Here is a 127,948-nt window from a genome sequence, read left to right as displayed (position 1 = left end):
GTTTCCTGCAATAGACTAGCATGGCTACCCCTCTGCTGCTTATTTGGCAAGTTAGTTTACCCTGATTCTCTCTCAGATAAGAGATTTGCATGAAGGCATGCTCTACTTTATAGCTCATGCATAGAGATTTTTTTTTGCAAATAACCAAAAAGAGCAGACTAACATCAGGTTTCAGGGTTGCATCACTTCAGCTATTTGCAGTTTGAAACGCCAGGATGAAGTTGCATTTGTGCAGCTAAAAATTTGCTACAAACTTTAGGGTAGTTGGGTGGATTTCCCCTCCCTTTCCTCTCCACTCTTTTATCATGAAATATTGCATTTTAACCAGTACATTCCACAATTCATCCATTGAACTGGATCGGATGGTAATTTTATACTTGCCTTATATTGCTATGCTTCGGACAAACGTAGCCAAGAATCCTAACCAAATGTTAAATCCCTCCAGGATATGAAATTGTAGCCAGGGGGAGCCACAAGCCAAGACAAAATCTGGCCTCCATTGTTCTGTAGTGTCCTGCGCTGGAGGGAATAGGATCTATGGAATATTCAAATATGTAGCTGCTTAGCTTTGTCCTGAAACAACCGTATTCTTTCCTGTGCAAAACTGACTTTGTATATCAGTGCTTGCCCTTTTGAATAAATCCTTGGGCTTTTGAAAAGTAACATTTGTTTATGAAAAGAGAGGGAGGGAGGAATAATTGCCTTAACACAGGTAGCATTTACGGCAAGAAATGTGAGCCTTCTGTTTATTGTGCAATCTTCCAGCGGCTGTTAACGTTCTTTTCTATGACATCATCAGTTGGATAATAAAGCAAGGGCTGTGTGTATTCTGTGCAAATGTGGGTTTGCAGTGGAAGCGTCCTCTGATACTGGGGTCAGAGCCAGGCGTTCTGAGGACCTCGCCTTTTTCTGTCCCCACCCTTCTCTCTCGTTGAAAACCAAACAGTCCACTGGATTGGGGGGGGGGCAATGGTTGTTGGGGATTTAATATGGCCAGAGAGTGGAGCTTCAGTGCCTTATTTGGCTCTCTCTTAGGTGATGCTTATTCCCTGCACCCTGGGTCTGTAAAATGAACCTGTTAGCTTAACTGATCGACAGATCTAGAGAACAGCTGGATTGCATATTTTCCAAAAGAAATAATAATAATATGGCGAATCTGACTGTGTGTTTCTTCATCCCAGCATCCCTGGGTGTAACCTGCAACCTGCATAGCACCTTGGAGAGCCTTATCTATGAAGTTTGCTACCTCTTCCCAGGGTCCACAACAATGCAGACTTTATAGCTTTAACAGCAAGCCAGATTTTCTCTTCCCCAGCTCCTACCCAATTAAGACTTCTGGAGAGCTTCCTTACTAATCTGTGATATTTTGGTTGGTCCAATAAAGGCATTGCCATACTGTGGAGTTTGTTTTCTTATGGGCCAACATAACGTATCTTTTGCTTTTTTGCTCTAAAATATTTTCATCAACAAGTGCCTGCAGTTAATCAGGTGGCAGGTTTACTTTATTTTACTGTAATTTACAAATAATCACCACCTTAGAAGAAGCTTTCCCCATTCACTGTCACACAGGAGGGAATGCCTCTCTTACAAATCACATACCTTGCAGGCATCTTCTAAAAGCAAATGTATGTGTTTTGCTTTGGGCCTATTGCTTTAGTCACACGCAAATGTGATCACTTCATTACTTCACTAATAAAACTTACAGTTGACTGAAGATTTCTTTAATCAGGTGGCAGCCTTACCTGTATTCCTTACAGGTAATATACCAAGGAGCTGGGGAACCTGCGACCCTCCGGATGTCAATGGACAGCAACTCCCATCATCCCTGACTCTTGGCTATCCTGGCTGAGGCTGATGGCAGTTCAACGACATCTGGAGGCCCAAATATATAAGTCATCATGCTTTGCCATCCCCTGCCTCTTTCCCTCTGTGCCTACTGCTTCTCCAGTCTTTTGCAGAAAGAAAAATCCCAGATCCTTCTAAAATACTGTTCTTTGAAGTGTGGTTGACATGTGCAGAGGCAATGAAGTTCTGCAGTACATATTGGCTACAGAATTTAGGTTTGGTTTTGTGCAGCATCTACAGCAGAGCTGGTATAGAATACATACAGCCTTGCACAGGGCTTTCAGAAGATTGTGTTCTGGTACTCTTTCCTGTGTCCTAGCATAGGAGATCATGCATCAGTGGCAGAAATCAATCCATTGTAGAGACAAGAGTTTTGTTATAAATTAGCGACAACCTGATGCCGCTTAAAAGTGTCCTTTTTAATGACAGTCATGTGATGCAAAATCATTTCTATAAGGATGTGCTGTAAACAAGTGCAATACTCTACATGTCTACTCAGAAGCAAGTCCCTTTTGTTTTCAGCTGGACATTCTCCCGGCTAAGTGTGGCAGCCTTAATTGGTTTAAGAATATACATTTATATAACCTTTTTATATTCTCAAAGTCACCTTGCTTTATGTTACCACTTTGCAGTTATAATAGGATTTGTGACTGCAATAATGGCTTTCCTATGTATGTATGTATGTATGTATGTATGTCTGTATTAGAGCATTTGTTTTATATCACCACAGTACAACATTTAACAGGTGCAAACAAGTTTGACTTCTTCATTACCCGTCCTCTTCTTACCTCTTCTTCAGTGGGTCATGTAAGGAGAAAAATTGAACAAAGTTGTAGATGAAATAATTCCACTTTACAGGGGGACCATGTTCACTTGCCTCTGAATCGCCTGATCTTTGTAAATGACAAAAAGAGTAAATGATTATTTTTTTCCTCCAGACATTTGATCTTATAATTTATCGACTACTCCATCTGTTGCAGTATTTCTTCATAGATAACTCGATATTTTTTTTTAATCTGTGCTGTATTTGAACTGTCCTGCATGGGGCCCACAGTCTGTAATTTCATCTCCTCCTTCCACAAGAACAAAACAGTAATACTAGAATCAAATCGTTACCAGGACATTTTTTTGTTTTGTTTTGTCGGTTTCTTACAAAGGGAAAAAGCGAAACTTACTCTTTTACTTTTGCTATTGACCAGTAATCTATATTGACAAACTGCATGTAGAAGACTATTTTAGCACAAATAACTATCAAACTACATTACTAACAAGCCAAAAGAATAAAGCTAATAATTTTTATCATAAAGCAGATTCATTTTGTGTCTCTGTTGACTTAAAATGTAATGAACAGCCATTGTCAGCTTGTTTTACATGGAGAAGATTCAATTCATTACCCACACAAATGCCATTACAAAGTTCCCCCATCTTCAATCATTGGACGGCCAATACTTTCCTAGGGCAGTGAATGACAGCCAACACCTCAGGCTGCTTTTTGTTCTCCTGAGCACTGTTTTCTCACACCTACTTTTTCCTCTTTCCTGTCACTCCTATTCTCTTGCTAGTTCACAGTTGCTTGCTTCCTTTCTCATTACTCTGCCCCTCAGCTCTTGACTTGCATCATCTTTCAAGACTGGTGTTATGTGGTCTTGGCGGCTGCTCCCAGTCACCAGTCTAGCTGCCACATTCTGGATTAGTTGTAGTTTCCAGGTCACCTTCAAAGGTAGCCCCACATAGAGTGCATTGCAGTAGTCCAAGCGAGAGATAACCAGAGCATGCACCACTCTGGTGAGACAGTCTGCAGGCAGATAGGGTCTCAGCCTGCGTACCAGATGGAGCTGGTAAACAGCTGCCCTGTACACCGAATTGACCTGCGCCTCCAAAATGACTCCCAGGCTGTGCACCTCGTCCTTCAGGGACACAGTTACCCCATTCAGGACCAGGGAGTCCTCCACACTTGCCCGCCCCCTGTCCCCCAAAAACAGTACTTCTGTCTTGTCAGGATTCAATCTCAATCTGTTAGCCACCATCCATCCTCCAATCGCCTCCAGGCGCTCACACAGGACCTTCACCGCCTTCAAAGAGAGGTAGAGCTGGGTATCATCCGCATACTGATGAACACCCAGCCCAAAACCCCTGATGATCTCTCCCAGCAGCTGCATGTAGATGTTGAAAAGCATGGGGAAGAGGACAGAACCCTGAGGCACCCCACAAGTGAGAGCCCAGGGGTCTGAACACTCATTCCCCACCACCACTTTCTGAACATGGCCCAGGAGGAAGGAGAAATCTATCAGTTGCTTTAATGATCCATATATAGTGTTCTTACTAGAGAAATATAGGAATTTCAGACAAACTGTGGACTTTCTCGGTGCCTGCCAAAGCTGAAGCATGGCACCGGAGCACTGCACAATTGCTAGAATTCTGTCAGCACAGGGTAATTTTGTGATACATCTTTCCTAATTGTTCCCACCACTGTTCCACACATGCTCCGCCATGTAACTCCTCCTATGAACTGGATGCCAAAGAGCCAGCTGACACACAAACTGGATTGCAAAACTCCTATCGTCATTTGGGTTTGCTGCTTTAAAGAGTTCTGCTCACCAATACATTTCTAGATCAGAGAGATTTCTCCACCAGTCCTTCATACCTTCCTCAGTATGTTTCCACCCCTTTTCTCACTTCACACTCCTCCTCTTCCAACTGCTTTTTACTGTGCTTTGATAGCTGACCACTGCTTCTCTTACTTGCCTGTTGCCTTGGGTGAAAAAACACATACAGTGTAGGTGGTGGAGGGAGAAAGCTGCATTCGCCAGCCAGAGTCCTTGTAACATTTCACATGAGTGTTATCTTTCAAGGTCATCAGTCTAGTGGCATCACCATGGCTGATTCCAGGTTGCAGCCTCCGTACCATTGTTGATGCCTGCCTCTGGCTCAGCACAATCCTAGACGCTGATTTTCAGCGGCTGGCTGCAGTGGTGCCTCAGGCCCATGGGGACTGGTAGGGCAGAAGGAAGGGAGTCCATCAGTAGTTGGTGCCAACTAATCCTGGTTTTGTTCCCATCCTCCTCCCTGCTGAGGGAGAGCAAAATTGAGATGGACGAGGAAGGGTCAGGGCCACCTCAGTGTGCTGGTTTTAAGTAAGGAGGCAGATGGGTGTGGGCTGACTGAAGGCCAACTAAAGTTGGTGGGGTGATGCACCACTCACCTTAAATGACCAGCCTCCACACTGACATACTGTCTCATACCTAGTCTGCAGACAATAGGTGTCTGGGATGGGGGGAATTCCTAATATTATTTTGCATTTTGTTGAGATCTTCTTTGGAGCACGTTAGGCATTTTGCACATGAAGCTTTGTCTTTAATTGCTGGAGAGAAGAGGCACAAATTTTCCATGCGTCAGTGCAAAAGCAGACCACAATGTGCTAAAGTGGCAGTAAGTTGGGATATTATATGCAAGCCGAGGGATGTACCAGATAAAAATAACACAGAATACCTCTAAAAGCCAACCACCAAGGGCCCAGGTGTATTGGTTGTTGCATACCCTAGAAACAACTAAATTGCTCTCATTGCAGAATGCATCCAGGGAAAAAAATTATCTACCTCTGAAGTACATTAGGAGAAATCTCACCGTAGCAAAGACTGCAGTACAAGAATTAATAATGGCTGGCAAACCTCTGCATTATTAACAACACGTTCAGGAGAGAAATGATGGGAGCACATTGCTGCTTTCCTTCTCTTAGCACACAGCTTTATTGAAGTGATGCAGGTACCCTTTTAAAAAAAAGATTCTCTCACACACACACCTCTATTGTGGAGAGACAGCTGCTTTGTAGCACGAAACACAGATCCACCTAGTGCCTGTCTTAAGAAAACAGATCACACTGCAGTGCAACCCAAGCAAAGTAAACTGCGGCACATTCTCATCTCTGGGGAGAGGGGGGAAATTGCATGCCGGCTCACACATGGTCCCTGCTGCTGCTGCTGCTGCAAGAGCAGCTCTTGATGGAAACAGGGAAAGGCACCTCATCAACAATTTATCAGAAACCCAAAAGGCAGCCAAGTTCTGCATTTTGGATTGCTTCTCCCCCCTTTCCGTTCAGTCAGTTGATGCTGCAAGTTTGCTGGATTTGAATCAAGAGACACATTGAAAGCTGCACTTTGACAGCAGCTGCTGTTTAACCCACCGACCCATTTTAATATGAACATTGCGTTGAAAGGTATGCGATTGTTGGCACATTGTATTAAAAGTATGAAATTGTTATCTGCTGAAAAGCAACATGCATATTAGGTCTGTTCTGAGCTTACGTGGACACTGATGGTTTTAAGAAGCTGCAATGCATCTTCGAGGAATGAGATGTGTATCCATGTCTGCGCTGCTTCTTTTTAAAATGGCGTGCATACATTCCATGGCAGCCTTTCCACATTGTACACTTGTCAGTATCTAAAATACACTACAGCAATAAATATTTCACAATGCAGAGAGGGTCTGGGTAATCTGCAGCCATTTCTGCCATTCTCCAGACATGGCACAAACCCCAGGTACACACGTACCTGGGAGCAAGTCTCACCGAGTGCAGAAGGACTTATCGCCAAGGAAATGTTTATTCAAAACAATTCTGCCCTGCTTTTTTCTTTTTAGAAAAAGTTCAAGCCAGCTCAGAACAAGAACCATAAAATGCATCGACTTGCCTAGTACTGCACTGTGGGTGAAGCAAACGTAGGAATCTACGAAGACACAAATGTGTCTCAAATGTGCTGTGGTATTCATACAGGCAGGAGGTTCCTCCGTTCAGACCCCAGCATCTCCAAGTAGGGTTGAGAGAGACTTCCTTCTGAAATCCTAGAGAGCCACAATCAGTGCAGACAAGATTGAGCTACGTGGACTGCCACATCTCACTCTTTACAATGCATCTTCCTGTGTTCTGGAAGTGCTGATTATTGTTGTCATTAGCATCCATTGGTCTCGAGAGACCAGTGTCCCTCTGGGACTAAAGTCAAACCTCTGCATTGCCAGCCCCAAAATGACCTCTCAGGTGCAAGCCGAGGCAGCGCGTATGGAGGTCCTGGGCTGCCCAGATAACAAGAAAGCCCCAACTTGGGTAACATGTTTTTTTCATTATTACATTAGAATACTGAAGTATTCCAAGTATTCCTGCTTTGAATTTGATTTTAAAAAAATCAAAAGTGGCTTGCAAATTACAGACTTTATCAAAACATTAAAATGGATGTGCAAAACAATAAATAGTAAGAGACGGCATAAAAATATGAAAAGCTACAATAAAACTTAAAGGCAACAGTGAAAATCAATCAAATCAATTATAATGAATATACATATGGAAATAATTTCATATCCTGAAAGACCTTAATGGTAAGTTCAGGCATTTGTTTGTTTTGAGTTTCCAAAGAGCCCACACCAAATTTAAACATGACACTGCCAGGCATGAAGGAAAATGAGTATACAGCATTCCACATGGCTGGCTTCGCATTCATCCTCATACATACAACATTAGCAGAAACTGGGTAAAAGCAATGGGAGCTCATCCCGTTGTGTGGATTCGAACATGAGCCGGAAAGCTGTCTGCAGACAAACGCTGGCTCCCTTGGCCTGAAAGCACACCCCAAAATCGAATTCGACTGAACTAAACCATCCAGGGGTCCTTTACCTTACCTTTACAATATTAGCACACACACAGTACACACCTAGATAATCTCTCTTTTGTGTGCCAACATCCACCACTAAGGTAAGCTGGTTTGAAAAAGCTATTTGCCACATAGAGTTCAATCCAATCTTAGTCATGCTTAAATGCAGTGAAATCAATGGAACATTATTATTACTATTACGACGACTACCACTACTACTATGTCAATTGATAAGTCTCTTGCCACATAAGGTGCCTCCAAGCGACTCCGAAAAATTTAAGAGCATAATGCATAACATAAAAACACAATTGTTGTTGTTGTTCAGTCGTTCAGTCGTGTCCGACTCTTTGTGACCCCATGGACCAGAGCACGCCTATCTTTCACTGCCTCCCGCAGTTTGTCCAAACTCAGGCAAGTCGCTTCGAGAACACTGTCCAACCATCTCATCCTCTGTCGTCCCCTTCTCCTTGTGCCCTCCATCTTTCCCAACATCAGGGTCTTTTCTAGGGAGTCTTCTCTTCTCATGAGGTGGCCAAAGTACTGGAGCCTCAACTTCAGGATCTGTCCTTCCAGGGAGCACTCAGGGCTGATTTCTTTAAGGATGGATAAGTTTGATCTTTTTGCAGTCCATGGGACTCTCAAGAGTCTCCTCCAGCACCATAATTCAAAAGCATCAATTCTTCAGCGATCAGTCAAACACAATACTTTACCAAAATTTGGACATGTGCAGATTAAAAGGATGGCTATGTTTTGATTTGTGTATTGTTTTAGAAAGTGAGAATGAGGTAGACTCAGCTTTAAACGTCAACTGAACCAGATTTCTCCCCCATCCCTAGTACAGACAGACACAGTGTGCTGGCCCCAGGGGAGTGTCCGTGTAGCAAGGTCCAAGTCCAGTCCGGGGTCAAGGGATCCAAAGGAGGTCAGTCCGGCGGGGAGCAAGGCAGGGAGCAGGTCAAAGTCCAAGGCACGAGGTTGCAGGTTGAGCACACGCTTGCAACAAAGTTGCTCACGCAACTTGGGCTGGGTCTGGCTGGCTTTTATCTGGCCCTATGCTTAGGGCGGTCCCGATCCTCTGGAGACTCGCCTCTCCTCCGGGCCTGGAGGCGAGCACTCCTCCTGCAGACACTTAACTCCCTTCGCCTCTCTGCCCTGAGCCTCTGTAGCTCAGGAGAGGCTGGTGGGTTACTGGACCCAGGGGATGCCTCTGCTTCCTCTGAAGAGGCTGGGAGTGGAGCACCTGCAGGCAATGGGTCCTCCCTCCCATCAGGAGCCAGAGCAGACTCTGCTGATGCCTGCACCTGGGGATCCAGCACAGGTGGGGATCCTTCAAGCCCTGGCCCCGGCTCAGCTGGTTCTGGAGGCGGGGAATCCTGTGCAGGCTGGGATCCCTCAGGTTCAGCATCAGAGTCTGACTCCCAGGCCATCACACCATCCCCCCTCCCAGGCCTCCCCCTCAACCGAGGGGCCGGACCAGGCTTGCTGGGGTAAGCTGCATGGAAATCACGGAGGCAGGCTGGTGCGTGGACGTTTTCCGCTGGTTCCCATGAACGATCCTCAGGCCCATACCCCTTCCAGTCGATGAGGTATTGGAGCTTCCCCCTGCGGTATCGTGAGTCGAGAATGCGCTCCACCTCGTACTCAGGCTCCCCCTCAACCAAAACTGGCTGCGGTCGTGGATCGTCTGGGTGGAACTCGTCGGGTGGGGCGACTGGGCTAAGTAGGGACCGGTGGAACACTGGGTGAACCTTGAGCGATGGAGGTAACTGGAGGCGAAACGCCACCAGTGACACCTGCGCCGTGATCGTGAATGGGCCGGCAAATCGTGCATCCAGCTTTCGTGAGGGCCGAGAAGGATGCAGGTGACGGGTAGAGAGCCACACCCGATCACCAACATGGAGTTCTGGCCCCTCCTGACGATGTCGGTCAGCCTGGGCCTTGTATGCGTCCTTGGCCTGGCGCAGTTGCTCCATCAATAATTGTTGCTGGGACTGAAGCTCCTGAAGCCAGTCCGTCACTGCGGGGACCGCGGAAGCTGGCAGCACGTCCGGGAACAAACGTGGATGGTAGCCGTAGGAGGCCTGGAACGGGGTCTGCTGGGTGGAGGCGTTCACTGCATTGTTGTAGGCGAACTCCGCCAATGGCAAGTGATCGACCCAGTCATCCTGCTGGAAGCTGCAGTAACACCGGAGGTACTGCTCCAGCACCGCGTTTGCCCGTTCCGTCTGGCCATCGGTCTGCGGGTGGTGGGCCGAAGATAGGCAGACCTCCGTCCCAAGGGTCTGGTGCAGGGCTCGCCAGAAGCGGGATGTGAACTGGACGCCGCGGTCAGAAACCACACGCTCGGGCAGGCCATGCAGGCGGAAGATGTGCTGAAGGTACTCCAGATTCCGGTGGTCTGTCCTCACTTCCACAGGGTGTCGTGCTCCCTCCAGATGATGGCGCCAGACCTCAAAGGCCACCTTAATGGCCAGTAGTTCCCGCTCCCACACGGTATAGTTACGCTCCGCCGGAAGGAGCTGCCGGGAGTAGTAAGCGCAGGGTAACAGCGGCGCATCGGGTCCGTGTTGCTGAGACAGGATGGCACCGAGAGCCGTGCTGGAGGCATCAGTCTCCACCACAAAGGGACGAGAGGGATCAGGATGCTGTAAAATCGGCGCCCTCTGGAAACAGGCTTTCAACCCCTGAAATGCCACTTCAGCTTCCTCATCCCAGGAGAAGGGCGTCTTGGGGCGCAGCAGTCAGGTTAACGGGGTGGTGCGATGAGCATAATCTGCAATGAAGGTTCGGTAATAGTTGGCGAACCCTAGGAACCGCTGTAAGTCCTTGCGGTTCCGGGGCGCTGCCCACTCTCGAACCGCAGCCACCTTTCCAGGGTCCATCTGCACCCCGTCAGGGGAGAGTCGGTGTCCAAGGAAGTCTACTGACCGCTGGTGGAACTCGCACTTGCTGAGCTTGGCATACAGGCGGTGCTCCCGCAAGCGCTGCAACACGGACCGGACATGACTCTCGTGACGAGTTGGGTCACGGGAATAAATCAGAATATCATCTAGGTACACCACCACGTATTTGTCTAGCAAGTCCTGGAACACGTGGTTGATATACCGTTGAAACACGGCGGGCGCGTTGCATAATCCGAACGGCATAACCAGGTATTCAAACTGCCCATACCGGGTCCCGAATGCCGTCTTCCACTCGTCCCCGGCACGGATCCGAATCAAATTGTAGGCCCCTCGGAGGTCCAGTTTGGTGAACATCTGTGCCCCCTGCAGCCGCTCCAGCAACTCTGCAATAAGGGGCAAGGGGTACCGGTCTGGGATGGTGATCTTATTCAGGGCCCGATAGTCATGGCAAAGGCGAAGCTCCCCACACTTCTTCTTAACAAAGAGTACAGGAGCGGCAGTGGGTGAGGTAGAGGGCCTAATGAACCCGCGTTCCAGGTTCTTGCGAAGGAAGTCCTGCAAGGCTTCACGCTCTGGTTCCGAAAGGGAGTATAGGCGGCTCACCGGCAGGGGCGCCCCAGGCTGTAGGTCTATGCCGCAGTCGAAGGACCGATGAGGCGGCAGCTGGTCTGCTCCCTGTTCCTCGAACACATCTAGATAGTCCTGGTACACGGTGGGGAGCGTTGACACAGCCTGCCCCATGGGGGCAGCTGCTGCGAACTCGGACTGAGCATGGGAACCCGGGTCTGGGAAGCGTACAGTCCGATTGACCCAGTCGATCTGAACATTGTGCGACTCCAGCCAGTCCATCCCAAGCACCAGGGGAAACCGGGGCATGGTAGCAATGTCCAGGGTTCGCACCTCCCGGTGCTGCTGGCAGCACAGGACCAAGGGCTGGGTCTCCCGAGTAACAGCGCCCGAGCGCAGGAGCCGTCCATCAATTGCCTCCACCTGTACCGGTTCCGGCTTGTTCTGAAGCGGGACCTGATGCTGAGTGGCAAAGGCAGAGTCCATATAGGAGCGGGTTGCCCCTGAATCCACCAGAGCGTGGGTGAGAATCCAGGGCCCACCGGGGGGGGGTATAGACGCACTGGTATCATGAGGTGTTGCAATTCCACTGGTGAGGGCCCATCATGCGATGCTTGGGACCCTGGGTAGCCTGGGCCATCAGCTACCGGGGTTGGCGGTTTCCCTGCGGCTGGCGTTTCTCAGGGCAGGTTCGGGCATAATGTCCACTCCCACCGCAGTAGAGACACAGGTTCCCCTCCCGACGCCGAGTCTTTTCCGAGGGAGAGAGGCGTGGCCGCACTGCCCCGAGCTGCATCGGCTCCTCCGATGACTCAACTCTGGCCACGGAACTGCTGGGAAGCACCGGCGCTGGGGGCCCGGAGTGCCGGTGGCCCCGGGCCTGGCGACGATCCTCCAACCGATCGTCTATCTGCAGACTCCGTTGGATGAGGGCATCCAGTGTGGCAGGGCGATCCAACGTGGCCAGCTGATCCAGTATCTCGTCTGATAGTCCCTCGAGATACTGGTCCCGAAGTGCGGAGTCATTCCAGGTCAAATCCTGCGCCAGCAGCCGAAATTCTGTGGCGTAGGTGGCCACTGTGGACTTGCCCTGTTTCAACCGCCGAATTGCCCGATTGGCTTGACTCCCCTTCTGAGGGTTGGCAAACGTGGTCTCCAGATGATTGCAAAACCCCGTATAGTCTGTCAGCAAAGGGGAGTCTTGCCGGAGCAGCGGCAGCGCCCACTTGGCCGCCTGGTCCTTCAGCAAGCTGATCAGGAAGTGCACCTTGGTGCGGTCGTCAGGGAAATCCCGAGCTCGCCCCTGAATATACAGCTTGGCCTGGGCGAGAAACATGGGAAAGCTGGCTGGGGACCCATCAAATTTCTCTGGCAAGGCCACTGGGTACTTGCCAGGAGCTGGGGCGGCGGCCCCAGGAGCCGGTAAGGCATCCAAACGCTGCTGCAGTGCCGTAACCGCATTGCTTAGCTGCTGCACAGTGTGGGACAAGGTCTGATTCTCCTGGGCCAATGCCACCAGCGCAGCCGCCTGGTCAGCCATGGCTACTGGTTCCTCCCGAACGCACCCCAGCGAAGGGGGAGTGCGGGTGTGGCGTGAGCAAACTGTGCTGGCCCCAGGGGAGTGTCCGTGTAGCAAGGTCCAAGTCCAGTCCGGGGTCAAGGGATCCAAAGGAGGTCAGTCCGGCGGGGAGCAAGGCAGGGAGCAGGTCAAAGTCCAAGGCACGAGGTTGCAGGTTGAGCACACGCTTGCAACAAAGTTGCTCACGCAACTTGGGCTGGGTCTGGCTGGCTTTTATCTGGCCCTATGCTTAGGGCGGTCCCGATCCTCTGGAGACTCGCCTCTCCTCCGGGCCTGGAGGCGAGCACTCCTCCTGCAGACACTTAACTCCCTTCGCCTCTCTGCCCTGAGCCTCTGTAGCTCAGGAGAGGCTGGTGGGTTACTGGACCCAGGGGATGCCTCTGCTTCCTCTGAAGAGGCTGGGAGTGGAGCACCTGCAGGCAATGGGTCCTCCCTCCCATCAGGAGCCAGAGCAGACTCTGCTGATGCCTGCACCTGGGGATCCAGCACAGGTGGGGATCCTTCAAGCCCTGGCCCCGGCTCAGCTGGTTCTGGAGGCGGGGAATCCTGTGCAGGCTGGGATCCCTCAGGTTCAGCATCAGAGTCTGACTCCCAGGCCATCACACACAGGCATATTCTCACTATCTTCTGATTAGTGTTGTCAATAGCATTGATTTTGCCTAAAAAGAATGCGAGGCTGATTTGTAAATTCCTACTTTGGGTGAATGTCAGAGAACGTTTGAGAGGAAGCTATGGGAATTTTTGATAATGCCAATGACATTTCTCACAGGAATTGCATTCAGCCCTGATTCTAATATACATTTGGAGGCTATAATTAAAAAGACTGAGTCATCTGCTAAAACATCGTCAGCTCTATATCACAAATCTGTTCATTACCAATGTGAGTGTTGATTATATTTTAAAGACACAAGGAGTCTGTACTCTTTCTCCTTGGGATGCAGCCAAAGAAAATGCTATTAATGAGAATTTCTTAGTTTTGTTTTCTATAAACGGATACAGCTTTTCACCTACGAACCTATTATAAAAAATACTAGGCTCCATGGTCAGTTTTGTTCCACTATTGTAGAATTTTCCAGCAGTGGTTATTTTACTTCCGAGAGGCTAGGGAAAGGTGAGGTGACAGGAATGAATGGAAGAGATGACATTTTCAATTTTTTGCAGATACATTGACTGCACATCTATTTATTTATTTATTTTAAAGTCTGAATCTCAAAATAACTATGAATTGCCTTGGAGACCTCAGTTCTGTTTGCAACAATTTAGAAAGATCCTGCTTTGCTTTTGGCAAGTCCTGAGTATTTCCAAATCAGACTGATTTTGCCATCCAAATTTAATCCACACACCCCTTTTTTATAGCTCCTAGTTTTCTGAATGTCCCACACAACATTTGGATAAATATATTTACCACTGTAAACAGTGAGAAGTAAACACCCTTCTATGTTCCAATTCACATTGCTGTGTCTTACTAAGACACCTTACTTATGAATGTCTTAAATCAAGTAGTTGTGTGTTTAGACATTTAACCTCCCCCTTAAATAAATTCAGACAAGACTCAGATTTTTGGTTTGGTTTTTGGCAGAATTTAGGCCACAACTTTAGTGATTACAGCAAGTGAGTGGTTGCATAGGCTCTGGTTCGATTAGCTCCCTGCACCGTTTCAGGAAGCGCTGACCCAGGGCACCAGCATAGGTCAGCCTAGGGTGAACACATAGAACAGCGGAAAGCTGGGGTCAGGCTCATCCACCACCCAGATGTCCCCCTGGACTCAGGCACGGGCACAACCCCTCTCAGGGTTGACCAAACCATTGAGTCCCTGGATTCCTTTAACAGAATACCCTTTGCATAGGGATGGCTAGAGCGTTCTGCCACCCCTATCACCTGAACCAGAGCCTATCCGCAACCTTACAAGTTGTGACGATTTGCTATGCGGCAGGCGAAACCCAAATGGCAACAGCCAATCAACCAAGTGGGGAAAATTCCTGCCGTGCCCCTGTCCCAACGACAGACGACACACGACTGCATAGCAAGCTCAAGTGCAAGCCCTAAATATAGGGAGAGGTGGACGGGTGTTCCGATGCACTGGCCCAAAGAGGAAGCTCAGGGATATGTGCATGGGCTTATGTAGGTCCCTTGATCCGTTTGGCTAGCGTCCCATTGGTCTGATTACACCCAGCATGGAGGGACCTACCAATAGGGTGTTGTGGCTATCCAAACGTTCCCACCCACAACACAAGGGTTTGGTTGCCAGGTCACACTGCAACACGTGCCCTCTTTGGAGGGATGACCCGATATGTTAGCAAGAGTGTTGTGAAAATAAATGGTATTGGTGGCTGAGATGTTACAGTTATGCCATAAGGTGCTTTCTTCCAGTTTTGAGGATAAAGAGAATCGTGAGCTTCTTGCAAAAGTAGGCAGAGCAATTCTGCATTATTATTTGCATCTATGCCCTGCTCCCCATAAATGCTAAAAGAAAGGGGGGAAATTGATTGCTGCTTGTAAAATAAGGTGCCACCTGCCTTTCAAGAAATGCTAGAAAATTAAAGAAAGTGATCAAGGAGAACAAGAAGCAGGTTTCCCTCTTTGTTTGGATACAACTGGACACCATTTTGAATCAAGATGGTGAACTGAACTTTTCAAAACTGCACTGGTTTTAACCACGGTTTTCAAAATGGCACAGATTTGGGGGTTTCCTTACCTGAATTCCCGAGCAGTGCAAGGTACAAGGCTGCTAGTAGAAAATCATCTATCACTATGCCTTGCATATGGAAGATCCCTGGTTCGATCCCAGGGATCTGCGCTTAAGGGTCTCAAGTGGTGATGGTAAAGATAGCAGCATGAGACCCTGGAGAGCTAGTGGTAGTAGGCCAGAGACCCTGGAGAGCTAGTGGTAGTCAGAGTAGGCCAGAGAAAAGGGAATCTGTGGCGCTCCTGATGTTGTTGGAACAACCCTCACCATTACTGGCCCTTGACTACACTGTCTGGGGCTGATAGGAGTTTGGAGTCTAATGACATCTGGAGGACCACAAGCTGCTCATCCCTGTGATAGGCAACCCTGGGGCAGATGAACCAATAGGATGGCTTACTGTGGTGCAACCTCATTTGTGAGAGGTACATCAGTGTGACCATGCGAGAGGCCTCAGAATTTACCTGACCTTCTGCAACACAGACATTTACCTGTCATGATAGGCATTTTTCTAAGAGGAGAGAGAGAAGGGCTGGAGGGAGGGAGATTTCAGGGGCTAAATATTTTGTCCGCTGGAGAGAGGAAAAAAGTGGGCAACACTATAAATTAAATGGGTGAGCCATATATCTGAGGATTGGGGGGGGGGGGTGAACCAATTTCTTCATTCCCCGCCCCCTTTCCCTATGACGAGACATATTTTTGAGGCCTGTCTGATGCTAACATAAGGATTTTAGAATGGAAAGGGGCTGCAGAGAGCTTATGGGAAAGTGGGAGCCTAAATGTAGCTTTCCACTGTGATTACTGACAATTTGCAGTCTGGATTCCTGATTAAGGTGGAGGTTTCTTGGCAGTCGAGTTCTGCAGAGCTGTTGCAAACCAGAAGCCATTGATCTAAGATCCATACCAAACGGAGCCAAGAGGGACTGCTGGAAATAATTATAAGCCGACAATGTGGCTTTCTTGGGGAGGGTGAAGCACTCCTAATCATCGAGAAAGGAATCATCATCACCAAGGATGTTTTAGGTCATTTCCATCCGAGTTATTGCAAGTGAAATACAAAAGGAAGGAATGATTGATTTTTCAAATGTGTTCTTGGGGGCAGGGTAGAGTGAAGCGCTGGCAGTTCAAACTGGAAGATGTTATTATCTATGCTCAGTCAGAAGAGCGAAATATTTTTTGTTTCAAAACGCGCAGGTGCCTTAGAAAAGGGACTCACGCTGCATGTCGTTTTCAGGTAGAGGTCAAGACAAAAGAAAAAACTGATGTTCAGGCTTTGGGTTCAAAATGTGAATGCCTGTGGCCACATATAAGCTAACACATAAAGGGGACATGTGTATTTGAACCTTTTCCTGAAATGCTAGCAGTTGCTTGAGAAGAAGTGTGCATGCACACGGAAGCTCATACCAAGAACAAACTTAGTTGGTCTCTAAGGTGCTACTGGAAGGAATTTTTTTTATTTTGCTTTGACTATGGCAGACCAACACAGCTACCTACCTGTAGTTGCTTGAGTGGACAGTTATGTATTATCTCCCAAGTCCTGTGTGGCTGTGAATAATGGACTTTGGGGTGCCAGCAGTATTTCCCCTCTCTCCCCTTGGGGTAATGCTGGAAGGCTTTATAGTTGATTTATGTAGGTGTGTGAGAGAAGAGAGGGGATCCCTCATTCAATATGGCACATGCCACCTGCAATATTTATAAATATATGTATCCTACATACTAATATTGAAGTAATTTTCCAAATATGGGTCCTTATGAAGACCAAATAAGGAAGTATTAGCAAGCTATGGGGAACCTGAAGTCTTGCGTGCACGCACACACACACTTTTAGAGAAAAGCTAATGGGGGTGGGGACAAATAAGACCCTATGCTGACTGAGCATGCTCAATAGGCATGGAATGCTGATTGATTGTTGGGGGAAAGAGACAATTGGGGTGGGGGGGGAAGGAACATGCTGAAGGACAGTGTGATTGGCTGACTGGCAACCTAAACAGGAGCACTCCACACACACAATCTCCTTCCTAATAATTGTCACTCTTAAGTGTTTTAAATTCCTTAATCTAACTACTGATCAGCTGAACACAGCAGCCCCGTTATAAGCCTCTTCCTTATAAATTATTGACTATTTTGGGGGGAAAAGAAAGTAATCTGATGGTTGATCTTTAAAATAAATCTCATAATGAGAAAGCAAAGCACCCCATACATTCACTAGCACCACACTGCAAAAGCTTCAGAAATACCTGCTGAATAAGAAATCCTCTGTATGCCACATGGAGAACACAAATCAAACGCAAAACAAAGTGCAGGCCAAAGCTGAATATTGCCAACAGGAAACATGATTGGAACAATCAAATGGCAAATTCCTCTGCAATGGCAGGTGTGCTATGTTGCAAAATGGCGCTGGAAATCCAATAGCGAATGTTCCTGAGGCTCTATGTTTTCTGTGTGCCATATGGGATGCCGAACATTATTAGTAATTGTTTCAGTGACCTGGGTTTCCCGAATCTGAGCTGCTTTTTTTGCCCAAATGTAATCAGACATGCTGAGCACCCCTTCTTCCCCTGTGTACACAAGTGCTACCTGGACCACACCAGCAGTAAGGCAAGTGGTTTGACGTAGTCACAGAGCCAGCTTCCCAACATAGGTGTCACTGCTGTTTACCTGGATGGGGCTTCCCATTGGTGCAACCACAGCAAACCATCCTTATCAAGATCAGTAATAGCCATTCTGGTGTCGGTAGTGCAGCTCTGCCCTGCCACCAACACCACAAGTAGACCACACACACCCCACTTTTAATTGCTTCTTGTGGCTGCTGCCTCCACAGTACAAGCTATTCACATTCTTGGCACCTCGTTTTGACAGGACCAGCCATGGTCTCCCTGGGACTCCCCCCGCCCCCGGTAAACACAAGCATTTCTGGGTTATTTAGAGCTTGCCTGCAGAAAGTAGAGGGGTGTGCTGTCGATCCAGGATGATTCAAAATTATTCAACGTCATCATTAAATATGCATAAACCTAAGTGCTAGGAAGATGCAAATTACTGCTGAAGCATTTCCAGTTACACCTTAAATCAAAGCCCAAGTGGATTGGACTCATCAGAACGCCTATATTTTGTCTTCCTAATTTGCTGACTGTTAAAAGAAATTGGCTTAAACTCTCCTTTGCTTTCTGTCTGTTAGGCTTCCCCACAAACAAACATTTCCAATCCCTTGATCACATTGAGTTCATGTATTGAGTCTATGTGCACTGAAGCCTCTCTGTGCCTGTAGTGGCTCCGTCTGACTCAAAGGCCCTTACAGGCAAAAGGAGACTCCCAGCCCTAGTCCTTACTTTTGGCAAGAAGAAAGTGACTGACACCATCATTCACTCAGCCGTAGCTTCCTGCTCTTCCTTGTACAGTTGCCAGTCATGGGGGAACAGAAGAGTGGGAGAAAGCATTATTCCATTTGATCCTCACAAGAGGCCTATGAGATAAGAATGTAGCAATAGCATCTAGTCCATCCTGTTCTCGCAGTGCCAATGGGAAGCCCGCAAGCAGAATCTGAGCACAACAGCACTCTCTCCACTTGAGGTTCCCAGCAACTGGCATTCAGTGGCACACTGCCTCCCATAACAGAAGCAACACACAGGCATAATGACCAGCAGCGATTGATAGCCACTTAATCACATTGGCTGTCTTGATAATATCTATTACCAGGCTAATGTCCCATTAACAATATTTCATGCAAGCTATCGTTTTAACCAGTGCTTTTTTCATATATATATATAGGTAATCTCATTCCATCTGAGACTCAGGAAACACCGTGACAGGAAATGAGGCTGCAATTTAAGCGACTGTGCTAACAAGGGGTACTTTCCATCACCGCCACCAACACTTCCTAAAGAGAAGCCCTGACGTTGGCCATCTGCAGTCTCCTCTTGATGGGCTATTCCATTTGGCTCTGGAATTCAGAAGCAATTTTATGCAGGGGCGCAGAGAATCACCGATCAGCCGTGCCAACAAAGAGGAAGATGCTGAATTGATTTTTGGTTGCTCCAGTGTATCCCTTTTAAAGGTGGTGTGAAACTCAGCTGAGTGGGATCGATGCATTTAAGAGCAACCTTTTCAAGCTGACATATAGCCAGCCAGCAAAGAGGGTGGAGGTTGTTTACTTTAGTACCCTGCCGGATGGCCAAGCAGCCAAAGGAATTCTGATTATATTTTAATATAAAGAGTGGTGATCTAGTGTAAAAAGAGATGAGCACAATAAGTATTATGGCTTCGATCCTCACCATTGCAAGTGGTGATGCACTTGTGGGATTGGACTGGCCAGTGCTCCCCCCTCCCCACACACTGTGGCCCCCTTCCCAAAAGTTGTTGTGGGGGACTGTCAGACTCTCCACTTCAATATAATAATGATTTTATTATTTGTACCCCGTCCATCTGACTGGGTTGCCCCAAGCACTCTGTGCGGCTTCCAGCATATACAAAAATAATAATAAAACATTCAATATTAAAAACTTCCCTGTACAGGGCTGCCTTCAGATTTCTTCTAAAGGTGACATAGTTCCTTATTTCCTCGACATCCATGGGGCAGACGCTGCTACCAAGAAGGCCCTCTGCATGGTTCCCTGTAACCAGCTACAGATCAATTATGGTAATTGATTAGCTATTGTCCAACAAAGAAAAAAGTTGTTTGACTGGAATAAGTAGAGCTGTACTAGCATGCAGATTTTATGTCTATCATCTATCTATAGAATGAGATGTACCATCCAGTTCTTCAGAGGCAGATATTACTAGTCGGCAACTTGTCTCCTAGATCAGAGTGTAAATATGGGCTCCCCTCACTTTTTTGGTCAATACAGAGGTGTATGATTATGCTTGAATGGATGACAAAAAGCAAAAGGCTGCTTGCTGTTTGAAGAGAATGAAAAGCATTGTTTCAGACTTTCCTGAATGGTGTTGCCAGGATTAATGTTAGTGTTTTAGCATGGTGTTGATGTGTTCCTAGAGAAAGTATTGTGAATTGTCTCGGGCAGCACGTCTTATTTCCAAGGTTTTGCAATTCAGTACCTGTGATAAATCAGAATCACAAATGATGTATGCCTAGGGCGGTACAAAAGCATTTTTGAAAGTAGCCCTTAACTGCCTTTACTGCTGAGGCTGCATTGATAATCCTGGACCATAAATCTGTAACGTGATCGCAGGAGAAGCAATTCCCTTACAGCACTGCACATTGGCATCAGTCAACTCGAACACTTAAGAGAGTTCATGGTGCTACCACCACTGCATTTTCTGGAATAGGTTCCCAAGGTTATGTGCGAGTCCAACAGCAGAGGCATCAAAAACTCTTTCTATCATGAATTATGATTTAAAGCCCTCAAGATGCACAGAGCGCCACATGCAATTTTGATGAAACAGTGTGATACTGGCTGATGCAGTGATGCTACTAAAATGTAGTGTTTGCGGGAGGATCTTGCATTTGTGTTGAGTTCGTTGAAGAGAAGACCCTTAAACCTGAAATCATTGCTGGCCAAGGAAAATGCATTTTCTGCACATTCTACCATGTGTCCTTGTCAACACTTGTATAACAATATACACATACACTCGATGCCTTGTTTTAAGACCTTTAAGCAACAGTCACATTGTGCCATGGGAAAACTAGGTCTACCATAAGGGACAAGCCAGAGCTTAGAATGATCAAATATGTGGTTTATTACAGAAAATAGTCCGTTGCGACTGGCAATTATTTGGTTAAAGTTGTAGAGGGACTTAGGGAGTGAGAGATAGGGAGAGACAGAACAGTAAGTAATCTGTACAGAAGGGCTGAGGAGGGAGGAACCAAGTGCCAAATTAGGAGAGGGAAAGATAATAGAAGCTAGATTGACATGTGGAGAGCCAAACTGAGTTAAAGAGAGGGGCTGGGATCAAAATAACGAGAGAGAGAGAGAGAGAGAGAGAAAGAGAGAGAGAGAGAGAGAGAGAGAGAGAAGAAGAAGAAGAAGAAGAAGAAGAAGAAGAAGAAGAAGAAGAAGAAGAAGAAGAAGAAGAAGAAGAAGAAGAAGAAGAAGAAGAAGAAACAACCAGAGCACAGATACCAACTTTTTTGGGCCAACGGACACATTTCTGAGAAAGTGCAATTGTCATCAATCACGAAATGGTCCCTGTGAGGATGTGGCATAACACCAAAGGGTTGTTGCACCTAAAAGAGCACAAAAAGAGAGAGGACCACAAAAACTTCCCCAACAGCCACCACCCCAATGAAAGGAGCAAAGGCCCCAACACCAGTCATCACTGCTCGCTTCTCTTCAGTTCAGAGGTGGGTCCAATGAAATGTGGGCATGTTTAAGGGGCAGATTCACTGTAGGAGAGGCCAAGCCAGCGCAGACAGAAACTGGGCAGGAGAAGCAAAAAAACAATAATGCATGTGCCCAGATAACTTGATTGCATTCAGAAATGGGCAGTGAAGAAGGCATCTACCTATTCTGGAGGTCTCCTATTTCTTGGAGAGAAAGTGACAGTCACTCCTATAATCCATGTTAATGGAGGGCAGCCAGTCTAAGCCTTCCACCTCCAATACAGGGAGAGTAATACTGGCCTACTCTCTAGGGTTTCTTTAAGAATTCTCCAAGTGGCTGCCATGAAACAGGCCTGCATTTCATTGTCCTCTGTTTGGTGATGCATTTCCTCTTTGGGGGCAATACATAAGGAGAAATGCCCAGCTGTACAACAGAAGGAGTTGGGTGAAGCAGGGATGCTGACCTGACAGCTAAATAAAAGAAGCAGCAGCAGCAACAAATGCTGAGGGTGCAGGGTTGAGATCACATGTGGCATCTTGAAGAGGAAAAGAATCCAAATAAACCATCCCCTAGATGTTGTCTTTATTATACAGATTTGCCTTGTACTAAGAAGAAGAAGAGGAGGAGGAGGAGGAAGAGGAGGAGGAGGAGGAGTTTAGATTTGATATCCCACTTTATCACTACCCTAAGGAGTCTCAAAGCGGCTAACATTCTCCTTTCCCTTCCTCCCCCATAACAAACACTCTGTGAGGTGAGTGAGGCTGAGAGACTTCAGAGAAGTGTGACTAGCCCAAGGTCACCCAGCAACTGCATGTGGAGGAGCGGAGACATGAACCCGGTTCACCAGATTACGAGTCTACCACTCTTAACCACTACACCACACTGGCTCTCAAAAAAGGTATTTACACACACAGACACACACACACACACAGAGAGAGAGAGAGAGAGAGAGAGAGAGAGAGAGAGAGAGAGAGGATGATGATGATGATGATGATGATAATGAATTAGATTTATATTCCGCACCTTCCTCCAAAGAAGGCCAGGGTGACAAAATATACATAGATAGATGTATAACACATATACACACACATGTAACTGTTTGTAAGAGGACACCTCTAGGTTGGGAATGTGCCCATCTTTAATGACACATACAGTGCTATTTTACTTTTCCCATCAATGTTGTAGGTACTGTTCAAGCATTTTATTTTGTATTGATATTCTACCTTCGTGATAGCTTGCGGCCACACAAATAAATTTCACTCCTGCCATTACTAACTAATATTATTATTTCAGGTTTTTACCGGGGAAACCCAAATAATAGAATACAGGACAGGATTCTTTATATTGCTTACCCATATAAATATATTTATTAATCTACATTTTGGATTAGAGCAGACTCTGAGAGGTCTCTCCCACAAATGGGTCTGGCCTCACATTCCAAATGCAATAGAATAAGAACAGTACACGTAACTCACAATGTGCACCGAGGTTATGTTCTGGGGATGGATCACATACACAAAAATGTGTGCGGTTAAACCACCCCCTTGGAACCATCCCTGCACAAGAAATATTACCTGCCAGAGGCAGTGGACCAAATGGGTTGCAACCCCCCCCCCCCTTAAATGTTTGCTGTCTTGCTTACTAGGCTCTGGGAGACTCTAGAAAGGTCTTTGGGGGCCATTCGAGATCTCACAAGAGCCTCCCAGGGCCCAGTAAGCGAGTCTGAGTGCTTGAAAGCTATTTCTGCACCAGGAAAACCCTGTACAGTGGTGCCCCGCTAGATGAATGCCTCGCTAGATGAAAAATTCGCTCTACGAAAAAACTCGTAGAACGAATTATTTTCATCTAGCGGGGCACCACTGTACAAAAGAGCTTTTAAGCTCTCCGACTTCCATGCATTTAATTTGTGCAGTTTTAACCAGCCAGTCTCACACCCACCAACATTCTTATGACTGGATCCGGGACATCAAAATGTTGGGGGTGCCTGTCTCCACAAACACAGTGGGCTTTGAGGCATAGGGAGCAGCAGGAGGGGTGCTCTAGGAGGCTGAGGCAGACAACAGCCCACAGCCCAGCTCCCTAGCTGGCCAGGTGGGGCTCACTAGCTCTGGGAGGAGGTGTGTGATTTCTCAGCTGCAGTGGGATTGGAATAGGTGAGGGACACATGTCTCATCAAGCCCAGAGGCCACAATTAGCATGCAAAGTATAAAAGGGAAGCAGAGTTGAGGAGCTGTGTCTGCTCAACTGCCCATGTTGATTGGCTTGGATGCTTCTGGGCCTCTACAGGACTGTACTTCAGGTTTGACAGGATCCTGACTGCTGGACTTCAGACCTGACTACTTGGCTTGACCCTGGGCTGCGTTTCCTGACCTTTAGACTTTGCTTGTGTGGATTGACCCTTGGACTTTGCATGTTGACCCCAGGTAAGCTCGAGGTTCAGGACACCCAGAGTGACACTGCGTTCGGTGCTTTGTGGGAAATTAAAACAGCAGCTCCCAACCCTCCTGCTGTCACCACTACCAGGTCAGACCAAAGGAGCCCATTAAAACAAGAAGGGGTCCACCAAAAAGAACTCTCCCCAAAGACTTCCCAAATCTGGAGCTAGCCCTGACTGAAGAAATGGGGCCCAAATTGTATCACGGCACTGGGAGGGGAGTATTCATTATGCCAGGGCAGCAACTCTTAGGGCTGGGATGTAGGCCTGAAATGGCCATGAGAAAGAAGTGCATTTAACGGATCAGAATTCCCCCAAGTCCAAGTAAGACAATGATCTGATCAATCCTTTCCTGCTAACTCATCATCATCATCCTGTCAAGCCATCTGCTGCCAAGTCATGGCATTTGTATTGGGGGGGGGGGATTTCAGCCACAACTCTGTATATGCCAGGCATGAGGATCCTGTGGCCTTTTGGGGCAAGAGAATCCTCAGCTGCACTGCTCCCATGAGATAACTGACCAACGTGACTACATGGTGAAGAATACAGTGCTCTTTGGGGGGTACTCTTTTTGTTAAAGTGTGGCACTTACTGTAACCATGGTGAGTACCGGCACCTATTTTTCTAGAAGAAAAATCACTGGTTAGAAAGTCTGCGAGCAAATAAATGAAATACTAGCAAAGCCTCACACACACATTGTATTGCTTTGTGAAAAGCAAGGCACAGCAGAATAGTTTGGGACAGCATCAAGGGACACTTGGGGAAGCGAGGAACAGAGCACAAACAATGGATTGGCTGTATACTCATTTCGAAAGCATGAGTAACACAAACCATGGTTTATGGCATATCTGAATTGAACCAAGGCGTGCATAGCAAGATGGGGAAGCTGTGGCCCTCCATATGTTGGTGGACTCTAACTCCTATCAACCCCAATGAGCAGGGATGCTGCGAGTTGTAGTCCAGCAATAGCTGGAGGCCCATCCTTCCACTACAACATTCCTTCATTTCCTCCTAGAACTTCACGTGCTCAGCCTGCCACTGTAGGGAAGTTGACAGCCAATCTCAACTTAGTTTGCCAATTCAGATGTCATGCCGGATCACAGTAAAACCTTGGCAAACCATGGTTTGGCATGATGTCCAAACTGAACTGTAGCTGGAAGTGTTTGAATAAGCAAGCATGAGGTCAGGATGGAAGACTTTTCTCAAAACAATGAAGGCATTTGTCTACGCATCTTCCAGTAAACACAACAAATTCAGAAATTGATCTTTTGTCTAATTGATCACAAAGGAACGTGGGTGCTTTAGTTGAGATTCCTGCATTGCAGAAGGTTGGACTAGATGCCCACCCCCCAACTCTATGATTCTATGAAGTGCGTTTGGTTCTCTGAACTGCCTGGCTGATATATGTATATTTAGCATTTAGTATTATTAGTATTATTATTCAACAACACCAATTGTATCATGCAGCGCAGATTAAAACCAAGAGCAGACTAAAAGTATATTGATATTCACCAGGGTATTACATTTCCTAACTGATGGTGATATTGTGTGGACAGGCAGAGTCCCCCAACCCCCAAGCGACCCCTGAGCGGAATAATGACACAAGACAACGTGCTATGGGATTAAAATTGGCCACAACTTTATTAAGATCAGGTGTAGGGAGACCTTGGCTCAGGCATTGGGCGTTTATCCTTCCCAGTCCCCAGCTGGGGATCTGGGAAACTTCAGGGTTATCCAGAATGAGTGGGGATTGGGCTGGCTCTGGAGAACATATGTTCAAGCAGAGAGCCCACCCCCCATTGGTCGCCACTGGAGGGGGAGAGCAATGACAACCTCTCAAAATATGGCCAATGCCTCCCCCCAAGACCCCTTTAACAGGGAACCCTGGTATCACTGCCACAAGGGGGCGAGGGTCACCACCTCACGCCCCCCCATTTAGGAAGATAGACTAAAGGATTCTGCCCAAGGCCTGAAACCACCACCCGAGGTCGCAAAATCGTGGTCTCACCGCGAAGACTACCTACACCTGAAAAGACGCTTCGCCATCCGCCATCCGTTCCAAAAGGCCATGCCTAATGTCACTCAGCCAATAATCATTACCAATGGCCGAAAGGTGCACACCGTCGGACCTGAAGAGTTCCTTCCTGTATATTTTGAGGCTGGGATGCTTCACAACGCGACCCCCGATGCATGAGGTTGCCAAGCTCAATGCCCTATTTATTTATTTTTTTATAGTGTAGCTGAGCCAGGCAGGATTGGGCGGTTGACTGAGGTAGGCGGAGACCCCAGGTATCCAGCCTGGGGAGGATGAAGCCAGCCCAAACTACCAGGAGCCGCACTGGGATCCAGGGGGCTGCATGCAACCACGCAAAAGTCGCCCCCCATTTGATGTGGGGAGCAGTCATTCTGTAACCATAAACAAGGGCAGAGTTGGGCAGCTTCTGGAAGGTGGGAGACGTGTAAGTCACTTAACACTTGTTCTGTTTTTGCTGTTTTGCTAGGCCACAGTCTTCTTTAACTCATTTACTCAAAACGGGGGCAGGTTGAAGCCTGAGGGGCAGGCTCCACCATTAAGTGGTTTGAGGACTGCAGCCAAAGCATCTCTCTCTCACCACAAATTACATACCATCCTTTGCAATATAAGCAAGTGTGATTCAGAAGAGACAATCGCATTGTGCGACACACACACACAGCTCATTCCACCCTCCACCCCCCACCCCCCAGTTGTCAGGAAACATTTTGTTTTCCAGAGCAGGAGATGGGACCTCTGCCAATAATAGATCAGCACTATTTTTGCCCACTGGTCCAAGGTGCATTTAAAAATAAAAAATAAAAAATCCAGGCTTCTTTTGAAATGAGGCAGAGTGGGGGAACGCCTCAAGAAAATTTGCAAAATTTGGTTACTACATCTTAAGAGGTATCCAAATGCAGAGAGATGAGACAAGAGAAAGACACAGAACTTTCCAATGAAAAATGTGTTGGTGGGAAGCAGGAGATAAAACCTTGAAGGTGCCTGAAACAATATTTATTTGACACTCAACATGTTTGGAAGTACGCTTCTTCAGGGGCATCTCAAAAACGCCAATGCTTTTCAGTGTGCTCTATAAGGACACTGAAGAACATCTGTATGCTGGACGTGCCCTGAACTGGAAATGTACTTCAAAACATATTGAACCAAACAAACCTCATTTCGTGTACCTTTGAAATTTTGTCCCCCCCCCCTTCCTCTTTGGAGAAAAAGGTGTTGTATAAATGCAATGAATGAATTAACTCTGGGTAGGTGCAGAAACCCTGCTAGGACCAAATAAATCACAAAAGAAGCAGCTGGGTTTATTCTCCTCACTGGTCACATCGATCTGCTGTTGCTGGAGGCCTCACTTGCGTTCTACATGGCACTGGGTGTGAGAAGCATCCTTTTCTCTGCAGTTTCAGTGGTTGCCTGTGTGGAGACAAGAAAAAGATGGAGGTGGGAAGGAAGAATGGGAAGCAGCTCCCATGGATAATTCTGGTGACTAGGTGCTCATTCGTTGTTGAGTCAGGGCTTGAGAAAGGGCTGTCACATCACAGCTTGGCTCCCTACTTACCCAGTGGCAGTTCTCCTGAGGTCTACATTTGGAGATCCACCTGTTGGGGGAGACTGTATAGTCATGGTGGTAACTTTCATCTCTCCACTGGGAAAAGCTGCAGTGAATGCTGCCTGCAGTTTGCCCAATTCTGTGCTGTGTGCCCTTGCCCTTACCTGAAATATTAAAAAAGAATAATAATCATGAGCATTGCACCAGTAGTTGCAAGAAGTAGCAGCTAATAGTCATCACCAAATGATGCAAAGACCTGTGCATGGAAGGCAGGGGTGGACTTACTTGCATTATGAGATTTGTGGCTTTGTGACATGGGGCATACTTTTTTGCCAATCCTCTGTGTGAGGGACTCTGATGCTTCCTGTTGAGTAGCAGAAGGCTGCTAAGTCAGTTGCCTCTAATTGTGTGGGGCTGGAGGGAGAAGACACTGTGATCATGAGAGTGGATGTTCTACACAACCATCTCTCTCCTTGGAGAGCAGGTGGAAGAGATGGCTGATGTTCAGTTTGCCCTTTGAAGTATGAGTCCTAACCCTAACTAGATGACTTCTTTGCTTACCTGTGTGGCACAGCTTATTCTTGTAGCCTAGTTGTGGGATCAAAGGTGGGCTTCTTGTTGAGGGTTTGTGTCTCCAGTCCTGCAGCAAAGTACCTGTAAAGGTTCTCAGACCAGGTGAGAGTTAATTATCTGCCTTTCCTCTTTTGTAGCTAACATTGACTGTTTGCTTGTCCTTACACCAAAGTTCTCGCTGGTTTGCACTAAGCTCTCATGACACAAGGGCAGTGTGCTGTGTCCCCATGCAGCACATCTTTATATGTACCATGCTCTCTTGCTGATCATTCACTTTTGACACCACTTTTGAAGGCATAAGTATATGCTCCATGAGGAGCCAGACCAAGCTCTAAGCCAGTGTTTCCCAAACTTGGGCCTCCAGCTGTTTTTTGACTACAATTCCCATCATCCCTGACCAGTGGTCCTGCTATCTAAGGATGATGGGTGCTGTAGTTTGGGAAACAGTGCTCTAAGCAAGCATAGGATTCTGACCAAGCACAACTCTACCCATTTTGACCCCTTGCACTGGCAGAGTACTACTAGCACATCACTAATGCCAAACAGCAGAATTCACAGCAGAATTCAGTAGTGACTTCATTCCCACTCACTGAAGGATCCAACTGCTCTGCAAAGGTTATGAATCTGGCAGGAATGCATCACTCTCAAGCTCCAACCTCATGTTGGACACAACTTGTTGCTGTGCAAAGTAAACAGGTGTGCATGCATGCAGGTGTGTGTTGCCTTCATTATTAGACAGATGCCAGCAGGCCTGTGCAGAGCTTGTCTGAGGCCCTGGGACAGCCCATTAAGTCCCCACTCGGCTGAGAGGCCCCTGGCAGGACTCCCTGGCCAACTTAGCCCTCCAAGGCCTGGGGCAAGTGTACCTGGCTATCCCACTCCTTGGATATGCCTGGATGCCAGGGTGGTTAAACAGCAGCACCAAAGAGGCAACTTTCCTAAGTCCTTAGCGATGCTGCAATTTCTCTTACCAGAAGCCAAAATATATCTACTTGCCAATAGTCTGTGACCTACAGAGCATTTGATCATGCTTAGACAGAGAAGTTTTTAATCCACTGGCACGTTAATTAAGTAAAAACGTAAGTTTTATTGTGGGGAAATCGCAACCAAATGACATTAGTTCTTCCAAAGAGGAGGATTGAACATACAAGCATATACTGTTAGAAACTGGATTTCTGACTGGGCTGTGGCAAATCCTGAGGAATTGAAGTAGGGATGGTTCTGGTCCACAGCAGACACCCAAATACATCCCTATCAGGACCTTCATACACACTGCCCTGGCTTGCACCCTGGGGAGGTCACTTCATTGCTGCTAACACATCGGTTTTGACTTCCCCTCCAGATGCACTCTCCATTGTCTCCTGAGACAGATAGATGCCAACAAGAAGACACCAGAGAGCTTTGAAAGGAGATCTCCAAACTAGGTGAATGTGCAACAGCACGACAGATGAGATGCAATAAAAGTGTATTGGAATAACAGCAAGCTAATTACAATGCTCCTAATATTTGCCACATTGTTAATTTGCTTGTTTAGATAGCGCCATCAGTGTGCATGGCACTTTACAGAGTGACAAACAAAAAGACAAGCCGCTGCCCCCAATGAGCTTACATCTCAGGTATGACACAAAAGGGGGGATTGAGAGATTCTATCAAGGGCTTCATGGGATAAGTCAGTTTGGAGGAGGAGGTCGAAGGAAACAGTGGCAGCATGATAGGTGTGGGTTATGACTTAAGGGCAAATGATATCTACATTGATTGCAGCTACCTAGGAAGCAGATTTTGGCGTCATGATGTCAGGTCAAAAGCTAAATGAGAATGCCAGGCCCTGAGTGTTAGAAATATTAGGGAAAGGACTGGAAATATAACAGCAACTTGCATTTATTAAGATTACGCAGATATATGGTGCCCCCATCATTAGAACACCACGTGCAATCTTCATCGCTCACTCATACACACACACACACACACACACACACACACACACACCCTTTAAAATGTGGAACATACATAAAATAGTAAAATTTATTGGAGTATTGGAAGAAAGGCTGAGGAGGAGGAGGATTTTTTTAGGTTAGGTAAAAATGACTAAGCTGGGGGGAAAACAGATTTATAAATTGATTTTTGATATGGAGAGAGTGTGCATACGTGCAGATTATTCTGCTCCCTTTTTTATTTTCTTCAAAGCACTACAACTCGGGATCAAACAACCGAACTGACTGGTAAGTTTTGAGCACACCCCAAAAGTGTTTCCTCGCACAGTGGCTAGAATAGAACACAAGGCTTTTTAAAGGGTATGGAAGAAGGATCCATTCATGATTACCAACTATACTCACTAGAAATGGAGCCTCCATATTCAGAGGCAGTATACCAACAGTTACCAAATGCTGGCAGCGGTGGAAGGTCTTGAGCTTCCTGGGGATGTCTCTCTAGCTACTGCTGAAAGCAGAGTGTTGGACTAGAAAGACCTTTGGTCTGTTCCAGGAAGGTCATTGTTACAGGATTACATTATTTATCACCTGGCTCACCTTTACACATTAGCAACCCAAAACAGAGCCATATAGTAAAGTTCAATAACCATGTTGACAACATTTCCTCTTTTCCTGTTGTTGTTAAACAAAGTTGCATTTGCTTGGGTCTTGTTTTCTGTTTTTGTTTTTTGCATTCCTACTTATTTACACGCTTGTCAAGTAAAATGGAGGAGGAATTCAAATCATATACAATCTTTCAAACAATCCTCACTATTACCCAGAGATAGAATTTTGTATAGGTCTTTGGCAACTGCTGCAAGCCAAGTGGCTATTTCTGTTTAGTTCCTTTTGCCTCTCTTCCAGAGAAAGTGCTAATATATTCTAAAAACAGTTGCAATCTAGGGAATTCTCAGATGCTCATCTTCAGAAAATAATTAAAGGCAGGAATCCCCATGAACAAGAATAATTACACACACACACACACCTCTTTAGAATGAGGTTTGCACATATCAATCAATACAAATCAATCGAATGCATTCAGCTCAACATGCCAAATGGGGTCCATGAGCGATGGTATCTGCACATGAATACTCTTATAGTGACACAACTGCGACATGCACACTGAGCACAATTTACTGAACGAAAGCATTTAAGATTCTGACCTTCTGTTCCTCTGCCTCTGCCTTCTACTCACCACACTGAGAAAACACAGGCAAACACCATATCCTTTCCTCACTTGCCTCTCTCTGGCTCACATGAGCTGCAGCTATGCAGTCCTCCAGACAATACGACAGGGAATGTGTGAGGTTGGCTGTAAGGACAAATGCAGATTTTGCTGTCTGCCTTGCCTCGCTAAGGCTCTCGTCTATCCCGGTCATTCGTTCCAGGGGAAGAATGACACCAGCTTTTCTGAGCTAATCGTCCCTCTTCTCTTTGAGCAGCCCAGTTTTCAGGGGGGTGGGGAGAGAGAAAGAGGAGAGAGAGAGAGAGAGAGAGAGAGAGAGAGAGAGAGAGAGAGAGAGAGAGAGAAGCTCCGTGATCTTCATGCAAACTACCAGCCAGCCTGCTGACAGCACTTGCTACTCCTGCCAGGGATGACATTCAGGATACGGCGCTGGTTCCACATTATGTAAGGCAGTCTAGGTCAAGTGTAGGAGAGAGTCTACTGGCCTGAACAAGCTAGTGGGCTTCCTGCTTCAGCCTAATGCTTCATGGGGGCATGGAAGTTGGATTATGACCTTTTGCTGCATCTACTTGGGTAATTTTTTTTAAAATGCATGATTTACTGGTAACTATGCTGAGGGATTCTCAACCCCACCCCCCACCTTCCAGTACCAATGACTATCAGCAATGCACTAGGATGCAGAGGAGAAATTGCTAAGAAAGGAAATTTGTGATCTGTTTCTTTGCTTGAAAAAGCATTGTGTGTTTCTTGCTAGTCCTTTTCCAGCTTTGAAACACCCTGCAAACAAATAAATAATACATCAGAGCTTGCTTAACAAACATCTCTCTCCATAGGGGAATTACTGTTGATTTGACTGATTAAGCTATGAAAGAAAATCCATTTCCTTCGAGGTGTTGCGGGAGAATGTTGTTGGGAATGGCTATTCAACGTGGCAGATTTACTGCAGTTTGTGGATCATTGCATTGCCTGGGACTCAAATGTGTAAAACGTGCTTTCTTCTTTCGTAAGACAGCTGCTTTGTGTCTGCATTTGAGCATGTGCCTCTGTGTGTGTTTCTTTGTAACATTAATTCATGGTAAAAAAAAATCAAGAAAAGATACTTGGCTAGCAGTCATTTCCTACCTCTGTGTATTTATATCCCCATAATATACATACAGGGGTGTGTGTACTGCGGACAAGACTGTACCCAGTGACTGCTCTGCAGATATCCAGAGAGAGTACCTTTGATGGTGTTTGCAGTTGATGGATTTGTGTAGCCAAAAGGGTTCAAATAATAGGCTAAAGTCTATTCCAAGAGTCCAGGGGGGTGGAATATTGATCCCTTAATAGGATTCTATTGCCAATTATGGTTTTTGGTTGTTGTTTTTGAGGGGGAAGAATCTCAGTATTGGGTTGCAGCAGAGCAGGCCTTGGGTAGTGAAGAGCACAATACTGATGCAGTCGCCTTGTGGACAGAATTTCAAGCAAACAGACTCATTTTCCTGGCGTGTTACCATTTAATGAGGCTGCAGGATACATTGGACTGTACCCTGAAGCTCGGAGGAATTGTTCAGTACCATGGACAGCAACAAAGCACTGTTCAATCAGACCATATGTATATAACAAGAGGCAGGGCAGAAGTCCCTTAAAAGAACTGCTCACCTGTAAAAGTTCTGTGCAACCATAGCTCAAGTATGCTGCTTAATTATTATTTTTAAGCTAGCTACGGTTACACATCTTGGAGTGGGGGGAAGGAGAATTTCTTCAGTCAGCACACTGACTCATTAAATTCTGCTAGCTTGCATCTGGGTTCTAGAAAGATTGGCTGCGTTCATACTGCTTTATCTTGCAGGAAGACTAGGCATCTTTAGCCTACATGAAGATATTAAGGGGGTGTCCTGCCTTGTAACAGTGACATCTCACTTGTTCATATCATTTATATCACTTTTTAATGAAAATAGTAAATCGTTGCTGTTTCTTTTCATATCCACAATGAAGTCATTTTCATCATTGCTATTCTTTCACATCTATCAGTGGAGGGGGTAAGTTGCCTAATTACCATTTATCTTTTTAAAAAAAAAAATAATGAAAATACTTTCTGTTGGGATATCCAGATACTTGTATGATAGTCATAACACAAAAGAGGGGGGTAAGGAATACAACCAACAACAAATGTTAAGGGAAAAGAACTTCCATTCTAATCTTAGATACCTGTCATTATACCCTTTGGGAAATACTGTTGTGCTATGTATAAAAGGGTAGCTTTCTTTTGCTAGTTCTGAAAATTATATTTAAAAGATACTATATTGGCTGTAAGCAACACAGGCTTTTGGGTAAAATAGAAGTACTTGTGCTATTAATCTGGTGTATGTTTAGTTCCCTGTTCAACATATATTACAGCCCAATCCTGTATAAGTTTACAGGGAAGTATATCTCATTGGATTTAGTAGGGTTAGTGTGTTCATAGGATTATAGTGTTAGGCTTTGCTTGGGTTTGGATATATTTTCCCCTCCCCCTCCCTCTCCTCTTCTTCATATTTTTTGCTACTCTCAGCAGTGAAGGAGACAGTATCTAGTTCTCTATTGGTAACTGAGAGGAGTGTGTGTGTGTGTGTATTTGTATTGTGTATACAGCAGGAAGTTATGGATATAGATTTCATACCACTTGCCAATTAAGCTGATTCATTTACACCAGTGATGTAAATTCCTATACATGCACAGAATAAGTTTCATTGGTTCCCATGGAACTTTTTCCTAAATGCATATGCCTGGGATAGCAAGTTTAATATATAACACAACCATCAAAGTCAATTTGCTAAGCCAAAGAATTGTAGCCAGCTGATCTTTATTAAATATAGGATTCAAAGAAGTAGAGGGCCTTCTTGGTAGTGGCGGCCACCCTGTGGAATGCCCTCCCATCAGATGTCAATGAAATAAACAACTATCTGACTTTTAGAAGATATCTGAAGGCAGCCCTGTTTAGGGAAGTTTTTAATGTTTGATGTTTTATTGCTTTTTTATTAATAATAATAATAATATTCTGTTTGGAGCTGCCCAGAGTGGCTGGGAAAACACAGCCAGATGGGCAGGGTATGTATGTATGTATACATATATAATGTTTTGGTTTTGGTTTGATTAAAAAAAAAAGTTATGTAATGCTGTTTTAGATGTGAGGTCTTTCTTGATTCCCCAAAAAACCAAAAGCTAACCAACCATCCCTCATGTTGACCACTGCAAGCCAATTGAAGTGCTTAGAGTCTAGGCCATTTTGAACAAGGGTACAGGACCTGATACCCCCCAAATTTGATGGAGTAAAACTCCCATCTTCCCTGACCACTGGCCATGCTGGATGGGGCTGGTGGAAGCTGGAGTGCAGGAACATCTAGGGATGCCACAGGTTCCCCACCCTTGATTATGAGGATTCAGCTGTCTCCTTGCTCACTCATTCTTTATTCCATGTAATAAAACCTCCAGGTGGTTTACAGAAATAAAACTTCAAAGTCGTTTATCAAAGGCTACTAGCTATGATGGCTCCATACTACTTCCTGTTGGACACAGTGTGCCTCTGAATACCACTTACTGGGGAACGCCAACACAGAGAATGCTGTTGCCCTCATGTCCAGCTTGTGGGTTTCCCCACAGCAATTTGGTTGGCCCCTGTAAGAACAGGATGCTGGACAACATGGGCCTTTGTTCTGATCCAAGAGGACCTATCTTAATCTCTTGTGGCTCTCTAAGATCTTAAGTGCAATCAGAATTTCAAGCATTTCATTCTTTTCAGAGTTCTCACGGGGTTGTGTTCATAAATGGATGTGTGGCTTTCCTAAAGGAGCATTGCTTATTCAGAGAGGTTCAGGAAACAACTCACTGATGCGTAGCTGTTCTAGCTTCTTTGTTCAGGAGTCACCTGATATTTCTGCCCTTTTACGTACCTAGCAGTCGCAGATTTCAATATTAATTTAGTGCTGTTCCTGGTTCTATGCACAGAGCAGTGTATGTACACATGGATCGCCATGCAGGTGGTCATCCTTCCCAATTTCAGCTTTGGGGAAAAACTCCTTGTGTACTGTAAGGATGCACTGATGTCTATGGGTGTACAGATGCTTTTTTGGCACATCAGTGCTCCCACATGCTTGGCAGTCCCATGGGTAAAGTTGGTGGCCTTGTGGTCTGGCAGTGGCCTTGACAAATCTCACAGGCAAAACCCAGATTAAAGCCCGAAAAGAGCCACATTATTTTTTTAGTGTGGCAGAAAGGTTGGAGCAGTGCATGCAGGGCAAAAACACTGGGGCCAGGGGCAGTGCAACATGCCTCCTACAAACCTCCCCTTCCCCACATACTTCTTGAGTGTCTGAATGAGGCCAACACCAAATGGAAATGCAGGCCCAATTTATTTGTGACCAGACCATTGTTTTTATATATCCGTCTGGCCATTGTTGCTGTAGCTTCATCTAAGCATCTGGATTCGTCCCTGTAGTTATTTGCACAGATCAGAGTAATTTAAGAAAGCAACAAACTGTTATTTTATTTCTTCTGTATCTGTGCCCCACTTTGTGGTGTATCAGGAGGCCTGGGATTCCCGTGAGAACAGCTTGCTTTGTTCAGGTGCTGTTTCAAGAAGAATGAATGCAAAACTCAAATGTCAAAGTAAATGAATTCTTCCCTCCCCACAAGCCCAAAACTTCCAGAGCTTTGGGCCCACCTCTGTAACATTGGTGCAATACAGTGTGGGAGAGACATAAACATGACTGTCAGTTTTGTATAGTTGATAGAATGTTGGACTAGGACAAGGATAAGAAAATGGTGGCTGTTCAGATGCTTCTGGGCTACAGTTCCCATCAAGCCTCATCACTGGGCATGCTGACTGGGGCTGATGAAAATTAGAGTCCAACAACATATTGAGGGCCACAGGTTCCCTATTCCTGGAGTAGGAAGACTGATAGTGATTTATTTTTTAGTTCTAGTTCTTACATAGCCACAAAGCTCATTGGACTATTCTTATTTATTAAATTTGTATACCACCCTATACCCATAGATCTCGGGGTGGTTCACAACATAAAATCACAAAGCAAAAACAACCCAATAATACCCCCACTTCCACAACACATTTTAAAAGGGCACCTGATGTCAATCAGCCCAAGACTAGTCACTGTATTTCAAGCTAACCTACCTCACATGGTTGCTGAAAGAATAAACAAGGGGTAGGAAGAATGAGTGCCCCCCTAGGCTAATTGGAGAAAGGGTGGTGTAGATAGATAGATAGATAGATAGATAGATAGATAGATAGATAGATAGATAGATGATAGCACACAAATTTTCATAGTGGATTAATGCCCCAGAAGCCTGAGAACGATGCAGAACCAAGCAGTGTTTGGTGGCAGCAAGCGATCAAACAGACATGCTGTCACAGCTGTTAAGTGGCCTGCTGGGACTCCTTCTCTTGCTTGGGCTCATGGGACCAAGGCAGTCCACTGTCCTGATTACTCATGCATTGTGCTGGATAGAAAGAGGCTTCCCTGTCTTGCATACTGCAGCACAAACATATAAAATTGCTTTTTGGTGTAGGCAAAATGTGTGAAGCTGGGTTGATTCTTGTGGAAAAGTTGCCTCTTGCAGCTCCCCTTATTGATTCAGAAAGGGTGTGTGTGCGCGCGCATGGTAGGCATTGGAACAACCTCTATGGTGGGATGCTGGCATGTTTGGCAGGAGTTTTGGTGGAAGGTGAGGCCAGTTTGACCTGCCCAGTATTTTGGGCAGGCCTTGACTTGTCTGCTTGAGTGTAATTCCTCATCTGAAAAGCCCCTTTCCCAGCAATCAGGGCTACATCTACACTCTGAGGAAGTTCAGCCTCAGATTTATGATACTGGCTGATAGAAGAAAACATGCTGGTCAAGCTATATACAATCTCCCATGCCAATCTATAGTAAATTATGCTTAGCAGTTTGTTAGCACATTTTTGCACTGTACTAAAAAGTTTTTGACATATTTATGGTCAGGGCACCTAAATTTTTGGTGCATATGAACCTTGTACAGCTAAGGATTCAGATCCAATTCCTGCCAAAGTGGTGACAAAGCTCACAAAAGCTTTTGCCTGAGACCTTAGAGACATAGCTGTCAACTTTTCCCTTTTTTAAAAGGGAAATTCCCTTATTCCGAATAGGATTCCTCGCAAGAAAAGGGAAAAGTTGACAGCTATGCTTAGAGAGCTGCTGTCAGTCAGAATTCGTAATACTGGGCTTAGAAAATGGGGAAATGGTCTTGTGTTAGTCAGCTCTTGGTAAATATGTTTATCCTCCCAAAGCACCCCCCCCCCCAAAAGAAACAACACACCTGTTTATGTAGAATGCCATAACTGTGATCTTGCAAGACCTGCTTAAATGTGCCCTGGTTTGATATTTCCAGTGGGTCTGCTAGCCCAGCAAAAGCTGGTCAATGAGGACCAATGAGGAGCAGCCTTCACCTCTTTGCACTCTCCTTCAGAGCAGTAGAGGCAGATTGGGTTCAGAGGAAGAGGTCAAGAAAATGGGAAGTGGTGACGATGGCAAGGGCATTCACTGAGGGCATCTTCCCCATTCCCACCCCCATTCTGGAGCAGACACTTACAACAACGCATGGTTAACATGGTCAAAGGCCAGATATTGGAAATGGGAAGCGGGACTAGACGGGTGTTCTTCTGATCCAGCAGGGGAATATTGTGTAGTTGGTGAGGACTGTCTGGGTTTTGACTAAACATTAGTAAGAGGTTCCTGATAATATGGGTAGCTTCACAGAATGCTTCAGAAGGTGGTAGACTCTCTTTCGTTAGTGGTTTTTAAGCAGAGGCTGATGGTCGCTCTTCAAGAATGTTGTAGCGGTGGCTTTCCTGAATTGGTTGTGTGTTGGATAGGAGGACCTTTGAGGTCCCTCCCAGTTCTGTTGATTCTATGACTCGAGTGGAATTAGGCGTGCTTTGTTGTTTGTGTTCAGAACTTTGACAAATGAGGTGAATTAGTGTGGTGAAAGGCTTAGATCAGGCTTCCTCAACCTTGGCCCTCCAGATGTTTTGAGACTACAATTCCCATCATCCCTGACCACTGGTCCTGCTAGCTAGGGATCATGGGAGTTGTAGGCCTAAAACATCTGGAGGGCCGAGGTTAAGGAAGCCTAGCTTAGATGACACATTCATGAAGCTATACAATAAATTCATTACCTTTATTTCTCCCTCTGAGAAGAACAGAGCAAGAAGCAGCAGCTCCCACCTCCACCCAGATAACCCTGAGTTCAGTGCCACCTAGTGACTAAATGACATAATGACATTGTCCACACAATAAGGGATATACACAAATGGCTATTCAGGTTGCTCAGTGGCAGAGTCCACTTTTGACCCCAAGTTGTGCAGGGGCCATGTGGCCAGATTATTACAAATAATAGTGCTATGTACTATGGTGCTGTTAACTGCGTGTCCCAAGTGAAGCGAACATAAGATGCTGGTTTTCCTCATGCAAAATGACCTCAGTACCAGGCTCCTAACTTGCAGCCTCAGCACAAAGGTCACTGAGTAAATGCATACAGAAGGTGATCCATATTTTCCTTCCTCCCCTTCAGTCATTCCCTATCAGGGCCAAAGCTTGTCATGTTCCTTGCCATACTGCACTTGTCCTGCCACACAAAAGGCTTCAGTCTCCAGTGCTGCCAAGCTCAGGCTTTTCCGAATTACTAAGCATTCAGCCCCAGGGGAAGAAATAATGTGAAAAGAAAGTGGAGAATTTAAAGCAGCAGTGATGAAATTAACTCCCCTGTCAACACAGTAGCCCACAGTAGAGTATAAAGTATTAAATCTAATTCTCGTAAGTTCTTTTTTTTTTTTAAGGCAAGTAACACATTAAATAAGTTCGTGTTGTCTGGCAAAGAGATGCGTGAAGTAAAATTCACTCAGTTCACACAAGGGCAAACAAAATGTATGAATAGGTCTCTGTGCTCAGATTTTTCCCTGGCATTTGATCTACTGCAGGTTCACAACACTGGTAGGGGGAGTGTACCAATGGCATACCACTCAAAGCTGATATTGTGCTGGTCGACTTTTGGGGGGAGTGAGGGGGCTGAATCCAGGCACTTCCTGAGACCATCCATCACCTGTTAGTGGTGATGTCCTTACCTGCAAGTAGGGATGGGAAGGAAATTAATCCAGTTCACATTTTTAAAGTGATCTTACCTAATCTGCACTTCCTGAACCAAGATGTGAACTAAAATGCAGCTGTCCTTCAAAATCCACACTTCTCTGAATTTTGTAACCAACCAAAGTGCACATTTGCGGAAAGTGCACCAGAAAATATGCAGGTTAGTGAAAAGAATATTCAGATATATTATGCTCTGTATTAGAGGAAAGTTTGTTAAGAAAGCTGCACCTATTTGACATAATTCAAATATCCATACATTAGGAGAGATGTACACAAAAGTTCGCACAATTTTTCATGTGGACAGTCTTGAAGAAAAACTAGCCCACAAATTGACATGGAAATGGGGAGAGCTGAACTTAAGATGAGACAATTGAGAAACGGGGAGAAACATCCACCCCTGCCTGCAACTCTGGATGCAGATTTCCACATTTGGACCACTGGCATCAGCACTTGGCAGGGGTGGCCAGCCTGGATGGGTGCTGTCAGCCATGCTGCTGTGGTTACTAGGAGGGAGGGGGCCAGTGTGATGCAAGCGCAGTGGCAAAGCCAGTTCAGCACTACTGCCACTGCACCCACACTACTGCCTTGCTCCTTTCCTTCCCAGGAAGCACAGTGACACAGCTGATGGGAGGCCAGGTTCACAGCAGCAACTGGTTTGCTGATGATCCCCTGCTGTCGTGGGGGCTGCCTCCATTAAGGCAGATGGAACCGGAAGCTGGAAAATGCATGCCGAGCTAAATAAAGTGCTGTGCATCATGTGTTTCCCTTCCTGATTCAGCTTCTGGGGCCGTGAACATGGAGCCCTCTCTGTAGAGCAAGAATTGTGCTTATTAGGTGTTCAGAGAGGCTGGATATAGTCTACTCTGCACTCCTTGCCCTATAGCTGATCACCACCATCACCTCATTTTTTCCAATCAGGCTCTCTCTGTCTGAAGTGCAAGTATATAGGTAACTCGGGGGCCCTTGAGTCCTATAGATCTTGGGTGCTGAAGTTTATTTTTATTGCTGGGCTCTCTGCCTAACCAAGAACTACTGCATAGTTGTCTTAATAGTCTAACTCATCTTATGGGGTGCTAAGCACTTATCACTCAGTACTAAGAACCCCCACATTTGAAGCAGTTGGGTTTGTGACATAGCTTTGTCAGACTGATTAAAGCAAGCATCGGGCATTTGTGATTTTATATTGCTGCACGTGCCACACTTCCCTAAGCAGGGAGAAGTCCCAAGGGGCAGTGCTACCTAGGTAGGGTTTCTTTTGGGGAAGAGAGCAAGAGAGATAGAGAGAGCCCTGGAGTCTGATACCGCTTTTTGCTTTATTATCTGCTTTATTTACAAATGTGCAAAGAGAGAATAAGCTGGAGGCAAACAACTGACACTCCTAAATGGCAGTTGATCTGCTACCCTACACCAGATCCCACGGAAAGAGTCCTGAAGAGAGATGCCTTCAGCCAGCTCTCTGTGCTTCTCTCTCTTCTTATTCCAAACTGCAGGCAGCACCCACTAGCCTCTCTCATGTGCAGACACTTTTTATGGGCCCCTTGCACCCCCAATAGACAGGGGAGTCACACTCTATCCTTCAAAACACTCAAGAGAGATCGCCAGGCATCAGAAGGCCATCTCTGTAAAATTGGCTCCCATGAAGGAAACATCAACGGGCCATTATGAACTATTAACCCACAATTCACCCAATGAAAGGAAACAGCCAGGCGGCTGTAACATTATACTGGATACCACAAGATTATCAGATCTGATGAGTCCACTTCTTTTTCTATAGTTGATGGATGCTATGTTGCCCCAACTCTCCATATTGATTTGTCCCATTGCCTTAATTTCACTCATTCTCTGAACCAGGTGATTTCCCAGGATGTGGAAGTGAACTCAATCCTGGCTCCCTCACTTACGATGTTCAGGCTGCTGAAAGTGTATGCTGAGCCGTTCCTGCATCTTTGAATAAGCGAGAGTATAAATGCAAGGGATTGTGGCCCTACTACCTTGCTGTCCTAGTCATCTGTAGGGAATGAGATAGCCATGAACAAAGCTGGAACCCCAATTCTCATGAAACTTTCTCCTTCTACAAGAAGTAACAGATGGAGAGAAGGAGAGACTAACGCTGTACCTTAATGCACACTTACCTAGGGGTAGGCCTTCTGAATACAGTGAGGCTTACCTCTGTATAACAAGCACAAGATTGTGATAGAAGTGTTTTGTTGTGTGTGTGTTTTTAACTTTTACTTGCTTTACATGAGTGTGGGATTTGTGGCCCTCTAGATGTTGCTGGACTATAGCTTCTATGATTCTTGTTGCCCACACTGGACGTGGCTGCTGGGACCTGAAGACCAGCACCACCTGGATGGTCCCAGGCTCCCCACCCCTTCTTTACAACTTCCCAGGATCAACCATACCATTAGGCGGCAGCTGCTGAGGGTCAGGGAATGGTGGGGAGAGGCTGGAGGGCAGAACTGCCTTTTCAGGGGCAGTTCTCCGTTTGTGGAGAGTCCTCTCTGGTGAGGTGCATCTGTCTCCCTCATTCTTGATTTTAAGGAGGGATCTAAAAAACATTCCTCTTTGGCTGAAATATACTGTTCTTGGTACCCCTGAAATTCCTGGTTGAATGTTTTAAACTGTTTTCAGAGTGTTTGGAACTGCTTTATGCTGGTGCCCTCAGGTGTGATGGAGGGTATTGTCTGAGTGTTAGCATTGAAGCAAGATTCAGCTGCCTGTTGGATTCTGCATGCGGCATAACAGAGGGTGCCATCTTGCCCTTCACTTCAGGACAACATAACGTCTTGGGCCAGGCTTGGGACTTTACTCGCATTCTTGTTATTTTTACCCTAATATGTATGGAAGGTTTGGTTTTTCAGAAACACTTGCTTAGAATCAGTCACATTTCCTTGGTTGGTTCTTTCACAAGCATACAGAAGTAGCAGGCAGCCTTTTCACAACTTAACACTTTTCTGATCATAACGATACTCTGTTTTCCTACGTTGTGTTTGGAAGTTCTGGAAATGAAACTACCTGTTGTTGTTGTTGTTGTTGTTGTTGTTGTTGTTGTTGTTGTCACTGTTTAATTATTCTGTGCAGTCCATTTTAAGCTGTGTCTTTAAAAAAAATGCTTTAGATATCATCGATTTGTGGAGCAGCAGGTTGCAACTACCAGAATGCTTTGCAATACACACAGATGTGACAAGCGATGGTTAGTCACATTACATGGTGCTATTTGTGTGGAAGTGGGTGGTGAGGGAGACCAGGTTTCACATCGCTACTCAGTCATAAAGGCCCGAGGTCAGTCACCAACTCTCGGCCCAACCAACCTCACAGGGTTGTTGTGGGGGGAAGAATCATGTATGCCAGTTTGAGCTCTTTTTGAAGGAAAGTTGGGATATTAATGCAAAAATAGATACCTTTGGTCGCATAATTAAACTTAGTAGAGGCCCATGGGGTGAGGTGGAGCTGTGCAGCCACTCTCCAGGTACTGGTGCACCCACACAGCCCTGAGCTTGCTGCTACCCTGTCATACCCCCCCCCCCAATCCTTCCACGCAAACTGTAGCAAAACCAGTGCTGAGAGGACAGCTCCACCCGACCACATGAGCTGCTCCTGAATCCGCTGGTAACAGCCAAACTATGAGAAGCCGAATCAGGTTTTCCTGGACAGTCACTGTCCCATTCAGACTCCCATTCAGGCGTGTCATATAGCTGTGTGTTCCCTCCTCCCGGAAATCTCCCTGGTTATTCAGACTATCATATCAGGGAGAAGATTTCTAGACTAGCCTACTTCTCAGTGTGTAAGAGTTTTGTTTCACCCCCTCCCCAAGTATGGAATCTCTCCCCCCACCCCTCACACCTGCAGTGTAATGTGGAACAGTCCAGAAAAGCAGCATTTTATGATTCTACTGCATGTGTACGTTGTCCCTGAAGCGAAGTGCCACTCTACTAAACACAATAGGAAGGGGGGATCTGTTTTGGGATGGGTGGGGGTCAGTCTTAATGCACACGCCAACGTTTAGCAGTTTCCTGAAATCATCCAAAGAGTTAATTTCGCTTGCGGATGTTTGGGGCATCAAAGACGAAAAGTAACCCTTCAAATAACGGGAGAGGGAAACGACTGAAAATACAAAAGCAAAGATTCTGGAAATGTTAGCATTTAAATAGTAGTAATAATAACAATAACCTCTTTTTAGTTAGGTCTCTTCTGAAATGGTTCTGGATTGTGGCCCACAGTGGCTATTCATAGCCTTGGGTTTGTTTGTTTTTTGTTTTTTTAAAGATGCCGTTCTGCTGAAGAGGCTTTTCAGATTTAATAAATAAATAAATAAATGGAGTACAGGTTCATTCATTTTGCCAGTAGATGGAGCTGTCCTGTAAAGATGATGGGCTCCTTTTCCACCCTCTCCATTCTCTCCCCCCCCCCTCACTTTTTTCCCAAGCTATTTGCTGATTTGTATTAGGTACCATAGAGTGAGCCTTAGAACAGGAAGCCGAAGCTGAAGCAGAAAGGATACTGCAGAGGTCTCTCCCTCCCTCTCCTTTTTCTCACCCCCCACCATCACAATGGAAATGCAGCAGTTTTGAATACTTGGAAATCTTTACCGAACCGGCAAGCAGAAGAGCTGGCTTAGGTAGCACTTCATCACAACTGTTATTCCTAGATCCTTTTTTTCCCTTCTTTCTTTTTTTGGGAGGGTGGGGAAGGGGGGTCCTTTCATAGGACACATTTATAACGCTTGTTAATGATCAGGTAAGGCAGCAGTCTGGTTTGTTGTTTAAGAGGCTTCATCTGGTTGGGTTTTTTTTTTTCCTTTTCAATCTTATGGAAATGCTTGTTCCGGGCATGGAAAAGACAATTCAGTTGGGAATTTGCTAAAAAAAAAAAAAAAAAATCTTAGTAGAGACTGAAATGAGGTCGTTATTGCGTCGGAGCATTCTGTTGCAAGCTGGGTTTCACTTACCTTACATTTTGCTGGGTGCATGCCAGGTCTTCTGGTTATTTGCTAATTGTTGTCACAGCCTAGATGTTCCCAGTCATCATTTAGGAATGCTCTTCTTTTCTTCTTCTTCTTTTTGGAGGTCATGTTGTTCCTTGGTGTGAAGGATATTCTGGACTTATCTTGAAGTCGAGGAGCAAGGCAGTAGGGTTTCCGGAGTCTTAGCACTGCAGGGGTGAATAGCTTCCCTCACCCTATTCCAACAGAGACTCTGTTTCATAGGCCCAATGTCTTTTCAAGGTTTATTTGTTGTTTTTCTCTCTCCCTCCCTCCAACCCCCCCCCCTTTCCCTAGAGGGAATCACTAGTTTAATGAGGTGGAAAGATGGCAAGCCTTTGGTTAAGATAAAGAGTATCCTTGGTGATAAGTGATGCAGACGCAGCTCTGTTTCCATCATCCAAAAATGCTTTGTTAAACAGTGCAGGGGACTTGCCAGTTGAACGACAAGTCCTCCTTTCAGCATCTATGCTAAGATGGATTTGTCTGCTGCTTCTTGTGCAAGGTATGTGCTTAAGGCTCGATCAGATTCATCCGGCATGGCTTGATCTCTCCTTCCCCCAACCCCTTTCACCTGGCAAGAGAGTTGTTGTGGTGGTTGTTTGCTTCTTTCAGTATTTGGCTAGATACCTTGACTGAAGTACTGAGGTGGGTCCTTTAAGGTCATGATTCCAGACCTGTGTCCCAAGGCACGGATTTCACAGGTATGATGACAGCCCTGTGGAATCATCTGAAGCTCTTAGTCCCTCACCTCTGAAAGTTGGCAGGGGAGCCTTTTCTCATTAAATGTGTAAGTTCCAGAAATAACCAGCCAGGTGCCATGCAAAAGAAAATAGAACAAAGTAGGGCATTGTAAAGACTGGTGCCATTAAAAAAAACACCCTTGCAGACCTTTAGAAAAAGTAATGGGCCTTCACTTGCTTCTCTAATGCACAGATCTTGAGCAGGCTGCATCAGTTTCCTTTCACTCATCCAACTATGGCTGGCTTCATTGCTATGTAGCGACTGTACTATTGTGTTGCAAGCAGAATTTCCCACAAGTCCCAATATGGACCAGCTGGCATGGGAGCTTTATTCCCATGGTCCATTTTTCTTGTGGCTATTGCTGGTTGTGTGGAGAGTTTTCTCACCAATACCAGATGTTCCTGGGAGTATGCATTGGTTGCAAAGAAACCTTCTGTCTCATTCTGATGTTTGATTTGATCAGTCACACTAGACATTGCAGTGAGATAAAAAGCCACTATCTCGCCACAAGGAAAAATGAATGCACAGGCCAGGCTTACATCCTGCAGCTCAATGATGGAGAAAGATGTTTGGACCTGTAGGGTACAATCCACTGTAGACTGTCCATTGATCATGCTCCCTTGATGTGAATGAGAAGCAGAATGCTAGTTTACAGACTAGGCACGTTGTGTAATTGAACATGTATTAAGATGGTGTGTGTATATTTTATCCAGAGTGCTGAACTGTAAATGATGTGTTATCTATAGTGAGATCTCTGTCACATTTATTTATTTTTTTACTATGGAACATTGGCTAGGAACAGTGTTAAGGGTTTTTCTTAAACTTTTATGGTCTCAACTTAATATTATCACTTAGATTGAATCAAACCAAGCATAGGGGAGGGGAAATTGTATATTCAGAATGGACAATTACATTTAAGGGGTCCAGCTTTCTTAGATGGTACCAATTTTCACCTGCGTTACTTTCAGTCTAGCAGTGAGCTTTTTGGATAATGTATTTCATGTCAAAATGGATTTTGAGAAAACTGAATGCTAGATTAGCTCTGTGGTTTTATTTGCAAGGTAAGATACCTATGTGATCCTTTAACCAACCCTGAAATACATCCTGTGGAACTAAGTACTCTGGCAATCCTGCAAAAGTTAAAGGTATTTACTCTATGGACCAGTCTTTTCAAGGCTTCCAGATCTGTAACTGGTGATTCTCCTGTGAATACATAGTTGTTGATGCCAACTGGATTTCATCCCATTCCTCTTTCTCAGGAGAGCCTTGTCCCTACAGACAATCCCCTGTCACTTCATTCATCATTTAGATAGTCAACACCTCTGCTTCCTGCTTGTTCCCTTTGCCCACAGTCCTCACTTTCAAGGGGTTTTTTGTTTGCTTGTTTCATTTGATTGGTTACCCGCTCATCCAATTGCTGGCTGAGTTGCTACATGCTGTGCCGACCACCTCACAGCTCTGGTGTTAACCTACCATCCATCCAACCAACCTTTCCATACCTTCTGTACTTCCAAATCCCTTTTAACATCAACATATCACCCATCTCAAATGCTAGAATGAATAAGGCCAATTCTTTCCTGGTTTATCTTTGAGGCCCAAATCTCTCATATTTGTTCAAAATGTTTTGGCCACTCTTCTGTCCTGTCCTTCCATTAGCTGATTACCCAACAACCTCTTCTTAGGCTTCCAAGATTTTCTACCTCTCTAAAATATTGTTACATCAGAAGTCTGCCCCTCAATCTCATTGAGGAATTGCCATATAGCTCAGTGGTAAAGTGGGTGATTTGCATGCAAAAGATTCCGGGCTCAATTCAAAGGGCCATGTCCGAAATCCTGAAGAGATGGGCCAGTCGTAGGCAAACCTGAGATAGAGGGACCAGTGGTCTGACTCACTACGAGGGGAGCTGAAAAGCCCTAACTACTACATAGATTTCCAGCCAAGGTAAATATGGGGTAGACTAACAAGTAATAAATACCCTTAGATATCCTTTTGTGTGATGTGGGTCACTCTTTCAAAACTGAATTGGTTCAATATGATGAAACTGAGCTAAGATAGTGTGAATGGGACCTAAAATCATTTCCACACATACAAAGTTTATTTTGAGAATTCTTTTTTAAAAATTTTTTACATAAAAATAACAAGAAACAAGCAAGAGAAAACTTAGGCCTGATTCCAACTTTACAGTGGCCAAAACAACTAGTACAGATGTTAACTTCTAACAAGTCTTGGGCAATGCACTTTTTGAGTTTTGCAACACAATCCTTACTCATGAGTAAGCCCTACTGCAGTGTCCCTATTTTCCAGGGATAATCTCAGATTTACAGAAGCCATCCTGGTTTTTTTATTCGATCCTGGAAAGTCTCATTTTTCTTTAAGACGTCTCTATTTTCATCGGAGAAATGTTGAAGGGTGTGGAGTTATGGGACCCCTGAGCCCAGGAGATAAGTAACTATACAACCTTTAGAAAACATCTGAAGGCAGCCCTGTATAGGGAAGTTTCATAAAGTTTTATGTTTTTATATATGTTGGAAGCTGCCCAGAATGGCAACCCAGTCAGATAGACAGGGTATAAATTTAATTTAATTTAATTTAATTATTTATTTGTTGAATAGGACATCCCTATTTTCATCGGCGAAATGTTGGAGGGGATGCTACTGGTTGCAATAGGACTTGCTCCCTAATTAGTGTGGATAGGATTGCTGCTTATACACAGCTTGTCTGAGAATAACACAATGCAGCCTACTTCTGAGTAGACCTGTACAGGTTGACACTGCAGCTCTCAATTTTCTTCCACATTATCTTGATGCAATAAGGAGGAATGACCCTTTTCGAACGGGAAGATTAATGGAAAGGCATTTGCACATTCAGGTTATAAGTGATAACTCGAATTATCACATCAATAATGTAATAGGCGGACTTGCTCTAAAGTCTATTTGAGGGTATTTAAAAATGCATGGTAGCAGAGCGCATTCCAAGCAGAGCACATTGTTGCTGCCTCTTCTTTTTAAAGCACTTCTTGATAACACTTGGCCTGCTGTTTAAAGGCATTTGCTTCTTTTAATTTTTAATTTTTACGCAGTCCAGTTTGGTATCATAAATCTATACAGGGATATTGAAGACAGCAGAAACATACCCCAAAGAGGAAGATCCTGTAAATACGGTGGTCTTCATTCTTTAGAAGCTGTAGGAACCACAAGCGGATGTGAATTAACAAACTGTACCCAATGGCTTGGATCCTGGTTAGCTCACATAAGGGGGCTTCCCTGCGTTGCTCTGTAGAGCCACTCTTCAAGGTCGGGGGAACATCCGTAACAGTGTAGGGTGTGCAGGGCAAGAAAGGGATCCATGGAGCAGCTTTTCAAAGGGCTGTAGTGGCGAGAAAAAAGAAAATGGGTGAGCCACTCACACTTCTTGGGCTCCAGGCCAATAGTTTTACTATACTGTTAATACTGAACAATGCTAGTTTCATAACAGCACAATCCTGTGCATGTCTACTCTTGGTACCATTGAGTACAACAAGACTTAATCAGCCTGTAATGTACATTATTTTTTAAAAAAAATAAAATAAAAACTCAAGCTATAAAATTGGCTTCCAAACCATTTTTGTTAATTTATCCAGCACTGAAAATATTTTCTCTTGCTGTAAGCACTCAGATTTAACTTAATATCTCCTTTAAACAGAGAGATTTTTAAAATACCAAGCAGTCTATAGATACTTGAAAAAAGATACATCAAATTAACTTGCACACTGGCAAGCTGACATTCTCACAAAGGTGCCATGACTGTGGTATAGTCATTGACACAAAAGCTCTTCATATCTCAGATCAGCCCAAAATCCTGTAAATAGGACTATGGGTTTAATAGTTATTAACACACATAAATGGAGAGAGCACACAGCACAGTCCTTAGATAAGTTTTGTGTTGTTTTATGGTTGGTTGACATTTAATTATTATCTGCTTTTCTTTCTGGTGAGTGGGTTGTGGTTTTAAAATGAACTTTCATTGTTCTCCACTATGAGATTGTTTAAGGATAAGTAATAAATGTTTTAATTGCTTGATTTAATAGACAGAAAGCAGTGCAAAAATATTTTACTAAAGAGAAGGCTGTTGCAGATAAATCAGGGTCTGACCAGCACACTTCTCATGTTAGCCTGGATGCCCTAGTACATAGAAATGCATTGTGGTAGACAGCAGAACTATTACATATTTAGGATTTAAGCAAAAAGTTGCTTCACTGGTTAAAATCTCTCTTGGGGCGGACCAGAGTGAAGCCTGCTCCACTCTGGTCTGCTCACCTGGCTTAGCCAGATTGGTCTGAATTAAAAAAGACTGGCCGGTGGAAAAGCCCATCAACCAAAGTTTCTGGCCAGGGGTATCCCCCAACTGCTGGCTACCAATGTGGAAGAAGTTCATACTGGATGAAATCCAATTTCACAACAGCAAATATCCACACCTGTAAATGGCCTTTCCATCCTCCTGCAGCAACCTGTACTCCCAAATCTACTCCAGAGAGCTTTCACAGCCCTCCATAGCAGATTTTCGGGGTTGTTGTTGTTTAGTCCTTTAGTCATGTCTGACTCTTCATGACCCCACAGACCAGAGCATGCCAGGCACGCCAGGCACTCCTGTTTTTTGGGGGGGGGGGGTACATGGGTGCTAAAGAGGAGAGGAAGGGAAGGTAAGTCCTGTTGCACAAGCGTAAATCTGTTCTGCTGGTGAAGCAGCACCATTGGATGTTGCTCATTTTGTGCTGATGCATAAGAGCTAATCGTAAAAGAAGTTGGAGTTCTTATTGCCAAATACACTGTAATGAATCCAAATAAGAACTCTGGCCAAAAGTTTTAACCAAAGAACATACGTTTACTCGTAAGTAATTCCAAATGTAATATCAATTCTGTAAAGAATTACAGTCTTAAACATAAAATAGTTTCATATGGAAGAAAATTTCCATATGAAATGGAAATACGTATGTTCTTTGGTTAAAATTTTTGGCCAGAGTTCTTATTTGGATTCATTACGATGTATAAGATCTGCCAGTGTCATAATCTCAAACTAAAGAACTCAGTGATTTGTAGATTCCCCTCCCCCCTCCAATACATCCCTTTTAGGATAATCATGCTAAATGCCAGACTAAGGAGGATAAACCGATACACACATGCTACAATCAGTTTAGCTCTGTGTCGTAATCCACCTTGGAATACATTAGAAGCCTTCCTTAGGGAAAGATTCTCTGTTTGTTATAGAGAGTTGCCCTTTTTTTGTTTTTTGGAAAACATAACTACAGGGAAATAAGGGTCTGAAGTTTACCGAAATCTCCATTTAAAATGTGTTTCATTTGTATTTGTCATATCCATGTTGTTGTTGTTGTTGTTCAGTCGTTCAGTCATGTCCGACTCTTCGTGACCCCATGGACCAGAGCACGCCAGGCACGCCTATCCTTCACTGCCTCTCGCAGTTTGGCCATAGCTAGCCCCAATGCCCACAAGATGGCGGAAGTATATTTGGAAATGTGGTCATAAACGGGGCCTATCACTGAGTGGGTGAACCAGCCCTAATTTTCTTTCCAGCTGACATTCTCCCTCCTCTCTTCCCCTTGACCCCTGCTTCCTCATGTGTGTCCCTTTGGGACATTTCTGCCTCATCTGCCCTCTTACCTCAGACCTGTTATTCCTCCCTCTCTTCCATTCAGCTGTAGCTCATCCTTTTTTATGGCCCTTTCGGTGAGGTGTCAACCAAAATGGAGTGGGTGTCATCAGGAGGGACTGCTGCAATTTAGTTATGTTAGTGCTAGCTATATCTCTCATTGGCTATTCTCATCTTCAATTGTCCCACTTTCCTTTCCCTTTTTATAGCCCACTTGCCTCCCTTGCACATCTCCTGCGCCTGTTACAACTGTAACTGGTGCTATTTCCCCCACCCACCAGTTAGTTAGAGCTCAGGTTTTCTACCATGAAAAAAAGTGAATGTACAGAGGAACCTGATTGGTGTGTTAATCCATGATGTCATAAGCAGAGCCTGTGTCCGTACCTGACAGTCTAGAGCCCAAGAGCCACTGCTATGGCCTACTATAAACCCTAAAAGCCTACCATTGTAAGAGGAAGGAGGGCTGATTGGATGGCACCTTACCCAAGGCTCCCCTCAATCCCAGAGGCAGTGCTACCTTGAGAATTACACACACACACACACACACACACACACACCACATGCCACACACACACACCACATGCCACACACAGAGCTATACTTTGGTGAAAGTGGCACATACTTTGGTGAAAGTTGCACATTGCAATACATCCTTTTAGGATGAAAACTCAGGCTGTTACTTTCCTAACAGTCTCCAATCGTAGCAGTTCAGAAGGAGGCAAGTGACAGACTCCTACAGAGACACCTGGAATATTATTATTATAGAAGCAGTTCCATGGGTGTCTGGTACAGATGATATCCAAACAGCTCTTAGACCCTGATTGACTAAACAGAGGAACATAAGCAGCTGCCTTATGCTGAGTCAGAGCACAGCTAGCTCAGTCTTGTCAACATTGACTGCCAGCAGCTCTCCAGGGTTTCAGATAGGGGACATTCCCACCCCTACTAGGAGATGCCAAGGATTGAACCTGCAACCTTTTTGTGCTCTGCCATGAAACTATGAACCCTCCTCTGAAAGGAGTTGCCTCTGTCCTCTTGGGCTTGACTTTTGGACATGCTCCCCATGATAATAGATTTAACATTGGACCTCAATCTTTCCTTCATTCCCCAAAATTCCCTCTTCGTTCACCTTCTACATATTTTCAGCTTGGCTCATTTTCTTATCTCAGCTCTTGTTCAGATAAACCTATACGCTTAACTTATCTACATGATTCATGAATTGAAGACATAGCAGGGTCACACTGCTGGTCACCCCCAGACATGGTGGCATTCTTGAGTCTAGGTTGCGTTTACAGATGCACCACTCCCCCTGTGATGCTTGAAGGAGGCTTCTCTTTGTACACAACCTAGACTTGGCCAGACAGCCATGAAGGATACTGGTAGGCCTCACTCCCAACTGCTTGCTGATGCTGAAACTGTTTTAACAAAACTATTGTTTGCATTTCCCAGGCAGCTTGGAGAATCTTACAGGGTGAAATACAAAAGTGACAGATAAAACTAAATACTGTATCATTCTTTTGGAGCGGTAAGCAAAATGCATTTTTACACACCCTCGAATTTGTTGTGAAAAATATGTTCTGGGTGGAATGGGTCTCTCTCCCTACCCCCAACATGCACCCTGATATTTAGCATACTGCTTTATTCTACCGACAAGTCTTGCTTGAAAGAACAAAGCACATTTCTGAAGGCTGGAATAATCAGTTGCTTTAAAAATTAACTAGGTTAGCTTTTTCTCCATCAAAGACAAGAGACCTTGTTTCAGAAAAGAAAAGAAAAGAAAAGAAAAGAAAAGAAAAGTTAGCATGTGCTTGGAAGTTACCATTGTTAACATGCTGTCAATAATATATTTCATGTGAAAGGTTTTTTTTAAAAAAAAGAAATGTTAACACTTGAAGGCTGTGAGAGCCTGGAAGCCAAACCATAGAGTAGTTGGGGGGCGGGATTTAAGAATATCAGTCCATCCAATGCTCTGAATCACTCCTGACATAATCTGTCAGGTGAAATCCAAAGGTCTGATCCAGCAGAGCATGCAAAATCCTAAAATCTTAACAACCAGCTGTTTGGTGGGAAAGGGGCGAAGGGAAGCCAATCCAGCTCCCTGGTGTTCCTCTGGAGCAGCTGATATGTGAAATTTTAGCTTTCTTTAAAGGGCTACACAAAGTGGACTGTGCATACAGCACACATATATATCCACCCATTGAGAATAAATACTTGCTGGGTTAAGGGATCGATCAACAGACAGTGCCTTGTAGTTATTAGCGATGGGTGTCCATTTTTGGTTTCTCATTTTTCTAAACTTAAGTTCAGCTTTTTTTAAAAAAGGGGGGGCTGCTGAAAATTCATCAGTATTTGGGTACAAATTTCTACTTACATGCCCATTTTCTCAAAGCAATTTTGCCTAACTAATTTCACTGATACGTACTTTTTTGGCACACTTTACCCAACTGTATGAATTTTGACCCATTGCTTGTCTCGGGAACTGTATTGCAAAATTTTGGCTTTTGAAGGATGGTTATGTTTCAATTTATTTATTTTTCAGAAAGTGTGAATTCAATGTGAATCAATTTATTTATTTTTGCCCCATCCATAGCTATATTGTCATAGCAATTTGTAGTACTCCAGGTTTTCATATGTACAGGTGAAGAGATCATACTGAAAAAAGGAAGGTTGTTTAACATACAATATAGGCAATAGCTCCAAACTTTCAGGACTTTATGTGTGCCCCACCTCTACACAAATGCATTCAGGATAAGTTATATATATTTAGCACATATATTTGCTAATTTTGAATCGCCCCTGACTTTTCAGAAAGAGAGAGACACTGACACTGAGAGATTTGCCAATCCCCAGGTGTCACGCCAGTGTCTGCTGCTTTCCTTCCCACCTTTATCCTGTCAATTTGTCTCGCACTGTACCAGTTCTGACAAGACCCTGCAAGCTGTCACCCCTGTTATACCATTCCTTTGCCCATCTCCATTATCTTTGCCTCAGAGACCAGGTTCAAATCCCCACTTGGCCATGAAGCTCACTGGATGACCTTGGGCCACTGCCCCTTAGCCTAGCCTATGTCAGGGTTGCTGTTTTGAGGACTAAATGTGGAGAGGGAGAACCATGTGTGCTACCTTGAGCTCCTTGGAGGAGAGGGTAGGCTAGAAATGCAATAAATAAATAAACCCAAAGCAATGCACCTCTTGCATAGTGCCAACTCCAGCTGTTCTCTCACCTAATCCATAGACCAGACTACAACTCCCATTATCCCATGCTCAGGAGAGCCACAAGTCCCCATCATCCTGCCATTGACCACCCGTAGACAGTGTGGCCACACTTCTGCCCAGAAAGCTCTAGCTCTTTAGAGGTCCAGAGCTGTCCCATTTCTTGAATTTTTCTCTAGCTAAAATCTGATGACTATTGCAACCACAGACCAGGTTTGCTTCATAGCTGTCACTATGAATTTGATGCCATAGCTAAATTGAAGGAAAACTCTGCTGAATAGTATGTGACAGCCATGAAAACTCAGCGTAAACCTCACAGTACTGATGGACAGGTTTTAGACTTGAGATTGAAAAATCCAGTTGGAATTATTTATATATGGACACCAATGTCCCATTTTGCAGCTCCTTTGCCATTTTTATTATGCTTCACGCAGAATGGTTTATTTCTCTTTGTGCAAGATCACAGATAACATGAATGTTGCGGGCTCAGTTCAGACAACATATCAATCCAGTGTTTGTACTAACCCCGAACCTTGGTTTGACTTTCCAAAACAGGCAAAACAGAGCTGTGTATTACATTTACTGCCTGCTCAGCATTCATCTTCAGCTGCAGTGGCTTCTAAAGGCTGAATAACAGCTGTAACTATGGTTTGTCAATTCAGACATCAATGGTTTGCTTCAACACATTGTTTATAGCACTGGCTTGCTGGTCAATTGCAGACAATGGTTTGTCCATTCAGAAGGCAACATCATTTTGCCTTCTAAAATTTTGTTAAGCTTGACATGGTGGAACTGAATTAGTCACTATGTTTGTCTTCATTTCACCAATGATTTCCTTAAGTGGGATTTCTGGGAGAATCTAAAAATGGACAAGCCTGATCCTACTCTGTAATTGGTACACTGAATACAGACATGTGTACTGAAAACTACTGTAGTTTTTTCCCATTCTTGTAAGGGTCAACAAGGCACAGCACACTTTTAGCCTGCCTAAAGACAAGGACAAATCTTGCTCCAGTTCCTTGCCACATCTGAAATGCATTAGAAGTAGGAAACAAATTCCTTAGTGGTCACCTAAAAACCAACATGAAACTTGACCCTTGAATCCAGGCGAGGAGGCAGAATGACAACTCCATATTTGTGACTATGTACACTATGGTGAATGAGAGCAAATGTAACAGGTAAATATTGTAGCTGGAAGTGATAGAGCAAAGCAAACTTATCAATTGGGCTCCCAATTTTTCCTTGAGCAGTTTACCAGTATATTTTACAGGCTTGTTGATAGCATTTGCCTAGCCATCTGTGATGAATGAACCTGGTCCACATATTGCAACACTTCAGATCCATAGCTTCAACATTATCAGTTCTTTATCTCCTTGACATCTGAAGGGAGGGTCTTCCACAGGGAGGGTGCTGCTACCAAGAAGGCCCTCTGCCTGGTTCCCTGTAACTTCACATTTTCCCTTCTTTTCACCTCTTCCCACTAACAACCCTTTCTGCCCTGGGCCCTGTGTGGTAACATCTTTAAAAAAACACCACCACCTGAGCAATCAAAACACTCACAATAATGTCATTAGCACCATAGCAGCTCAGCCAATAGTTCGATGAAATTAATTTCAAGAAAAATGATGCCAGAGCTAAAACAGCCATTATCGGTGGAGATATCAAACAGGCAATCTTCATCTGCCTTAATGTTTTGTTTTGTTTTGTTGGGAGAGGTCAGATTTACAAAACCTTTACAAACAGTTTTAGAGATAAAGGTTTGACACACAGGTAATGGTCTATGCAAAACTACCTGTAGGTCAAAATAATCCAGCTTTTGTATGCTATTGGGTGAGCAATTTCCAAACCACGACTAAAAAGTAGATTGTAAAACCTCGCAGGGCATGGGATTATGGTGGGAATAATTCCAAGTATGGTTCTCCCCCCCACCATTGTAATTATCTACGTATGGTTAGTTAAAGGCATAATCTGTGGCAACGTTTGAATTGTTTTGGCTCTGATCCATAGGGAGTCCCTGCAGCCCTGTGCTCCTAGCCCTTTTGTTAGAAGCTAAAATATGAGGGGAAAGCTGAGGGCAGACTGAATCCCTGCCCAACAACCGATCAGCAAGTTTACAGCTCTTTACACATGCAGGACTTAGCCTACCTAAGCAAACTCACAGAGAAGTCCACTTCCCTTCTCACATAACCCCTAGGAAAAAGCGGTCAATCTCCAGGCCACATGCAGCCTCACCTTTGCCCTACGTAGCCCCAATGCTTGCCTCTCGGCCACTGAAATTGTCAGCAAATCGAGTCTCATCACTGCTGTTACCACCAGGAGCAAACGGTGCATCTCGGGTGCCCAGGGCGGCAAATGGGAGGCACCTCCGGGGGTGCAGCAGGAAGGGAGAGCGCGTGCAGGCTGGCCAAGCCGAGCCCCGCCTGGCGCCGGCAAAAACCTCACTTGGCACGGCGGGGCTCGGCTTGCTCAGCCGGCCGGCCGGCGCACACTCTCCCTTCCTGCTGCTGGGCGCTGGGCAGAGCAGCGGAGGGGAGGGATGGGCGGGCCAGCAGTGAGGGGTGTCAGCATGACGCCGCCTTGCTGCTGGCCCACCCCTCCCCTCCGCTGCTCCATCCGCCCAGCAGCAGGGAGAGAGTGTGCAGGACGGCCGAGCAAGGCCACTCTGCCCTGTGGCCTGTCTGGGCCCGCCGATGGGGTGGGGTGGGGCAGGGCCGGCCAAAGTGTCACCCCCTCCCCTGGAATCCAGGGCACAACGCCCCCTCCGCCCCCTCGCTCCACCCCTGGTTACCACTGCAACACTTAATAGTGCTGCCACCAATGAAGTCCATTAGCTGCTGACCCATCACCCAAGAGTTATTTCTCCTGTTTATTTATCATCTTCCTTGGTTTCTTCCTACCAGTTTCCAGCAGGAACAAGCAAAGATGCATTTGTTATTTTAATATGTGAGATAGGAAGGTTCAATGTTAACGATGCTCACCTAAAATAGTACAAAAATGTTTATCTATGCTGCGCAGCATTATGTTTCACAACACTCACCCACACCCACACCCCAAAAAACCCCACAAATACATATATTGCTACAGTATCTGATAGCCTACATTCAGTGCCTGGGCTTCCACACACTTTGCTAACTTGTCATGCATGTGCACTGCCAGGCAAGTGATGACGGCTTTTGTTGGCATTGATAGCCTTGCTCACCTGTCATGGGTCAAAGTTCAGTTCGTGAACCCCTCTTTTCCAGCCAAAAGCATATAAAAGTTAAAAGGTGGAGCCTATAAAAAGTCTGAGGAGTACAGTACCTCAACAGAATGGCTCTCATGTTGCAATCAGGGATGCTTAAGAAAGAAAAGTCCTCAAGGCATTTCGGTGCACAGATGCTCTTATAACTCCATCTGTGCCCACACATGCCTAACCACTAGTCAGGAACCTGGCCTTTAAGGTTATCAGACAGAATTTGATTGGTTAACTTCGGAGCACTATTGCGCAGTGTTTTCAGTTCTAATTGACAATGAATTGCGAAAGGTGTGCTGTCCTGTTAGATCCTTTGATTGCATTTTCTTCTTAATAAGTATCACTTGCTGAAAACTGTTGTTTCATCACACTTCCCATCTCACGCTTTGCCAACATCAAAACAGTCACCCTTTCCAACAGGGGAGGTGCAAACACATTGATAAGCCTGATTTTAAAAATAATACCGCACAGAAATATTCAGCATTTCTGTGTACAGCATTCTGCCTTAAAATGCTTCTTCCCCACCCCACCCCTTAAGTTCAATGTGCTTTTATTTTTCAAAAACCTTACATACTATTGAACCCTTTAAAAATTAGTTGCTGTTATTTGTTCTGTTGCTCCTGAAACACAATTAAAAATTTATCCAAAGTAAATAAATTAAAATCCACCACTCATTACTATTAACAGTTTATCACAATGTACACCCCAGAACACAATATCAGCAACTACCCTTATTTTTAGGTCTTTTTAGGAGTCAACTTAATAAGATACATCTCATGCAGATTTACAACGCAATGCATTTCATAAACATAATAGTGCAGTACATCAAAAGAAAATAAATGCAAAGTATTTGCCTTGCTTATAGAAGCTGCCCTTGCCAAGATCCATCCTCATTCAACAGCTGTCAGCCTGATGCTTTTGTTCAAGCCAATTCCAAGCTAAGCCATTTCCTTCTTTCTCTGTAAACCTAATACATCATCAACAGGGTGTGGCAGAAACAGCAGCTTTTGCTGTTGTGGCTCGAGGTTAACCATTTGATGTCAGAACCAAATTAAGTGCTAATTAGCATGGTGGGCAGAGGGGAAGGGGTACTCAGAAATATCTTCAATAACTTTTTGGACAGTGTGAATAGCAGGGTGCGATTTTAGGCAGCAACAGGAGCGCCACACATAAGGGACTCTGAATCAGCCTCTGAATATTTAGTAGGTCATTTTCTGCAGATCATTTTTATCATGAAATAATCACAGTTCTTAAGCCTTAACACAAACATGGAAATTCTACAGGTGGAGGTCTTCCCGTCACTTATTTCCACAACACTGTGTCTACTATTTCCATGTATGACGCTGAAATATAAAGTCATGTTAGCTGGGCCAGTAATAGAATGGCAGCCCTACCCATAATGAGTCCCATGTGTGGCTGCATCACAAATTAACACATTGTGGCCAGAGCCCTACAGTATGTTCACTGCTATGGGATCTTGTCCATGGCAAGCTGCCTTCTTTAGGTTCCTTGCTCTTGGTTGCATCTTTTGGAACATGAGTGACATCTTATATCAACTCTCTCATTCCTCCTTATTTCCTTGTTTGCTGCTATGGAAGAAGGAACTTCGAGCTTTGGTGGGGGTTGTGTTTAAGTTGCTTGGTCTTGGTTGTTAGTGCTTCTGCCAACCCTGAGCAGTGCAGGAAATCACAAGAGACCAGAGCAAATACTGAGCAGGAGGCCCAGACCAGCTGGGGTACTGTCCATGAGAAACTGAATGCCTTTGCCATGAGGCCTGGATCAGCAGCGGAGCTGTCCAGCATAATCCTGGCATCCAGAGCTGGGTCAGCAGAGCTGTGTCACCAGCAACAAGCATCTTGGGATTGGCGGTTTTATAGTAGACCGGGTGGACCTGCTTTTTCCTGGATCTTCTCAGGGTTCTGGCCCAAAATATGAATGGGGTCGTCTTTCTTCTGGATAATCCAAAACCAGATGGCTGAATGAATGCTTTGTTGCTGAATCTGAGCTTTGCCACAGGCCAGTTGTTGCCACTGCTGTTGCAATCCTGAAGGTGATACACAAAGGTATAGAGCCAGACTGGGGGTCCCAAGGGAGTGGGGCTCCTCAGACACTGCATCATCTGCAGCTGTCCCTCAAGAGGAATTGACACTTCAGAGTAAGTGTACGTGCTGGATGCTGCTGCACAATTATGATGTCCTATTTGGAGGACATCTCAGCTGGTCTGAGGTCTAAATATCAGCAGGCATTGTCAAGCTACAACAGAGTAGTTAGCTGCAAGCAGAATTATTCTGTTCAATCCTATTATGTTTGGACAAGAGGGCTGGTGGAAGGGATCATTTGGGGCAGGAATTGGGAATCTGTGGCCTTCCAGTTGCTGTGGGCTCCAGCTCCCATCAGCCCCAGCCAGCATAGCTCATGGTCAGAGGTCATAGGAGGTGTAGCTCAGCAACATATGGAGGGCCATAGGTTCCCCCATCCCTGATTTTATGAACTATTTAAACAAATCTTGTTATAGGTTCAGAGGTAGTAGAGTTTTTGAAGGAACGGCTTATTTATCATACATAAAAGGGGGGAACCTTGGGTTCAAGTGTATTGTTCTTGTAAAAAAATTCTGGTTATTTCACAATGCCATTTGTTATACAGCACTCACAACAATGACACATTCCTTATGCAGTACAATCATAAGGAAGAGGTCGTCCAAAGGTGAAGTGTAACTCAGAGAATAGCAACGGGGGGGGGGGGGACACACTATTCAGTGGTGGCCTGTAGAATTTAATCAAGGATAGACCTTTTTCCAACAAGGCATTTAAACAGGGTTGTTTTTTTTTTTTTTTTTTTTTGCTATATTAGCATCTTCTTTTTATCAACCAGCCTTTTACTATTCTTTACTGAAATGGCTCAATCTGACAGGGACTTCTGCTTGCATTTGTGATTGAGCTCCAAGAGGGGATTTTGCTGTTCGTTGTTGACTTGTGAAGATTAGTTACGGTGTTCTTGTAGTTTGTGTTTTGTTGCACTGTGTGGTTGCTTTCATTTGTAAGCAGAGATTGTGGGATCTACTTTGTCCTTTCCTGGAACCCTGAGATCCATAATGGCTCAGAGGACACATAATTAAGGGACAGGGTGCCTCTAGGCTCACATTTCTGTCACACACAAAAATCACAATCCATGCAAGCTCTCCTCAGCTCAGCAGCCCGATTTAGAAAGGTAGAAAAGTTCTATTACTTGTTGTTAAATGAGTGAGAGTCAGTTTCATCCACGGGGCCCAGTCAGGCACTCGATTAACTTCAAAGATCAGGGGCGGAGCCTGTCACCATAACAATACCTCCCTGTTATCAATCCAAAATCATCTAGAAGATTTGGGTGAGATCATAAAGAAGTGCAAATGAAGTGTGCTTCTTTCTTACTTAATGCCCTCTCTTTCCCCACTGTATGTCTAGGGTGCAAATAGCTGTGGTCTTAACCACCAAGCCTCTTGTGCTTGCCAATTGGAGGGTCGGTGGTTTGAATCCCTATGACAGGGTGAGCTCCTGTTGCTCTGTCCCAACTCCTGCCAATCTTGCAGTTCGAAAGCATATCAGTGCAAGTAGACAAATAGGTACCGCTGTGGAGGGAAGGTAAACAGCATTTCTATGTGCTCTGGTTTTCGTCCCAGTGTTCCGTTGTGGCAGAAGCGGTTTAGTCATGACCCAGAAAGCTGTCTGTGGAGAAACGCTGGCTCCCTTGGCCTGAAAGTGAGATGAGCGCCGCACTCCATAGTCACCTTTGACTGGACTTAACCATCCGGGGTTCTTTACCTTTACCTTACCAGTATTTCAACTAAAGCTGTGCTTCAGATCAGAGGAAGGGCAGGTTATAATAACATCTAATAAATAAATAAAACCAGAAAAGACCTAGGGTGTAGCTAACACTCTGGAATCTCAATTTGTGGCTCTATAGATTCAGTCTGTTTCTCTGCCTAACAAATCAAGAGGAAAGTTAATTTAAGATACGTAGCAGAGATGCTTAGTGCCATAAACAGTGCCCTAATAGCAATTCTTAGTAGCAGCAATAATGTATTGATTGCTTTGAAATTAGTTAGGCAAGTAGCGAGAGCTGTGACTGTAGCTAACAACTTGAAACTTGCTGACGGTAGGCAGTTGTGAGGACAGCATAGTGGGGCTGTGCCACTCACTTGACCTCCCTCCAGCTGAGTTGCTTCCTGCATCCTGTAATGGAGAGGGAAGGGAAGAAATAGTAGTGAAGTTGGTGTGGTACAAACACGCCAGCAGGAGCACCAGATTGGCTCCACAAACGTGTTTGTACCTCACCTCTGGCTGCCTTTCCGCCTCTCCATCCCAGAATGTAGTAGCAACTCAGCCAGAGGGAGGTCAGATAAGCGGCACAGCCCTACCATGCCATCTGCTACTACTGGTGGTTGGTGGTTGATTATTGGCATCCATCTGTCTCAAGAGGCAATGGAGTGTGCTTCCAGGGGTGAAATCAGGCTGCTGTGTTAGCCAGCACCAAAGTGATCTTCCACAGTACATAAACCTGGGTGGCGTGTACTGAGGTCATGGGCTTCCCAGATGACAAGACCCCTCTTTTGTTCTCACTGATGTGGTCCAAAGGAAAGCAGAGTGATACATTTGGCACCAGCTTGGCTGCAGGAGTTGCCGGAAGGTGTACAAGGTGCCATCCAACTGTCTTAGGGACTCCACTCTGGATTTTTGTAGGGTTTACTCCTTAGCCTTCTCCCGAAGATATCCTGTTTGTAGGGCAAAAGCAAAAGAAGGAAAACGGATACCTCTTTGTTTGGGATGCAAACAAGGAGGTATAGAGGAATAGCTCTAGAACAGTGTTTTTCAACCACTGTTCCGCGGCACACTAGTGTGCCGCGAGATGTTGCCTGGTGTGCCGTGGGAAAAATTGAAAAATTCAAGAGAATTACTTTATATATAGTCAATATAGGCACAGAGTTAATTTTTTAAACATTTTCTAATGGTGGTGTGCCTCGTGATTTTTTTCATGAAACAAGTGTGCCTTTGCCCAAAAAAGGTTGAAAAACACTGCTCTAGAAGATGCAGAAGTAACATTGCAGAGCTACTGTTCAAGCAAAGTAGAAAAGCAGCAGCAAACTATAGAGATCAAATGAAAAATATTCTCAGTAGTTATGCCTTCTGTGAGTGAAAACAGGTGAGCTTTTAAAAGTGGTGCTTCATGTAGTCATGTGAGTAGCATCCCCATGTGGCAATAAAGACCTAACGTCATCCTTGTTTCTATGGTGCCAGGGAGTTATGGTCAAATTTCCCTCCATATGGAGACATTCTATTCCTTTGTGGCTTTTTAACTGGCTATGTGTACCTTCTGCACTCAAAGCATATGTTCCAGCCAATAAGCCATGGACCCTTTCATTTTATTTATGCTTCAGTACTAAGGGAACAGGATTTGTAACCATACTGCAGTGGCAGTCCTATCTAAGCCATGGAAACGAGAAGCACCCCGTTTCCCTGCAGTTCTTTCTCCTAAGCAGAAACAATCAAATTAGCTCGCTCTCTCTCTCTCTTTTTTCCTTTCTTTTTGAATGGTACATCCTAAATCAGATTCTGGCCTCTGATGGTTTGGAACAGCAAGGATTAAAGCAAAGTCTGTTAAAATGACAGCCTCTGTTTTCCATGGTGAATCATATTGCAAAAAACTGCAGCGTCATTTTTACAGTAGATGGGTAGCTTCATTCCAGTTTATTAACCCTTTCTTCCTTAGCCTTTATCATCCCCCCCACCCCACCTTTTAAAAACACAGCCTCTTATCCTGGATAGAATGTAGATTATATTACAAGCTATTAATCTTGTTCTAAAGAATCAGCAGCATTATATGCTTTCATCTAAACAGGCATTGTGTCTCTCTCTCCCTAGTAGTTTTGAAACAGCAGCGTAGAAGGGGGGAGAGGTAAGGGTTTGTGGGTGTCAAGTTTGCAAATCGCTCAGCAGCTCTTGTGTAAGAGGAGTCACAGTGAAGAGGGTGGCGATCTCCCTGTTGCAAGGAACTTCCGTGGTTGTTGTTTTTTTATTAAAAAAAAAAATCTGAAAAGGAGGCAAGCGTCGTTCAGCCGCTACCTTGAAAGGATCTCAAGCACAAGCTTCTCCCCACTGCAGTCATTTGCTGCAGGAAAGAGCACTGCAGAAAAACGCACATCAGTCTGGCAGCAGCAACTCAGCAGACCTTTTTCCCTGGGAAACGGCGCTGCTCGGATGCAGCGATCTTGTTTGGCGCTGTGCGATCCCACCCACTGGTGTATTTTTAAACGTAGCTAATAACGGCAACACCCTTATCAGATTAAAAAGTACTGGCCCGCTTCTGTTTCCTGTGCCATCGTGCATTTGGAAGTGCACTGCTGTAACTAATACTGAGGAGGATGGAATCTAGGTGTAGGTGAAGCCCATGAAAACGTAACGGCAACTTACTGTCATCTCTATGTACTTATCAGTCCATCTTATTCATTATCCTGTGTGATATGCATTCTTTTACGCCCCAGATCTATAAGCAGCTGTTGTTCTGGCAATGCAATGCATAAAAGCATGTGCTAGAATCTCGATACCAGGCGTAGCCCCGAAACAGCAACCTCTATCTACACTGCTTCTCTAGCAACTGCACACAGCATAGCATCACATGCTGCAGCCTCCCCTATTAATTTACAGGGGACAGTCCCTGTATTATTGTCCCTTTGCAAGTCACTATCCCTATCTTTGCCTTGGGCCTGGAGTTGTCCTTTGTCAGAATCTTTGGAAATGACATTTCTGAGTTGGGGGGGGCAGATATATTAATCCTCAGTGCCCCTCCCTATTGTCATGGGTTTCATATCGGATTTCATAGAATCATAGAGTCGGAAGGGTCATCTAGTCCAACCACCTGCAATGCAGGAATCTCAACTAAAGCATCCATGGCAGGTGGCCATCCAACCTCTGCTTAAAAACTTCCGAGGAAGGAGAGTCTACAACCTCCCAGTGAAGTCTGTTCCACTGTCAAAAAGCTCTTACTGTCAGAAAGTTCTTCCTGGCGTTTAGTAGGAATCTCTTTTCTTGTAACTTGACTCCATTGGTTTGGGGCCCAACCTCTGGAGCAGGAGAAAAGAAGCTTGCCCCATCCTCTATGTAACAACCCTAAAGATGTTTGAAGATGGCTATTGTATCTCCTCTCCATCTCCTCTTTTCCATGCTAAACATACCCATCTCCCTCAACTGTTCCTCATAAGGCTTGGTTTCCACACCCTTGATCATCTTAGTTGCCCCCCCCCTGCAAACGTCCCAACTTGTCAACATCCTTCTTAAATTGTAGTGTCCAGAACTAGAAAGTATTCCAAGTGTGGTCTGACCAAGACAGAATATAGAGAGACTATTACTTCCCTTGATCAGGACACTATACTTGTTGATGCAGCCTAGAATAGCATTAGCATTTATTTATTTTTGCTGTTGCATCACACTGTTGACTCACGTTAAGCCTGTGAGCTACTAAGACTCCCTAGGTCCTTTTCACAGGTGCCCCCCCCCATCTTATATTTGAGTTCTGTGAGTAGAACTATCAGAAGTAGCTCCCTGTGGGCAGCAAGCCTATTAATTACTGTTTGCAGTCTTATAAAAATAGGTTCATAATTCACTATAATTTTTATTTTATACTGTTCAATGTTGGGTTTTTTTTTTTGTTAGCTGCCTAGTAAGCTGTTGTAATGAGGCAGCCATATAAATGCAGTTAATAAATTAACGAACAAATAAAATCCAAAAAGGGGTTTTCACAGGGAAAAGGAGCAGCTAGACTTCCTAGCTGTCTACCATTGTCTTGGAAGGACATATATTCATAATTTCTCACCTGCTGCTATGCTGTAGTTGCGCCACTCAGAAATTCAAGCAGCACTGTTATGATTTAAATTAGGATTAGCTGACACCAACTAATAATAATAATAATAATAATAATAATAATTTATGTATTTATTTATACCACGCCCATACCACGCTCCCTAGAAAAGACCTTGATGTTGGGAAAGATGGAGGGCACAAGGAGAAGGGGACGACAGAGGATGAGATGGTTGGACAGTGTTCTCGAAGCTACTAACATGAGTTTGGCCAAACTGTGAGAGGCAGTGAAGGATAGGCGTGCCTGGCGTGCTCTGGTCCATGGGGTCACAAAGAGTCGGACACGACTGAACGACTGAACAACAACAACCACGCCCATCTGGCTGGGTTTCCCCAGCCACTCTGGGCAGCTTCCAACAAAATATTAAAATACAATAGTCCGTCAAACATTAAAAGCTTCCCTAAACTAAGCACTGAACCATGCCTACCTTGCTCCCTGGTGCAGAGTGACCAGAGCTCTCTCTCCTTTAAATGAGCAAATTAACTAATAGTGAGCTATCTCAAAGCTATCTTTGTTGTCTCAAACATTTCACTCTCATACAAACAATACCTTCTTCAGAATTTTAAAAATTCAGAAACCACTAGCAAACACTTCCCAGGAACGCATATAACATTCTGCAGACTTGAAAAAGCATACGCTCCAACTTTTTGTATCCCAAATAGAAAACCATGTGGGGTCTGTCAATCCAGGACAACTGGCAGGTATGAATAAGGCATAATAGAAAGCTGGAGTTTTGTTCCCCCAGGTTCATGGAAGTGTGTGGGTCTAGAGTCTTTTCCTAAAGCCAGAAAGTTCTGGAAATGTGGGGACCCGAGAGTGTGGCTGTGGTAGGTAATTCTGAAGACTTGGCCCTAACCCTAAGAGTTAAGAGCCAGTGAGATTCTGGGACTCAGCTGCATTAGTAAAAAAAACACACACACATTTTAAATGTGTTTTGTGTTATGTGTTATGTGACACCAGATGGCGCTATAGAGTTCGATCTTTCAGCAACTTGATTCCCCATTATGAGCTTTACAACACGTTTTCCTGAAATGATTTTTTGGATGTGTCTAGATCCAGCCCTGGTATTGTTGCATCTCTGACTGATAAATAAAACCTCTGTTGTTCCCATATACTGAATAAGTGGCGCCTGGTTCCTGTTGGGCCCAAAAGCAGGTGGAGGCAGAGCCAATGGCAAGCAGGCGGAACCAGCTAATTCTAATTTGGGCCTCATCTTCCTCCTTTCAGAATTCTACAAGGGCAGCACTGAAGTTTAAGGAGAAGGAACCTGGTAGGCAGTGCTACCCTGTAGGCTGGTTTTACATCAAAAGGCAGTGTCCCATTGGGTCTAATGTACCAGCCACTTCTCAACTGGATCTCTCATTGCTGAGATGCAACTTGTCTGGCTGAACTGGTGGAGTAGCCCACAAACCTACATAAACAAAGGAACTGTGGCAGTGTGGCACAGTGCTCTCTGTCTTTGGCTCTGTCATCTGTTTTCCTTCCCGAGTTAGTCTCAGATTTGGAGGATGAGTTCGGGATAACACACTTTCACATTCTTTTTCTACATATTCTAGAGACCTGTCATTCCTACAACTGTTATGGGGCCTTTCAGTTACAGTGTAGCTGGATAAAACATCATTATCTTTGCTAATGAGACTGTGGTTTGTTACAATATATGCAAAAAATGTTTAATCAGATAATGTGCTATCAACTTTCAGTGTTGAAAGGAATTTACTTGGTGGTCATCCTAGGATCTAGGGCCTAGATCAGCAACTGGACACTTGGCCCTTAATTTATATTCAAATATGATTATATATTAACAGTGTGATTGTATTCATCCTTACTTGGAAGCAAGTGTCAAAAAGGACTCTCTCCCTAGTAAGCATGTTTAACATTGCAGTCAAAGTAAGCTTAAGCATATCTGAGCTATATTTATGAATTTGCTGTTTCACATATGACTTAGCTTTAGGATTTTAGCCTAACTGAACAGCTGGATTTACTTCCTAGTAAACATGCATAGGTTTGCACACTAAGGACTTTGACCAAATATGCCTATTAAAGACATCAGTGTCTTACCCTTTAACTTGCATAAATGAAAATCAATTGTCAAGAAACTTGTCACACCACATTTACACATACAATGAAATTGACACATTAGGAAAGTGTCATAGATTTCAGTGTTCCTGTTGTACTCTCTTACGGTTGTACAGCATGCATTGTAATCAGATAACCATGATGAGCTAAGCATTCTGCACCCAGCAGAGGCCCAGAACACAGGTGGAAACTCTGCTAAACAACCTTAGTCTCGAGGGGAAGATTCCCTTTAATAATGATTAATTGCAGGATGTTTTCCAGCTTCCTCACGTTTCATGTGGTTTGCAAGAGTGAGATTTATTTTTTGCTTTTCAAATTTAGAAGGGGGGGCAGTTTTTAAGGTAGGACAGCGTCAGGGGCTCTACTAACTATTGCCTCCTCTCCTGGGTTTAGCAGTCTATGAACTCCTACAATTTTTCCTACAGGATAGTTCAGAATTGTTGTGCAGCCACAACATGTGAGGTTCTTCAGTTTGAACACTTCCTCCTCAGGTGACATGGCAGACAGAATGCGGTACCAGATCAGTAAGGAAGCTGCCATATACCAAGTCAACTATTAGTCTGTCTAGCTAGATATTTTCTCTGTATTATCTCCAAGGACAACAACTGGCCCTTCTCAAAAGGCTTTGCCTTCCATATGCAGTTTGCATATGCAGGCTTCATGTGAGGGAACATCATGGGAAAGTCCTGGGACACTTCCTGTTGTTCTGACTGCACACCAAGGAAAAGGACTGCAGGAAGCTGCCAGTGGGGCATGCCCTTATAGCAGGGATGGGGAACCCGTGGCCCTCCAGATATTGCTGGAGTACAGTTCCAAACATCCTTGACCATTGGCTGGAGCTGATGGGAGTTGGAGTCCAACATCTGGCAGGCCACAGCTTCCCCACCCCTGCCTTAGACAGACTGTTGAAGTACAGCTCTCCTCACCTTTTGTAGCGATTCTCAAAACAACTGTTCTAAGGAGGCTTCCTAGGGTTGCCAGAAAAGAGGACACATTTACCGACTTCTACTTTTAACTATGGATCTCTATGACGACTCTCATTTTACTCAACAACATTGCTCAACAACTTTGCACAAGTTTTGCAAAACGGAACAAAACAAAACTTTTTTTAAAAAAAACCTTTAAAAAGCTCAACTCCACCCCCACCCCCCACCCCGCACCCCAACAAAAAGAAATAAAAAAGCTCAACAACTTTTGTGTTTGGATTTTCACTTTTTTGGAAATATGGCAACCCTAACTTTACATACCCATGAAAAAGAGGACATGTCCTGGAAAAATAGGACATATGGCAACCCTATTAGAAGTGACCAGGAGCTGTCAAAGTTTCACAGTAGACTCATGCAGGCCATCAAATGCATTGCCCACCCCCCTTCTTCAGCTTCTTCATATTTAGTGCTCTTCTAGTGGGCATGTGCTTTAAGACTGTAATATTTAGACCCATTGTTGATTTGAACCTTTCTTTTAAGGGAGTTTTAAAGTACACTCACTGTACCTCTGCTGGTTTTTACCAGATACTGCAAAGAAAACCTGCTGGCTTAAAAACAAGACAAGCTAAGGAAATGTAGTTTCATTTTTGATGCATAAACACATGTTAGAGAGATGACCTGACCTTCTCTTCTCCAAGCTGAGTCCTGAAGATCAGAAAACCTTTGCAAATTTTGCCAGTACTTCCAAGAGAACATGCTGACTTTGGATCAGTGTGCTGCTGATGTCATGATGGGAAGCGATGGCAATCAGAAATGTTTTATATAATCCAGCCCATTTCTACAACTTGTATCAAAGGGATGTGATACTGCAGTGTTACATTTAATTGAATGATCATTTAAAATGGTTTATCATTGCCATTTTGTATGCTCTGATCCAGTAAAGGAAATTTACACACGCAGATGCAGATGCATATTTACATGCACATTACAATGCACACCTGAATCCCATTACCATATTGGCCTGAATATAAGCCTCCCTTCTCCCCCCCCCCCCAAATTCCGACTGTGAAAAGTTAAAGTGTGGCTCAAATTCGCAACCTTACAAAAATGGGCTTCTACGATATCGCTGCTGAAACAGACATACGGTAAAACGGAATGGGTGTGAGTGCCTGCGGAATTTTGAAGGTGCGGCTGATATTTGGGTGCGAATTATATTCGGGCCAATATGGTATATTGGTTAGATGCACCCTTGGGTGTCTATGGGGATGTGTATGCCTGCCCACAGATATGGGTTCTTAGGAGCAACTAGTTGCTCATATCTAGAACTGGATATGATACTGGTTTTATTATTTTATTGTGAACTTCCTCAAGGACTGGGAGAGGGCAAGTTACATGGCAGAAATACAATCTCTTGCCCCCCCCAGCCCCTGAGGGAAATAACGACTCATGACAACATTCTATGGGATTAAATTGGCCACACCTTTATTAATATTCAGGTGTAGGAAGACCTTGGCTCAGGCATTGGGCGTTTATCCTTCCCAGCCCCCCAGCCAGGGTTCTGGGTAACTTCAGGGTTATCCAGCATGATTGGGAAGCGGGCTAGTCTGGAGAACATATGTTCAAGCAGATAGCCCGCCCCCCCCCTTTGTTCGCTGCCGCTGGCAGGGGAGGGCAGTGACGACCTTGGGCGTATGGTCAATGCCTCCCCCTGAGACCCCTTTACCGGGAACCCTGTTATCGCCACTGCAGTGGGGGCGGGGGTCACCACCCCATCCCACCCCCAATCCTGTAAAAGACTAAAGGATTCCGCCCAAGGCCTGCAACCTTCCGCCCAAGGCCTCCAACCGCCAAAGTTGTGACGAATTGCTACGGGAAAGGCGAAACCTGCCAATGCAGGGAAATTCCTTTCTGGCCCTTTAACAGCGACCTTGTCATAGCAGCGCCTGTGGCTGTGGAAAAAAGGTGGTTAAAACCTGCAAATAAGCGTCAATTGAGGGAGTGGAGGGTGGGGAAGCTCTGAATCCAACGGCCACTTCCCAAGTATGACTCAATCTCTATTGTGTGTACTGTACAATCCCTCCGTCTACTTGGCCAATCCCCCTGGCAACACCTCCCCAGCCGGGATTGGGCAGCTGCTAGAGTAGGTGGAGTCCACAGGTATCCCAACCTGGGGAAGGCGAAGCCAGACCAACTCCCAGGAGCTGCCACCGTAATTCAATGGGTCTACTCCATTTGATGTGGGGAACGCTCATTCTGTCCACGAGGCAGCCCCCTTAGGCGGTGGACTACAAGGGGTGCCTCTGTGGGTGAGCACACCCCTTCACCCCCAGAGAAGCGGTGGTGGTGGTGGTGGTGGCGGCTTCCAGATTCCAGTGAGATCTTACAGGAGATCTTGCCATAACCCAGAAATCATAGCCATGTTACTTGGGTAAGCAAGGCTTCAGCAGGGGCTGCGTGGGGTGGGGCAGCACCTTCACATTTAGCCTCAGGTGGCAGAATTAGATGGGCCACCATTGGGCAGCAGCATGTGGGCTGAGGAGCAGCAACTGAGATGAGAAGCGATGGCAGGCAGACATTGGAAGGCTTCTATCTACAGTGAGTAATGCACGGTATCCTGGCAACAAATGAAGTAGAGATAATGAGGGTGGGCGAAGGAATGCCGGCTGCACTCCAGGTACAGCAGGAGTGGCACCTAGCAGGGTCTGCCAGATCTTCCAAAAGAAAAGTTGCAGGCAGTTGGGCTTCTACTTTCAGTGTGTGCTCCCTAAGTGGCAGATTAGGAAACACACAGGTGGCATTTGCTTCTTATGATCTATAAGGAAATATGTTTTTAGCTATGTTTTGAAATACATCACTGCGTGTTCTCAGGACAGGGTGAGGTGCACATTTAAATAAATAGATTCTGTTTTCCATTGCTTTGGTTTAGGAACCTATGAGGTGAGTATAATGGTGAATGCAATTTTTCAAAAGTCCCTTTGTTACATTTTATGAATTTACTAAGCGATGTGCCCCAGCTCGCTCTGTTCACCACCACCCCTACCATTCCTCCCACATTGCTCCAATTGCCCTGGAGTTTCCCCTTCCTATCCCATGCAACTACTAAGCTTGTTTTTCACTCCCACCCCCTCATTTCTGAAGGCACTTTGCACTCCTGTTTCTACCTTCACCCCAATGCCTATGTCTCCCCCATTTCCACCTCTTCTCCTATTTCCTGTTGCCAGCCCCCTTTGCATGCTCACGCCATTATCACCTTCCTGCCCTTTTTACTACTTCCCCCTTTCTCCTTTTTCCAACTCTCCTTTGCACACAGGCCACCCCTATTTCCATGCTGCTGCCTGTTTCCCATTCTGCAGCCCCCTTTGCACACACAAACACACCATGCTGATGTATGTTGCTGTATCTTTAAGACAATATAGAATATTTGAGGGCTCTGCATCCTGTGTATCTCTCACATAAAGCTTTTGATGAATGAAAGAGGGAGAAGTTTAAAACAGCCATTTCCCCACTGTACTTAAACAATGGCAGAAGTCTGAGTAAAACTTAAGTGGAGGAACACTGAGGTAAAAATGTGGTTTTGAACAACAGCAGAGATTTGAGGAAAGCAGAGATGGAGAGGCACTGTTTTAAACTGCCCCTCATGTCACCTGCTGCTGACTCTACTCAAACCTCTGCCATTGTTTTAAATATGGTGGTACCTCAGGTTACAGACGCTTCAGGTTACAGACACTTCAGGTTACAGACTCTGCTAACCCAGAAATAGTACTTCGGGTTAAGAACTTTGCTTCAGGATGAGAACAGAAATAGCGCAGTGGCGGCAGCAGGAGGCCCCATTAGCTAAAGTGGTACCTCAGGTTAAGAACGGTTTCAGGTTAAGAACGGACCTCCGGAACGAATTAAGTTCTTAACCCGAGGTACCACTGTAGCCACTTTTTCTCTCAGCATTTCTCCACCCCTGCTTTATTCAACCTTCTGCTATTATTTAAAACCACCATTTCTCTCTGTGTCACTCTATCACTGCTTTACTCAAACCTCTGTCATTGTTTGAAACTGCCGTTTTCCCCTCAGTGTTTCTCCACCTCCACTTTACTTAAACTTCTGCTATTCAAAACAGCCACTTTTTTTCCTTTCAGTGTTTCTCCCTTCTCACTGTACTCAAACTTCTCCCTCTTCCATTCCTTAGCTGCCTCATGTGTGAGAGATAAAGGATTCGGAGCCCACAAATGTTCCAATGTATGAAGGTATTTACTCAAACCTTTGCTGTTGTTTCAAACTGCCATTTCCCTCCCAGTTTGCTCCATCCTGCTTTACTCAAACCACCACTTTTGCCTGTCAGTGTTTCTCCCTTCTCACTCCCATTCCATGGCCTCTGATGTTGTGCAACGTGTCTTCTCCTTTGCTCCCTTACCCCCCCCCGACTTTCTGCTGTGATGAGGCACAGCAAATCATCCAATGGGGGCTGCGCAATGACAACCTTACATTTTTATGTATATAGGAAGATTTAATTCATTTCTGTCCTGCTCTTCAATTCCAAAGTGACTCAGAAAACAAGAAAACACAAAAAATACAATACTTATAGAATGGCAGAATGTTAAATCAACCAGATATAGAACCTTTATGAATACCCAGGGCAAAACCTCTACCTAATTAAATGATATTAGCACTCTTCCCTGTTTATTTTGATAGCTTTTCGAAACAGTAGCTTGTTTGCCCTGATTTATCAACTTTTAGCCAAAAGTGAAAACCATAATACATAACAGAGAGGGCAATAATATATAACAAAGGGCAAACAGAAGGATATAGAGTAAGGACTGCTTATTGTAACAGCTTTCTGTTGCCCAAATACATCCTTGGTGGTCAGCTTCCGATTACAAGAGCAACTGAGTATGTGAGGCAGGAAAACAACACCCTTTTCATAGATAAAGAAAGAGAGAAAACTGTAGTTTAGTAATGTAATATTGTTATGTACACTGTTATGGTTTCAGATACATGTTGCCAGGGAACATCATTTAGGGTGCAATCCTACAGTCCCTGGGGAGGTATTCCAGGCACCATAGGTTATTGCAGACCTCCCTCTTCATCGGTGAAGGAAGTGGTCTGTCCCCAGAGACCTTGTTGCAGCCATCTAACCCTCCACTGCTGTTGATGCTCTGATGGAAGCAGGCAGAAAAGGGCACATCATGGGTGAGTCAAGGAAGGCTTTGTTCCTCCGACATACACCTGGCAAGGGAAGGAAAATACATCAGCCTTGAAGCTGGCATCCTATGCTAAATTTGCCGGGCATTGTTTCTTTAAACTAAGTCCTACTTTAAAAGTGATTCTTAGCAGGCAAATACTTTCAGATCTGCAACTTTGGGCAGCAGGTATTCCATCAGGCTACAGCAGGGGGAGAGAAGACGAGCAGGAGACATGTCATTGGCTCTGCTAAAGGGACAGCTCCCTTTGGCTTTTCTTCTTCATGAATTGTTTCTTTTCAAGCTGGTCATTCTAAAAACTTTGGAATTTTAAGAACTGTTTTCTGAAATGGGTTTGTTTTCTTCTTCCCACCTGATTCCCTTTTTCATTTTGCGTCCCATCTTTCAGATTCTAAGCAGGCAGGGACTGCCTTCTTTCTTTCTGATTTTATATAAGCTGCTTTGGGAGCCTTTCCAGCTGCGTTAAAAATGCTTTAAATAAACAATAAATGAAACTATTGCCTGCAAAAAAAAAAAACACCCTAAATGGTCAATGGGTATCTTTTTCAGTATCCATAATAAACACAACATATTTTGGGTTGGTTGGCCATAAAAGAGTGCAGGCAGCTTTTTCACAAAAGGGTGATCTCTGCCAGTAATTCTCAGGCTCTAGGGTCATCACTGGTGCACACCGTATGTCCTAGATGTAAGGGAGAGGACTGTACTTGGCAGGTAATAACTGTTTCGATGCCAATTGTAGCTCAGGTTTTAGAGAGACTGGGTACCTTGTTATGATGATCGTTACTCTTGACACCAACAATGTTATGTGTTAATTGCTGGAAGCGAGGCGAGGAAACAGTGATGCGGAGCATTTGATTGCAGTTTATTGCAGGCAGAATTAAGCATATAAGAAATGTTAATAAATTAGAAGCTATGATGAGTTTGGTATTTCTAAGACAATATACAATGAATGTGCTTTCCCTCATTATTATGTGCAAAGAGAAAATCTAGTTGCGATATTTAAATCAGGTCCTTTTCTTGCATTTCTACAACATGCAGGCAATATCCAAGCCATGTTCAGATTAGACCCACTGAGATCAGTGTGGACTTAAATTACTTAAGTCAATTTCACAGGGGACTCAGCTACATTAATAGAAATAAAACATTATAAATGCGTTGTAACACTGTGACACCAGAGGGCGATGTAGAGCTGAAATAGGAACTCTAGGAATTTTTCCGTTGTGAGCTTTAAAACAGTTTTTCCCCCAGAGCATTTTCAGAGTGTTTTTTATAGCTGTGTAGATGCAGCCAGGATCTTCTCTATTACTCCTATACGTGTGTGTGTGTGTGTGTGTGTGTGTGTGTGTGTGTTCACATGACTGTATTTCCAAGGATACAACTGAATGAATAAAAGAAGTAATGCTTGTTTAGGTGAACTGATCCTCTCTTCATTTAGCATTTAAGCGATACCATTAGTGTACATAGCAGTTTGTACAGTTACACAGGCATGAAAGAAATATCAAGCTAATACAGAGGGACAAGCTAAATGTGACATTAAATGTGTGGTTGTATTGAGTTTGCCTAGGCTGTTCCTTGTAAATAACAGCTGTGTGGAGGATGAAATAAGATAATCAGTACTGATATGACAGCAATCTTACCCATTCACCACAGTCCTGGTAGAAATTTCCACCCACCAGTAAATCAGCTTTTTGCCCCTGAAAGGAAACTGCCCTTACCAGCAAAGGAAGCTTTCTTCCTGGGGCTGATAGCAGCTGTGGTGGGGTTTACTTAAACGATGATGATGATGATGATGATGATGATGATGTCCTATCTAAGTTTGGCTCAGTCAGCAGGGGAAATAATGTTATCTTCTAGGTCAAGAGAGCTTACCCTCTGTAGTGTGTTGTCACTTTTCACACAGACACAACATGGGCAAATGAGGCCAAGACCCTGTGACCCTGCAGTTCCCAGAGTAACTAGCCAGACAAGACAGCAGCATATAGTTTTTGGGTAAAATAGGCCGCAACTTTTATTGGTTACACATGTGAACAGTTTGGCATAGGCATTGGGTAAGCCACATTATTCTCCTCCAGCCCTCTGCTGGAAGTGCATCTAAGGGTAAACCCAACTTGGAAGCCTATGGCCTACATCAAATAAGGGTACCCCACTCCACTCCAGCCTCTGTAGTGTGCTCTGTGTAGACTCCCACTCCCCAGTCTTAGTGTTGGCTCTTTTAACACAAGCGCAATGTGTGTGAATGAGGCCAGATTCTCTGTTCCAGGACTTTGAACATCTGCAACATCATCCTTCCTCCTCTCTTCCTTCCTTCTATACCTCCCTTTTGCACCATTCTCTGATGCTGTAGTATGAACAGAAGAAGCAAAGTGCTTCCTATAAGGTCACTTCTTGGAACAACGGTCACAGCCAACCAAGAGTGCTGACCCATCCTTTCATGCACCAATGGCTGCCAAGAACCTTGTATCATCACCAACAAAGGTTCCAAATTTTGAGTTATGCCTTGTTACTTAAAAAAAAAAAAATTAAAATCTGTGTTAAGAGTTTTAGGGCAACCAATTCCGTCCTATTGTCAGTTTGTGCTTGTGAGTATAGAAGTAAACTGAATTCTTTTTAATAATGCTCACATGTAGTTTGATTTATTCAACCGATACTGCTGATCATTTGGCGTTTCTGTTCTATTACAAGTCCATATTCGCACCCCACCCCACCCCACCCCAAAAAAGTAAGCATTTGTATGAGTTTCTAAAATGATTGAAAAATGTAACTGGGACATTGCAAAACTCCTAAACCAATTACAGTCTCCATGTGAAAATTCAGGTAGTCTTGTAATATATAGTGCTTACTGATTCCATCTGGCTTATAATCCATCTAGAAAAGTTGGAATTGCTGTTTTAAGTGACCCACCCTTATATAGTCCTTTAAATGTCAATTCAGATGTTAAACCTGAAGTATATTGGGATTCGTCTACTTAACAGACATGGTCAAAGGAGACCTTTGAAATTCAGGATTTATTTACTTTGCATGTGCATTAAGGATCCATTAGCTCTTTTTGTTGTTGTTTTTTTTTGCAGTGTAGGGATTTTCCTTTTGCCATTAAGCAAAAAACAAAAACAAAAAAACCCCAACCCTTCCCCCCCCAACACTTGCAATAAAACAAAGATTTTCAGTGCAGATCTTCCTTCCTTCCTTCCTTTGTTTTGCAATTTGACGTCAAACAAAATGGTCACAACCAAAGGACAGTTTTCAACGCCCCCTTCCCCCCCCCCCTAAATCATTCTAATACCTCGTGTGCATGCACATGAAAGTTCATACCAAGAACAAACTTAGTTGGTCTCTAAGGTGCTACTGGAAGGAATTTTTTATTTTATTTTGTTTTGACTATTCAGACCAACACGGCTACCTACCTGTAACTAATACCTCACTGGTCTTTCTACTTGGAAGTTCTATGTCTTTTTCATTGAACGTTCCAACAATTGCTTTTTTCTTTCTCTTACACAATTGAAAAAAGTTGTTACCTTTTCTCTTCTCACTCCCTCTTTCCTGTCCTTTCTTCATCTCCTCTTTTCTCTCTTCCCTCCTTTCCCCTCTCCATAGATATCCCAGTCCCCCCCCCCTCTCTCATCCTTCCCCATGCCTTTAAAATGAATTGGCACACGCTTCCATCCTTCTGATCCAGCATTGCTTCTCTGCTCTCCTCATACCTTCTGTCTCCCTCTTTTCCTTTTGCACTTCTCTGCTGCTGTTGTTCATCTCCGGCTTTTGCCCGAGTGTATTAGGTCTGGCACTAACGAGCAGGCCTTCTTCAAGGCATCCTGCCAATGGGTGGAGACTGCAGACGCTCTAGTCTCTCAGAGGAGGTGGGGGTGGGGAGGATGTGCTATTCTCTGTCCAAATTCACATTTGAAAACCCAGCCTGCAAAAACCAGAAAGAAATAAAGAAACCACTCAGCAGCATAAAAGGTGCACCACAAGCAGTTTTTCCTCAGCACTTGGTGTTTCCCCCACCCCACCTCCCTCTGTCGCCATGCTGATTTTTGGCTGCATACGGTATTTGTGACACTGCTTCATCTCTTTCCGCTCTTAAGCATATTTCCAAAATATCAAATCCATTAAAAGGAATTAAGAGCATATGCTGCGGTTTCCAACTATAACAAGCATGTGTGCTCTCAGGAGTACTCTGCAAGAGCCACATACTGTAGTGGGAACGTGTCTCCGCCCCCCAACCCCCTCCCCAACTATCTGCTGTATTTTTTTTCCTGCCTGCATTTTGCAGAGGAGAATGCAAGGCTGGGTTTTGCTCTGACCTGATTCTGAAAATATCTTCACAGGATCAACCCAGCTGAAATCAAGTGTTCCAAGAAGTCACTGAATTAGACCCTTTTGTTAATTAACCCATGTGTTCCCCCCTAGGATTCTGTAGCAGGGTAGCATTCTTATTTTTCGTAATTAATAAAATATTGCTTGCAGTAAAACACTGTGCCCTCCAATAATACTTCAGTTTGCTTGGAGTTTTTGTTTGTTTGTTGTTGGTTGTTTTTTTTAAGATCAGATAGCTTTTAGAACGGCTCAGTGCTTTGTCTCAAGTAGCTGGCATATCAATAAGTTATTTTTAGGATCCCAAACTATTGTGCATTGCTGCGGGGCAATCTCCATTCATTCCAGTGGGCTTATATGAGAACCCTATGGTAAGGTCCCTGTGTCTTTTGACAGCTCCGCAACAAGAAGAAATTCACAATTTCCCCATCATTAGATCTGCATGCCGGGAAAAGCTTCATCCGATCGATTTTGATTGGTTATGCCACCCATCAAAATTGGGTTATTGGGTTGTTTTTTGTTCTATTTCGATTACGTATTTTGTGGTTTTTATATTCTGGTGTTATCCCGTGAACCGCCCTGAGACCTGCGGGTATATAGGGCAGTATATAAATTTAACAAAGAGTAACCAATAAATAATAATTAACAGTCCGGAAGTCCTGCCAGAGGAAAAACAGATACCGTTCTGAACCACAGGCAAATCTCGCTGAAGGAAATGGAGAGTGCACAGCAGCAAGGCAGGTTGATGGATGGTGTCTTGGAAGTCCAAAGTCTCGTTCTTTTGAAAGTTCTTTTTGACAACGTAGTACTGTCGTTTGTTTGCAAGATTTTGTTTGCATCGAAAAGAGTCGGTGGAGGAAATGTTCCTTCCCTGCTTAGTAATTTCTGTTCTTCGCCTTTTCCTTCCTTCCTTCCTTCCTTCCTTCCTTCCTTCCTTCCTTCCTTCCTTCCCTGCCCATTTCCTTATGCAGTACTTCCTTATGCAGGAGAATAAATGGTAATTAAAATGAGCAGGATGAAAAGATGGAGCAGCCAGTGCTTGTACCACCAGGACCTGACAGCTTCCACTACTTCACTAGAGAGTCTCTTGCAGCTATTGAGCAACGCATTGCTGCAGAGAAGGCTAAGCACCCCAAACAAGACCGTAAAGACGACGACGAAAATGGCCCAAAGCCCAGTAGTGACTTGGAGGCTGGAAAATCACTGCCATTTATTTATGGAGACATACCTCCTGGCATGGTGGCTACTCCCTTGGAAGACCTGGACCCATTTTATCTTAACCAAAAAGTGAGTGTTTCATATCAAGCGCTTTACACTGTCCCTTTCCTTTTCCATTTCCCTGCAGTCAGGCACACAGCCCACAATTCCTCCCCCCCCCCCGGTGTCTTTCTGGGATCTTTGTTAGTTGTGATCTACCAGGTTTGAAAAAAACCAGCATTTATGGGTAAGGACAATTGATTGCACTGCAAGGATGTTAAGCATTTGCTCTCAATCGGTACATCGAAAACTATTCGTATTTCAACTCTGCTGGGAAATTATCTAGCAAAAAGCTGGCGGGAGACAACAGTGATAGCTAACACACACACACACACACACACACACACACACACACACACTGTTCCATAGACCAAATGACTGGTTATTAGCTTCTCATATTTGCTGAGACCATTGATTAGCTGGGTGTTTGAATTGTTTGCTGACAATTATTCTACATCTATATAAATAAAATAAAATAAAATAAAATAAAATAAAATAAAATAAAATAAAATAAAATAAAATAAAATAAAATAAAAGCAGCAGGTTTTATACATCATAGACTGGACGGTGTGCATCGAAGTCCTAGGCTGCCCAGATGACAAGACCTCTCTTTCGGTCTCACTGATGCGGTCCAAAGGAAAGCAGAGCAGTACGTTAGGCACCAGCTTGGCTGCTGCAGGAGTTACCAGAAGGAGCTGTACAAGGCGCCGTCCAACTGCCTTATGGACTCGGCTCCAGATTTGTGTAGGTTTTTACTCCTTAGCCTTTTCTTCTCCCAAAGATATCCAGCAAGGCAGTGGAAGTTTAGGATCAGAGTTTTCCTTCTCCTAGTTGGGCTACCTTCTCAGGTTGACAAGCCCCATCAGCCCCTCATTTCCCTCTGCAGCACAAGCAGAAACCACCTTCTTGACGATCGGACCCATTGTTAGTCTTGTCTGCTCAATCCGCTGGAGCCTGTATTCACATGCAGGAGAAATCCCCAACTCACTGAGGTTTTGATACCCATCAGTCATCCTCACCTGGTTTAACCAGCCTGTCGAAGTCGTTTCCTGGGACGTGGCCTCTGTTGTATGTTGACAGCTTCTAGGAGCCACGGGTGAAAGCTGAGTGTGGGGCGGTGTGTGGGATGTTAGGAGAGGTGTAGAACCTCTTGTGGGGTGCACATCATGCTCCTTCCCTGGGTAGCTTGTCTAACTGAAATAAAGAATATACTCACTGAAACAAAAGGCAGCTTGGCCAGATGGTATGGTCAAATCACAGCAATCAAAAAGATTCCTTGTGAAAAATGGAATAATGTTAAGGGTGTTCTGTGCATGCACATACAAGGCAGCTAGTTATGAGTGTCACAACTGATCTATGGAATACTGGCTTGTACATGGCACTTATTCTCTCCTGACATTTAAAGGACATCCTAGGGGAAAATGACACTTGTTTTGAAATAGTCAAACTGTACAAGCAAGCTAGGGAAACTAATACAATAAACTTGGCATTGGGTAATTGTTCAGTGGTAGAATACTTACTGTGCTAACATAAGATCCCAGATTCGGTCCTAGGCATCTCAAGATAGGACTTGGAAGGACTGCCATCTAAAACCCTAGTGAGTATAAGACACATTCCTTCCTTTGGTTAGTTATGAGTTTCTTCACCTGTGACTGGTTGCATGTACACAGGAACAACAGCTTTGGCAAGGTATTCTCCTGAGTTAGTTATTCCATTGCTAATTACTGTTGTTAAATTGTCCAAGGACATTTTCACAGAGGAAACAAATTCTACCGGTTGGGAAGAAGCAAAACTTTTTAGAGGGGGTGATGGGTTTGTTTATCCTGCATACCTGTTCCTCCTCTTTGAAATTGGAAAGGGAAATTCCCAACTCAGCAAGATATGTTCATGTTATCATTACGATGAAGGTGCATATGCCTTCTCATGTTGATATGCAATATTGCATTTGATTCAAATGATGCTTCCTCAGGCTGTGTACACACATGTCAGCCTTTGAAGTCTGCAGTTTGTGGTTTCTTAAAAGCACTTTTGTAGACGTTGCTTTGCAAGCGTCCATACCTGCATGCTCTGTAGGAAGCATGAGCAGCTGTTAAATCATTGCCAGATTTACACACAGAAGCTGTGGCTAGGGCACATTAGTTTCTTTGCTCCCTCCCCTTTTGATGCCCACATGCCTTTAAAATAAAAACAAAAAAATCCTGCAAATTTATTGATGTACCAGAAGTCTGCCCATAACTAACTAATGCTCAGTTAGTTTTATTGTGCTGAGTGCATGCCCAGAGGCTTCCTTCTCTTGTACTATGCAGGTGACTTGGTGACTACATTTCTCCTTGGGGACAAGCCACTTTAGGTTGTATCCCACTATTGACTACTCATTGCAGAGCCATTGAAATTAATGGTCCTGAGCCATTTTTATTTGAATGGGTCTACCCTGAGTATGCCTAACAGTGAACACAACCCTCTGTGTACATTCAGAAACTTCCTTTCCTTGTACAGTGCAGGAAACTCCAGCAAGACACTCTAAGTATGCCCAGAGGCTGCTTGTCCTGGCAATTTGCATGGTGAATCACCAACTGTTGTGTCTGTTATATTGCAAAGCCTTGTGCTACAGTATCCTCAGAAGATCCCTGCCCTGGCACCAGAGAGGCAGTGGACATCACATTGTTTGATTTATCAAATGAAGAGTGCAAAAAAAGGCACTTCAGGCTTCTGATACAGTGTTACATCCAATAATTCCCCTGGAGTCATTGTGGTTGATTTCTTAAAGCTACGTTTTGTTAAGGAGCAGCATGCAAAAATGGGCAATTCAAATCTGTGCCAAACTGCCACCATAAGCAGTCAAATAATATGGTTCTTGGAGGGAAAAGTTTATAGTGACTGGATTATTCAGTTGATTAGCTTTGGGATTTCGATAAACTGGGATGGTCGTTTAAAAAGTGATAAATGCTATAGCAAAAAGAGCCCTTTCCCAATTTGTTACAGTGCTTGAGTACAGAGGAGAAAGAGGTATTGGTGGCTGTTTCTGCTCTTCTTCTAAGGAGTAAAAGAGTGAAACCTATGCAACTCTCCAAAGACTGAAACATCAGTATACTTGTGTACATGGGAGGGAAAATATTTGTTGTCTTCAAGTTTGTCCAGAATACCAAATGGCTCGGGTACCTCTCAGGTTAACCTCTGAGGAAGTGTAGGGAGAGGGCTACATAGGTGCAGTTCAGCAACAACGTAAGACCCTCCCCAATAGAAGGTTCTCAGAGATGGCCTTCACGCACAAGGCATGAGGTGCTTCCAAATGCATTGTAAAATGTGAGCCAGCTAACAACTTTTCTACCAAAAGGTGTTTGAGTAGAACAGCAAACAAACGATATAACAACAATATGAAGAGGAAAATGCATCTGCAGAGGGAAACGAATACTCTTACATAGTAAATAATGTCCTGTTTATCAGGTAAGTAGTAACAATGCAGCTTTTGACAGGAAAGGATTTCTGCACAGTGACTGGTTGTCTTTTTTAATCACTGGGGGAAATCAATAATGAAAGATGATTGTAGAACTGCATGACTTTAAATTGCTCTCACATATTTTCTTCTTTCTTCCAGACTTTTATAGTATTGAATAGAGGAAAGGCAATTTTCCGATTCAGTGCCACTCCTGCCCTATACATTTTAACTCCTTTCAACCCTATTAGAAAAATATCTATTAAGATTTTGGTACATTCATATCCTTTTCCAGTTGTTGTTTTTTTAAAACTGTTCACTTGTTTTCATAAGATAGCAATGTACAGATGTGTTCTTCAGTTGCCTCATGACCATCCCTGTTTCTTATTTTACATGATTAGGTCTAAAATGAAAATGTTTCTAACTTGCTTAACAAAATTCTCAAAAGTCTTTCTGGAATCACCTTCCTACCCTGTCACAAATACCTATGGAATAGATTAGTTTAAAGCAATAGAGCATACAGGTTATTTCATTACTCTAGTTGGGTATCAAAGCTCTACTGTACATATGGTGCTCCCACAAATCTGATTAACACTGACCTCAATGACAGCTGTCATTGGACCTTCTGCATAGGTAAGATGCACGTGCATTGGAATGTATGAGGAAAAGGTAAAGGACCCCTGAACAGTTAAGTCCAGTCAAAGGTGACTGGGGTGCGGTGCTCATCTCGCTTTTCAGGCCAAGGGAGCCAACATTTGTCCACAGACAGCTTTCCAGGTCATGTGGCCAACACGACTAAATCACTACTGGTGCACGGAGGACCGTGGTGAGTGCCAGAGTGCATGGAAATGCCATTTGCCTTCCTGCTACAGCAGTACCTATTTATCTACTTGTACTGGTGTGCTTTTGAACTGCTAGGTTGGCAGAAGCTGGGACAAAGCAACTGGATCTCACCCCATCGTGGGGATTCAAACCACTGACCTTCTGATTGGCAAGCCCAAGAGGCTCAGTGGTTTAGACCACAGCTCCATCCACGTTACCTTTTGTGTGTATGCTTTTGTTTAGTTTTTGAAATAATTTTTATTTGATTTTACAAGTATAAAATTATAAAAAAAAACACAACACATATCCACAATTAAGAGATTCCTCTGAATCTCTGGACTTCCCACCTTCTCCTCCATTGGTTCTGTTATTAAATCTTTTCTACTGCATTTTTTCCAGTACTCCATTTTTTTTTATAACTTCTTTATCTCCATAATACCTGTTACATTACAAGCGTTGTTGCAATCCTGCTAATGTTTTCACCTGTTTACAGTGGTCTCCAAGATAAATTATAAAAAAAATTCCCATTCCTTATTAAAGTTTTGGTCTTCATGATTCCTGAGCTTTCCGGTCAGTTTTGAAATTTCGGCACCCACGTTACCTTTTGAACTTTATTTGTGTTATGTAATTGGTGTGAATTCCCATTCAGCTACTGTAGTATGACACCATTGATAAAATCCTTTAAAATGTTGTATCCTTAGAATACGCAGGTGGCGCTGTAGGTTAAACCACAGAGCCTAGGGCTTGCCGATCAGAAGGTAGGCGTTTCGAATCCCCGCAATGGGGCGAGCTCCCGTTGCTTGGTCCCTGCTCCTGCCAACCTAGCAATTCAAAAGCATGTCAAAATGCAAGTAGATAAATAGGTACTGCTCCGGCGGGGAGGCGTTTCCGTGCACTGCTCTGGTTCGCCAGAAGCGGCTTAGTCATGCTGGCCACATGACCCGGAAGCTGTACGCCGACTCCCTCAGCCAATAAAGCGAGATGAGCGCTGCAACCCCAGAGTTGTCTGCAACTGGACCTAATGGTCAGAGGTCCCTTTACCTTTATCCTTAGAACATGAGGATGTTAAATGGTAAGCCTAGCATCCTGGAAGATGCTAGGCTTACCATTTAAGCACCCAACTGCAAGCCCAATCAGGGGGAGTGGCCAGATGGTTAATGTTAATGCTGTATCCAATGCTTTGTCAATGCCTCCATGGTTGTAGGCAGCAATGCTTCTGAATACCACTTGCTGGAAACCACGGGAGAGGAGAGGGCTCTTGTGCTCATGTTCTGCTTCCTAGTTTCCCACAGGCATCCAGTTGGCTACTGTAAGAACAGGATGCTGGATTCGATGGTCCATTGGCCTGATCCAGCAGGCTATTTTTATGTTCTTGTGTTTTAATTAAAGATGGAATTTATTTATTTTTTAGCTTGAGCCAGAAGAAATCTGACTCTTGCCATGGGCAGCCAACATGGCGCCTTACAGAAGTCGCTGCACTCCAGCTCCCATCATTCCCAGCCAGCATGGCCAATGGTCAGGGATGATGGGAACTGGAGTTCTGCAACATTTGGAGGGCATCCCATCAGCTACCCATGTTGTATGGCAAATACTCCTCTATTTTTGGCACACCCTATCCCAATTTGTGAGTTTCAGCATCTACATTCATTTTGCTGGAACTCGCAGTTCAATGGATAGCACCAGTTTTGCACAGCAGCTGCATGTATATCACAGCTTTCCCTTTCAAAATACTTTGCTATTCACATCCCATATAGAGTACACTTGTTTTCTTACGATTTGAAAGCTCTACTGGGGTCATTCTATATATTTTCATATTCACCTAAGCTATTGCAATTTTCACTACATCTGCAAACGTTTAGTGATTGTGCTACTTGCAATATTTTTTAATTAAAAAAAAAACAAATTTTCAGAGGCCTCAGTTTCTTCTGTGGCTGCCTGAGGCATAATCTGTATGGGTTCTGAGATAGTTCTGTCTAAGGAACATTGACTCAAGTGACTAATGGTCTTTGGTGGAAATGAATTCTATTGTTTCCCCTTATGTAAATAATGTCTGCCCTTATCCACATTTACTATAGTCCTGGATTAAAAAAAAATATAAGAAGTTAATGTATTGTCCCATAGTTGCTTTTTAAACAAATGTATTGATTTAATAAAAACAGAACATCCCATTGTTTTTGTGTTTTGTTGATCAATAATGATATGATTTCCCGCTGTATGTTCCTTAATGATATAATCTACATTATTCAGCATGCTCATTATGTGCACTATTTTGACCAACTGTGTATTTATGACCCTAAGTAACCCTCCTGAATGGACAAAGAATGTAGAGTAAGTTGAATATTATTAATATGCATGTTTGCATGCTCTGTTGTGGACTGAATTCTACTGGAGCTAATAACGTTTTTTTTTAGATAGATGTAAGGTGCAATTTGATGGTCCCTGGAAGGGAATTCTGGAGGCCGTAGGATAGATCAGATCTATTCCTCAGGGACAGAGATTCCCTCTCCTTGCTAGCTCCTCCAAAGCTCTGGCCCAACCAATATCAGAGCTGTAGTGTTGGTATGGCCAAAAGGGATGGAGTGCTGGGGAGCGGGTACCAGGGAGCAGCTTGGATCGAAAGGATCTGAAGTCTCTCCTGGGCCCCTAATACCACCACAGGAGGGAAAATTTGACATATTCTTCCCCTTCCAACATAAATGCATTTTTTTTTTAAAAAAAAAAAGAGCAGGAATGGCTTGAGAAATGCAAGAGCCTTCATCCAACTCCATCCTCACTTCTGCCCTGCCAACATGAACTCAGCAGGGCATTGGCTAAGGTAGTGAAACTGTTTTCATACTTCTCAGCCACTCATTTTAGGATTTCATCCTGTAGGCTAGGATGCAGTGAGCTCACAGGAACACAGAGCTGGAGGGGATCCACCTCTTCTTGCACAGTCAAGGCCTGTTCAGGCATTATACAGTGGACGCTGGGGTTGCGAACGCGATCCGTGCGGGAGGCACGTTTGCAACCCGCAGCATCCGTAACCCACAGCACTGCGTCTGCGCACATGCGTGATGCAATTCAGTGCTTCTGTGCATGCGCAAAGCACACTTTAGCGCTTCTGTGCATGCACAAGCACCAAAACCGGAAGTAACCCTTTCCGTTACTTCCGGGTTCAGCGCAGTGGCAACCCGAAATCACACAACCTGAAGTGGCCATAACCCAAGGTATGACTGTACTTACAGATAAGGAGAACAAGCGTGTAGGGAACTGGGCATCCACACATGCAGCGCAAACTTCTGAAGGCAGGGAGGGAACTTCTACCCATACATCAATTGTACAATCTAGAACCCCTGTTGCTTAAGGTTTCATATTGTGTAGAAGTCTAAGAAGAAAGCTGCCTTTGTACTGTATGCTTGGATGTTGGGCACATGGGCCACTTGGCATGGCCCAGGTCCGTACTCATACGTTTTCCTTAATTGTAAGTTTTAATGCTTAAAGAAGACTTACCGCGCAAGGGAATGGGCTGTCAGTGGTTGCAGTGGAGCCTTCTTCCTGCTATGTATGATTATCTTTATGCCACAAGAGGTGGTGGCCACTTGCTTAGACAGTTCAAAAGGGGAACAGATCTACCAATAGAGGGCTAGGTCTATGGACAGGCATTGTCCTATAGTCGCTAAATGGAAAGTCCATGTTCAAAGACAGCATGGCTCTGAAAACAGATACCTGAGATGAATGATGACTTGACAGTCTTAGAAAAAGATTTGTTTGCCCAGATTTATTTGTTTATTTAAAAACGCAACATTTTAATTAACAATGAATATTTTGACTATTTCCCCCAGGTATACATTCACAGGAATATATACATTTGAATCACTTGTAAAAATACTTGCAAGAGGATTTTGTATAGATGGTTTCACCTTTCTTCGGGATCCCTGGAACTGGCTGGATTTCACTGTCATTACATTTGCGTAAGTTTTACATTCCTTTCTTGCCCATCCCCTTCTTGTTTTGTTTTGTTTGTGTGTTGTTGTTTTTCATGGAGAGCATACAAAAACCTATGATGTTTATGGTAATAAGATGTGCTTTTATCAATCGGGGTGGAGAAAATAGATTATTCAATGACTAATGACTGGATGCAATTTTCTAGTGTCTGGTGCATGTTAAACAGTATAATACTGTTATACCACATCAAGGAATATGAATGTGAATAGGCAAATAGATATAGAATAAACTTCTCTGTACAAGCTTATTTTTGCTGCCAACATATAACCCCCGTGTTCAGGCTTACAGCCAACCGGACTGGAGAAAATAAATCGCAGCAGATTAGAGATTCTTCTTTTGTCCTGTGGGTACTTATAACATACAATGAATCAGGATTGTATCTTAAGAAGTTCATGTTGCAAACTATCATCAATGTTGCTCTTCCAGAAAAAATCCACTGCTTGTTCTTCCCCATCTTTTATAAGGATAGTGGCATTGTATGTTTGTTTGTTTTGTGCATCTATATATGGTGTAATACTAGCAAAGTAACTAGTAATGTCGATTGTGGAATTCATGGAACACTAGGAGTAAAGTTATTGACAAAGAAGGTAATTTGAGGTCCTGCAATTTCCTCCTCCTACCAGAAGAGGAACGCCTTCCCCTTTCTCTTCATAAATGACTTTAATTAAAACGTTAAGCTTTCCAAGTAAAATCACTGTGGCTCACCCCCCCCTTCATTTAAATGTAATCTAATCACCGCTGAAAGACCTTAATGAAAAGCAAACTGCAGTGAAAGGTAAACATCTCAGTGTCGCTATTTAATTTTTTCCACTAAAGTTACCCAAGGGATCTTGATGAAAGACCCCAAGTAAGTAGCAAAACATCTGCCTTGATGCTGAATAACTGTGATTTGATTCTACAGGTATATAACAGAATTTGTAAACCTAGGCAATGTTTCAGCTCTTCGAACTTTCAGAGTATTGAGAGCTTTGAAAACTATTTCTGTAATCCCAGGTAAGAAGTAAGTGGTGTAAGGTGTTAGGTCCCTCGTGCTTCCCAACTGTTCCTTTTTATCCTGTCATTGTGTTTGTGTGTGAACTCCCCTATTGCAGATATGTGACAGAGTTTGTGGACCTAGGCAATGTCTCAGCGTTGAGAACATTCAGAGTTCTCCGGGCATTGAAAACAATATCAGTCATCCCAGGTGAGAGCTAGGTTAAACACAGAGGCTGACTCTCAGACTTCATGAAAATTCAAACCACACACATTCCTTCACCATAAGCCTCGTTGCTTGCTCACTCAAGAAAAAGCAGGACTCATGTTTTGGTAGCAACGAACATTGTGATCCTTTGCTTTTTGCCATTTGCTTCTTTACTTTTGAAACCAGCCTTTGCGTTTAACACGTTGTTGCATGAGATTACGGCAGTATACACAGCCTGTGTGGTTTGCATCATATAATGTCAAGCTTTGAGGTCAAGCTGTGACAAAAAACATAATCATAACTGTGACCTTTTTTTACCCATGCATACTGTAAAACTGTATTTGCTCTTGGGTTTTTTTTATTTTTACAAAGACCAATATCCGTATCACAATTGAATTTGTTGAAATATCTGAATCACTATTGAACGCAAAACAGTAAGATTTAAAAAAATAAATAAATTAGCATGGTTGTTGCATGGGAAATTTACTATCTTTTTCCAAACCACCCGCAGTTTCTTAGCATTAAGTCCTAGTATGTTATATATACGGTACTCTTTTACTTAGCAACATGTTATAAAGCTAATTCCAGTAGAGGGTTGGGTTAAAAGTGTTGACAATTTTCTTTAAAAATCCACACCACTAACACTTCAATCCCGGATCCTAAACATATTTATGTGGGAGTAAGTTGCAATGATTTCAGTAGCACTTCCTTCTGTGTAACATTGTTTAATCTTGGTATGGTAAGATTTCTTCTGTATGAAGCTAATGAAAAGCATGATTAAAAATCACTTGTTTTGGCATTAAAACAAGTTGTTTTCAAGAATTAAGTGCAGCCCATTTTCATTCACGAGTCCAATGAATATAAACTTCCAGTGACCTCATCTCCACAAGACGCATCTTCACAAGCAATAGAACCATTGTTAGTTCATAAAATATCAATGTCATTTATTTGGGCTTCTGCATGGTTTTTTTATTGGGGGCGGGGGGCGGGACTGTTTCTGGGGTATGTTGTATTTTTAAAATATGTGTTTGTCATCTTCCTAACACTGCTCTTCTGCTTTCAGGCCTGAAGACAATTGTGGGAGCCCTCATTCAGTCTGTGAAGAAGCTGTCAGATGTAATGATTCTGACTGTATTTTGTCTGAGTGTATTTGCTCTAATAGGGCTCCAGCTGTTCATGGGCAACTTGAGGCATAAATGCTTGTATTGGAATCCAGCCAATGCTACAAATTCAAGTGATCCTTACCTTAATAGCACATTAGAAGAAAATCTAGGAGAAAATGGTACATTTAATAGCACACCGTTTGACTGGAATGCATACATACAAGAAGAAAGTAAGAATGTAATTTTATATTGTTATTTTAAATAGCAATAGAATTATAATTAATAATATTATATGGCAGTGGGGGGATTAAATAACCATGACATAAGTATTCATGACATAAGGAGGCTGGGAGCTGTTGAAATCCCCTCAGTTTAATGCTTTTCTAAATAGAAGCTAGCCCTTTTTACAGTCCCCCCCCCCAATCAGGTCACTTGGACACAGCAGGCTAAGCCATATTCCACAGACTGAATTATGACCCAATTCACACATAATGCTAAACTAAACCATGACTTAGTGCAAGCATGCAGACTTCCAGAGAGGAGATGATGACCACTTCGCTTCTCCTTAAGTCCAGCTGCTGCTGTTGTGCAAAGCCATTGTTTTTGCTTAGTGTGCTGTCTGAAACAGGGCTCATGCCTTCTCTTCATCTTGATCTTAGCTTGTGATGTGAAGAACTGATTTCAGGTAGGGTGTTCCCCAGATGAGAGTCTTCTGTGGCTCCCAAAGGAGCCAAGCAAAGGTTGAGGGGGTAGGGAATAGATATAGGCAGGAATGAATATTTAGCACCTCTTCATGAGCTCTTCCAGCCTGAAGATGTGGTCCTTCTGCCATCCATTCCCCAGTAGCGTCAGAAGAACAAATAAAGCCAGGGCACTAAATAAACATAATTTATGCATTCAGTGTTTTTGTTTGCTTTTAAGATTGGTTATTCCTGTTCTATTGATCATGGATTGGTTCTTTGTAAACTTTTTAAACTTTTTCATGGCTATATTATAGAATAAAAGGTAAAGGTAAAGGGACCCCTGACCATCAGGTCCAGTCGTGTCTGACTCTGGGGTTACGGTGCTCATCTCGCTCTATAGGCCAAGGGAGCCAGCATTTGTCGGCAGACAGCTTCCGGGTCATGTGGCCAGCATGACAAAGCCGCTTCTGGCGAACCAGAGCAGCGCACGGAAACACTGTTTACCTTCCCGCTGGAGTGGTCCCTATTTATCTACTTGCACTTTGACGTGCTTTCAAACTGCTAGGTGGGCAGGAGCTGGGACCGAGCAACGGGAGCTCACCCCGTGGCAGGGATTTGAACCGCCGACCTTCTGATCAGCAAGCCCTAGACTCTGTGGTTTAACCCACAGTGCCACCTGGGTCCCTTATATTATAGAATACATGATGCTTATTTTATACTTTAACTTTATTCTTTTGCTTCTATTCATTAGTCAGGACATACTTTATCTAGTTTGGTTTTCCCCCATTAGGGTTTCCATCTCCTCAGCCTTCTAGAAGCCAAGAGTTTCAGAACCAGAGAGGGCACCTTTAAAGAGCACCGCCAGCTCCCTCAAGGAGGGAAGGCCACCCGCAAAACAGGCCTTGTCAGACTTCATAAGGCTTCTAGTGGTTTCATTAGTGGGGCAACATCCCTCCATGACCCGTAATAAGGGGAGAACCAGCTAAGATTGCTCACAGATAGCTTTCTGTGGTCTTGATAACGCCTGTCAGAATCTGGACGTAGCTTGCCGGATCATCCTGACTCGGCCTGATACAACCCTGCTTACCAAGACTTGACATGATGTGACCGTATGGAAGAGACATTACTTGATGTGACCTTACTGAAATAAGTTGCCCACCAATTCCTCTGTGTGGCCCAAGCCACGATGGAACAGGATAGGTGCCACTGATGGAAAAAAGCACTCTCCTTTGTTGCCACCAGCCTTACTTGCAGTGACAGAAGAGTTTCAGTGGAAGATCTTGATATCTGGGCAGCTTGGCATGGGAGGAGGTGGTCCTTCAGGTACCTAAGTCCCAAAAATAATGTACAAAGAAGGAGCACATCTTCCACTGTTAAGTTTTAATAACTTATTTACTCTTTCACAGTTAACATACCTCTTTAGTAATGGTAATTTTTGTCAATTTCACCATGAGTGACTAAGGGTGACCCAGATGTCAGTCTGTGAAATGCTCCAGAAATGGGCCACTTCTCTACTTCACTTATGGAAACAGGACATCATCACTGTGTGTTTGTGTTTTGCTTGTTTTTTGTAATAGCAGCACTTCCAAAATCTATTTTTTGCCCTTTTTGTCTTCTTTAATTTCACTTGGAGGCAACTATCACAACAGTTTAAGCTGCAGAGTGTCTATTTTAAAATGTATGTCTGTGACAACATGAAATTCACAACGCACGGAAGGGCATCCCCTGGAGAAACTGAGGAGAAAGGTTCCAGCTCCCATTTCCTAAAGGGATCGATAGTCTCATCATTTCTGGGAACATGTTAATCACACTTTGTAATGACACAATTGTTCAAGCTGTAGGAGGGCAAGCCGCCTACCAGCCTCTTCTGTACTTGTCTTGTGGGGAAGAGGGATGTTTTAGCATATTTTGTTCGGGTTCCTTAGAATTACTATTCTGAGGTAAACAGTGCCCTCTCAACAACCCTCACCTCCCCACCCATCCCCAAGAGGTGCAATAATTGTGGGAAAACAGTGAAAGCTATAGAAATCGTCGTCCATATGCTTTTCCACTCGGGGAATGGGGACTTCGCCAGTTTGAAAAATTATGTGTATATTTAGCGACTAAAATGGTTTAGGGTGTGTTTTCACACTTCTCAGGCTGCTGCAGGTCTAAGTGGGGGGATGGGGGGAATTCAGTTTGGTTTCATGGTTTAATGCGAATCTGTACTTTTCAAAACAACACACAAGCCGAAGCTTGAAATTTGCACTTTTCCCAATTTCTCAATGAAGTTCTCCAACCAAAAAATGTGCGCAAACATGCATCAAAACGCAAATATCAGTCACCATAGGGGTGGGAATTGGCTGTGGGTGCTAGATCCAGTCCAGTTTTCCATACATCGTCACTTGGTGAGTGATGCCTTATCATCCACTGGACAGTGTGGCAAATCTGTTTTGCCATCCATGTTTCACCAAGACTGGGTGTCTCCGCTGATGTGTATGCACAAATCCTCAGACAGCTGACTGAGTTCAGGAACTGGATATAGATGTTCTTGGTTCTCTTGTGCCAAAGCACTTCTCAGCACAATCAGGGTGGTTATTTGCGTCTCTTTCAGTATAGTCGTAGCTACAGAGAAGACAAGGGGAGGAGGGTAGAGGGCAGAATGACACAGCCTGCGTATCATAAATAAATGTAGCATACTAGGTTTGATTAGAATGAATCACCCAGCCTCAAAGAGAAAGCTGCTTAGTACAGTTGCATCTAGCACTTTGGTGATTGTGACCATTACTCTTCCATGACAATAACACATTTCTAAATGAAGCAGGTAGTAATTTTCTGCTACCCGTTGGCACAAAGAATGAAATTACCACAGACAGATTCTTACAGAGCAGGGGTGCCCTCAGAGGCCTTCCTTGATGCTCTCAGTGTCCCTTCCTACTATATTTTCAGTTGTATGTGGTGCCCATGACAGTTTCTGTGGACATTTGCACCAGTAAAAACTGGTACGCAAACAGCAGGCAGAAGGTTTTTACTTTTCTTACCATAACTTTCCTTGGCTGCCCAAAATCAGGTCAATAACTAAACCTACTCCCAAACTACTCCAGGAAGCTACACATTTGCTTATTAGATGCAAACTGAGCTATTGAGTGTTGCTCTATATTGGTTGCTTCAAGTTTGGGACCAGGTATGTTGAGGGATGATGGTGCAACAGAGGTCATGATTAACTCTGTGATTCAACAACTGGGTGTAAGCCATGTACCGTATTTTTCATCTATAAGACACCCCCATGTATTTTGGGGGACTCAGATTTAAGAAAATCCATCCTCGGCACTCTCAGTGTATAAGACACCCTCTAATTTTGGACACTATTTTAAGGAGAGGAAACCTAGTCTTATACATGGAAAAATACAGTATTTGTAGCCTATGGGATGGGTCATGGGTCAGGTCCCCAGATAGTTCTTAGGGAGTTAGATCCTCCAAGAACCAGTTTATGAGTTTCATCTTATGCTCTAAGGCACTCTGTATTAAATTATTATGTAACAATGAGCTGAAGAGTTGGCTAAATTCCTTATGCTTTCACTCAAGCTAGAGGTCAATTAATTAGATTGAAGGATAAATTTAACCACTTGCTATCATGAGATGAAGTTTGTGATGCCTCCATTTATTACGGGACAAAACAATGGAGCACCCTAAAGGCAATATTATTTGTGATGGTTCCAGTGACCCAGTTTTTCATTGTGCCCACTCTATAGAACTGGGACCTTTTTAACATCCAGTGAAGTTGTCGTCTTTTTACGTCTGTCCTCAATACCCTCATTCTATTTGGAAAGCCTCGTAAGATTGCCCACCACCCGCCCTTTTCCTTTCCACATTAAAATTGTTGCTGAAAGGGTTCCAGGAATGAAGCCACGAAGCAACACACCCACCCACCCACCCACCCACCCACACACACACACACACACACAATACTGTATGATTCAAAAGTGCTGGGTTATTTTCTCCTAATGTTTTGATTTTTTTTTTTCCAAACAGGTCATTTTTACTTTCTGGAAGGACAAAATGATGCTTTGCTTTGTGGCAACAGTTCTGATGCAGGGTAAGACCACCTCCTACCATTAAGCTTTCAAAAATACAAAGTAAAAACAGGTTTTAACATTGTTGTGTACCTTATAATTGATAACTATAACCTGACATGGTATATAGCTAGAGGGTAGCCAATATGGCACTTGCTAGACGTGTTTGAACCCTGGCACCCAATGTCCCTGGCCATTGGCCATGCTGGTCAGGGCTGGTGGAAGCTGGAAGTCCAAAAACATCCAAAAGGCACCCCACTGGCTACTCCTGAACTAGAGAGTTGGATTTGATCTGCTCTGATTCAGGCTTCTTTTTAAATAATTTGATTGCGGTCATTGATTAAATATGTTGAATTGGAAATGGGAAGCAAGAGACCATTTTTTAAAAATAATAATGGGAAAGCCAGTGTTGAATCTTATCTTACTGGATCATCTAATTGTCATCCTGAATGGATGTGAGGAAAGTTTGATGGTGAAGCAACAAATAGCTGGTGGTCCCAAGGGATTAAGAGGGAGAGAAGGAACAAAAAGGCAAGGAATTTGGGTTAGGAACTTCCTATGCAGGGTAGAGCCAACCCACTCAGCTATGCCCATATGTGTATCCATTGCAAAGCAGGCATTTCACTAGCTTTGATGACGGACTGTTTTTCAGCCTAACATCTTTTTTTTTCTTTTTCAGTCAATGTCCAGAAGGATACATGTGTATAAAAGCTGGTAGAAATCCAAACTATGGCTATACAAGCTTTGATACGTTTAGCTGGGCCTTCCTGTCTCTCTTTCGACTGATGACTCAGGACTTCTGGGAAAACCTTTATCAGCTGGTGAGAGGATAATTTGTGTAGCGAAAGCTTAACGTATGCTGGTTTTGAAACAAAACCTGTGCAAGTAACCTGAGCACAAATATTGTATTGGCTTGCAAGAGTCACATGGGGAAGGGCATTGCAAACTCATATATTACTTTTTAAAAAATAAAAAAACAAACCCACTATTGTTTTCTCTAGACATTGCGAGCTGCCGGCAAAACGTACATGATCTTTTTTGTCCTGGTGATTTTCCTGGGATCTTTCTACCTGATCAACTTGATCTTGGCTGTTGTTGCCATGGCCTACGATGAGCAGAACCAAGCCACCATGGAAGAAGCCGAGCAGAAGGAGGCCGAGTTCCAGCAGATGCTGGAACAGCTGAAAAAGCAACAGGAAGCAGCTCAGGTATATTTCTGATGGGAAACAATTGAACATAATAATTGAACACCGTTCTAGCTGAATGTATCATTTAGAAAGCTGCCGTGCCTTAAAGGTGTTGTCTTCGTTTCAACCAGCTCCCCCAAAGATACTGTGAAAAGAAATCTACCTAATATTTCTGTCTGGTTTTTATGGTATATATTTCCTATTTTATGCCCTTTCCTGGTGTTTACCATAGTTTGAGGGAAAGAGGGTACCACACTCCCTGGTCTGACCTTAACCTTAATTACAGTATTAGGGGGAGGGGGTTGTTAGCTGCCTTGGCACCTTCAGTTGAAAAGTCAAGGTACACATTTTCTAAAATAAAAGAAACACATAAATAAAATTTGGCGGAGGTGCCTGTAAGGAGGAGCATAAGGCACAAAAACAAATATGTATAAGGAAAAGAACCATTTTGATTTTATAAAAACAAATCTACACTTGGACTTTCCTTATGGACTTTCAAGTGTTTTAAGTTTAGAGACGCTGTTCTTTTCACGAGGCCAGCAAAAATAAAACCCCAAATGCTTTACGGCAGGCAGCGGTGACAGCAGCGGCGACGGCATCGGCTGAGTCGAAGGATCCCAGCGCAGGCGGCGGCGTAGGAGGGCTTTCTGAAAGTTCTTCTGAAGTGTCCAAGTTGAGTTCGAAGAGCGCCAAAGAGAGGAGAAACAGAAGGAAGAAAAGAAAACAAAGGGAACAATCTGGAGGAGAGGAAAAGGACGAAGATGAGTTTAATAGATCTGAATCAGAAGATAGCATCAGGAGAAAAGGTTGCCGGTTCTCTATTGAAGGGAATAGGCTAACACTAGAACGGAAACACTCTTCTCCCCACCAGGTATCTGAGTATTTCGTTTCTCCGTCTCTTAGTAGTAACCGTAGTACATTGCCTTCTGGTATTGCTAATCTAAGAACAACCTCTTTTGCATGGCAGACTGTTTATAATTAAATGCAGCATATAAATGTGGTATACCCAGTGCTTTTTTATATAATTTTTTTTTAGGGGCGCTCTCATTTTAACTCAAGAAAATCACCATTTACCATTTTATAGTCAGTCAGTCAGTTTTATTACGGCAAAAGCCAGCAGTCCAAAAAATCATAAATCCAAACAGAGAAAAATCGGCAACAACATCACCAGAGATAAAACAATTACACAAAGGAACTTCACAGTGTGTTATTCAATACAAGAGATTTACGCTTCTCAATAGCTAAAGTGCAGAATTTAGCCACATCATATGATACTAGACTTGAAGAATCCTCTAGAAGATATTTTTGTAAAATTTTGGGGAAGGATTCCAGATAGTGTTGTAAGGGTGTAAACTTTGTTAAAAGGGGTAAAATAAATCGAGTCCTCCACACCTGCACGCCTCCTGTCCCCCAAAAACAGTACTTCTGCCTTGTCAGGAGTCAACCTCAATCTGTTAGCTGCCATCCATCCTCCAACCGCCTCTAGGCACTCACACAGGACCTTCACTGGTTCTGATTTGAAAGAGAGGTAGAGCTGGGTATCATCCACAAAGTACAAAGAACATGCATTACCTCATATTACACAGCTGACAGCTCACAGTAACTTCCACGTTGGCATGAGGTTGTGTGCACTAACATCTTCCCGATTCCTCTGCTTGCTCTTGGTGTCCATTGCCATCGGAGGTGGTAACAACAAAACTGACCAATCACCATGCTAGAGTCCAACTCTTACTTCACACATTAAATGCTCGCTTCCATCTGAGACTCAGGAAACACTCTGACAGGAAATGAGGCCGCCATCGGGGATAGCAATGGAGGCTGACATTTCACTGAGCTAGAGAAGAAACTAAAAAAAAAATTAAAATTAAAATTTTTAGTTTCTTCTCCCGTTAGATTCACAAAATGTTTAGGGGTATGCATACCCCTGTGTCCCCCCAGAAAAAAGCACTGGGTCTACCAATTTAATATATAATAATGATAATAATAATATGGAACTCGACGTGGTGTTAGAGAATCAATGGGTAAAGGGAGGTGGGGGATCTGTACTTTGCTTATCCTTTTTCGGACCTCTGTAGATACTCTATAGCTAACTGCAGTTTTCTCCCGTGTTTCCCTGCAGTCTTTGCTGAGCATGCGTGGCTCCCTGTTTTCCCCAAGGCGCAACAGCAGAACGAGCCTTTTCAGCTTCAGAGGTAGAGCAAAGGATATTGGATCAGAGAATGACTTTGCTGATGATGAACACAGCACATTTGAAGATAATGATAGCAGAAGAGATTCCCTTTTTGTGCCGCGCAGACATGGTGAACGGCGCAACAGTAACATTAGTCAGGCCAGTAGGTCATCCAGGATGCTGGCAGTGTTTCCAGTGAATGGGAAGATGCACAGCACTGTGGATTGCAATGGGGTGGTTTCCTTGGTTGGTGGACCATCTGTTCCTACATCGCCTGTTGGACAGCTTCTGCCAGAGGTGATAATAGATAAACCAGCTACTGATGACAATGTAAGGAAGTTTTAAATAGTTCAGGCATGGTGGCCTTTTCTTAATGCACCAGCCAGTGTGTCTACAGAATGGAATCCCTTGGGAATGATCCTTGGTTGGTCAAGCTGTGAATGCTCCTGCATCTTGTAATACCTTTTATATATACTAACAAAATCAATTTAAAGCATAATATTTGCAAAACAAGCAGTGGAGAGAGAGAGAGAGAATTGTCTGGAGAATGTGCAAAATATATTGTTTTGTGTGTTTTATATTCAGAAAACCTTGCTGGATCCTACATTTATCTGGCTATTAATTAATTGTATCTGGCCAGGTCCAATAAAAAATTCATCTTACTCCACAACTAAGAGGAAGTTATAACTTTTGGTACCATATGGATTCTGACACTGCCTTGGTTGTACATAAATTTGATTACATTCTGTCTCGTGAACATCATTACAACATACAAACAACGTGGCTAGAAGTTCTGGTTCCCCAAACATTGGTAAAATCACTCCAAAATTTCACTTTTTATATTTAGCATTTTCATGCATCTTTCAACCCGATGCTCCATTTTTGGCTGACAAAGTAAATATGATATTCAATTACCACATTGATGCACACACTTTTGAAATTACAAATATATGTGCACATATCTGGTGTCACATATACACACACTATATTTTTCTAGCTATCTCAATAAAAATTATAGGACTTTTCTGTGCTGATTTGGAGAAGCATGACAATGCTGGATTTTTAATTTTAATTTTAACTTTTATTTTGATTTGGTTTGAATGAAAAGCTTGCTATCCATTTTAAATGCGGAAGATAAGCAAGTGACATGCCTTTTTTCTTTTTTCTTTCTCTCATTCTAATTTTTTATTTATAACCTGGGATTTATGCTGTAATCCTATGTGTGGGAAACGTTCACAAGTAAACGATTTTAGGGTTACAGCTGTTGACTGATTAATTCCAATTCATTTCTTCTCCCACCAACTGTTCTCTTTAAAAGAGAAGAGTAAAAGGTTCTTTTACATAGATCTTGCGCCTAGTATGTTGTGGGGGGGGGTATTTCCCCATTTGGCAAAGTCTAGCATGCTCTCCAAGGCTGAATTCCTGCTCATCTTTACTTGGAAGCAAATCCCATTGAAATCAATGCATAGGGGTTGAAACGTATGGGTAAGTGGGACTTTGCAATGCTAATGAACATAAGCAAGGCAGTTTAAAAAGCAACGGCAACCCATGGGATGTTCCCTGAGAGTCATCTGAGAAGTATAACAATGAAGTAACTGAGATGAGGACAGCATGTTTCTTACAAATACTTTAAAGAGATTTTTTTAATAAAAAAATACCAGGTTAATAATACAATAAGTAACTAAGATTTGGCATGAATAATTAAGCGTAACTCAAAAGCATGACGCATGTATGCCTTCAGACTTAGACATTCTTCATATAAGCTGCCGTGCTCAACCACCGCTTTCAGGGTGATCTTATATTTCACCCTCTCTTTTGCAGGCCACAACCACAGAGACGGAAATGAAAAAAAGAAGATCAAGTTCTTTTCACGTTTCCATGGACTTTTTGGAAGACCCTACTCTAAGAGAGAGAGCAATGAGTATAGCTAGCATAATCACAAACACCATGGAAGGTATATGCAGAGAAAGAGAGAGGGCGGGGGGAGGTTCCTTCAAATGTACTAAATGTGTTGCCCCAAACTACTCTGTAATGATTACCGCTCTGTGGATTGCCAGGGTTAATGCACAAGATTGTGGTAGGTTACACTAGGCTTTCTCAAATTCTCGACAGCCCAGCAGCAGAGATGTGAGAATAAATGTGTGCTGGAAGAACAGATTATGAAACTGGGGGAAGGGGAAAGAAGGAAGTCCCAATTTCTGGTGGAACTAGAAGTCAGAAAGTAAGCAACAGCAAAGGCGTCTCAGAGGAGGGTTTTTATAAAGGCAAGGGGTTGTGCACGTGGAATTGGAATTGTCACCTTTTTTAAACAGCTGGAGTTATAACTGCTTTAAAAAAGCAAGCCTATTGCAAGGAAGTGTACCTTATACCCTCCTGACAACCGCGGGATTCAGCATTGTGAGTGCAATTCAAGTTCCTAGTATTGACCTTTTAAGAATTCTAGGCACCTGTGATCCCCCACAGTAACTGAGGAATTCCATGTGGAAATAATAGTCCTTCTGGCTTAGGTTAAAGGTTTACCTAGTCCAGCATTCCATTTCCCATGGTGGCCGACCAGATGTCTCAGGGAAGCTCAAAAGCAAGGCATGAGACCAATAGCCATCTCTCTGCTGTTGTTCGACAGCAATTGACATTCAGTGGCATCATATTTTAGAACCTGTAGAGACCATTTTGCCATCATGACTAGCAGCGATTGATAAACTTATGCTTCACAAATTTGTCTGCTCTCCTTTTGAAGCCTTCTGACCTGGAGGCCATCGCTGAGTTTTGTGGTGGTGAACTGTGTTGAAGAAGTACTTCACCTGTCTTGAACCACCTGCTAGTCAGCATTATGATGACTTTGGCTTCTATTATTATGTGGGAAGGGTGGGGCTTCTCCATTCACGTTCTTAACTCCCTTTAGTGTGTCTCCCTTATCTGCCATTTATGTAAAAGCACCAAACACTGGCTATGTTCAGAAGACACACTAAGCCAAACCATGGCTTAGCATGAATGTGATAGCAATCCAGGAGTTGTGGTTGCTTTGCTTCTCCCCAGACTTTTTCGGTCACTGTGGCCCAGCAGATAAGCCAATTTTTGGCTTAGCTTGTTGTTTGACCTCAGGATCACAGTCCGGGTCTCTCCTACAATCTGCAGCTAAGTTTGTAGTCATAGTTAAGCGGGAGATAACTTAATCACGATCCTGGATTCAGATGAGACAGTAGACCCAACCTTGGTTTAGCTGTCATCCTGCCTCGAGATTAAAAAACAAACATTCAGGGAAGAGCACAGCAGGCATGAGCTCCCTCTGAGCAGCAAGTAATTTTTCTGTGGACACTATAAGCTGTATTCTGGCTTATTGTGATGTCAGGCCATTGTAACTTTCCATATAAGAGAGCCACTGATCATTTTGGTTATTCTTTTATTTACGTTTAGCAGCTCAACAATGCCGTTTTGAAATGTGCTTCTCCGTGTCCATGTCTCCATGTTTTAAGAAAAGTTCATTCATTGAGGACATGGAGCAGTGATATATACACTGCTGTTTTTCTAGAAAAAGAGGTGCTGGAGCTCACCATGAATGCCTGTCTTGTTATTTTATGACAGTGGCTCCCACCTGACTTCCAGTGAATTCCTGCTGGGGGGGAAGCCCTGGATATAGGTGTGTGTGTTGTGAATGCTTGACTAGGCTACTCTCTCTTTTTTAGACTTTCCAAGTTCCCAGACACCATTTTTGAGATCGTACATGACTCAGCCTTTCATCTTTTCTTTCTTTATCTCTGGACTCAGGTGGACCAGAGGAAGCAGAAACAATAGAACCACCTCTCTCTCTCTTTTTGGTTTTGTCTTAGCCATGTTTGAGATGGCATTTCCTGAATTAGGAACAGTCAACATGAAACAGTGTGGTTTTCTTTTTCTTTTCAACAGAACTTGAAGAGTCACGGCAGAAGTGCCCACCGTGTTGGTACAAGTTTGCAAACATTTTCTTGATCTGGGACTGCTGTCCATGTTGGTTGAAAGTAAAGCATTTTGTTAACATCGTGGTGATGGATCCATTTGTTGATCTTGCTATTACGATTTGCATTGTTTTAAATACCCTTTTCATGGCAATGGAACATTACCCAATGACAGATGAATTCAGTAATGTGCTTTCTGTTGGGAACCTGGTGAGTCACCCATTGGATATTGCACTAGATATTTAACTTTTGTTTGTTTATAAAGGCTAAGTTAAAAATTGCATTCCCCACCCCCACCCCTTTAATAAAGAAACTATTGGTGGTGAATGCTTGTATAGTTGTGTCTGCCAACAAAACATACAGGAGGTATCATTTTAAACTCTCATATCTTTGTCTTCATCACCCTTTAATATAAAGCAGTTATCTTCATTGTTCATTTTCAGTGTAGTGGTGTTCTGAATTATCTAAATTAAAAGAGTATATGGTGGAAATACAATTACATAGCAGGACTTTCAAAAGCAGCAACAATGGCTACCCCTAATCACACTCCCAAGATGGCGCCTCTGACCAGAATATATGAACAGAAAGATCTGTCTAGAATACTGCTTCTGAATTTAAAATTGCCTTCAAGATTAGGTGTCATAGCTAACTTAAGTCATACTCAGAGTGGAGCCACTGAAAGTTAGTATTGATTTCAATGAGTCTACCTGGAATATGACTTAGCTGGACTCAATCCTAGATGTTTAATAACGTGATGACTGAAATCCATTGATGCTGACCACTGCCTGTTTTTCTGTTTTAGCTATTCTTATGGGGAAATATGCGCAGTGTCTTCTGTTGCACTAGCACAATATTGCACTTGTGGCATTGGCACATTTGTCAATGATTGACTAAGCCACAGTTCTCTCAAGGATGGGGGATAAATTAAGTCTGGTCCTCACATTAATGTGAACCTACTTAATTTGCACTTCCTGAAACAATATGCAGACTGAAACTCATCCATCCTTTGAAAACCACACTTCTCTGAATTTTGAGATGCAGCTCTCCAGTGAAATAACATGTACAAAAATGTGTGTATTGTGGAAAGGGTGCATAAAAGGCATGTATTATTAGTGAAAAACCAAGTACAAAATGTATCTGTGTTGGAGGAGAAATGCATTGGAAATGTGACCTAAAATGCTGACAAAATTTTGAATACACACAAACACACATTGAATTTAAGATTGGAAAAATGAGAAAGTCAAATTGACAGATCTACCCAACTCTGGATGCTATATTCCAAATTTCTTCAGGGAACAAAGCAAGCAGCAAAAGGTTCACAGTCTAGATTTGGAAAGAAGCAAAATCAGACAGTTTGGCTCAGATTCAAACTTTGCACAGGCCCTACAGATTGAAGAGCTGACTGAGGAACACTAATGGTTGAAAGGCTGGATGTATGTTCTCCAAAAACAGGGAATCTAATGCCCAGAAAGGAAGGTGAGAGTTGGAAAGAGACAAGACAGCTCTGTCATTTTCAGGGCAACCATGGATTATTGTTCCAAAGTTGTTAGGTTTGAACAGTGGCTCAAAGTACAGATGACAGACATTGGAATGTCTTCCCTCAGGGACATTTGCCATGTGTAGTTGCCAATGTGCTGCTGTGTGTGCCCACATGCTGCTTTTAGAAAAATCAATAAAAGAACCCAGTATTAAAAGATGAATGAACAAAGGCCTCCAAAAGCATCTGTAGGCATGCTTCTTGTAGCCATGGTTATCTTGTGTATGTCAGTTGTAACTTTAAACTTTTCCAAATTCATATAGTTGTATTTCCCATTTAGGTTTTCACTGGAATCTTCACGGGAGAAATGTTTCTGAAACTAGTAGCCATGGATCCCTATTATTACTTCCAAGAAGGCTGGAACATTTTTGATGGGTTTATTGTCACCCTTAGTTTAGTTGAACTTGGCCTGGCAGATGTGGAAGGACTGTCAGTACTTCGGTCTTTCAGACTGGTAAATTGTTTCAACCAATATGTCTAGCCGATGTTATTGTTGAGTCATCTTACTTCCTTTTCTATGATTTTAGGAATTCTAAGAATCTAAAAATTAAAAATGCTGTAGAGCTATCTTAAATGGAAAACTTACATTATAAAAGACACAGTCCAGTAAAAGTTAGTCACTACTAAATCCCAGTGAAACCAATGATATGGCATGCATTTGCTCATTAAGTTCCATGAGTTTCAGTGAGCTGTAGGGCCAAGATTCAAGTCAGATATTTAAACAAGGGTGTTTAATCTGGACACTTTGATTCTGGAGAGAAATTTGCTGTGGGTTCCCTATCTGAAACCTCCTCTGGGTGTGGACTGGGACCCATTGCAGGTTTCTGTTGAAAATGGGCTCCTCCAGTAGATGTTTACCAATGGTCTGGATAAGAGCCCGCAACTTCAAAACAAAATTGGTTAGGTTAAGCACCCTTATTTAAACATGTGACTAACATCACATGTTGTTCGGCCTAAGGAAGTGTGCACAAGTTTTCAGGCTTTCAGTGCAATTCTAAGGAGAATTCATTTGAAATAAATTAGTTAAACAAGACTTAAATCTACATAATGTTTGAATCACGGTGTTACTAAAGCCCCATCAATTTCAGTGGAACTTAGTGGCACTTAACTTTTCCCGGAGTGGGCCACAAACTTTTTCACAAGTTTGTATTCACCCTTACAGACAGCATTTGTCAATTTACCTTTTTTTTCTTTTCCAGCTCCGGGTTTTCAAATTGGCAAAATCCTGGCCGACGCTAAATATGCTGATCAAAATTATCGGCAACTCTGTGGGAGCTTTGGGAAATCTGACCTTGGTCCTGGCCATCATTGTCTTCATTTTTGCCGTGGTGGGCATGCAGCTGTTCGGCAAAAGCTACAAGGAATGTGTGTGCAAGATTGCAAAGGACTGTGAGCTTCCGCGCTGGCACATGAACGACTTTTTCCACTCTTTCTTGATCGTGTTCCGAGTCCTTTGCGGAGAATGGATAGAAACCATGTGGGACTGTATGGAAGTTGCAGGTCAAGCCATGTGCCTTACAGTATTCATGATGGTTATGGTGATTGGAAATTTAGTGGTATGTAACTTTTTCAAAAAATATTCTAGATTTATACTGAGTCTAGCAAATAGCCTGGACTGTTTCATCAAAGCTCTTAAAACACATTCATTTACAGGGGAGGCTTTTCAGATAATCAGTGAACAAAGTGATCAAAGTTTCATATTCATTTTAACACTAGAAGCGATTGGCAAGCGAAATCATATTTACCAGCTTACAAAAAAAATATGTTTTTCTAGCATCCACTCTTCCCTTGCTTTATACGCTTTTGTCCCAATATAAAACCTTGCAATGACCTTGAGTAGGAATTGGCAAACAGTATCATGTCAAGCAGTGCAGACAGGAGAGGAGGAGAGCAGTGAATAGATTTGCTAGTAGGCAGTTTTGTTGGGAGAGATGTCAGCCCTTAATCTCCTTCATAGTTGCCTACAATATGCATGAATCCCTTCTGAATCTACAATACTGGGTTTATGTACCGGGCTGCAGGCCTTTATCTCAAACATGTTGTTCCAGGGCAATACACTAACTGAGCAAAAATTGGGATCTTTTTCTCTCTCTCCCTCCCTCCCTCCCTTTTGTTTAGGTACTGAATCTATTTTTGGCATTGCTGCTGAGCTCATTTAGTGCAGACAACCTTGCTGCCACAGATGATGACAACGAAATGAACAATCTCCAGATTGCTGTGGCAAGAATAGATAAAGGAGTAGACTACATGAAAAGAAAAATCCGAGAATACATCCAAAAGTCCTTTGTTAAAAAGCAAAAAGCTTTGGACGAAATCAAGCCCCTTGAGGAGCTAAATAAGAACAGCTGCATTTCTAACCATACTATTGAAATTGGTAAAGATCTGGATTATCTTAGGGATGTGAATGGAACCACAAGCGGCATAGGGACAGGGAGCAGTGTGGAAAAATACATCATTGATGAAAGTGATTACATGTCATTCATAAATAACCCAAGCCTGACTGTGACTGTGCCAATAGCTCTTGGAGAATCTGATTTTGAAAATTTAAATACAGAGGAGTTCAGCAGTGAATCAGATTTGGAAGAAAGCAAAGAGGTGAACCTTTAAATACTGTTAATCTACTTGATCTAGTAATAATAATAACGATCTATTTCTGTATTGCTTTTTAGGATTTAGCCAGTGTCAAATTAGAGGATTTTTATTATTATTTCATATAATTTATATCCTACTTGGTTGCTTAAAAAAAAAACCTCCTTAAAGCCCTTCAAATGTAACAAAGACCCTCCATAATGACTTTTTCTCATGTATTGACATTGCTGCTGTAAATTGAATCACATGGTTTCAGTCCAATCACAAGTTGTGTTGTTTGTGCAATTTAAAAGCCTGCCGTTCAATTCTTGATCCAAGGGCAACTTTCATACAAATGACAATATATAAAACATTTGATAAAAGTTACCAGAAACACTAGATACAGGTAGGTAGCCATGTTGGTCTGCTGTAGTCGAAACAAATTTTTTTAAAAAAATCCTTCAAGTTTGTTATTGATATGAGCTTTTGTGTGCATGCACACTTCTTCAGATATTAAACACAAATAAGCACTAATGAACTGTGAGCAGTCATGCAAGGGGTTTTGCAGACCCGAGTGTCCTCTTGTATCAATGTTGTTGTTTTTCTCCACCTTTATTTTTTTCTTTAACAGAAGCTAAATTCTAGCTCATCCGAAGGAAGCACTGTTGATATTGGACTTCCTGCCGAAGAACAACCAGAAGTAGAACCCGAGGAAGCAGCTGAACCTGAAGCTTGCTTTACAGAAGGTCAATATTCAGATTCTAAAATGTTTGTGTGGCTTCTGGTTAGCTTACTTGCTAGGAGAGATGAGCTGTGATGGAATGTGAGCCATCTGTGGGGTAGCTAATGCTTTTTTTGGTTCAAGACAACATTCTCTCTTGGCCAACCATCCTAGGCAGGGGATAGGGGGGCACATATTCCTGTGGTGTGTCCACAGGACATAGTCACAGACAGGCAGACATTTATATAAGCACCCACCCACCCACACAAATTCAGCTGATGCATGCAATGGCGCAAAATTGTTAGGTGTGCAAAATTTCAACACAAGTGCTGCCTCAATACAACTGCACACTTTTGTTGCTGGGCTCTGCTGAAAATGGCTTCTCCATGCAAACCAGGAAGTGGCCTCTCCAGACAATGGAACAGCTCTTCTTTTCTTATTTCTGCAGCTGCAATCTCCTAGGTGATACAGACACTATTAGACTCAGTTGAATGTGCATGTGTACTCTGCCCATTTCTCTCCTTCCCACCCCACTCCCTCCACATGGTCCCAGGTGCTGGCAACCCACACTATGTCACTAGATGTACGTAGATCATCTGGGGAGATGGTTAACATTTGCTGATGCCACCACAATCATGGGATCCTACTCCCCCCCCCAAAAAAAAACATTGCCTATGAGGCTAGCCCCTGCCCCCATATGGAGGGGGTTAGCCACCCTTGTTCTACAGGAAATTAATATTCTTGCAGAAAGACCACAGCTTAATACAGTGGTACCTTGGTTTACAAACTTAATCCGTTCCGGAAGTCTGTTCTTAAACCAAAGCATTCTTAAACTAAGGCGTGCTTTCCTATAGCAGTGGGGGACTCAATTTACAAATGGAACACCCTCAACAAGGAGCAAAGGATGTTCTGCTTCCAAGGCAAAGTTCACAAACCAAAACACCTATTTCCAGGTTTGCAGCGTTCTTAATCCAAGTTGTTCATTAACTAAGTTTTTCTTAAACCAAGGTACCACTGTAATTCAAATGTCACAGTGAGATATGTGAAAGCAATTAATATGGGGAGGGTTTTCCTTCTGTCTCCTCAAAAATGTAATTTATTGTTTCAGGTTGTGTGAGAAGGTTCAAGTGCTGTGATGTTAGTGTAGAAGCCGGCAGAGGAAAACAATGGTGGAATCTTAGAAAAACCTGTTTCCGAATTGTTGAGCACAACTGGTTTGAAACCTTCATTGTCTTTATGATTCTTCTTAGCAGTGGTGCGCTGGTAAGTGAAAACAGAAGAGACGTTAAAAATAAATGTTACTTTTAAAAACTTTTTTTTTTTTGCATAGCAGGTGCACTACATCACATTTTCTCTTTTAAAATTATGGAAACCGAATGATAATTTCACTTGTTGCTAGTTGTCTCTAGCACCCATGAAATACCTAATACAAGTGACCAATTCACTTTTGATGAAGACGAGACACAGAGAGAAAATATGTTACCTAATGGAAGTACAGGGCAAGTAGGAAATAAGTTGTATTATTTAGACTTTCTGCAGCTCACCCATTCATTGGTGTATGGTATTTTTGTGTTTTTATAAAGTAGGGAGGGGGAACAACTTCAGAGATGTCTTGCAGATGGACTATTAAATATTATGAGAATTCCAAGATGGCCAAAAAAATTGTACCGTGCTGCTTCTTTATATGAGGAAATCATTTGTGTTACAGAAATAGCAAGGATGGCGGGCGTGTATTACGTTATCGCTTATACCAGAGCTGGAAGAGCATCTCTAAAAGGGTTGCAAAAATGCTTTTTAAATTCAAAACTAGGAGCAAAGTGAAAAGCAAGGCTATCTTCCAGTCCTTCTACCATAATAAACATTAACACTAAACATTTGGGAACAATTTGCAGGCCTTTGAAGACATATACATTGAACAGAGGAAGACAATAAAGATCATTCTAGAATACGCTGACAAGGTCTTCACCTACATCTTCATTCTCGAGATGCTTCTGAAGTGGGTAGCATATGGATATCAAACATACTTCACTAATGCCTGGTGCTGGCTGGATTTCCTGATTGTTGATGTACGTACCCTAAGTGTTATACACACACACACATATAGTTTAATACTGTTGAATATTTTCTCATTTTTCATACAGCGCATGCCAGATCCCTTTTTAAAGGCCTATTCCAGTATAATGCAAGCATGTGCAAGAGAGTATTCAATATGTCCATCATCAGAAAAAGGGATCCCACTACATATTACCATAAAAGATAAGCACATAACCCATTTTCATACATTTCCACATGGTGGAAGAACAATCACTCTGTCTAATATTGCCTTGAAACAGGCCATTAGCAAGCAGTGTATTGCTTTAAAACCGGTCCTAAATATCTGGAGGCCACTACACTGGTTATCCCTATTCTACAGCAACACTTGGTACTGACAACTGCCATCAGTTATTAGGAATACAAATCGTGACATCTGGAATGCCCTTTTGCATTTTTTTTTTAAAAACCATTAAAATCTTGCATCATGAGAGAATGCAAATTAAATCTCAAAGAGAACAACATTTAAATTATATATTCACTTAAGAATATATATGCATTGTGAAAAGTCAGACCAAACCTTTTGAAAAATGGATAATTCTCTCCTCTCTTGCATATTTTACTGCAGAGAATGATTTTCCAGGCTTTAACAATGAAATCATGTTGCTGTATGCACCTCAGTGGTCCTCCCAAAATAGCCAAAGTGTGTGTTTTTACCCCTTGCTGTATTGAAATATTAGTTCTTAGCTGTACTGGGCCATGTTACACATTTCCAGAGTCAGTTGAGTAACCTATTTTGACCACTGCAACCCATTCACCCAACCTTCATACGGTGAGCTAATGTATGAAACTAAAGATCCCAAGCTGGCACATGATCTACTGGATGATGTGCTTTTGAGCGCTTATAGTCCTGTGATTCCTTCAAACTCCACAGTCCTGAATCTACAAAGCCTTATAGCACAATATGATGCAAAGTGGCAATTTTTCTTTTTCTTAATTTTTTTTAAACAGGTATCATTGGTTAGCTTAACAGCAAATGCATTGGGTTACTCAGAACTTGGAGCCATCAAATCCCTTAGGACACTGAGAGCTCTGAGACCTTTACGGGCCTTGTCAAGATTTGAAGGGATGAGGGTAAGATGAAATGAGAGAAAAGTCTGCCAGACATAAAAAACGCATGCCTAAATGTAAGGAATGTTCTGTGCATGCCTTTGTGAGGAATGACAAAACCATGCAGAAATGCTGCCCTTTCATTCTATTGCATATTTATCGGTAATAGATAAGCAGAAAGCTTCATTAGCAAACCTTAACCCTTTATTCAGTACCACGCATAAGCTGTGAGCATTTATATTACTTTACTTTCTAGCCAATTTGAGGAGTTTGTCAGATTTGCTAATAGTGATTTGAAAGGTGAGTTGATGCTGTTTCATTTTGTTTCTGATAAATTAAATATTTTTTTACTTCATTATCTGGTTTACACAGCTTGTTAAAAGGGTGTGCTGCTTTCGTAAATTCGGATCTGTAAGCTCTCGTGCTAGTTAAATTAACGGAGAATTAATTTATTCCCACTGAAATTAATGGCTTCAGTTTAGAATTTCATTCAGTAGGTAAAATTTGATTACAATCAGGTCTCCATATAGGTCTGTCCCTCTCTCTTTCCCTCTCTCAGTTTTTGACAATGAACTACTTAAACCTAGTGGCTTACAAGGACAACTACTAATCATACCATGTAGACAACTCAGTAAGATTTACCGGTAATTTTTTTTATGGTCTCACTGATTGGACTAAACCTTCTTACGTGACTAATTTAACCAGACAACTCAACGGATTATTTTTCTTTCTTTTTCACAATAGCTAATAATTTCCAAAACAGTTAAAGTAATTCCAGCAACCCCCAGCATTATCTACACAAACCATGCAGTGTTATATGTTTTCTTTCTGGGGTAAGTCAGGACCACTGCTTAATATCTTTCTTGGAAAAGTTCCTTGCCGCACTATACCCCTGTTTTCTTCCGTTCCCTAAAGTTACTGGGTGAATTTGTGCCTGTATTGAAGTCACCAGCAAAACTCCAAAGACTTCCATTAAAAACATTCATTTACACGCTCTATACAACCTGATCAAAACTGCATGTTGTTCAAACCTGTTATTTTTAGAGAATGCTTTTTTTTTGCCACTTCATGGAAACATAAGAGGAAACAGCTTTTGAATAATGATAAAAGAAAACCTTTCTAGTGAGATGGGCAGCCGATAACATAACATGCTGTCTAATTAGTGCTGAGATGTAAAAGCCACATCAGTACCAGGACACAAAATTCTGAATACTGGAGCTCAGTTCCTCAAATTGTATCCATCAGGTTGCATATATTTTCTTCAAAATTTCTAAGAAGAAATATTGTAAATTGAAACTGACTCGATACATGAATTTCAGGTGCATCTAACCACCCCTTAATTTCAACAAATCCCTTTAAACAAGAAATTCATGAATTGAGAAGTCAGCAGTGGAATAGGGTAAGAGCTGGTCAATTGCTGTAGTGTTCACGAACATTCATTCAGTTTTTTAACTGATTGTTTGGTTTATCCATGTTCATACTTCTTTTTATTTACTATTCATGAACATTCTTGCAAATATGTTTTTGTTGGCACAAATGTTTGGGGAACTGTTGTACTCATTCCTAAGTAATCTACAAGAATAGCAATGCTGCTAAATGTTCATGTAATACGAGTACCAAGAATATGGCGACCTGAAAAATAAATAAATTTCAAAACACATCTGGTTCATATGAATAAGGAATATGATTATACTAGGTTTCATTTTTTCCATTCACAACCTCCATTGCGACTTTTCTCTTTAATGATATTTAAAAGGAACCAAGGAGTCGTGTACACAACAGTGTCAATTTTTCACAATTTCCTGTGCATTTTCTCCCACTTAAAGGGTGTCTCTCATTGAGCCAAAGAACAAAATAAGCAACATATGGCTGATAATTCAGTCAATTATAAACAGATTAAATGGATTAAGGGCACAAACAACTTGAACAGTAAACATTATCTGTCCAAAGCACTTGGCCCAAATTTAGAAAGAGCGCTATACATTCACAGAAATCAGTGTGTCTGTTAATGAATGATTCGTGAACAGGAAAAAACAACAACTCCCAGACATAAAACCTGACCAGCTCTCAAAGGAGTCACTGAATTTTTGAGACAGTTTTCATTTCAGCAACTTCATTTTGTGGGGACATGGCAAAGGCAGGATTGGGTTGATGGCAGAGAAATGATGAATGAAAATCATTAATGCCTCCTTGCTTTCTTCCATGATAACTGCAGCACTAAACTAGTGCCAATGCAGTGCTTCCATATAGAGACAGAATATTGGAAGCAATTAATTCAGACATTGCAAATGAGTCGTTGGCAACAGGTTTTCTTTTTAGTCTATTGGCTGTTCTGCAGAAAGTGTACATCTGGATTAAAGGTGGGGGGGGGGAGAGAAAAACATATGAGCAGGTATTTTGATGCTATGTTGAAGAAACCTGCATGTATGATCTGTAGAGGGGTTCTTCGGAAGTCAAACGGAATCCGTTCCGGAAGTCCGTTTGACTTCTAAAAACGTTCAGAAACCAAGGTGCGGCTTCCGATTGGTTGCATTCCTCCAGCTAATCGGAAGCCACGGAAGTCACGTCGGACGTTTGGCTTCCAAAGAACATTTGCAAACCGGAATACTCACTTCCGGGTTTGGGAGCCAAAACGTTCGACTCGCAAGGCATTCGGGATCCAAGGTACGACTGTACTGATCTCACAATAAACAGCTGTCTTGAAGCACCCTGGGCCCCAATAGCATGCTTCACAAAATTTGTTATAATATCTTTATATGTTTGGCATTGCTAATCTTCCACAGGGACTCCAAAGCTTCTCCAGTAGTATCTGCTATTGGTCTTCTGGGACTTCCACTCTCAGCATGACTCAAATAATACCAGGTTTTTCTGACAAGCCGTGTTCAGAGTCTGGTGCTGAACTGGGAATTCATGACCACTGACTGAAGCAGCCAAAGAGCCAAATAGAGTTGGAGGCTACTTTGGAGTCAAAGATGACAAGCAGCAGTTCCGCCCACCTTGTTTTCCACTTTAAAAAATGTGAGAACATTTGCAGCTTTTTTTTAGTTCAGGGTAGGTCTCGATTTGAGGATAATTTAGAGAGATGAAAACTCTTACAGAATTAAGGGCCAGTCTTGTGAGGGGAGAAAGGCATCCTAAACAAGACCTTTAATTAACCACTTTGTAGTCTGGTTGGCGATAAAAAATACTGTTCAAATTTAAATGAAACTGAGGTCAAGCATCAACCGTCTTTTTTTAATGTGCTATTTTTAAAAAATGGTTTTGTTTAATTGACTGGTGGAATGGATCACACCCAATTTTAAAACAGCTTACCAATTTTTTTAAAAAAAAATCCCATGCAATCAGAACCTAAAATTCTGACCTGTTGTTCCTACCTATCAAGTTTGGGTTTTCACATATTTGTATCATTACATTTAACTGTGAAGCTTTAAATTAACTTCATATGATTTCTCTGTTCGAAAATTGGTAAAATTATTCCTATGCGGAAGAAAAATCCAAGACCTAAGGACAACGTAAGTGTGTGAAGTATAACAGCTATTTTAACATGCACAACAGGGACAGGGGAATTATTTATCAAAGTAAATGTTTAAAAAATGCAAGACTGTTGTGTTGTTGTGAAAACTGTTTAAATATATTCAAAAGTAAATTTAAACCATCCTAACTCCACAGAGGTGCTGGAAGGCAAAGTAAATAATCGCTTTTATGTGAATTAAATCTGTCACAGATTGCAAGCTATATTCTAATCTCGGTGCACGTAGATCAATGCTTATAACTACGTGCAAAGTGAGATTTGAATATACCCGTTGCTTTATATTTACCATTTTTTAAAACTCCCTGTAATGTAATGCTCTTGCAGTAGTTCAAAATATGTAAAGCATGTGTTTATGTGTAAACTCACTGAAAGAGAGCATGTTACGCCGTGCTTGATGTATTTTTCTTAGAGCAGTAAAGCGGAAAAGGAGTTTTTAAAAATTAATCCACCTTGCAGTTTTAGTTTTGCATGTCTTGTGCACATTTCTGGCTGATTGCTTTAAAGTGATACTGTATCATATTTCAAATTTCCAGTCCAGTTTCTGAGGCAGCAACATTAAAAATAAATTGGTATCTCGAACTTTATTCTGTACAATTCAGAAGATATGCTTAAAAATGCCTCTTACATTGATGCAGTAATAACTCTTTTTACAATTGACAGAATCAGAAACACGTTTTCCGTTTCTCCAGGTCTAATTATTGAATTATCTTTGCATAGCCAATTTATTTTTATGGGTGAGGTGGACAGCTAATTCCTCCTTCAATCCTTTTGCAGTCATTAATTACTTTTCGCAGCTTGATTGTTTCACACAGCTTTCGTCCCTAGATTGTTTCATTCTATAAGGCCAGAAATAATGACAAGAGAGAAACATTAACGAAGGCTAAGATCAATGGGTTGGAGTCAAAGGTGCTGTTCTGGTCATGGAAGGGCTATTCATACTCCACAACAGAGTGCAATGCAAGAAAAGTGAAACCAAGACTGAAATCCAATACACCAGGAATGGCTAACTTTTGGCTCTCTAAATGTTGATGCACTCCAGCTCCCATCATCCTTGACTTTTGACCATGCTGGTTGGAGCTGATGGGAGTTGGAATTCAGCAGCACTGCAGGGCCAGAACTTCCCCACTCCTGCCAACACATTTGTTCTGAAATTATGAGCATTTCAAGTGAATTTTGTTAAGGCTGAAGAAAAATTCATATACTTGAGATTTAACCAGTTCTGTGACTTTACCTCTATCAAACTGTCTCCTTGTGAGAAAGAAAAGGGAATAAATATTGAGCCCTAAAATACCCCTGACCAAAAACACTCTAAATGCCAAGCATCATGTTCCACCACAATGCAGTAATTCAATTGCCATGCCAACCCCTCCCTCCCTCCGATTTTTACTGCCATGCAAGCTACCTGTACTGTAACCTTCCAATTTACATGTTGGGGTTCCACCTTATAGGACAAGGCTTTCTCCTGAAAGGAGAACCTGCAGCAGAATACTGTAGTGTGAAATGCTCCTGCTCAGGCTTTCAGCCAGCCATTCCCCCTTCCAGGATACTCCATTCCACTCACCACAGTTTTCCATTTCCTCCCAACATTCTGTGCCCACTGAGCAAGCTCAGTCTTCAATACACTGTCAGGGGCCCCCTCCTTTTACAGTTTCCCCCTAAATAATTTCTTACTTTTGCTAACCTTGGCCCCCCCCCAAAAAAAATCTTGTGTGTGGATGGTACTGTTTTGCCCATGTAAGGATAGGCACTTGGGGAATGAGCTTGTGATTAGTATATAAGGTTCTATTTAACCATCAGCTAGGCAAGGTGGCCTCATAGTCACATGAGTTTCCCACAGCGCTGCTGAAGGTTTAGGAGAGCAGCAAGCAGGCTTTCACCTTAGAAGGCAGGGCCTACCTTCGAGAGCACTCATCCTTCATTCCCTATGGCTGCTGCCAGCTGCACAACTTAAGCGCTTAAGATATAGTAGCTGGGGTACAGCAGAAAGAGCCTAGAATGCTGTTTCCAAAATAATCACAGCATGTGGCTATATGAGAAGTGGTGTTGGGAGAAGGGGGCATGTCCTCACCCTGAACGGTTTTGAGAGAAAGGAAACCTTGCTGTGCCGTAGTTAGCCAGGCTTGAAGCAAAATCGTTTTGAAGCACTGCCATGCATAACTTTCTAAGCCGGGAAAGGAGCTTTCTAAGCAGCTGTGTTGAGCTCCAAGGACACCCCACAAGTTCATAACTTGCGTTTGGACTAGGTTCTGAGGGGCCTGCTCTGGTTGTTCCTTGGTATTACACTCCGGATGAGAAGGGCTTCTTTTCCAGTCAGCAAGGCTTTGCAAAAACTGTAACGCAGTTTGCGCATCACGTTATGGTCAAACCATTGTTAAAATGAACCATGGCTTATGCGTAACAAGCTAACGCATGCTGCTGAAGTCACTGGCGTTTCTCCTCTTCTGCTGCCGGGAAACAAAGCCTAGGCATAGGGTTGCAATCAAACCTGGGCTCACGGTGGTTTGTTTCTCTCTAAAGAAACCACAAGTGGTGACCAAAGGTTGGTTTTTTGGCAAGCTTGTTTTTCAGCAGAAAGGCTGAATGCTGCACATTCGCAGAAAACTGTAGTTTATTTTAACGATGGTTTAACGAGACTTTGCAAACCAGGCCTCTACTGCTCACTCCTCTGAAGGTGACTGATGTTGGGAACAGGCATTTAAAAACTCACTAATTGCAAACAAAGCACATATCTCCCTGATCCAGTTACAGGCTTTTTCTGCATGTGTATCCCTCCCTGGATATGAAGCCACAAATAGGTCCTGCTTGTGTAGTTCTGCTGCTCAATCCACCAATCTATGGATTGGGGACTGTGCATGAAGAGCCCTCTTGAGGGGAAAAAGTTAAATCCTATCACTTAGAAAAATTATGGTGGTCAGGATTCTGTCTCTCCCCCCCCCCCCTTTGCCAAAGACCCAGTCAGTAGGATTTGATTTTTTGGAGAGGGTTCTTCAAATAAAGTTGTGGTTGTTCTGTGCCCACGTGTTAGAGTACAGCCCATGCTAGTTAATGCTAAAAAGGAAGTGTATTCCACATTTAAATATTAATAACCTCTCCACTGTCACCCCAAACAGTGTAGCAGTTTTGGGGAGGAAAGAAAACTTGGGTTGGATCTATAGGTGTCATTCTGTTTCTCGAAGGCCCTTTGAGCCAACAGGGGCTCCCACTAACGTAAGGTGGAGGTCAAACATTCACAGATTCCCCCAGTCTGCCCCCTTGGGCCCCTGGAGCAGATATCTAGGGGACTGCAGAGGGAGTGACCTTTCCACGAGTGGAACTCCACTCAAGGGATCTTAGGCTCTAATCTCTTAAGTTTCTGGATAGCATTCTTCCCTGTCATGTTTTATTAGATAAACTTACAAATGTATTGCAGTCAATAAAGTAAGGTGTTTCTTGATTTAGTCAAGGAGCCCAATGTGTTTAAATGTTTTTGATGCTTTAATTAAACACTTCGCTATAAGGACATACAAATTTTTCATTCATTCATTTTTAAACAAAATGTTTAAACTGAAAATAGATTCATTTTCTCAATAAAGACTGGAGCTTGAAATAAACTATGTGATTATTTAAATAAGCACATATTGCAAAACTGTCTGGCTTTCTTATGCAAAGAAATTAATCTTTGTAATAATAATGCATGGTTAACTGTACAAGATATATATATATATATACTAATCTTGACTAATTCTCTTTGATAACATTATTGACATTTTGTGTTTTTAGTTTTAAAGAAATTATACAATCATTTCAGTTTATATTTTGATTTTATGTATTAGTATTTTAACACATATCTCTTTTTTTACAGAGATCAACAATCTTCATGTTACTATTATCAGGTTTTTTAATTTTTACTTTTATTTAAGTATTTTAGTTTTCTCATCTTTGATGTTGTTGCATATGTGAAAGTTTTCTTTAAAATAGGGGCTCTGTTGCAACCAAAATTGTGAATAGCAATTTAATAATTCACTTTAAAAAATAAAATAAAACAAAACAGAAAAATTATGCATTGGTGCAACAGAGAGATTATGTTATTGCTGTAAGTATTCTTATACTCTTTTTTCCCTCCTGTATTTGTGTATTAGGTGGTTGTGAATGCCCTTCTAGGAGCGATTCCATCCATCATGAACGTGCTTCTCGTTTGTCTTATATTCTGGCTAATTTTCAGCATCATGGGAGTAAACTTGTTTGCTGGCAAGTTCTACCACTGCATTAATACCACAACTGGTGACATGTTCCTAATCGAAGAAGTTTACAATCAGACTCAGTGTGAGGAGCTCATACAAAGAAATGAATCCGCCAGATGGAAAAACGTGAAAGTTAACTTTGATAATGTAGGATTTGGGTATCTTTCTTTACTGCAAGTAGTAAGTGAACACTCTTTACAGACTACTTCTTGTTTACGTAGTGTATAATAAAAAGTTGGTTCAACTATTTTGTCACTTACAGTCTGATCAAGCTCATAGGATTTGCTAGGAATTCGGCGGTAAGAGGGTCATGGAATCACTGTAGACTGCCAGAATATAAAATGAAGGTAGCCTAAAATGTTACTTTGAGGCTGTGGGACTAGGTCTTGGGACATCCAGTTTCACCTTCTGGGCACCCATTAGCTATTTGCCAACTCTCAAACTAACCTACCTCACAGTGAGCATAAAAGTGGAAAAGACACATACACCATCTTCAGCTCCTTGGAGGAAAGTGATATATTTATAATATATGATGTCTGTTCAGAAGTCAGTCCCATCGAGTTCACACAACTTAGTATAGAATTGTAGACCCACCCAGTGGCATAGCATGGGTTGCCAGTGCCCAGAGCCATGAGGGGAGGGAGGGAAACAGACGGAGTATGCATGAGCATTCAACTGCCTAACACCATCTGCGTCACCCAGAAGATCGCAGCTGCAGAGATAAGAAAAGAAGAGTTGTCCTGTTGTCTGGAAAGGTCATTTCCTTGTTCACATGGGGAAGCCGTTTTCAATGGAGCCCAGCAACAGAAGTGCGCAGCTGTATTGAGGCAGCACCTGGTGTTGAAATTTTCTGTCCCTAACCATTTAGCTCCAGGGCAACTACCCCTTTGCCCTCCGCAAGCTATGCCACTGGTCCCACCTCTTATTCTGCATAGCCCTACCCAGGGTTCTATTTCTTGGTCAAGCTACAAGGTGATGCTGAAGTATGCTGCTAAAGAATCTTAGGAAACATCTTTCATAGAGAGAGTTGACATGCATAATTCTCCTAGTCATTTATTTAGATTAGTGCTTTGTAGCTGGGATCATCTGAACAAGGACTATAAGTATAAATGCTAGTGGCACTGGTTAAGAATAAAAAATTTACTTGATTTTTTTGTGAAATCAGTGAATATGGTTGGGTAGTATATAACAGGTATGTCCAACAGGTAGATCGTGACTGGCTCCCCCCAAAGAAGCTCAACATCTTTTGGCTCCCCTAAAAAAAGCTCAACATTTTTGCCTTGTACCCCAAGAAAGCGGGGCTTTCCTCCTCTGTCAAACAAGCTCAACATCTTTGACCTGAACCCCTAAAAATGGGCCTTCCTCCTCCCTAAAAGAAGCTCAACAACTTTGACCTAAATCCCCCAAAAAGGGGGTAGATCACTGCCAGTTTTTAACTGTGAGTAGACTGCAGTCTCTTGGGAGTTGGCCACCCCTGGTATATAAAAAGAGGCTGACATTTCTTTTAAAATAAAAATCAGTCCTTTAAGTATAGTTCTTTAGAGTGTTATAATTGCTCACCAACCTACAATAAATAAATAAATGAGTCATCTGGATTTCCTTCTTTGGTAGCATGGACTCTTCTGCATTAGAACGGGCAGTGGGCATGTAGGTGAGAATAATTATCCCACTTACAGGGGAGTCAGTCCCATTGAACACTGTTACTGGAATCCAGCATGGCGCTAAGGAAATCGTTCTATCCCTGCAAGGATTTCTGCTTGCACAACAGAACGTTCTCCTCCTCTGTTAATTAACATGCATAATAAGCAGGGGTGCCAACTTGAATAAAATATTTGAAGTGGGGCAGTTAAGCCCCACCCTGCATCACTGATCACAAGATGCAACGCACCCACACCATTTCAATGGCAATGCCCATCAACTTGGGGGGCTCCCCCCCCAAATATTTTATGGAGGGATGAAAGGACCTCAGCCTCCAGGAGTTGGCTCCTATGATAATAAGTATCATTGTAGAAGAAATGCGGGGGGGGGGGGGGGTTAAGTTCATTATGAGCCTGTTATATCTTAGGAAACATTAAAGTACCTTATTTCGATATTGCCAAAGGTATCGTGTTTTGTACCTGCGCTTTGTATAATGAACTGAAATACTGAAACATTTGCTTGCTTCTGAATTTTCTTAACTGTGTCAGCTGGAGCAGGACTAAGTTAGGCCTCCTTGAAATCAATAGGACTTAAGCCAAGACATGACCATCATGCCAATTTGATTTAGTTGGGACCAATTTCATTTCATGGGGAACGAAGCTTAACAAATTTACATCACAATCCTATGCATGTCTACCCAGAATGAGTTCCATAGAGTCAATGGGGCTTACTCCCATTGGAGGCATGCTTACTTGTCAGCGAGTCTCTTTGAACTTAACAGAACTTACTTTTGACCAGTATAGGATTCCACTGCATGGCAGGATCAAGCCCACTGAAAGCTTGAACAGCTCCCCCTTTAGTCCATAGTTGTAGCATATGTATATGTAAAGCATTTCCTTTTGGTAACTCTGGTACAAGACATTGAGCACGGCTGTGAGTTCAGAGTTTTATGTTTAAAATATTTTCTTGATACAGGCTACATTTAAAGGATGGATGGACATTATGTATGCAGCGGTTGATTCAAGAAATGTAAGTACTTTGCATTCTTTGCTGCACAAAGACTCTAGAATTCTGCTGATGAAATGTGCTTGAGGATACCATTAATGTGAACATGAATTATGTTCCAATTAAATAGCACCCTAATTGGTTTGTGTTCCTTTATACTTTGCTAGAAGCTGTTCAGAGTGGCTGGGGTAACCCAGGCAGATGGGCAGGGTACAAGAAGTTTATTATCATTATCATTATTATTAAAGATGGGCAGGGTACAAGGAATACCAACATCATCGTAACATAAAGAATTCCAGGCATGCTGACAGTTAAAGTGAAGATACAGTGGATGCTTGGGTTGTGAACGCGATCTGTGTGGGAGGCACATTCGCAACTCGCAGCGCTGTGTCTGCGCATGCACGGGTTGCGATTCAGCGCTTCTGCGCATGCGCAAGTGCCGAAACCCGGAAGTAACCCATTACAGTACTTCCGGGTTCAGCGCAGTGCACAACCCAAAATCACACAACCAGAAGCAGCCGAGGTATGACTGTATAGCATTGCTATGGGGCCCTCCAGAAGTTCTTTTGCATTGTGCTTTTATGATCATTTGTACTTATGGTGGTGGCTGTACACAATCCTGCACCTGTTTCATACCACAAACGGTGGGGGGCATCTGACAGCATTGTATTGCTTTTGTTGTGCTGGAGTGCAAGAGTGCCCCTCCAGGTGGCAATAGTGCAGTAACATTGGGGAAGCATTGCAGAACTAATAAGGTGTGTTGGTGCCCCAGTATAAATCCGTGACTAATGCTCTATTAGTACATCATTGGCATGTTCAATTATACACCTGCCAAAACACACACATTCACACATCTGGAGGGGTCCAGAGTTGTCTTGATGCCAACTTGCAAGCTTTTTTTAAAAAAAAAAAATACCGGTAAACTATGTTGAGGTTTCACAATCCTTTCGCTTACTTTGTAGGTAAAACAGCAGCCTAAGTATGAAGACAACCTGTATATGTACATTTACTTTGTTATCTTCATAATCTTTGGGTCATTTTTCACCCTGAACCTATTCATTGGCGTCATCATTGATAACTTCAATCAGCAAAAAAAGAAGATAAGTATTTTACCGGCATTACCTTTAAAGCTCACGTCATAAACTTTGGCTAAATCATGTGAACCGATTAAATGAAATAGTTGCTCTGACTTTTAAAGGGAAAAGTGGGAGAGACCTATAAATATTCATGGCTGTTTGGGAGAGAACCTTGCCTTGCAAAACATTGAAGAGCTGCAATGTTTGGTCATTGGAGAGACGTTCCTGCGGAGTGGTCTAGTGGTTCACCACACCTCCTCTCAGAATGCAGGGGCATTTAAGGTTTATATTTGGGGTGGGTAATCTGTGCTCCTTCAGATGTTGCTGGACTACAAATCCCATCACCCCTGACCATTAGCTGTGCTACCTGGGACACATATGGAAAGCCATAATTTCCCTACCTCTGTTCTACATAAAATCTTCCATTCTTACTGAATTGAGCCTAAATTAAAATTCTTATTCTACAACCAGTAAATGGGCACAACAGTTTAAGGGGTATCACCTTTTACCGGCATCGCTGGAAAATTTGGAAGAACCTCATTGTAAAAATCAATTAAGCAAGCCCAATATTTGTTTTTCTTTTGATTATGAATATGGAATAAATGCAAGTAAGTGTATAGGCCATCTATGAGAATGTGATTATAACCATTTTTCATGTTATGCCCTTACTTTGGAGGTCAAGATATCTTTATGACAGAAGAACAGAAAAAGTACTACAATGCAATGAAAAAGTTGGGGTCTAAAAAGCCTCAAAAGCCTATTCCTAGACCAGGGGTAAGTGACACTATTCTAGATTGAAAGATTCGTTTTAAAAACAGCAAACGAGAAGTGAGTTTAAGCTTTCTGTAAATTGGAGAGAGCAATCAATATATGAATAAATGAGTTAAATGAGTTTGTTTTTCTTGATTTTGGGCATGCATATGTGCAAACGATTTGTCCTTCTAAAGACATCTGAAGGTAGTCATGTACTGAGGGGTTTTTATGTATGATGTTTCGCTATGTTTTTATTGTGTGTGTCTATATCTATATATGTTATTAATTAAGTTGTAATTTAGCAGTGTGCACACCAGAGCCTTAACTGATTAATATCTCTTCTTTATACCTCAGAACAAATATCAAGGCATGGTCTTTGATTTTGTGACAAGACAAGTATTTGATATCAGTATTATGATTCTCATCTGCCTTAATATGATCACCATGATGGTCGAAACAGATGACCAAAGTAAAGACATGGAAGATATTCTGTACCGGATTAATCTGATCTTCATAGTCCTTTTCACTGGAGAATGTGTCTTGAAACTAATTTCCCTGCGCTATTATTATTTCACCATTGGATGGAACATTTTTGATTTTGTGGTTGTCATCCTCTCCATTGTAGGTAAGGCCCGTTCTAAACAAAGCAAGGCAAATGTCAAAACTATATTAAGGTGCTTCGAACGTAGCTGTATTTCTTCCCCCGTTTTCAGTTGCTCAGCCACGTTGATTCCTAGTTGCATCTTCTGTAATTGTGTCATATGCATTACAATCGTTTCTGAATATGTTTGACAAATGTGGAAAAAAAAAGATTTTTCTGTGTCCGTGATGATACAGGTTGCTTGTATCCATTTCATCCAATGAGGGAAATTCCAGACAGGTTGAAATCTCAAATTGCTAGATCCCAGCGAGTAGGATTTTCCTCTCCTTTCTGTCTTGGCCCCCTCACTGTTCAGTAAAGACTGGTACTCTCACGCCCACCAATATATTTGGTTAGAAAGTCCCTGCATATTTATCTTCCCACTTTGGAGACTGTGGCTTCTCCCCTTGCCCCAGGTTTCTTTCTTAGGAAAACATCCCCAAAAGATGGTGAGTCACATATTCCACTTTTGGGAGTCCTTCTGTGGGCTGAAATCATTCCAACACAGGGGGGTTTTCTCACCCTCTTTTTATTTTTAGTAGCATGGTAAGTATATTTGGTTAAGCACCCTGGAGGGGTGGGTGGGTAACAAAAATCACACAAGCTGCTTAAAAAGAAGCAGAGGATATATTTTCTAAATTCATTCTTACACTTAATCTACAAACCAATACTCCCCAAAAAGCTATAATTTACAAGTTCTTAAAGAAATGATCTCCTGCCAACCTAGCAGTTCAAAAGCACGTCAAAGTACAAGTAGATAAATAGGTACCACTCCGGCAGGAAGGTAAACGGCGTTTCCATGCGCTGCTCTGGTTTGCCAGAAGTGGCTTAGTCATGCTGGCCACATGACCCGGAAGCTGTCTGTGGACAAACGCCAACTCCCTCAGCCAGTAAAGCGAGATGAGCGCCACAACCCCAGAGTCGTCCGTGACTGGACCTAACGGTCAGGGGTCCCTTTACCTTTAAAGAAATGATGGAAAGGAAAACGGTTTTGATGAATGCCCCCCATTTGCCTCTATATGTGGGAACCAGGACTGGCCCAAGACCTTCTGTTGCTTGAAGCAAAGGTGAAAATAGCAACCACTGCCACCACCCCAGTATGTAAAGAAGTTCACTGGAGTAACAGCTGATTCTTACGTCCACACTGGAGATGGGGGCAATGTTTTGCACTACACCTGAGAGCAATAGCCTAGCCTATGAGGGTGGAGAACAGGCTGCCTGACACACATACGGTAGCTCTGTCCACCAATCCCTATTGCCACTCCTCATTTTGCAGCATCGGCTGCTGAGGTGGCCAACTCATTCAGCCTACTAGTTTGGGCCAGCTCTCGTAGGGACACAGCAACCCATCTAGCTCAGCTGTCAGGAGGGGAACCAAGAAGTTGCTAAGTTGGATAGAAACAGCCACCATCCTTCTTTAATGTCAGCCCAGCAGGCTTGCCTGCTCCATAGGGCAGGAGCCTCGGCATTGTTTATTACCTTGATAAGGTATGTTTTTGTTGGTTATCACTGACGTCTGGTATCAAAAGTGCCTTTTCTGACATCTGCATAAGCCAACTGTTGCCTAATGTGTTATATTTACTGGTAAATTGGATACTCACAGATGTGCTGCTTGATTTAAATTCAAATAACAATAGGTTAAGATGAATGAATCTAGGAAGGGTTAGGTGACATAATTTTCTATGTGTTAGATAAAATATAAAAAGTTGACTTCTAACATTCTTGAGTTGTTACGGCACACTGCCATAAAGTCAGAAACTTGGCAGTTTACAGCCCATTCCTATGCATGTTTACTCAGAAATAAGGGTTGCTTTGTTCAATGAGATTTACTTCTGAGTCATTGTGCATAGGATTGCAGACTTTGTCACTGAAAGCTCCTTAAAGTGCACAGGTAAGTCAATGCAGGACATTGGCATTGATAAACAATTAGCCCTAAGACTATTGCTTAATTGTGTTTTTAACAGGTATGTTCCTAGCAGAGATTATTGAGAAATACTTCGTGTCGCCCACCTTGTTCCGAGTGATCCGACTTGCCAGGATAGGTCGCATCCTGCGTCTCATCAAGGGTGCTAAAGGGATCCGCACTCTGCTTTTTGCCTTGATGATGTCTCTCCCTGCCTTGTTCAACATCGGCCTCCTCCTTTTCCTGGTCATGTTCATCTACGCTATATTTGGGATGTCCAACTTTGCCTACGTGAAGAGAGAAGTGGGCATTGATGACATGTTCAACTTTGAAACTTTTGGCAACAGCATGATCTGCCTCTTCATGATCACCACCTCTGCCGGCTGGGATGGGTTGCTAGCGCCCATTCTCAACAGTGGGCCGCCAGACTGTGACCCTAAAAAAGACCACCCAGGAAGCTCGGTCAAAGGAGATTGCGGCAATCCTTCTGTTGGGATCTTCTTCTTTGTCAGCTATATCATCATATCATTTTTAGTTGTAGTAAACATGTACATCGCTGTCATTCTGGAGAACTTTGGTGTGGCGACCGAAGAAAGTGCTGAGCCTTTGAGCGAGGACGACTTTGAGATGTTCTATGAAGTCTGGGAAAAGTTTGACCCAGATGCAACCCAGTTTATGGAATTTGAAAAACTCTCAGAGTTTGCAGCTGCTCTGGAGCCTCCTCTTCATTTAGCAAAACCCAACAAGGTTCAGCTTATTGCGATGGATCTACCCATGGTAAGTGGTGACAGAATTCACTGCCTTGACATCTTGTTTGCTTTTACGAAGCGCGTCCTCGGGGAGAGCGGAGAGATGGATGCTCTCCGCATACAGATGGAGGACCGCTTTATGCAATCCAACCCTTCCAAGGCCTCGTACGAGCCCATCACAACTACGTTGAAACGTAAACAAGAGGAGTTGTCCGCTGTCATCATTCAGCGGGCTTACAGGCGTCACCGCCTAAGACAGACAATACACCAAGCTTCCTTTGTATATAATAAAAATAAATTAGGAGGGGCGGGCCAACGTCTCAAGGATGAAATTCTCATTGACAAGATCAATGAAAACTCTTACACAGAAAAAACAGACCTGACCATGTCCACCGCTCTTTGTCCACCGTCCTACGACCGCGTAACCAAGCCCATTGAAGAAAAACACGAAAAAGAAGGTAAAGATGTACAGAAGAAAAAGTAAAGCGCCAGTTTTTTTTTTAAAAAAAAACTGATTGGGTGACAAATTGTTTACAGCCTGTGTGAGTTATGTAGTTGTGTCAACAGGACTCCTCTAGGCGGTATATGCCAAACAGACAGTTTTTACAAATATACTGTATTCTTTAAGGTCAGTGCCTATAACAAGACAGAAACCCCTCGTCGTCAAAATGTGACTATATATAAACTATGGGAAGCATGACAGGAGGTTCCTGTTTTCATTACCAGCTGACACTGCTGAAGAGGAGAGGAAAAAAATGGCTAATCAGACTGTAGGGACCAGTAAAAGGGGTTGGGAGGGGGGGAACACTAATTTGTGTGTGTGTTAAAACATAGAACACTTAGTACAGTCAGTAAGTATATCCATTTCAACTGCCACATTTGTCATCTTTTTACGAAATCTGTGTTGGTGGATTCCTTTCCTTTCCTTTCCTTTCCTTTCTTATTCACACATTGTGACTATTTTTGTAAATGGGGTTTATGCTGGGGAAAGGGGGTAAGTACTAGTTTGTCGGTATGAGGACCAGGCGTTCTATTATATGACTCTCTTATATACACACCAAAACGATTTGCATGGGGGGGGGGCATGCTGCACTTCTTATAGATCATGCATGGGGGGGAAACATTACGTCCACCAAGAGCAACGAGTTTTTTTATTAAAAAAAACTCGTGTTAAAACTGCGAGGGAACACTCCGTTCTGAGGTGCTTTAACAAACGTGTTTCATGTTGCGTTACATTCGGGCAAGTGTTTAAATGCCTCTAAAAGTCCCCTCAAACTCACCAGAGCAAAACAAGGTGGATTATTTTTTTGCACCGGCAATTAAATCTCAGCAAAAGCTGGAGTCGGGAGTCGCTGGTTTTATGTCTGTGTCAATTATTTTTCCCCTGTATGGTGTATTTAAGGCAATGTGCCCTTAAAAAGAAGAAGAAGAAGAAACAACTGAACTGACCAAAAACCCCTTTATGAATTTGTTCCGCTTCATCCTGCAGTATTGTTTAGCCATCTTCAGCTCTCAGTCAGGTTGCTAACGTACGTGTTTAATGAAGAGCCCTCTGTTGTGTAAATAGTAATTTTACCTGTGGTGCATGTTTGAGCAAATGAATAACGACCTGAGCACATTTATTGCATCAAATATGTACCACAATAGGTTTAGTGTGCAAGCTTTCAACAGGTAAAAACAATGTATTCTGTACCATTATAGATAGTTTGGATCCTATCAGTGCATGTTTATATTGCCTATGCTGCTGTTCCTTCAAGTGTCCAGAATCTTAAATATGGGAAGCCATACGTCAGAGGTAAAGTGGGAAAAAAGTGTTCAACAAGACCTCATCCCCTCATATCATTAAGCAATATTTGCAGCTACTTGAGAGGTTCTTTTTTCTGTTTGACATTTTTAAATTTGAAGTGAAAACCAATCTGATGTATAGCCAGACTGTACAGACACGTTGCAAACTGCTAAACCTGTTGAAAATAATGTGGTTAGAATTTTATAAGCAAATATAAATATTGTAAAAAAAAAATCATGTTTGTTTTATTTTTGAGCATTATGTACATAAAAATGAGAAATGAATTTTATCTTGAGGTTGACGTTGCAGCCTTTTGGGTTACATTCTGTCCATAGCACTTTCTCACGGAAGAACTTCAGAAAATAAGAGACGAAGAAGAGACGGGTAATTGTAGCTTTCTGCTTTTTAAAATTGTATTTGCAAACATTTTCAAGGTGCAATAATTCAATTATTTGTGAAGGAACGATTCACAGTTCGCTTGCTTCCAGCAATTCTTTGCACTTGGAAGAGGATGCAATGTTTTTATTTTAAATCTCTAGCAGTGCCTGCATCAGAAAATGTAGCCTTTTTCTTTCACAGAACCATGTTCTTTTCCTGTTTTTATTTACGCGGACTGTGTTTGTTCATTTGACTCATGCTTTAATAGAACTGTTACAAATATATCTTGGGTCCACAGTATTTTTTCACAGAAAAAAAATAGCAGAATTATATAACCAAACACATCAGGACATTTTATGTTTCTTACATGGGATATGTTAAATATAGATTATTTCTTTTAATAAACAGTCAACTTATACTGTATTGGTGAACTGCATGCAGGAAATGCTACTAATATCCTAAATAATGCTATACATCATTACTAATGTGCAAAATAATAAAGATTAATTTTTTATTGTAATTTCCTTGGCTACTTTTCGTATCTAGGATAAAATGAATTTCCACCTCTGATTGTCAAGGAGCTGTCAGGCAAGCACAAGTCATCCACAAGGCAGGAAAGAACCTGAGACATGAAATGCAATTACCGGTAGCTTTTGTTCACAGAAACACAGCAGAGTTCCTTTAGCTCTAGTTGGAGATATTGCTGAAACTGACCACTGGTCCTGCCTTTCCCCTCTAACTTCTCACTCAAGATCCCCCCCCCCCGTCCCCCAAGCAGACAAAAGCTCCTCTTCTGTGCCTGTCTGGCCCATTGCTCAGCAATGTGCAGGACTCTCCTGGAGCAGGGAGTCAGAGGGGGAGGAGGGCCAGCAGAACAGGGACTGCCCTGCTACTGGGTAGCATTGGCAACCTCCGACTTCTCTCTCTCTCTCTCC

General features: G+C 43.2%; 1 protein-coding gene across 4 annotated transcripts; it reads left to right on the top strand.

Moving 5' to 3' along the window:
* The first annotated feature begins 31,317 nt into the window (after window positions 1-31,317).
* LOC117056231 (sodium channel protein type 1 subunit alpha) lies at window positions 31,318-125,345 on the top strand. Of its 4 annotated transcripts, none has more exons than XM_033166414.1 (27): window positions 31,318-31,796; window positions 78,535-78,850; window positions 82,416-82,534; window positions 85,314-85,403; window positions 86,897-87,025; window positions 88,151-88,242; window positions 89,303-89,572; window positions 94,037-94,100; window positions 94,757-94,898; window positions 95,079-95,285; window positions 95,836-96,135; window positions 97,384-97,731; window positions 99,256-99,388; window positions 101,338-101,576; window positions 103,184-103,357; window positions 104,103-104,459; window positions 105,022-105,498; window positions 106,103-106,217; window positions 107,301-107,455; window positions 108,085-108,258; window positions 109,235-109,357; window positions 116,984-117,265; window positions 119,699-119,752; window positions 120,691-120,828; window positions 121,474-121,578; window positions 121,912-122,182; window positions 124,162-125,345. In XM_033166414.1, the coding sequence occupies exons 2-27, from the start codon at window positions 78,587-78,589 to the stop codon at window positions 125,331-125,333; spliced, it is 5,994 nt and encodes a 1,997-aa protein (XP_033022305.1). In that variant the 5' UTR covers window positions 31,318-31,796; window positions 78,535-78,586; the 3' UTR covers window positions 125,334-125,345. The 4 variants fall into 4 exon arrangements, with proteins under 4 accessions (XP_033022305.1, XP_033022285.1, XP_033022313.1 ...); XM_033166394.1 differs by having other exon boundaries at window positions 97,384-97,764; XM_033166422.1 differs by lacking the exon at window positions 88,151-88,242 and adding an exon at window positions 87,961-88,052.
* Window positions 125,346-127,948: the final 2,603 nt, after the last annotated feature.

Source organism: Lacerta agilis, chromosome 1, assembly GCF_009819535.1.
Source record: "Lacerta agilis isolate rLacAgi1 chromosome 1, rLacAgi1.pri, whole genome shotgun sequence".
In the NCBI taxonomy this organism is placed as follows: Eukaryota; Metazoa; Chordata; class Lepidosauria; order Squamata; family Lacertidae; genus Lacerta; species Lacerta agilis.
The sequence above is the reverse complement of the archived record's forward strand: the minus strand, read 5'-3'. Positions and strand labels throughout refer to the sequence as shown.

Bases quoted from the DNA above. Each gene is read 5' to 3' on its own strand.
- LOC117056231 (XM_033166394.1), top strand. From the start codon at position 78,587: ATGGAGCAGCCAGTGCTTGTACCACCAGGACCTGACAGCTTCCACTAC. The intron at 85,404-86,896 runs GTAAGTTGAATA...TATTTCCCCCAG, and splicing joins GAATGGACAAAGAATGTAGA to GTATACATTCACAGGAATAT. The intron at 119,753-120,690 runs GTAAGTACTTTG...CTTACTTTGTAG, and splicing joins CAGCGGTTGATTCAAGAAAT to GTAAAACAGCAGCCTAAGTA.